Genomic DNA, 107,835 nt, shown 5'->3' with positions numbered 1-107,835 from the left:
TTAGAGCAAGATTCAAAGAAATCCAAAGACTGGGTACAATTAAATGCATTTGTCTTTATCTCTTTCACATTTTCTTTCCTATACTTTCTGAACACAAGTACCAGAACAATTTTCTCTAAAATGCCAATTTCATCATGTCATTGATGTGCACAGAATCTTTCAATATCTCCCTGTGCCTTTAGGAAAATTCCAGACTTTTGAGCTGGCATTAAGATTTCTCATCAGTGTGGCAGCCCCAAATTTTTTTCCAGCTGCGTCTCCCACTTTCTTAAATAACCGGTGGTTAAAGCCAAACAGGTCACTGAACAAGCCTTGTGCTTTCCTGCCTCTCTGCCTATGCTCAAACCATCCTCTCTACCTAAAAAGCCTTCTCCAGCTCGTCCTACCATATCAGTTTCACTTATCTCTAAAAACGGGCTCAGGTTCATGTCTCATGTTCTGTGTGAAGACTTCTCTGACTCTCAGCCCCGTTGAGTCAATCCTTGAAGTCCTATAGCAAAAAACATCCGGCTTTCCAGTTCTTAATGATGTCAGGTTGTGAGGTGTGTCATCATTTGTTACCACTAATCATTAAAGCAGGAGATGGTAAATTTTAAATTTAAATTTTAACTTAAGCAATTTGAAGATTCTCCCCCTTGTTAACACCACCCTCCATCCCCTGAGTCCTGATGGGCTTTCTGGATGGGGCACCACTGCTACAGCACTGGCGATTACACAACCATGGGTCTGCCCGGAGTGTGTCCCACTGTATGATTCTAAGTGCACCACCTCGTCACTCACTCAGCCTGTCAGTTGGCCCAGCACGCAGGGCTCACGCTGGAGAACCAGAGGCTTGTCAGACATTGAGAGCCCCGTGCAGGAATAAAGGGAAGGGGAGGACCTTTGAAATGACTGCAAATCTATAACGGGCTGAGTGGCTTCAGCAGTTACCGCTGGGGTGGAGATGTTGGGGAAGGAGTCACATTTTGGGTGTAGAGACATGCAGGGGATAACAGCAGAGCTTCCAGAACAGGGCAAACACAAGAGATGGTCCCCATCCCCGCTGCTGCTTAGGGACTCCCACAAATACTTGGGTAGAATTTGAAAGTGGTCAGATTTCAAAACTGAAGGTGACAGCAGCGCTAGAGAAATGCCATTTTTACCATTACTGTGACTCCTTTATTTTAGACAGGTGTGGGCTTGGACAACATGGGTTATATTCAGCTGTGTTTATTTGTCATTTTAAGGCACGCAGGAATGATAGAGAGACAAAAATAGTTGCTTTTAGGTGAAGGGGTTATGGGTAATTTTTGTGGTAACAGTTTAATTACAAATGATATATAATTATTAAACTGTTACCACAAAATTAAGAAATACTATAAATATGGAAATATTATTAAACCTGCTATGAAACCTTATATATAATGTACATATTCATATATATATCTATGTACATATATAGTTAAAGGCACACATTGTTCACATCGGTCTGGGAATAATTTCTGGCTAGATACTTCATGGGTCGATGCTTGCACACTAGGGACTGTTGGCCCCTTCAGATTCTGTTAGGAAAAGCCAATGTGGTTGGATACAGAGGAAGAAAGGCTTCTATTAGGACCTAAGCAGGAAGAATAGAGTCTAGGAATCATTTCCTGCACACCAGCGAAAAGATAGAAGAAGAAAGTAAATGATACAAGCTCTGTAGACATCAAGGTCAGCTCAGAGTAAGATTGGGTTATAGATGGAATAGGTCTTTAATTCCAGTCTCGCCCCATTTTTATCTCCTTGGACCTCATTTTCTTCCATTTCCACTCTGTATCTTTATTGAGGTTTATGAAAGTATGTTTCATTTCTTTGCCTCTCTTGGTTCTGTTTCTCGGAACTTTTCCAGCACAAGAACTCGTTCTCGACACGTTTCTGGAGTTCCACTTCTGGCTTTATTGTCAAGCCCTAACTGTGGAATTCTGGACCCCACACAATGCCACGTAGGCCCTCAGGAGATTCCTCCACATTAAGCTGGCCGTGAACACACTGGCTGCCTCACCCCCTGTCTTGCCCTATGGATGTTCATCCACCAGGGATGAGCTTTGGTACAAACCCTGGAAATCTGTACAGTTCCATGAGTGAATAGCATGGCCTCTTTTCCCTGGTGGACTCGATTTCTATCATCCCTGAGAGCATGCTCTGCTCTGACCCATAACTCATCTGACCTCAGGAAGGCCTGGGAACAGTGTCTTATTCCAATTACAGAAAGCAGAGTGTGACTGAAGTCAGCCCCAGGCCATCCTTGCTGGGCCTACCGCTCTGTGGAGGATTTCTGGAATTGACCACGCTTTAGTCAGGGGCCTCTTCAGACTTCATGAATATCACTCAAGTGAGTCCAGGCTGCAGCCCTCCAGAGGTCACATGACTCCCTCACTCCCACCCCAAGCAGCTTGCTAATCCTCAGAATCATCTGAGGCAGTTTACTAAGAAAACTCACCTGGACTGCAGCCTTCTGCAGAACCTATGAGAAACTTCATTTTGTCTTCACCTGGTCTGCACACTACCCTAGGTGGTCACAGGTATCATGGCCTGGTTAATTCTGAGGAATTTTCTGAAAGCCTGACAGAGACCCTGGTCTGGGGTCCAGGTTTCTACCAATTAGAGCTTTATGGTTAACTCTGAATATCTTGAAGAAGTGTCAGGGCGGTTTAATGCCCCAACATTGTCAAATAATGGGCTTTCTGTTAAACACCTAAAGTGTAGCAGAATTTGACTGTGTGAAGCTGACGTTTTGGGACTAGACAGAACACCCCAGAATTTACAGAGACGCCACACCCGCTATGGAATACCGTGGCCTCCGGGTACGCTGTAGGTCAGTCTTCTCACACTTTAATGTGCTTGTGAATCACTGGGGATTTTGTAGATTCTGATTCAGCAGATCTAGGTGCGGCCTGAGATTCTGCATTTCTAGCAAGTTCCCAGGTGATGCTAATATTGCTGGTCCAAGGACCACACATTGAGTAGCAAGATTCTGAAGGAAGCAGAGCAGATGGAAAACATTCCAGCACACAATTCCAAATTATGTCCTTCCATGGACATAATTTTCTTACAGCTGGAAAGGAACTCACTGTTAAGACGAATGGAAGTGGCTTTCATCCACTTGGCCTTTGTAATCTCCTCCCGGACAGATGACATTTCTTCATCAGCAAGCAGAGATAAGGGAATTGATTAGTATCCAAGAAGAATGCAGACATAGGTTGGTATTTCCATGCCACTCCACATATGCCCCCTCAAATACTCACCTAAACACACCCCATTCGTCACCCGCCCACCTAGTGATACTGTGATTCAGTTCTTTGGGCCCCAGGACAAGGCAGAAGAGATGATGTGAAAGTGCATGGTGACTGGATAATGGTGAGTTCTGGGCAGCTGGGATTTTTAGAGAAGGTAACAGGGTTCTTTTCTCTTCAATCTCCACCTGGGCAGTGGGCAGCTCGCATTGGCTAGACACTGTGGGAATCAGAAAGAATAAACAAAACCTTATCCCAGCTCTCTAGACACTTGCTATGGAGTAAGGAAGACACTCGTGAGCAAATAACAATGGAACGATGTATTAACTCTGCAGGAGACTTACAACAAGTATTTGTTTTGAACGTACCTGGTGAGAGGGTGGGGCTAAAGTTTGCGAAAGGACTTAGAAAAGGCTTCACAGAAGCGTGGATGGGAACTTCCAGGTGGAGAAGGAGGCACAGGAGAGTAGTCTAACCAGAGTATCTTGACAAGCTTCCTTGAGGGAAAGGTGGGGAAGAGAGAGCAGCTCCGAAGAGGAGTCCCCGGGACCAAGGTTTTCCAAAGCACAGGACATAAGGAAGGTGACTGACAGTGAAGCAAAGGCTCTTACTCAATATGAGATAAAGAATAGGTCAGATGGAGCTCCTACTGGGGTATGAGGGTTTTCTCTTTTCACTTTTAATGTTTCTCTGAGTGATTTTCTAAGTATTTCTAGTAAAGTTAAAGGTAGATAAGAAAGAGTTGATTGCTGTAATGAAAGTGGGTATTTGCGAGCTTCTCAAAGATCTTTGCACCAGAAAAAGATCAAGGGCAGATCACAGGGCTCCCAGGACAGGCCTGTTGTCTAGGACCAGCTGCAACAGTGGAAAGGGGCATAATTGCCATCTAGTGGCCCAAACCCACAAGTGTGAGCTCCATTCTAGGCATCTATAGTCTCCTCAGGTGTGGAATCATCATGGCCTATACAAGTCATTTAGTGTGACCTCCTCAGTCCTCTTCCACATCCTAGTCCCTTAGTTTGGTTACTGAAGAATATTGATCCAACTACGAAAATGTCAGATGGGCAGTGTTACGCAAGAAATTAATTCATACTAAAGTGTAAAGAATTTCTCAAAAAATGTCAGCAACTGATGCTGCCCCTGTGTCTAATTTACGGAGGAGAGGAATTAATGGAGGAACAAACCGTGGAGAGCAGGAAGAACAGAGGTGGGGGTTGGGGAGCCGCTTGTCCCTGAGAGAAGAAACAAATACAGGAAGAGGCGGCTGGAGCAGCAGCTGCCTTGGCTTTTACTTGTTTACCTTCTCCTGGGAAGGGGCACGTCAAAGCTGCTCATGAGATTATTTTTAGAGCTATTTTCAAACAGCGTGGCTAGAGAGGGCTGTGGTACTGTTTGGCCATGAAGAATGTTTAGCTTGTCTAGTTTTCTTATAGAAGGGCTTTGTTCCTAGGTGCACCAGCATGTTAAATTAAACGCTCTGGAGAAAGAAATCCCGTACCAGCGCCCCTGAATGATGTGGGGTGGCTCCTCTGGCACCACGAGGGGCCCTGGCATGGCCTTCTTCCGGTGCCGGATGGGGTGGTCTGTTTCACTGTTTTCCCGCTGGACTCCACTTTTCCAGGGTCCTTTCCTCTTAGCCAAATTCTTATTACTCTGAGAGAGACCAAGGGCTCCTTCTAGACCGTGAGGAAGGTATTTTGGATGAGGAGGCTGATGTGTAGTGAGGTAGAGCCATTACAGAGCAGGTTAGAGAGAGGACTAGAATGAGGCCAGGGTGGATGCAACAGGGAGGCAGAAGGAGCAGGGCCCGGGGCTTCTACAGTTAGACAGACCCAGTTCTCCTGGCTTCTCATGAGCTGTGTGACAGTTTAGGCAAGTTAGCTCATCTCTCTGGCCTCAGTTTCGTCTCAGGCCAGAGGAACAAACAAATTTCTCCCAGCCCTTACATGGTCCAGTCCAACTTCCTGGAGTGAAGGTCGAAAGTCCTGTAATCAGAAGCTGTGTGCATTTGCTGCAAAGTCCTGTAATCAGAAGCTGTGAGCATTTGCTGCAAAGTCCTGTGATCAGAAGCTGTGAGCATTTGCTCCAAGAGTCCTCTCCCCAAAGCTCCCTTGGGAAGCTGTAGTTCAAGGATTTGATCTTGGCCATCTCTGTCTCTTTCCCTCAGAGACAGTACTAAAAGCCCCTAATTGCTTTTAACCATTTTCAGCTGCTTTGTGGCTCTTTGGCAACCTCTTCATAGCAGTGTGAGGAAAAGGTTCTCTTTCTTATTGTCTAGAGTTCTGGTTGACATGCCTTAGCTTTGTGGATCATTCTCCAAAAGTCTTTCTTAGGGTTTTGCATGGTGCCCATCCTGGAGGACTCGATACCTGAGGCAGGTTGCCAATTGGAAGAAGAGAAAGCGTGGGAACACTTTCCTGCTTACCCATCTGACTTCTCTTTCTTGATTATCTGACCAAGCAGACCTCAAGAATACTGCCCATTGTAACAAAGCCTTTGCGAGATCTTCATTCAATGTTTTTAGTGATGGAAGAAGACATGGGAAGCACGTCTTGAGGTATGGAACCCCCCATTCAGAGAATCCGTGTTGGCAGATTGAGAGATACCACATCTGAATTCTGTGGGGAACAATGCAAGCCCACTGTAGACCGCAATGAGTCAAGGAATGTCAGGCAGGACGGTGGTATAGCTCACACAGTTTGGTTTGTTGGGTGTTAGGTTTCTCACAGTTGGTCCAGGGACTGAGGGCAGGGGACCCAGTTGGTGTGGGGCTTTGGAGACCTTTACTGAACAGCTGGAAGGGAAGGAGTGACATCCAGAAGGTGAGGAGACACTTGGTCAAAGCTATTTTGCTGTTACTATTGCATTTGGTAACCAAGAGGCTGACTGTGGGCCCTCTTCTTCGCCTGTACATCCTGGTAAGAGGTCTCTATCTTAAGATGCTTTCTCCCTTTCCTGCCGTTCATTCCCCTCCTGAGAGTCAAACCTTCTCTCTCTGACTCATGTAGTTGCTGTAGAGGTAACTCTGATGTCAGGAGCAGAGGCCATTGATTTGAGGAGGAGGGCAGTGACTATTCAGAAACAAGTCTCCTCTCATCATGCAAATGCCCCTAATTAAGAAATCCAGAGACAGATTCTGTGTCATGGAAACATAATTTCCTTTGACTCAGAGAGTTCCAGGAATTGCCGCAGGCTATCAACTCTCTTGATTTCCTGGTTTAAATGGCTTCAGCCTTGGCCCTGAGTTTTCTAGAACGAAAGTGAATTCAATCTAACATTTGTGAAATATCTTCCATGTGCCAGGCATGGTCCTAGGAACTTGAGAAATAGGTGTGAACAACTACAGAGTCCCTGCCCTGAAAGAGCTTACAACTGAATAAAATAATCTTTAAGTGGTAAACCCTGAACGGTATGTGGATCCCGAAAGAAAGGTGAAAACTTTGTTTGGACACTGTTATGGCTTGAATTGTGTTCCTCTAAAATTCATTTGTTGAAGTCCTAATCTCTACTACCTCAAATGTGATCTTATTTCTAGACAGGGTCTTTACAGGGGAAATTAAGTGAAAGTGAGGTCTATAGGGTACACCCTAGGGAGAGAGGCCTGGAACAGAGCCCTCACAGCCCTCAGAAGGAATCAATCCTGCTGACACCTTCGCTTTAGATTTCTAGTCTCCAGAACTGTGAAACAATAAATTTCTGCTGTTTAAGCCACTCAGTCTGCGGTACTTTGTTACAGCAGCCCTAGCAAAATCATATAGACACTCCGTGGCTCCCTCTGCTCTTGTACGATTTCGTGGGGAAAACTCTGGGTGGATATAAATTAAATGTTTGTGGAGTTTGCATTTACTAGACATTTGATAAATTCCTCCATCCATTTATTCATTCATTCCCCATCTCTTTACGTTGGTTTACTTATTTTTTTATCGCACTTACCATTATCTGGGAAATTATTTTATCTTCTGTTTACTTGTTCACTGTTTCTTCACCTGCTTCATGGTACATGCACAATAAATATTTGTTTAATAAGCATTTATCCTCCCTTGTTCCCGTCCGTCTCTCCCTCTATGCAGTATTTAAGCACCTCTTACGTCTTCTGTGTGCATAGCATTCTAGGCTCATCCCTGTCGGTATGTAAAGAAGTTCAAAGAATGGCTCTTGTCTTTGGAGGGTTTGTGATTTCAGGAGAGTCACAAAGCAAGCTCATGTGAGGGGCTGCATTCCACCACCAGGTGGTGGGGGAGTCTGTGCTAGACAGGTGTTGGATCATAACTGGGCTATGTAGGGCCGAGTGGGATTGCTGCAGGCCATGGGTCCAGCAAGGCATGGAGATGGAGATGATGGCTAGAACCTGGAAACTTCATTCTGGCATCCCAGGAGGTCAGAGCTAAAGCCCAGGGGTTCTCAGGTCCGGCTGGACATGAAAATCACCTTGGGAACTTAAAAAAAGGCTAATGTCAAGACCCTGCCTTGATCTGGGATGTCCTGGAAACTGCAGGCAAGTCTTCAGAGGGATGAAATCCTTTTAGGAGGTGGATTGACAGCTGTGGCTTCTGGCTGCAAGACCCAGGCCTCTCTGGGCCATCATGAGACCTCTGTAGTTCTGGAGTGGCAGGGATAACTGCTGGAAATAAGATATCTGGCTAAGCTCCCCTGGTACGGCCTCCTTCTCCTGAGAGCACCAGTGCCTGCTGTGACGTCAGAAGGATGTGCTGACAGATCTGTGTCCTGTTTCCAATTCTCTGCTGTCTTTTATGGTGGGAGCAGCAGCAACAGCAATAGAACTAACCTGGCCTCCCTCTTTTTAGGAGCCCTCGGCTTCCGGTAGGTGTTCATAGATAGGAACCATCCAGAGAAGTGGTTTTTGTTGTTGCTGGTTTTTATTTGTTTGTTTTGAGGATGTTGGGGAAATCGGGTCCAGAGTTTTAGGGATCTTAACTATTTGGGTCCTCTTAGCTCAGTGTCTTCCAGCATTACCTGTAAGGCCCTGTCATAACGCTTGGCATAAAGTGGACTCTCAATAATGAGACAGCAGAGCCTCTCCAGAAGGCTAAATTTCAAGTACAGCCTGAAAGGAAAATACTGCCAGATTCCTTTTTATTTGTTCAAGATACTCTTGGTACAAACAGAAAAGTGGGAGCAAAGAGAGAGTTGGCCGGTCTTCAAAACGAACCTAGAGATGTTGACTGGGAATCTACGAGGTGTCAGGCACCGGGTGTGGACACGCAAAGATGGGTAACACACGGCTGTCGCCCTCCAGTCTCTGGTTGGAGAGGCAAGAAATGACCACGGGAAAAGTTAACAATCAAGGATTTATGTAACAGCCCAAGACAATAGAATTGTTGTCAGCGGGCATTTCAGGAGTATATGATTTATTGCCAAATACATGCTGAGGCCAGTTGGAACTGGTCAGAAGAAAGCAAGGTCACTTCAGGCTGGGGTGGTTAGAATGAGGGAGACAGGGGCTGGTGTGAACAAAGTTAGAGCCCAAGGTGGGCGCCGGGAACACACAGTAAACCCATGCGGCAGAAGCAGGGGGAGTTTTAGGCAAGCTGAGAATAAGGGAGGGCCGAGTTCCATAATGGGGGACCTCGAACCCCAAACCAAGGTGAGAGTTCATCCTGCAGGAAGTGGGAGCAGTGAACATTTTTCAACAAAGTAGAAATTCGAGTGGAAGGGATCCCGTGGCTGCCCCAGTCTCACAGATCTGTGCTCTGTGCTGCTTCTAGTTGTCATGGGGTCTTCTGCAACTCTTGTCCAGTACCATCTTTCTGTGCCACATAAAGGGCACAATATTTGAGAAAGAACTTTCAGTTGGGAGGACTGGCTGTGATCTTTTTAAACAAGGGACTTGCTTGTTTTCAATATCACGTGTATTTGGCATTGAACTTCCTGAAGGGGGCGGGAGTGACCAGGTAGCTTCGGAAAGCTCCCTTCCAGCCTCTGGGATGCTGTTCAATGACTCAGCAATGGAGGGTTTTGCAATAGGCTTACAGAACCAGACAAGCCTGTGTTTCCTAAGGAAACTTTGGTGTCCTAAGAAAACCTCCAGCGTGGATCCCTGGCCTGCCAGGTTGAAATTCCTTCTGTTTTCTGGTAGCACGCCTGGAGCACATGCTCTGGAACCAGCGTTGGGAGCCCCCAAAGGGCTTTGGAATCAAGTCAGATTTCACTTCAAACCCTGGCTCTGCCTCAAACCAGCTCTGTGACGTTGGGCAAATTACTTAACCTCTCCCAGTTAGTTTCCTCATGTGTAAAACAGAAACAACAACTACTTTGCAGGGTGGTTATAAGGCTTAAATGGGACAAATATTAAGTGACACATAACAGCAATATAAAATCCTATATATTTTTTCTATTACAAAGTGCATAATATTTTGATAAAGGAAATTAGCTATGTCTCTTGGCTCCACCTGAAAAAAATCAGATTTCCTGACTTTCCAATTGTACCTTTCCCTCCAGGCTTGCCCTAATATTTGAGTTTTGGGGTGGACATGCTCCCACAGTAAGTGCAGCCTGACCTAGAAGAGGTTCAGAGAGAAAATTCTGTTGCTCAAGAAGTGGGCTGAACCCAAGGGCCATCCTCACTTTGCCAGATCTATTAAGAAGACCCTTCCCGGGGCTGGCCTGGTGGCACAGCGGTTAAGTGTACACGCTCTGCTTTGGCGGCCCAGGGTCCACCAGTTCGGATCCCGGGTGCAGACATGGCACCACTCATCAAGCCATGCTGTGGCAGGCATCCCACATATAAAGTGGAGGAAGATGGGCACGCATATTAGCTCAGGGCCACTCTTCATCAGCAAAAAGAGGAGGATTGGCAGATGTTAGCTCAGAGCTGAGCTTCCTCAAAAAAAAAAAAAAAAAAAGAAGACCCTTCCCTCAGGAATGAATTGAACACAAAGAAGGGGGATTTTGGTTTTAAAGCAAGAAAACATGAAGAGGATTTCTAATAAATCTGTGTTTCCCAAACAACTCTCTAAGACAAACACATAATGTGTACCATGTGCCAGGCACAGTTCAAACCAGTTTATAAATATTAATTCATTTAACCCTCAAAACAACTGTATGAGATGGGTGTTATTATCCTAGTTTACAGTTGAGGAAACTGAGGCACAAAGAGGTTATGCAACTTGCTGAAAGCCACATAGACATGTGGGTGACTTGAAGCCCAGTCACTGCAGCGGGGGTAGAAAATTATTGTACAAAAATCAGCGGAGAAGAAAGCCTATCTAAAATGCTTTCTTTTGACAAAGGGTTCAGATATTATCACAAGGGATTTAAATTGAAGTGAATCAGCACCTGAGAGACCGAACCCTGCTCCCCAGGTGACCTCAGCTCTCATGAGTGGTCTCACTGGGGTCCCCCTTGAGACGGTTCTGGCTAGGCCACTCCTCTTATTTCTCCTGACAAGGGACTTGCTTGTTTTCAGCATCATGCTCCAGGACAGCGCTGGGTGCTGGACACCAAGAGAATGACAAGTTCTAGGCTTGGGAAGCTCTCAGTCTCACGGGGAGAGTAGAGAAATGAACCCACAGTTACATACACACTGAAGAAAGGGCTCTGCGAGGGTAGCCCTGCCTTTCTTTCCAGAAGCGAGCCTCACTTTCCCTCAACTCAGAGCCGGAGCCAGCATGCTCACTACCAGAGAGGCAACTGCCGCCATCAGTTCCCTGAAGCAGCTAAGAGGCCGCCTTTGTTCCTTATCTTCCTCCCTCCATCGCCACATCTCCATCTCTCTCCGTTCCTTAGACTTCTTGTCCTCCTTCCCTTCTTTTTTCCTGTCCTTCTGATTGTCTCTTAGTCACCCACGGACCATTCCAGGGTCTCTCCCAAGTGCTTATTCTCTGAGCCTGCGTGTCTTGCTAGTACGTTTAGACATTCCAAGGTAAGCCCAAGAATGAAGAGGGTTGGGAACACTGACCCCGACCTTGGTGAGCTCATAACAGGTGATTTTCCCTCGTGACCCTTGCACTTCCTGTCTCTTTGTGACCTCAATTGTGAACTGAACATCCCAAGATGTTCCCTTATTCAAATGCAGTTTGGCCGGGGATGGTAGGATCAGGAACATTCAGGGAGTGTGGGTGCCAGAGGTGAGGAAGAGCGAAGTCTGAGGACAAAAGGGAAGCTCTCTCCTGCTTTCAGCCCATAAACACCATCTCTGCACTAGACCTCCCTTAAAAAAGCCCAGATGGTATTCCTGGGAAAAGTACAGCAGCCAGAGGGAACAGAGAAACTGTTTTGTTTGTGGCTCAGAGAAAGGGGACTCAGGAAAGCGATGGTGAGAAAGACGAACAGACTGTCCTCCTGCTAATACTGCTTGTTACTCAGCTACAAGCCTGTGAGGAAAGCATCCTTAAGAGAAGCCTTTTATCACAGTGACTTTCTTGTTTCTCTTCCATTAACTCTGTCACTCTTCCTAACCTCCCTCTAAGAGACTTAAGGGACTGTTATTTTCAGAATCCAGTTGCTTCTGGGTCTTTTAGTGATGTCATTTCTTGCTCTTAAATCACTGGAAGGCAGTGAAGCGAGACAGCTCTGCCTGCCTTTTGGCTGCTTTGCTGGCCCCAGAACAGGTTCTTTGCCTTCCTTTGTTTCATCCACTTCTCTGCTCAGAAATCCACCCATCAAACATTTATTGGGCAAGGCTTTATGCAAAGCTCTCTGATGGCTACTCTAGAGGATACAACGATACAGAAGACACACTCAGCGTCCTTCAGGAACCTGCTATCCGTGCAGGAGACATATTTAAACATAATAAAATAGATACAGACACAGAAAGATTCTGTGGAACTTGCACTGACTTTTCTCTTCACCATTTTAGAAGTAACATGGTTTGTTTAAAACATGCCTCCTACCTCTGATGCTTTCTTCTCCTCCACAAACTCCAGGAAGGCCAAAGCAATCCTTTAAGGAAAGAGAGTTTGGCACAGGCCAGGAGACAGGAACAGACTTCGGAATCAGAATGGACACCTCCAAGTCCAATATTCCAATCAGCAGGGCAGAATCAGGCCTGGCTCCAGGCAGAGATATGTACGGCCCTGATGACAGCAGCGGAAACAATGCTTGCTTCTTCAGGATTTGTTTGCACAAGTTACTGCCCTCTCTTCAAGAGCATAACAATCAAAAGCATGCCAAAGTCATGGCATGCTCATTCCTTTAAGAATTTCGTCACTGGATTAGCTGGTCTTGGGGAAAAGACCTAGGGAAGGAGCTGGCGAGGAGTGGGTGGGGGGTGGTGCAGAGTAAACGATAGATGTGGAGATAGTGTTTTGGGGCAGGCAGTCGTGGTGTTTGGCACATAGTTTTTGAACGAAATGACAAATAAAGAAAATTCAGGGTAGATTCTCCCTCTTTTCAACCAAGTCTAGCAAGGGTTACAAAGTCATTCTAGGCACATAGACTGCAAAACATCCTTTCCTTAAACTAGGGGATCCCAAAACATCCTTTTTTTAAACTAGGGGATCAGTTTATTTGGGGGTGTTCAGGAAAGGCCGAGGAGGGAATGCATGCTCCCCCTGAGTCTTGAAGGAGGAGTAACTGACAAGGTGCACTGAGAGGGAAAAGAAATTCTAGGATGGAAGAGGAATGGAGATGTAGAAGGGCTGGGATGGTGGGACCGAGGGTAGAGGAGCAGAGAGAGTGAGAAGGCTAGAGGGACTGCCAGGTTTAGAGCGTGCACAGACCACATTAATGAACGGGATGCTGCTGGTGGTGACACACTGGGAGGAAAGGAGCCCAACCACAGGATGCCCAATGGGTGGGAAGAGTCAAGGCTCTCTCGAGTTTCCTCTATCCACTGGGGCAGATGTTTCTTGCTAGGAAGCTGCACAAGGAGACCACAGAAGAATCTGTTGTAAATGGAGTTCTGTAGAAGACACACTTGGAAGCTAGGGTCAGCCAGTGGCAACTTTGATAGCTGCTGTGTGTCCACTCCTGTGGGTGGTTTAGTCTTCTCTGTGCTCCCCTCCCACCCCCCGCCACAACGAGACTACAATTGCTGCAGACACTTGCCTTGGGAGCCATTTCTCTTTTATTAAGGCATTACTTGGACCGCACACGAACAGCACATGCAGAAACTGAAAACCCACACACAGAATAAATTACGACATCTGCATTTAAAATTAAACAATAGAAGAAGCTATGCTACCGGGAGGGCCTCCCAGTCCAGTGTGAGATTCATGAGGTGTCGGCAGCCCCCGAGAGTCCATGATAAGTCTTCTGTGAGGCATTTGGAATCAAATGGCCCCTCCAAGCATATCTAATGAGGCCCAAACTCCTGCACACAAACCTGTACACACACAGACACACACACAGAGGAGGTGGCAGGGGATGGCCTGTAAACAACAACCAGCTCAGCAACAAGTGACGTGGACCCAGCTGTGCTTTCCCTGTGGCTCTGGCGGCAGATGAGGTCCTGTCACTCATCCTTCCCCACCTCCCTGGCTCCCCTGGGAGGTGCGGGCGGGCCCCTGAGGCTGTGAGGCAGTGGAGGGCTGCTTCCGGAGGCAAGGAACCCAGATTTGTTACCCTGGACTGCAGGCTGAGTGCCCCTCAGCTCTCTTACACTGCCCCTGCTCTACTGGCTGGTCTGCCAATCCTGCTTGCCCCTCCCAGAAGGAGTGAAATGTGTCCCCAGGGAAGTCTGCCAACTTGGGAGTCCCAGGAGCTGTGGGCAAGTCCTACACGGGCCACTAGCTAGCAGCGTGATGTTGGGAAAGTCACCTCAGTCCTCAAACCCTCACATTCCCCATATTCCTCATGCTCCCCATCTGTAAAAGTGGGAAAGAGAGTGTCCACTTCACAGGGTTGTCATAAGGAATTACTGAGATTGAACATTGCCAGGTACCATGCCAGATTCAAGTAAATGTTCAAAAACCTGTTTTCTTTCCTGCCTTCTTCTCCCCTATTTCTTCCTTTCTAGTTCCTTATTTTCTATTTCCCGGTTTTTGTAGCCGTCAGTGGTCATGTAACCCCAATGGCACCAAAAGCACCTCTTGACCAACAGGGCCTCCCTACCCCAACAGAGACTGTGTCCCCACAATACAAAATGGCACTGCTGGCAGAGTCAAAGGGATGGGCCACAGGACCAGGAGACAGTCTGGGCCCCAAGTGTCATCGAGCCCAGGAGAGAGATCTGGGTAGGCCGTGGGCACATGGAGATCCGACAGTCTCAGGGATGATGGCGAGGAGCCATAAAGGTGGAAAGACACGAACACCAAATGGTAGTGTTGAGGTGTCTCTGAGCTGAGTCTGGCCAGAAGCTGGAACCTAGGGGTGATGCTGTTTACAACCTTCAGCAGAAACAAAACCACCCCGTGCCAAGAGAGGGACCCTCAAGGATGTAGGAGACTCATCTTTCTAGCAGGTCAATCCACCAAAAGGCCAGTTTGATGGGGCACAGTGCGCAACTCTGGTTCTGCAGAAATTTTCCTTCCATCTCTCGATCTGTCTGTCCACCTAGCCATCCCTCTGGTATACATTAAGAGTTTCGTAAAATACAGGCTGACCTGGACAGAAAACCCTCTGTGCTCATTCAGTACCTTTTATCCAAAGGGTATCTTTTATGGTCATGCAACTGGAGTCTTTTACAGGAATGCTGTGAGGTAGTAACAAGACAGGCAAAACCCCTCTGTTGATAGGTCAAGAAGTGCTCAGGGCAACACAGTGCTCAAGCGAGCACAGCTGGAACACGGTAAGGGTTGGTCAAACGCAGGGCACCAGTCTGTTCCCTGAAGGCCACAGGCCTTGGTACGGCTTGTCCTGGACTGACCTCTATATCCAGCCTGCTCTGCTGCTTTTCACACCAGTGTGGGTTTCAAGTCATCTTTGAAGTTTACGATAGGCTTCGAGCGGGCCCACAGCTTTTCCCAGGAAGCCAGCCTGCCAGCAGGCTCAAGGTCGGTGTCTGACGAGCCACTGTCACTGGAATCAGAGGAGCTCTCGAAACAGATTTCACAGTAGGGCCGGTGGCAGCGGCAGAAGAACTCGTCTGAGCTGCTGGACTCGGTGTCAAGGTAGTTGCACGGAGAAGACAGGGAGGGACAGCCTGGGGACCCCGGGGGCTGCAGCTGCCACTGTTTAGGCAGGTCTGGTAACGCTCTGGATAGGTGTGGGGGAACGGGACATGGTGCCTGGCTGGAACCAGAAGCCTGGTGTGGAAAGGCTACACGGCTCCCTCCCACCCCTGGGCACTCTGGCTGGCTTAGTTTGTTGCCCTCCAGGGTGCCCGGCTTGCCTTGAGGATCTGGGAGGAGTAAAGGCTTCCTGGAAGAGGGTCTTGGTATCCTGGAATGAGCAGTCTGGGAGTGCAGGTAGGGGCTGGACTCCTTCTGCACATTTAGCCCACTGTGAGGCCCAGAAACAGTCCTATTTGCCAGATGCCCCGCAGAGGAGGGTGCAGAGCCCAGGAAGTATGAGCGAGCTCGCTGTACTGCCCGCCTTCTCCTCACCATGTATGGGCTGAAGCCCAGCTCCTTGGAGAGGGGCATCTTCTGGGGGCTGGGGGCAGCACTGCTCTGCCAGGGCTGCTGGGGGCAAGATGCGGAAGAGGGGAGGGGAGCCTCGGGGCCCAGGCCCAGGTCTTGTAAGACTTCCCGAAGCTTCTCCCTGATCACTGAATTGACTCTGGACAGCCGCTCTTGGGGCTCCTCTAAGTTCCCTAGCTGTCCCTGTCTCTGGGGAACAGGACCTTCCCTAGCTGGTGTGAGACTCCAGTGGGGGGCCATGGGCACCCCCTCTCTTCTTTCTGTACCCTGGCTTTGCTCAGCCTGCGGCTTCTGGCTGCAGCCCAAATTTAAATGATCAGAAAAGTCTTTCAAGTAAGAAATGTTCTCCTGCCCTGGGGCGGGGGTGGCTTCCTTCCCAGGCCCCCCCAGGCTTTGCACACTGGAGGAGGGGACTGAGGTACTCTGGGAGTCCTGAGCGGCCACACTGGCATCATTCTGAGAGTCAGAGAGGCATTCTGAAGGCCCTGGGGCTGCCTGGCTGTGGGCGGAGGCCGCAGCCAGGATGTCCTCGCTGTGGGAAGAGGCAGGCGGGCCAGCCCACTCTGGGAGGTCAGAGGTGCACTCAGCTGACATCAGCCTCATGAGCTTCTCTTTGGCGTTGTTGACTTGTTCCTGCAGACTTTCAATCATAGCATTTTTCTGTAAAATAAAAGCAAAACCATTAATAAAAGATGCTGCTGAGGGTTTTCACACTGTCTCCCGTGGTGGAGAAAGTGTGGCCTCAGAAGACTTTGGTTTAACTCCCCGTTCCTCCGCGTACTACTGGGGATCTTAGGCTCCAAGGAGGTGCCTCCATGATGTGAAATGAGTTGATGCAAGTAAAGCGTGTAGCACAATAACTGACACATGGCGCTCACTAGAGGATAACCATGATTTATTGTGGGATGATCTTAGTCCCTGCCACCTAGGTCCCCAGACTGTGTGGCACTGAGAAGGGAAGTCAGAGGAGGCTCGTACGGCTGCAGGCTGGCTGCCACAGCACCCTCTCACCTTCCCTCATAACTGCCAGAGCCAGGTCACTCCACAGGACCCCACGCTGAATAAAGTTTGGGATGGCCCAACTCTGGGTTTATCACACTTTTGCAAAATACAGATGAATCTGAGGCACATCTCAAGGGGATGAATGAATGGGGAAACAAGCATTTTGCCTCTTGCTAAACAAACTAGAAAATGGGGGACAAAAGAGAGAAGGATGGAGACTTCTGGGCTGAAGGGATAAGACTGGAGTGAGGGGGGCCAACGAGAATCTCAGGTTGGTGTTATCACCTCCCTCAGCTGGATCCGGGGGTGGGAGGCCGAAGCTACCATGCGGCACTATCAGCTGTCAATATCTCCTAAAGAAGCACAGGCACCAGAATTACTAGAGAAGTTTTGTGTTTTTTTTTCCAAAAAAATAGGGTCGTTGGCACTAAGTCCCTGATCGCTTGATTCAGGAGATCTGAACTGGAGCCCAGAAGATGAATGAGGCAGGGGCAGTTCTGCTACTGAGCTGCCTACCTGCTGCATGGCTGTTAGCTGATAAACAGGCTGTGCCCGGGAGGGCAGGCAGATGAGAGGTGCAGAGGTGTACCTGTTCTAACTGCAAGATCATGGGGCATGAAGGCGGAGGAGGATTGATTGGTGGTGGGTGTGCCCTGAGCATCCTCTGATACAGCTGATACAGTGATATAGCTGCTGATTCTCGAGCCCAGACCTTATGTCCACCTTCTGAAATTTCTGCTGCTCAAAGGCAGTGGGGCAGGGAGGGGAACCGATGGTCTCGGGGCAGACGGCACGGAGTCGATGGTTTGGGAAGGTACAATACAGCATCGTGTTCTAGGAAGCGCTTGTCCGAAAACCAGCATGCTGCCTCTTTGTTGCCATCCTCTTTAGAAGCTGAGGAGGAGCATGTGGATGTCCATTTACGATGCCCTAGAAATAAAAGGATGTCTCCCATCTTCAGGATACCTGATACAAGTCACCTATGGACTGACCCTGCGGTTTCTTTTCAAGGTAATATGGGAGCGTTGCCCAGAAGTGACCCTGTAAGTGAGCAGTAACTTGAGTAAACCAGTCCAGCACGAGTCTTCTGGCAGCAACTCCAAGGCACATCCACTGCTTCCGATTTATAAGCAGGAAGGTGATTTTTCTGATTATTGGTACTCCCAGTTTCATCCTGGTTTTGTCTAGTTCTTTTATCCTCAGGAGAGAGTCCAGGACCACTGAGTTACTAGTGAACCAGCAGAAGGGACTTGCCGCTGAGCACCGGCCCACCCATCCCCGCTCTTCCTCACCCGCAGAGTGTAAGGTCTGGGCGTTGCTGGGGCGCAGAGATGACTCAAGGACTCTCTGGGGCAGAGGACTGAGTAACATGGAGGCATGCATCCCAGCTCTTCACGATATCTGGGTGGTGCCCAGTATCTCTTTGGGGATCCCATAGGGGTGACTGTGCTGGCTGCACAGGAGGGACCCCAGCCCTTTTCCTCCTCTCCAGCCCCTCCTCCTGAAGCGTACCCTGCACACTCTCACACTGGCTTCAGGAGGCCTCTGCTGCCTCACAGAGTTAGGAGGAAGCCACCAGCAAATGACAACCACCCCAGCAAGTGAATACTGAGTGCTGCCTTTTTGTGCCTCATCCACAAATTCCTTTGAGTGTAGGAAAACAGGATAAACACTGAGTTGGGAAGAACACTCTTCTCCCAGCAAACCAAAGATCTGAAGCTGGCTGATGACAGATTTAGAAACGTCAGCCTAAACAGTAAATTTCCCTTCTTTCCGAAAAGGAAGTGAGACTGTTTTCGCCGTGACTACATGCTAATGACATGCCTGGCGTGAGGCACGGCCAGCGTGAAACCAAAATCTGACCTCCCATGACAGCTGCATTTAAATGACCTTGTTAATTATTACTTTTGGCACATTTGGGGAAACGAAACGTCCACAGGCGTGTTTTGTGAGGTGCAGGCCACAAGGAGAAATGGAATCGCCCTCTTGTTTGCACAGTTCAAGGAAGGAAAGTAACGCAGAGGGGAGTTTCCTCCGCTGTGGTGTGCAGAAGGAGGTTCTTCAAGCTCGGGGGAGGTTCGATCTGCCGGCCTTCACACAGCCTGGGAAGTCACTGATGGATGCTGCCCCCAAAAGCCTCTGGGGGATCCCCAGCCATAGCAGCAAGGGAGGCAAGAACGAGAAGATGGACTGCCCAGATCATGGGAAAGTAAGAAGAGGACACCAGGCAGCCGAGGGGGCCGCGCGGGAGGGAACTGCAACCGAGAAGCCGGAGTCCGGGTCCATGCAGCTATGAAGGTAGGGGAGATGCTGGTGTTTATCTACCGGGCAGTGCCGAAGCTGGGATTCAGATACTGGAAGCTCCCGAGGCCTGCCACGGGGCCCTGGGACGGCTGCGGGTCCTCAGGCCTTTTCTGGGAAAGATGTTCCAGGTGTCGGCTGCTGCGGGAGAAGGCCGGCATTTTCCTGCCTATGCAGCTCCCTGTTAGGTCCCTTCCTCGGCAGACTCAAGGCCTCTTTCTGGATGGAGCAGATGCCGTCACTGCGTGGGAAACGGGGTAGCATGGCAGAAGTACAAAAAGCACATCACAAATTACCATAAGGCTAAGGAGTCAGGCCACTTGGCTGTTCCAACATTAGCTGATTGTGAATGAAAACCATCCTGGTTGTTCTCGCCAAGTTTCTGGCCTTCTGTTCAGCTGAAAAAGATGCTTCTTTGAAGACATCACAGCGTATCAAAGGCAATGCTACTCCCTTGCCAGGTGGGAAAAAATCTGGCTTTGGAAGAAGGTCCTGGATGCTTTATAAACAGTAGAGAAACGGAAGAAGTACTACTGTGATGGATAAAAAGGGTCCAGAAGTGAGGGTATGCGTGAGAGACTAGAGGGCCACGGACAGTGGGTGTCTGGGGAGGTTAGTCCCCTCCTTGGTTGTATTTCTTGGGTTCCCATCACACCACCCTCTCACACAGAAACTATTGCTACCCAGGTGTCAGTCCCATTACAAAGAAGCATAGTTTCCCAAACAGCATCTACTCAGGTCTGTTCTGTCCTGAAAAAAATATGGAATAGAATTTAGTGAGTGTGAAAAAACTGACTAATTCCTCTGGGCCCTGTGCCTCCTTCCTGAGGCAGCGCAGCCTCAGGCTTTTCCACGTGCTTCCTTCAAGCCCACATCGCACTGCCCAGTTCTGGGAGAGGTGCCAAATCTGGCTCAAGAACAGAAGAAAGAAGGGCTGGGGGTGGCCTGGTCCTCCCTTGGTGCTGCTATTATATTCAGAGGCCCCACTCAGCCCTCCTCTCCATCTTTAGTACTTCTTGACTTTCGGAGTTGGTAGGTTGATTGAGATTTCTAGTTAGAACCTGGGAAAGACAGTAAGGGGCCCATAAGATCTTGGAAATGAGGGTACTACTCTGGGTAAAGAAAGAGTGTATCATATAGAAGCAGCTAGCATCCACCACTTCTCAGGGCCTTTACAATGCTGTTCCCCCTGCTTGGAATGCTTTTCCCTGCACTCTTTGCCTGGCCAACTTGTACTTAACCTTCAGCTCTTAGCTCAGTCTTTTCTGAGCACTCTAAATTAGATTCCCTTGCCCTTGCCACCCATTGTGCTCTCTTACCACTCTGATTTCTTCCTTCATAATTCTTATCACAATTTATAATTATATGTTTACTTGATCATATCTATTTCCTCCACTAGGCTGTGAGCTCCATGAGGGCAGGGACTGTATTTGTTTTGTTCATCAGCACTTAGCACAATGCCTGACACACAACTGCTCAGTGAATGAATGAAGTGGGTGAGAGTGAGCTGTGGAGGGTCACTGGGGAGATGTGGAGGTTTTGCTTGCTGCTAACGGAGTGGGAGGGGAGGAACGGGAGGGGAAGAAAGAATGCTAGCAATGAGACATCTGGGGCCCACCAGTGCGTGACTGGAGTTCTTCTTTACAGAGGATCCAGGCAGGGTCTTGCTTACTTCTGTGAGGAGTTCTTCCATGGAGTCTTTCTCTCCTCTCGCGTGGCAATTCTGCTCCTCTCCATACTGGGTATGGAAGCCCTTGCTGGGAGTGCTGAAATATTTGGCCATGCGATTAATTGTTTGGTTTTCCTCTTCAAATGCCTTCCATTGCTTCAGCTGTTAGATAAAAGAACACATGTTATTCATTTAATTACACACCCAAAACCACATTCTCTCACTCTTCCTCAAAAACATCAAGGAATGACAGTGTCACAGACACACTTATGTACAAACTATTCTTTCCTTAAAATGTACTTTACTCTGGAAAGTTCCATAGAGAGTAAGGACAGAACGGATAGAGAATGTCAAGCTTCTGTAGTTTAAAAAATGGCAAAGGAAGAAGATGACAGGTAGATGAAATAGAACAATCTTAGCTTGACCCATCCACCCACCCATTGCTGGCCTGGTGAAAGAAAACCAGCGTTGACGGATATTTCCAGAGACACGTTCGCAAGCAAGAGTTTAGGAGCTATCACAGGGTTAAGTAATCTAAACCCTGTACAGGATGATTCCAATGAAACTCCTTTTAGTTGCACGTAGCTGTTCTTAATTATTCTCATTTGTTGAGTAATGGTGTGCTTACTGCTACTGAAAACCCAGCTCCTTGCTGGGGCACTTCTGACCCCAACCAGTGTGATCAAGACTCAGACAGAGAGGAAACCGCGATTGTCAATACAAATGATACGACACTCAGTCTGAGATCTGACCGTCCTTTTTCCTGACGAATGAGGAAAGGCTCAGGAGGAGTACGACTCGTCTAGGCCACACAGCGGTTAGCAGCAGGGCCGCAGCTGTGAGCAGGGCACTGTGCCACACTGCATGTCCTCGTGCGGCTGACAAGGAGAGAGGCTGTTGGCTGTGGGGGTCCTAGGGAAAGCTTTTCAGGAGAAACTGGTTTTGAGGAACAATCTGTGGAAGCACGGGCTGGTTTAGTTGAACAGGGATGGACCTGAACGTAAGACATTCACAAAAAGGGCATGCTCCTGAGCCTTTGGGACACTGTCTCTATGTGGTGAGCGCCAATGACGTGAATGCCAGGGAGGCCACAGTGCCGGAGGCTTCTCTTTTTCCCTCAGAAATTCTCATAATTAAGAGTCCTAGTGGGGCCGGCCCCGTGGCCGTGTGGTTGGGTTCGCGCGCTCCGCTTCGGCGACCCAGGGTTTTGCTGGTTCAGATGCCGGGCGCAGAAGTGGCACTGCTCATCCAGCCATGCTGAGGTGGTGTCCCACATACCACAACTGGAAGGACCCACAACTAAAAATACACAACTATGTACCAGGGGGCTTTGGGGAGAAACAGGAAAACTAAAATCTTTAAAAAAGAAAAAAAAAGAGTCCCGTGATGTGCCCTCTGGCGCCTCAGCTCTAGAGAAATGCTGCTGAGGTGTCTGGGGAGAGCCTCACAGGGATCCTGGGATTTCTTTGCTCACTCCTCAAACATCCATTAAGCTTTGACTATGGAGTGTAACCCAAACTTGGTGAATCTCAGACAGGATTCTAAATCCTGCCATCAACTTCAACACCACAGTCTCACCCAAGTCCTCTCAGGTCCTCTGTTGACTCAGCATGAGTCGTCTGTGGTATTGGGAGTCTGTGTGAGCTGTGCTAGGTCAAGCCAGGTCTCAGACGCCCTTCTCGAAGGCCCTCTCCCTAGGGTACTGTCCGCTCACCGCCCTACTCAGGAGTTATTGGAGCCTGGCACTGCAGGGCCACTCTATGGCCTTGGGCGGAGGGAGGAGACCTTCCGGTGTTATTCTCCCACCACTGACCCTGGCAGTGTGGCAGAACCTCTGCTCCCTTCGGGGCCCCCTCATTTCCTTAGCAGTGGAGCTTTTCCTTTCTCTCCTGGAGCCCCCGGTCCGAGCCATCTCTGCAGGGCTGCTGGAGGAACTACTCGACCCTGGTGCAAAGGGCACCTCCAGGGCTGCTGATCTGTCTCACCCTCAGCGGGCCGGGCGGAGCCAGGTGGTGCCCCGTCACTAAATCTCCTTCCCCGCATAGATCCCCATTTGTGAAGATCCTGGTCCTTAAGACTTGACCCTTCAGGCTTTCTGGAAGATGGCTATAAATGACCCTCACATCACCAAGTCAGGACCTCTCCATGGCCCTTCCTCCAGAAGGACAGGCATATTCTTGTTTTCTCAGCCTCTGGGCTATGTGGGTGTAGCAGGCTGAATAATGGCTCCCCAAAGATGTTCCCCTCCTAACCCCTGGAACTTATGAATACGTTACCTTACACGGCAAAAGAGATTTTGTAAATGTGGTTGAGTTAAGGATTCTGCCGTGGGGAGAGGATGCTGGATTATCCAGGTGGGTCCAATGTAATCACAAGAGTATAAGAGGGACGCTGGAGCGTCAGGGTTAGAAAAGGAGATGTGACAATGGAAATGGAGGTCAGAAAGAGAGATTTGAAGATGCCACACTGCTGTCTCTGAAGATGGAGGAAGGGGCCACGAGTCAAAGAATGCAGGTGGCCTCTAGAAGCTGGAAAAAGAGTGGGAACGAATTTTCCCCTAGAGCTTCGAGAAGGAATGCAGACCTACTGACGCCTTGATTTTAGACAAATAAGACCCATTTCAGATTTCTGACCTCCAGAACTATGAGATAATAAATGTGTATTGTTTTAAACCACTAATTTTGTGGTAATTTGCTACAGCAGCAATAGGAGACTCATACGGGGGATTAAATCCCAAATCCTTCACAGGATACAGCAGGGCCTTCAGAAGTTCACCCTATGGGTCTCTCTTACCTCCTGCCACACTCCCCTTGTTTCAATTTGTGCTTCAAAAAGAGCAAAGACTTCTGTGCTCCAAATATACTGCATTCTCTGTCACATTCCTCTGCCTCTGGCCACGGAGCTCCCTCATCCGAAATGCCACCCACTGCACTTTCCCAACTTGCTCAATCAACTCTTACTCCTCCTTCAAGACTGGGCCCAAATACCCCATTTTCTGAGAAGGCATCATCAAGTTCCCTGTCAGGTTGGGGCACCCCTTCCTCAGCATCATGTAACATGCCTTCCTCAAATACTTAACACAAGTTTATAATTCCTTTCATGTTTGTTCCCAACTGAACCTAGAGGTGGAGCCATGTGTTAACTGCACGTTCCCAGACGTGAATAAATGGATGGATGGACACATGAACAAATGAAGGCAGCTTTCCTTTAAAAAGCTCATCTGTCCAGTAGGGACACTGGGACATATATACATAACTAAAAGGCAGAGTAGAAGGTCGTAAGGACCTTCATGGAGGAGCAGATGAAACACTGGGGATTTAGAGGAGAAAACAATGTTCTCCTCAGGACCCACCTGCCTCTCAGAGGTGGAGGGAGGGAAGGGGGAGGAGGGTGTGGGGATGGGTCACATCAGGTCACAAAAGCAGAGGCTGGCTCATTGCTGGTGATGACCTCAGTATTTGGCAGAAACACTCAGGCATCTGCTGAGGGCCTGTGTAGAATGCTACTTGGTCCACTGGCCTCTTGAGTAACGTCATCCATTCCACCCAGCTCTCTAGCGCCGCCTAGCTGCCCTTAAGGCATCTGTGCCTTTGCTTTCTTAAACCCCTCCCACCACAGGCCCTAAAAATTCCGTTTCTGCTCCACCTCAACAAATCAAGTGCTTGTTGCTTAGTTCAAACCAGGGAGTCAGATTTCAAGGGGAACTTCCTCCTGTATTTTATGGCTGTGTATAGACGGGTGTGTACCTAGATATCAGTACTGTCCTAGGGCTGAGGATTCAAACACCAAGGAGAGTAGAAGTCTTGTGTCTGAGGCTTAGGATGCAAGAGGGACAGAGGTGAGTGTGGAGAGAGGAGACATAAGCAGGGCCACATCATGGAGGTTGCTGATTCACTCAATTTTCCAATGGCGGTCTTGTTTGAGATCAGGAAGGCTCTCCTCTACTTGTTCCTTGGTGATTACTTCAGCCTCAAATTATTTTGTTGTCTTTCAGCTCCAAATTGCATCCCTAGGTGTGTTCTCCATGTTTTCTTATCTAGTCTCTCATTTTTTATCTGTCTCCTTGTTTCCCATTTCCTAAAATTAATTCAGTAATTCAGTATTTTGCCATGTCCAAATGCCTATTCAATGCTTCTACTGGGGTTTTAAATTCAACACAATATTTTTCATCCTTATTCCATATTTCATGATCCAAGATTCTGTCCCTTTCATGATGGCTTGCTTTAGTTGAAGAGAGGCAATATCCTTTAAGTCACTGACAAGACAAATTAGCTGTGTTCTCTATTTTACTTCAGAGGAAGGCAGCTTCTCCAGATCTTCAGAAACTTGTGCTCCTCTTCTTGTGAACTGCAGAATCTCTTCACAGGTCCTTTCCCCCTGAATTTATAGTGTCATATGGGACGAGCTCTAGTTTCCTACTATAGTAAATATACTCTCTTGGCAAAATGGCTGCCATAGCTCCGGGCATCACAAACATTCAAGGTAGGAAGAAAGTAGAAGTCATGCCAGCCACACCTATAGCTTTTTCAGGAAAGCAAAAGCTTTCTCAGAAGCCTCTGAGAAAACCTTTAGTGCTGAGAACTGTGTTGCATGGGCACCCCCAGCTATAAGGGAGGCTGGCAAAGCAAGTGTTAAGCAACTTCAGCCTATATAGAGGAGGTGAGCAAGGAAGAAAGGAGTTGGCAATGAGTGGCTGGGTTACCAATCAACAATGTCGGACACAAGCCTAAGGGGTGGGCTTCCCAAAAGGCCCCTCCCCACCCTCCTTTCCCCATCTCCCAGGAGGAACAGACCTTGCTTCTCATAGCCTGTTTCTGCTACATCCCAGGCAAGAAGCCTCAACTGTCGATGGCCTCCTTCAATCTAGTTCTCATAACATTAAGATTTAGCAAAAATTCCCCTACTTTCTGGCACAGAGGCAATACCTATCCTTGGTTTTTAGTACTGCTGCTACAGATTTTCCATGTTTGTTTATTCTGTTGAATATTTTAATGAGAATTTATGAAAGGGAAGAAGAGTAAAGGGCCTGTGACTCTGTCACACCATCATGCCCCAGAGGGCACCCTTCCCTGTTATAAATACACCGTAACCTTCCATCTGCCAACACTTTAATGATTGGTTAGCGCCCTCATGGAGAAGCCATTCACAGTCAACCGGAAAAAGCTGCCATGGGAATCAGGATGGGGTCTGGAGAGAGTCGTGACACGAGGGAGGCATCAGGGGGAGGAAAAAGAGAACTAGAAGGGAGACAGGGAAAGTGCTTAATGCCAAGTTCATTAACTCAGCCCCACGTGGCTCAGTGCTACCCATGGGCATAAGAGGAATAATTTCACATCACGTATCCTTTCAGAGCCTGTGGATTCCTTCCCCTTTCCCTCGAACTCCCTTTCTTTCTCTCTGCTGTCTGGACTTTTCTGCTTCTATCTTTCTCTCTTATTTGATTTGTTCTTAATCCCCATGATATAAAACACATTTTTATTTAGTTTTTATTTCTCCTTATTGTAAAAAGAAAAAGAATGTTCTACATTTTCCTCTAAGAAAAAGAAAGGAACAGCATTTTAAATTGTATAAAATTCCAAATGAGTTTTGCCCTGTATATCTGCAATCCCAAATAGGAAAGAAGGAAAGGTTCCTCGTGTCCAGGCGAGTGAAGGAAACGACATTATCAGGATGAAGCAGGGACTGGGGATGAGTGAGACAGACTGGAGGGTGGGTGGAAAAGCAGGTCTGTGAGGCAGCTCCCCAGGGGTGGAAACAGGCTGCCGTCACTGCTCGGCCACGCTGGCCTGCCCTCCTTGCTGACCAGGAGCAGAGCTGTCCTTCTTCAGGATGGCGAGTAGGGGAGAACAGAGGGAGCCAGCTCACTGGGAACCCTGCCTTCCTTCTGACTCTCCAATAAATGGTACCCAAAAGTCTCAGTGGGAGACAAAGTGAGCAATTTATCATGCCCAGCAGAGCCTCTGGAGTGACTAGCAGGACTGCCCATCCTCCCTAGAGCATACCTGGGGGACAAAGATGAAGCAGTTGATTGTGGTTGTGCAAACAAAGATGCCTCCAGACGTGAGTCCAAAGACCAGGTTGGGCCAGGAGTGCAAGTATCTGGTGACCACAAAAAGAAGCCCAGCAGCCAGCACCACGAGGTTGACCCCAACCATGATGGTTAAAGACTGATTCACAGGAGGAGAGCTGACGTGGTCCGTCAGGCCAGCCAGGTAGGCACCATACAGCAGCAGCAGACCCTGGAGGCGAAGAGGAGAACCAGAGGCTCAGAGAAGTGGAACAACAGGCTGGGGTCAAAGAGCAGCAGGGCTGGGACCAACTTCCTCAAAAATATGGCCCTTACAGGGTTGCCATGAGGATTTACTAAGATAGCACATGGGAAGACCCTCAGGGTGGCCCCTTAACCTAGTAGGTGCTTAATAAACTTTTCTTTTCCTCTCCTTCACTGAAAATTAGTTTATCAGAGGTCAGCAAGTCAGCCATCAGAGAGGACTCTGCCTGGACAAGGCATGACAGGATGGCGTCAGTGGGCTGCCGGGCACTGGGAGGGCAGTGGGCGTATTGTGCAGCTGGCGGTGAGGGCTGCCACGTCCCTGTGGGGTTTTGCACTGCAAGAAGCTAAGGGGCATGTGGAAGCTGAAACAGCCCTGGGGTCTGCTTGTCAAGCCATGTGCCGCGGCAGGGGCAGTGCCCCGAGGAAGGGGCTCTTTTTTCTAATTTTCCCAAAGGCACCATCTGCTTGCCAAGCCCTGCACCTGCAAGGCTGCATCTGCCTAGAAGCGATGCCTTTTTCTAATTTACACAAAGGAGCTCTATAGGCCAGCAGCGGCTCTGTGCCAGTGGGTGTTTATGGGAGATGCAGCGTGGAAACAGAGGAGAACAAAGGCAGGCTGGGGCCTAGACAAGACTGCGAGGCAGGCACAGGCAGCAGAGGCTCCATCTATACCCGTCACCCTCTTTGGGACGTTCCCCGCCCCCAGCACCAGGAACCCAGGGTCCTATTCTTTCCCATGAACATAAACCTGTGCTCAGATTTCTCATTTGTACTAAGGAGAAAATCATCCACAGCACCTTAAAGTGCTATCTCTCCTAGAAGGAGCTGCATTTAAACAGAAATCAAAGTTTTAATCAATAATGCATAATACTGGATAGATTCAACATATGTTCGCCTGACTGTGCAAAGTGTCATGCTCGGTGTACAGCTACAGTGCTACAAAGAGGAATAAGTCATCCTCCTGCCTTTCAAGGAGCTCAGTCTGGTAGGGAGATTTAAGGCAAGCACACAAATGTAAATGTTTTATAACCAGAAGGTGAAGATGTCATGAGGATGAGGTGGGGATGGGAACCATGGGGATTCCAAGGGAGAAATAATAATAATAACTAACGATAACCTGCCAGTGACCCTGAAATCATACAGTCTGACCATCCCCACCTGCAGGGACGGCCCTAAGGATGATTTTCTGGAGGACTGGCTGTGCCGACAGTGAAGGAGCCAACATGGCAGAGATGCCTCCTGGATGCCCCTAATGCCCGGGGTCCAAAAAGAGGCCTGAGGGCCAAACGAGGCCACTCGGAGATCTCCAAAGACTAGAAGACACACAAGTCAGGAGACCAGTGGGACCTGACTTTTGGGGAACTGACGCCATCAGGTGGCATTTGACAGGGCTGGATCATTAGTAATTCAACCAAGGGTGAATGAAATTAATGCTACGGTTTTGAAATGTTCAACTCTGATTTTATTAAAATGTTTAATTCCATTAAAATTCTTGCCAAAAGAGAACTAGGTAGGAATAAAGCTTCTATATATCCCCACTTGTGTTTCAGTGAATCACATCCAATGCTTGTATGTCGCTTGTACGTCATTCGCCACCACGGCTAGGTGTGGGGTGGGGGCGGCTGACAGGCTCAGGTAGGGGGTCCTGGAACTTAACGTGGAGATTTGGGTCCCCCCAGGAACTGCTCATGGACCAGGGAGCCCATGGGGTCCAGCTTAGTCGGTTTCCTGACGCTCAGCATTCTTTTTCCCTTTTATTTCCTTCGTCTTACGGAAAGATATTACAGTGAAATAAAACGGAAATGGGATTATACAAAAGGCAATGGAGAAAATAAATCAAGTTGAGTCGCAAAGTGAGTTGCTATGGGGGAAGTGCCGAGTCCCTGTGCTGGGGAGGACGTGCTCTTTACAGGGACTTGAGGAACCAGGGGAGGCACAGCATTTATCAGAACTGTCCCAGGGGCAGCAGAAGATGAATAACAATAATATCTAACATTTATTGAGCTCTGATGATGGGCCAGGAGTGGTTGAAAACTCTTAATGTGCACTAACTCTTTTGAAACTGACTGGTTCTGAGAGGGTACCATCATCATCTTCATTTTACGTCTGAAGGAACTGAGGCTCAGAGAGGTTAAATGAGGTTCCGGGTCAGCTAGGAAGGGACTGAGTCAGAATTCAAACCCTGTTCTGTCATTTCTGAAGCTCACTTTTTAACCATTAGCAAGAAACTGGACATCAAGAGCTGTTCATCTCCTAGTGTCTTCTTTTAAAAATATTTCTATCAAAGTAATAGATGTACATAGTTGAAAAGCAACATTTCCTGTCCCAGCCCTGCCCACCCCCAGGGCTATTTCTCAGAAGCAACCACTTGAACACTTTCCCAGTGGTGAAATGAGTAAAGTTTACCTTTAAAGACCACATGTTTCTACAAAAACTCCTCCTCTGCCAGCAGTCAACCAGGCCTCTGGGTCCTGAGAGTCAACAGGCAGGCTCCTGCTATGCAGGGCTTGCCCTGTTCATTGAAAGAGGCCTGCCCTATGCTCCCCCAAGCCAGAGTCTCTGTCCCTCCAAGCTGAAAACCAGCTGACAGGACAGTGGGTTCTAAAGACTCCCTCAGTGCCCTGGATAGGTATCTGGTACCCTCTGGAAATAATATCCTACTTTTGTCATTCAACACAGACAAATGTCTAATGATAGGAGATTCAGGGCAGGATGGGAGACACTCTGAGGCAGCTGGAATCACTCCAAGGACGCCATGGCTGTTGTCCTCTGTCTTAGGGCCAGCTCGCCTCCAACCACAGTGAGAAAGTTAGTGGGTGAAAGGCAGTAGGATTCTGGACCCTACCTTGGAGAAATACACAGAGGGGGGGAAAAGGGCATTTAAGAGAATAGATTAAGCTGGAGAGAATATCTCTTTATAATTCCCCTGCAGGAATTGGGGAAAAAACTGGTAAGGCCAAATCGATTAAAAAACCAGACCAAAGTATGGGAGAAACCGTGGGTGAATTCCACACGATTTGGGGGAAGACTGAATGAAGAGTTGGAAAAGTGACCCCCAAAACAAATTAAAAGTAGAGAAATAACAAGGGTCAAGGCTCTTAGATTTACGCATCAACAGGACTCCTCTGGTTTCAAGATTCTTTGCAGAAATCACCTCGTTGATTTCCGTAATTCCCACTTCATATCCACTCTGTTGGTGAGAGATGGATTGTATCCCAAGGAGATGTGTTTACCAACCTTGCATCCCAAAACGAGAGCAATCCAGACATCGGAGTATCGGGAAGCACAGAAGTGTGTGCTGGTCAGAGAGCAGGACACGTCTCTCCCTGTCACCTATGAGGGACACAGAGTCAGGACCTAGGACATCCACAATTGCCAGGAACACACAGCAGATCTTTGTGAACATCCTGGAGGTGAACTCCTCTACAGCACAGAATTTTCCCCTCAGTACATAAAAACTATAAAATTTAGTTGACTCCATTAGAATCCCAATGAGAGTGACTATGAGTTGGAGGAAAAGACAATGAAGTTGGGCTGACATGTGGATGCTTGGCAGCTGTAGGGCTTACCACTCTGTCATCTGCTTTGCCACCACAATGATTCCAACTGGTGGGCTAGCAAAACTACAAATTATTTCACATCACGTTCCTGCTATTTGTTAACAGTTGAAACCTTAAATTTTAAATCTGCAACGTCAAGATTCCACTGTATTCCTCAGGCCCTCGTGAGGCTGGAGACATATAATACTTTCTATTAATTGAACACTCTATGTCCTGGGCACAACTGAGTTCTTCACCTGTATTGTTTCACTTAATCTTCACCAGAGCCCTAAGAAATAGGTAGTATTATTATCTTGATTTTACCTACGAGGAAATACAGACTTAGAGAGGTTAATGACTTTCCCAAGGAAACATGGCTGGTATGTGCTAGAGCTGAGGGATCTGAACCAGGGTTGACTGACTCCAAAGACCACCTCACAATGCTACTTTCACCCCAACAACTAGAGGAAGGCAACTTCCTGTAGGTGAAAGTTCTCATTATCGATATTGTGGAAGCAGAGAGAACTGCCAGGCCGACTCCAGTGTCTGGAGTAGATGCCTCCCACTGGGAGGAGCGGTGGGCATGGTAGGCCTCCCTGCAGACCTGGGGCAAGGCATTCACGACAGCCTCAGCTCCTGGCTCTCCCTCCTCTTTGGGTCATTTATCTTCTCCTTGGGAGGACAACCACACAGCGAATGCTACTGGGAGGATGATCCCTGTGTACCCACAGAAGCCAGTCCCCCCAGTTCAGGAATTAAATCCTCCAGGGACTGGACCCCTTACCGTCATACTGACACCAAGAATCTGGAGGCACTGGATGGGATCAGTCAGTACCCACGTCATCAGCAGGATCACATCAGTCATTACCAGGGCTGCCACCAACCCCAGCAGCTGCAGGTCTTTGATTATCTGTAAAAGAGCCAAGGTCATAATTTTCCTTAGCTTGTTGGCTGTGTGACACAGAAGCTAGAGTGTCCTATGTGTTCTGGACTATAAGCTTCGGAGTTGGCCCTCCCAAGGAGCTTCAAATCCAGCCTTCAAAGATGAAACAGGTACTAAATATTTACAAAAATTTCTATATCCATATCATCATTATCACCATTAAACATTTCTGATTTACCTTTCTTTTCCACATCCTGCCTTTTCCCATAAAGGATTCAAGGGATTTAATAAAATAAATACATTATTATTTACAGATATGTTTACAAGAGTACACAGAGAGATGTGGAAGTTTTCCAAAAAAACTGTTAACAATCATTAACCTGGAGGGTGAGATTGAGCAAGGCGGGTGGTAGAGAAGGGAGATTACTAGCACTGTCTTTATGTATATATGAATTATTTAACTTAATACAAAGACCATGTGTTACTTTTGTGACTATAAAAATAAAATTAAGAAAATATATATACTGCAACAGGATGAAAAATTGAAAATAGGGAAAAGAGAAGATAAACAGAATTATGATGAAGGCTCAGGTGAGGAGAGTATACAGCATTCATGAATTGGGGCAGAAATGTGGAACTGAGTTTTTGTCAATCAATGAAAAAGAAGGAAGCACAACCAGTTACACGATTCATGGTGTTTGTAAGATAAAAAGAAATCAGTTGCTTAATCAAACTGCTCAAAATTAGTGATAAAGAGAAAATCTTCAAAGCAACAAGCAAAAAACCCACATTATGTATAGAGGAACAAAGATAAGGAAGCTATCAGATTTCTCATCAGCTACAAGACCAAGTGAGAAGACAGCAGAAGAAAATTTTCAAAGTAGTAAAAGTGAAAAAGAAAACCTCAACCTAGAATGCTCCATCCAGCAAAAACATCTTTCAAAAACAAAGGTGAAATAAAGACTTTTTCAGATAAATAAAAGCCAAAAGAATTCAGCACTAGCACACCTGCATGAGAATGTTAGATATCCTTCAGGTAAAAGGAAGATGACACCAAATGAAAATATGGCCCTATACAAGGAAATAAAGAGCTCTGGAAATGTTAACTTCATGGACAAATATAAAGTGGATTTTTATTTTTAAATATCTTTAAAAGATATTGTTTAATTGTTTAACAATTGTTTAACAATTAATAATTGTTTAAATAAACAAGTGGCACTACATCAAACTGAAAAGCTTCTGCATAGCAAAGGAAATCATCAACAAAATGAAAAGGCAACCTACTGAATGGGAGAAAATATTTGCAAATCACATATCTGATAAACGGTTAATATATAAAATATATAAAGAACTCATAAAACTCAATAGCAGAGAACCAAATAACCAAATTAAAAGACGGGCAGAGGATCTGAATAGACATTTTTCCAAAGAAGACATATAGATGGCCAACAGGTACATGAAAAGATGCTGAAGATCATTACTCATCAGAGAAATGCAAATCAAAACCACAATGAGATATCACTTCATGCCTGTTAGAATGGCTGCTTCAAAAAGTCAAGAAATAACAAGTGCCAGTGAGGATGTAGAGAAAAGGGAACCCTTGTTCACTGGTGGTGGGAATGTAAATTGGTGCAGCCACTATGGAAAACAGTATGGATGTTCCTGAAAAAATTAACAATAGAACTACCATATGAATCAGCAATTCCACTTCTGGGCATTTATCCAAATAAATGAAAACATTAATTTGAAAAGATACATGCACCCCCATGTTCACCGCTGCATTATTTACAATAGCCAAGATATGGAAATAACCTAAGTGTCTATTGATGGATGAATGCATAAAGAAGATGTATACATACACACACATATATAGACACACACAATGAAATACTATTCAGCCATAAAAAAGAATGAGATCTTGCCATTTGTGACAACATGGATGGACCTTGAGGGCATTATGTTAAGTGAAATAAGTCAGACAGAGAAAGACAAATATTGACAAATATTGATCTCACTTATATGTGGAATCTAAAAAAACAGAAAACTAAAACCAAGCTCATAGATACAGAGAACAGACTGGTAGTTGCCAGAGGTTGGGGTGAGGGGTGGTGAAATGAGTGAAGGAGGTCAAGAGGTACAAACTTCCAGTTATAAAATCAACAAGTCATGGGAATATAATGTACAGCATGGCAACTATAGTTAATAATACTGTACTGCATATTTGAAAGTTGCTAAGAGAGAAGGTCTTAAAAGTCCTCATCGCAAGAAAAAAATTTTATAATTATATGGGGATGGACGTTAACTAGGCTTATTGTGGTGATCATTTCACAATATATACAAATATTGAATCATTATGATGTACATCTGAAACTAATGTTATATGTCAATTATACCTCAAAAAAAGAATAAAAAATAAAACAATTACATGGGAAAAAATTAAAAAGATAACCAATTGTTTAAACAAAAATAATACAATTGTGTGGGGCTTTTAACATACGTAAAAGTGAAAACAATAATATAGAGATCAGGAAGGAGAGAAATGGAAGCATACTATTGTAAGGTACTTACACTATGTGAAAGCCAATTATACACAAACTCTTCCAGAAATTGAAGAAGAGGGAATACGTCCTAATTTCTTCTATAAGGCCAGCATTACCAAGAAAAAGATTTTACAAGAAAAGAAAACAACAGAGTATATCTCTTAAGAACATAAATATACACATTATAGACAAAATTTTAAGAAAATAAATCCAACAATATAAGAAGAGGATGATACATCATGACCAAGCAGAATTTATCTCAGGAATGCAAGGTTGGTTTGAGATCCTAAAATCATTTAATGTAATCCACCACATGAACAAATTTTTTTAAAAACCCCATATGATCATGTCAACAGACACAGAAAAAGCATTGACAAAATCCAACATAAATTCTTTATAAAAACTCTCAGCAAAACAGGAATAGAAGGGAACTTCCTCAACTAAATAAAGAGCAGCTACAATAAAACTGCAGCTAACATCATAATTAGTTTTAAAAGACTTAGTGCTTGCCTTATAAGATTAAGAGCAGCTCAAGAATGTCTGTTCTCAGCACTTCTATTGAACGTTGTACTTTCGTTTCTATCCAGTGCTATCATACAAGAGGTTGGAAAGAAACTGTCTTTATTCACAGATGATATGATCATCTGTGTAGAAAATCTGCTGGAATCTACAAAAAAGGTACTATAACTAATAAGCAGTTTAGCAAGGTTGCAGCATAGAAGATCAGCATACAAAAAATCAATTGTATTTCTATATATTAGCAACAAAAACCAGAAAGTGAAATAAAAAACAATAATATGTATAATAGCATAAAAAAATTAAATACTTACAAATTGTAATAAAAGATGTGAAAGACCTCTACTGAAAACTACAAAAAAAAATTGCTGAGAGAAATTAAAGACCTAAATAAATGGATAAATATACTGTGTTCATGGGTTAAAAGACACAACGTTGTTAAGAAGTGAATTCTTTACAATTTGATCCATAGATTCAACACATTCTCAATCAAAATCCGGGTGGGATTTTTGTAGAAATTGGCAAACTGATTCAAAAATTCATATGGAAATTCAAAGGACCTAGATTAGCCAAAACAACATTGAAAGAGAACAGAGTGGGAGAATTAGTACTTCCTGATTCAAGATTTTAATATAAAGCTACAGTAATCAAGATAATATGGCATTTATGTCAAAATAAACAACTTTATCAATGAGACAGAGAAGAGTCTAGGAACAGATTCACACATCTATGGACAAATAATTTTCAACAAAAGTTCAAAGGTAATTCAGTGAAGAAAGAATAGTCTTTTCAAGAAATGGTGCTGGAACAATTGGATATCCAGACATTAAAAAATGAACTTTGATGCATACATCACACTGTATTTCAAAATGAACTCCAAATGGATTATGGGCTGAAATGTAAAAACAAAAACTCATAAAACTTCTAGAAGTAAACACAGGAGAAAACCTGTGTTTTGGGGGCTTTGGATTATGCAAAAGTTTCTTATATCTGACACCAAAAACATGATCCATAAAAGAACAAAGTGGTAAATTGGACATCATCAAAATTAGAAACATATCTTTGAGAGACACTCTTAACAAATGAAAAGAAAAGCCACAATCTGGAAGAAAATCTTTGCAAATCATATGTCTGATAAAGAACTTGCATCTAGGCTATAAAAAGAACTCTCAAAACGCAACAATAGGGGCCGGCCCTGTGGCACAGGGGTTAAGTTTGCACGTTCCGCTTCGGCGGCCTGGGGTTTGCTGGTTTGGATCCCGGGTGCAGACATGGCACTGCTCAGCTAAGCCGTGCTGTGGTAGGCGTCCCACATATAAAGTAGAGGAAGATGGGCACAGATGTTAGCTCAGGGCCAGTCTTCCTCAGCAAAAAGAGGAAGATTGGCAGCAGATGTTAGCTCCGGGCTAATCTTCTTCAAACAAACAAACAAACAAAAAACCAATGCAACAATAAGAAAATAAACAACTAATAAAAAAACCAGGTGAGAGATTTGAGCAGATACTTCACCAAAGAAGATATATGGATGGCACATAAGCACATGAAAAGATGCTCAACACTGCATCTGAGAAATGCAAATTAAAACACAGTGAAATACTTCTATACTTACCTATTAGAATGACTAAAATGAAAAAGACCAACCAAGTTCAACGTTGGTGAGGATGTGGGGGAAAAGGACTCTCATGCACTGCTGATGGGAACTGAATACGGCACAGCCACGTTGGAAAACAATCTGGCAATTTCTTAGAAAGTTAAACATACACCTACCATATGATCCAGCCATTCTACTCTTAGGTTTTTATCCAAGAGAAATGAAAGCATATGTCTAGACAAAGACTTCCACATAAAATGTTCAAAGCAGTTTTATTTCTAATAGCCCCAAATGGGGAACAAACCCAAATGTCCGTCAGCAGGTGAATGGATAAACAAACTGTAGTATGTCTGCACGTTGGAATACTACTCAGCAGTAACAAGAAACAATGATACACGCAACAGCATAGATGAATCTCAAAATAATTATGTCAAATAAAAGAACATAGATTAAAAAAAGAGTATATACTGTATTCCATTATATAAAATTCTGGAAAATGCAAACTAATCTCTAGTGACAGAAAGCAGATCAATGGTTGCCTGGGGCCAGGGACAGGGGATGTAAGGAGTGGACAGGAGGGGGGAGATAATGAAGGTGCATGAGATTTTGCAGATTATACACCATGTTTCATGAGTGTATACATATGATAGAACTTATCAAATCATATACTTTAAATATGCGCAGTTCATTGCATGCCAATTATACCTCAATGAAGCTATTTTAAAAAAAGGAAACAATGTTCTATAGGGATGGGTGAACTTCCTGTCCTGTGATCTTTTTCATATACATCGGTACTCACAGCTAAGCTTTTGATAAATATTCACCATGTTTCAATAACGTTTGCTAAAAAACCCCAACCAAACAAACCATAATTCCAGAGAAATAAACTCCAACTGCGTGATATATTGGGTCTGGGCAGGGCCTATAGCCAAAGAGTTTCATGATCAGGCTTTAAGGTTTGGGCCGTTCTATCAGGGAACCTGATCAAATGAGGGGATGTGGTTCGCATGACATCTGATATCAGGGACATGTAGGCATGTGGCTGCCCCATAGCTTCTAGGGTTGATTCTATCTGCAGAATGGGGATCCTCTTCCTTGCTCACTGCTCCAGGCCCACCCTTCCTAGTGCAGAGAATGGCCTTCTACATGGAAAAGAATTGGGCTCCAGTGAGGGAAGTGACCCTGCTTACTTGCTACAGATTCCCTGTAATCACTCTCCCTCTGTCCACTTTCAGCTCACACCTGTGCCAAGTAGCAGTCTCTCTGGGCACCTTGCTCTCCCTCCCACATTGGGAGGATCCCCAGCTCACACATCCCCAGATCAGTATTAGGGCTTGGGGTGCATACGAAGCAGAACTTTAGCTCAAAGACCTATCTCCCAACAGCACAGACGCATAGCCTTCCAGGCTTGGGGATTATAAGGCCACATGACTCCAAGGTTTGAAGTGAGCAGCAGGAACTTCAGATTGTCGTAAAGGGCCGGACCCGGTAACCTGGCACAAGCTTCTCTGTCTTTTAATCAGTAGTGGAGCAGCTGTGTGCAATCAAGCAGTGTGTGCTTGCTGCCTACTCACCACTCTCTTGTCCGGGACCCTCTGGGTAAACACCTTGTAGAGTCGCCAGCTCTTTCCCAGAATGGGGCCAAACACAAGGGAGGTTCCAATGCACAGCATGGACAGTCTTATCTATAGATGGAAAGGCACAGAAGCAAGAATCATGAGAGGAACCTTTGTCAGTTCTCCACACATTCTGACCCCGGCAGGCCTCAGTCCATAGAGGGCATGGGGCAGAAAGTGGACCTCACTGACTAAGAGTTCCAGGGATCCCCTCTGAAAGTGCTCACACCCAGGATAAAGGTAACCACCCCCCACAGGAGCAGCTGTTTTAAAAAATTACCAAAACATGGGCATTATATTACAAAAAAATTTAAGACTTCACCTACCTGAATGAGAGTTTCCATTGAGCTTCCCACTGAAGCGTTTTTATCTTGAATCCCAAAGAGGTAAGCGCTACTGTAAGTCATACAACTGCCTAGTAAGGTGACCATGTTCAGATTGGGACTGGACATCTTCACAATCCTAGAGGGGGTCAGGAAGAAAGACACTTACAGTCATGACCCTCTGCCCCGGGCACGGACAGAACATCCCACCAGCATCCTAATGCAGCCTCAGAGTGAAGGACCACCGGGAAGAAACCACTTTACAGCCCTGTAAAAAACTGTTATGATTTATTGAAATTTATTTTCAAAAAGAACTAAATTCTGGCATTTCTTGCTTCTATAGCTACAAGTCTTTTTTTTTTTTTTGCTTTTTCTCCCCAAATCCCCCCAGTATATAGTTCTATATTTTAGTTGTAGGTCCTTCTAGTTGTGGCATGTGGGACGCTGCATCAACATGGCCTGATGAGTGGTGCCACATCTGCACCCAGGATCTGAACCAGCGAAACCCTGGGCCACCGAAGCGGAGCGTGTGAACTTCACCACTCAGCCACGGGGCCGGCCCCTCCAAGTCTTTTAAAAGAGGGCCACCTTCCTACAAACAGGTGGTATCAGAGAAGAGGATTTTTCCATGAAGTTTATGGCTGCCAGGAGACTCTCTATGCAGTCTAGTAAACAAATAATGAGCAGGTGGATATCTCAAGAGATGTAGTTCGGAGCCTTTAGAAATGAGCTGTAAAGTAAACTGCTATTTGGAAAAGGGTTTGGGATTTTTTTCATACACTATTTACTTTATTTGATACGTACATTGTTTTTCTCTCTCTGTTTGACCAAGAGAGAAAGAGGAAGCAGGGAATGAAAGCAGGAAATTTGGGAAGGGTCTTCTCTTGAGTAGTTTAAATGAAGTTACAGAGCAATTCCAAGATTAGGGGAGGTGTGGACAATCAGGGGCTCCGACAAAGCCTGGGCACCCACAGAGGCTCAGGATAAGGCTGAAATGTGTGAACTGGTTAACCTAAGGGGAAACGCAGGCTTACGCTGGACAGTAACTGATAACGATTAAGAAGCAAAAGTAACTAGCAACAGTTAAGAAGGAATGTAATTGTATTTAAGAGTGTTAGTTTAAATAGTGTATTCTACATAAATGCAATATTTATACTAACAGTCACTTGATAACTGTACTTAGTTATACTTTTATTTTTAAAAAATAACTGAGGAGGAAAGCATTCTTATCTAACATACCTGGATCACCTGGCTGACCATCTTAATGGCCAGAGCCAAGACAAAACCAGCTACTTAGGGAAGTCTATTGTAATGACAAGCAAAGTACCTCAGAGGCCTTAAACAAACAGTTTGGCAGTGCTGGATTTGCAGACATCATAATCACCATTAAACCAGCTTGGTTACCTCGGGGCTGGCAGCATAATTATGTCCACACACACAAGAACATCAAGCCACTGCCCCAGGTCTCAGGTCCTAAGCATGGTCACCATAAGCCAATGAGTCCAATTGAACTTTACCTTGTCTTGGAGCAAAAACTTTGATTTTTTTTCTTTCTCTAAAAGTGAAAACAACTTTCATGTATTTCCCTTGTAAAATAGGGAATAATAATAATACCACCCCTCCAAGAATTGTGAGGATTCAATGGAGGCGGCGATACAGCGAAGTGTGTGGCACAGGGGCCTGGCACATAGTAAGCATGTTGCCAACATTAGCTGACGGTATTATTAATCTCACCATCTTCCAGGCTTTGGGCAGCTAGGAATCACCTTTTCCTTCTCCTGGTTCTTTACCACCTATACCCAATCAATTGCCAATTTCTTTCACTTGTTATTTCAAAATCTCCCTGAGTTGTCCCTCACTCTCCATTCCTGCCTCCATATTTATCCAGGATACAATCATGTTCGGAGCAATGGAACTGGAGTCAGGTGACAGATGGGAGAATCCTGGCTCTGCCAATCATGGCTGCATGACTCTAGGCAAGTCATTTAACTTCTCTAGGTTCCTGTTCCCTCATCCGTGAAACGAAGATAACAGCATCTTTCATATCCACCCCACAGGTCATCCCAAAGATCAAATGAGGTGTGTGCCAAAACTCTTTGAAAACTCTAAGGTGATGCAAAAATATTAATTTTTAGGTTTTTAGTATAACCTTCAGCTCTCTGAACACCTTTTCCCCCTGTCCTAACAATGCTATACATTACTTTCAGACTTATTTTCTTAAAATACCACCTTCATCACTTAGCAAGAGAGCTACATGTATAAAGAACATTTGTCTATTGTTTACTTAAGTCTTCTGTATCCAAATTTAAGATCTAGCCCTATCCTGCCTAGCCCCTTGTTCACTCAGGTGTGCCTCCTCAGTCACCACGTCTTCAAACTGCGGACTTATGGAGAGTAATTTTCCCTAGCTTCTTTGTCTCGTCCCATAAAAAGCGGGAATATGTGGTGAATATTGACTACTGAAATGAGAACAATGCTAACCAGCAGCTTCACAAAGCATTTGTTAAGAAAAGTTGTACAATTTGAGAGACCAGCGCTGACACTGATTTAGAAAAAAGGGCACTGCCGACCTGGGACTGGCCACTTGGTGCAGTCAGAAGCTTGGGCTGTGCTGCAACCACTGAGTGGGCTCCTGTAGGACCAAAAACAGGGCATTCTTCCCCATGGCCTCTCACAAGCTCGTGGGCATGAGCCATGAACATCTGACGATGACCTCCTCACCAAGCAACTGCCCGGGTTTCACAGCCACACGTCTGTGTTGTCTAGATCACTGAGGGGTAGGTTTCTTTCTTAATTCTTCTCTGGACCCATTTTATTTGAACACCACCGCACAATCAGGTCTCTTTTCATGTAATTCAGCACTGCATGAAATACTGATTTAGAATTCCTCCTCTTCCTGATTTAGTTAGGAGGAACTCAATTTAGTTATTTTTCACAAAAACTACATTACATAGTCTTCACATCTCAAAAGTTGATGCAAATTCATTTTTCAAGTGGACATGTTATGGACTTATATGAGTATATTTTGATATTTTTCACAAACAATTTTACTGAAAATTTGCCTCAAAGAAAAAAAATGAATGGAAAATGATTTACCTATTTCCTTTGGCGAAGTCAACACCTGTGAAGTCCCTGAAAGGTGAATCATCTCCAATTCAGCGGGTGAATTACGGATGTTTTGGGATTGTCTTTGCCACTTTGATAGAAATTCAACCACCAATGTCATTTATATTTTTCTATTGAACTAAAAGATGAAACCTACATATGCTGAATATTTTAATCAATCACAAACACATAATTTCCACAAAGCAATTAGATTTAGATATTAGATACTTGTTTATAAACAGCCAGTCCCATCTAGATGACTTGTTTTGCATTTTTGAAGAGATAAAAGCTTGGACTGGGTTATTGGCAGTCAGAAACAAGGTAGGTTTTTTTTTTTTTTTAAAAAAAAGGATTATATAGGTATCTCATTATCTTTTTTTTCTTCACTTATTGCTTGGCAATGTAAGGCAAGAGCTTTCTAGATTTTTCCATTCTCAAGTAAAGTCTCAATACATATAGATAAATATCCGTCTATATCTGCAGAACCTGTATAAACCTGGATTATCATTTCAATAGTCTTAAATGAATTCAGACATGTAAGTGACATCCACCAGCTCACACGTATGACATTTTACAAACCTTTATCAAATACTGGTTCCTGAACTTGGAGGTTTATTGTACTTGGAGTTATAAAGGACTGACTGGTCATCCTATTGTTTCATTTTAACAATGGTTAAGGACTGAGTTTGGAAACATGGCCTGCAAATGGGGCTGAGGGTATTTCTTGGCTTGCCATGACTATTTGAAAACTTTCCTAAGATGTCACAGGGCCATGCTTTCTAAAGTGCTACATGAGTTGATATAATGGTATCACTGAGCTTTAAACATATCTAAAACCAAACATGAATGTCTTTCCAAAAAGCATTTTTTTATTTTTTTGCTGAAGAAGATTCATCCTGAACTAACCTTCATGCCAATCTTCCTCTATTTTTTAGGACATGGGCTGCCAGCAGAGCATGGCTGCTAACAGAGCAGTGTAGGTCCACATTTGGGAACTGAACCTGGGCCACCAAAGTGGAGTGCACTGAACTTAACCCCTAGGCCACCGGCACTGGCCCCTAAAAAGCTTTTTAATAACACAATTAAGCTTAAATACTGAACGTTTATTGAATTTCTTTTTCAACCCACTCTTTTTGATCCATGCTACAACAGGATCATAAATCTATCTCATCTGGATATGTTCCAAACAGCTTTATTGTAATATTGTCTGGTGTGACTCAGCAAATATGATCAGTTTTCTATCTTGCTTATTTCTAACGTATCAGGTTCAAAATCTGAATCCAATTCAAACTCTGTACACCTCCAACTAATATTTGCGTGACCTCTAACCATTTATATTCAAACTTTGTATCATAAGGGTGAGAGCAGCCTGGCCCTGCTCCTTCCTCTGTTGCCTGGGCCACCATCCTAGGAGACTATCCTAGAAATTTCATTAACCTTTCACGTTCCGGAGTTCTAAGTTCCTTACTCATCATGACTTGACTTTATTCCACTTTCAGACACCCAGCCCCAGAGTCACACCCAGCTTTTATGACCATTCAGAATGGTTCCATTTCAGAAATTTAAACACCAATATCCCATTCTCGGGTCACAGTCCATCCAAAATTTTCCTCCTAGTCTTCCTCCTCACCTGTTCCTCTCATATTCTTCCCCAGTTCAGATACTGGCAGCCACATCTTTCTATTTATTTGGACCAAAAATCTTGGAGTCATCCTTGACTCTTGCTCACCACCCACATCCAATCTGTCACGGAATCCCATTGGCTCTATCCTTGAGATACATCCAGAATCCAACTACTTCTCACCATCTCTGCTGCCATCACCCTGCTCAAAGTCTTACTTTGCATTTCTCATTTGGATTATTCCAATGGCCTCTGAACTGGTCTCCCTGCTTCTACTCTGGATGCTCCCTAAATCTATTTTCAACCCAGCAGCCAGAGCAATCCATTAAAGGTAAATCAGATCATCTCACTGCTCTGCTCAAAACCCTGCAATGGCTTTCCATCTGACTCAGAGGAAAAGCCAGTCTTTACCAGGCTCCAAACGGCTTACATATTTGGTCTCCATTCTCTCTCTACCTCATTTCCTATTTGTCCTCTTGCCCACTCCACTCCATACAGGCCTCCTTACTGTTCCTTTAAAACATCAGGCACTTACACACTTCAAGGTTTTGAAGTGGCTATTCTCCCTGCCTGCAATATTTTAACTCACACATCTAATGTATTACATTAGAAGGTAAAGTATTTATTTGCATATTTATTATTATTTTTTTGTCTTATCCTCCCAACTAGAATTGTTCATGATGTACTCCCAGCACTAAAACACTACCTCACGTATTGAGGGCGCTCAATAAATACATGAATGAATGAACGAGTCTGCTATCCTCCAGGCCCCTCATATGCTTACTTCTAACACACTTGCTCGGCGACAGCCTACAGACCTCCAGTTACTTGGTTTCTTTAGCTTCTCACAGTCTATCAGGCCCTTCTTTCTTTCTCTACGCAATTTCAAACCTCTGGTTGGTTATCTGAACTGTTCTCTCAATAACACCAATTCCCATTCCAAACAAGCCCTTTGGCTGCATCTGCCCGACAAACCTTGCATTCAAATTACAATCCACTGTCTGCTTTTACATCCAGACAGCTGAGTGCTGGAGGAGAAAATTATACAGCCTTGCAGACTGTTGCCGCCAAAATCAATGGTCTCCAACATCACTCAGCCAAGCTTACTGTGCCACAGAGGAAGTCAATCTTTTTATTTGTTCTGTGAGGTACTTCTTAACATTTTCTTTGTGAGTGACTCACCTCACTGGATTCAAAGAAATGAGAGCACATATCCGCCTGGATGATGCCCTCCTTCTAGGTGTGGTGCTCTGTTGTATGTCCTTTCAACACACCAGGTACATGTGCTTCACTACAATTGTCATGTTATACTACCAGTTTTTTGTGTTTGTCCCACTAGACAGTTTCTACTCCTTGAAAGCCAAGCTGTTTCTTGTTCATCTGTATTTCAGCCCTGAGCACAGTCTTTGGAAAATGGCAAGTGTTCCCTAACTATTTATTGAATGAATGAATGAATGAATGAATTCATTAATGGAAATGGGAGGCCCATCTTTTATTCCTTTCTTTGTCCTCTTCCCCAATCTCATTTTTCCTTGGCAATGCTCTCCTCTGTTAGGTGGAAGGAGGAAGGCTCTCATCCTTCCAAAAGTGTGGGTAATGGCTCTAAAGCGGCAGAGATCCCTGACAGTCAGAGGGAGAGTTAAGAGCTGGTTCAATGTCTGTTTGTTAAGACAAGAGAGCTATATTCTGGTAATGGTGGGAGTTTCAGGGGGATCCCCTTGGTCCCTCGTGGTATGACCGAGAACTTCCCGGCATTACTGAACTCGAAGGGCCAGAGTTATCTTGGGGGCTCTGAGTGCCAGGACTTCCAGAGACACTGGGTTTTGACCACTCGGCAAATCCTCATATCCCAAACTCTCACTGCAAAGCCTTCTGGTCCAGCTAAGCCCCTCCTTTGCTTCCTTTCTCGGCATGGTGCTGAAGGGGGTCTAAAAACAAATGAGCGAGAGGATCCTAACAGGATGTCTGTGAAGCTTTTGCTCTCCTGTTCTCTTTGTTTCTAGGAGAGTGCAGCATCTTGGGGGCGTGTATATTCACATATGCACACGCACATATGTGTTTGCTTGTCTCCAATGAAATCAGGCCACTTGAAAGATTCCTTTCCATTGGCTGAATTCTTCCTGGAGAATTCCCCCAGGAAATGCTTTTGTCCAATGTGTCTCTTACATCATGTGTCAAGGGCCATGTAGGCCCAGTGATACGATGACAGCCCTTGTCGAGCAATTGATGGATGAGACCTCATCTTCATGACCACACAGATTACAGACTTTCAGCTGACATCTGCTCAGAGGTTAACAACATGCATCCCATTCTCTGGCTTCAGAAAATCTGCTGAGTTTGGACTGATTTGTGATTGTAGCTAGGCTAGGAAGCATGCCTTCTCTTTACATTCTTGCAGCCAGTAAATTACGTTTTGTCAAGAGCTAAAATGCTCAGCCCTGCCTCCTGTCCTGGGTGGGCCTGGCCTCTCTAAATTTGCCTGCTTTCCTGTAGTCATAAGTGCTTGTGTGGCTTTGTTTTACATGGAGAGAGTAAGCTCCCTACCTACTATTCTGTCAGTTCAGGCTACAGTGGCTGAAGCCGAGAGGAAATGGAAGAACAAAGACGTTCTGCCTGCTGAATAGCTAAATGGTTAGCAGTGGTCAGACCTGATGAAATCTAAGGTCCCTTCCAGCTCTTCCCTTCTCAAACTTATTCCAGAGGCAAGGTGCTTTCCCCTGCTGCTGGCTTCTTAATAAGCCAGTCACACCTCCCTTTCTGCTTCTCTGCCTTAAGCAGGAGCAACAGGCTGACCCGGTTACCCAAGATGCATTGGAATTTACATACCGATCAGTCAATCAAAATATTTAGCTATTAAGTGCAAAAAAAAACCTTGCTAAACATCCTGCCTCCAAATTCTCCTTTAGTAGATGACCTCAGGGTCTCCATGTTTTATTAGCTATCTTTTTAATGACTTCCTGTGTCAGACATTAATTAATTCCACAATTCCTAAAAACCTGCTTGTCCAGGGATTAAGAAGAACTGGAGATAGGAAGGCAAATGAGATATAATTTCTGTCCTCAGTTCATTAGGACACCACCTCCCTGGGTTTCTAAACTTTTCACTGCAAAGACAATTTTCTTATTCTGTCTTTTCATCTTTTAAAATAGAATAAAATTTTAATTTAATATTAGCGATTGTTTTCTCAGTATTCCCTGGGTCATTTAAAAAAAATCTATGTATATGAATATACATTTATTATAGATACTACATGTGAATATGCATATAAATTTCCAGCGTACAAATTTCAGAAGGCATAGCACTCCTGGACAATGAACAGGCCTAAGGATCAATTTAAAAATGTATCCTTGCAAATATTTTTAAAGCTGAAATGTGGAAATTTAGATACAAGACCAAATACCCATTACTTCATTATACCAGCTAAGGTCTAGGACAGTAGAGGAGAAGCAAACTGACAGATTCAAGATAAGTGATGAGAAAAAAAAAAAGCCCCAAAGGGTACCGTTACTAGAAAGGAGCTTAATGCCTTTAATTAGGAGTATTAAGGCCACACTCCACCTCAATTAAAAAAAATTAGTTTTCAAATGTATTTTTGCCATGTCTCATGCAACTGTAATATATTTTAGATGTGTTTTTAAATGCCAGGGGAAAAACACTAGAAACCAAAAAATCCTCTTCTCTCATATAACCTCAGACTCTAGAGTGCAGGCATGTGTTGTAATTTATGAAGCAGTGATTTTAACTTCCTTCTCCCTTAGCTGCGGGACAAAGCCTTGAGCAATTCCCAGCAGGAGACCTGTAGCACTTCCCAAAGGGCAGAGCAGATGCCCTGGTTTTAAGTGGAGCATAAGGCACAGCACAACTGGCCACATGAAACATCCAATCACAAGATGTCTGCTGTAAACCAGAATATTATCACTTACCAGGTGACATGTAAACTGATTTCCTGTAGGCAGGAGATCACACTAGGGAGGTTTCCTCCCTGCCACACTAGGGAGGTTTCCTTCCCCCGCCTCCTTCTTTCTGGTCCTCAGGTGTGCAGCAGGAGAACTTTGGGCCTTGGTGCATCTGAGAATTCTGAACAACTACAGCTGCTGGAACCATTCCCCACTGGGCCAGAATCTGGGAATTCATGATGATAGGACTGGGTGTTACTCAGCTTTGTCCCCATCAGCACTTCCCACAGGGCCCTGAACCCAGCAGAAACTTACTAAATGTCTGTTATCCTGGCTAAATCATTAGACTCAGAAGGATTTAGAGGTCCAGTACTTAGAAGAGATAAAAGGGAGATGCTCGAAAGGCAGGACCTGCTTGCTCCCCAGCACTCTGTCCCCACAAATTGCCCAGGACAGGATTTGAACCTTAGCATCCTAAGAGATACAGCATAAACCAGTGATCGGACCTGACTCCTTCATTTTTAGATTGAGAGACCTGCATGCAGTTTTACAGCTAGATGGGGACCACGCTGGGACAGCTAATCCAGGTGTCATGACGCTGGTTTCACTTCCTGCTAGTTTACCTCAGCTGCCTGAGACCCTGTGTCCATCCTACTGATCAACAAGCTCCTGTTCGGGGCCTTCCTGACGCTGGCTTCTAATGTCCAGCAGTAGGGCTAGTAGGCCAAGGGTTTTCACCTGCCTCCTCAGCTGAGGCTCCTTGAGGCCCTATTCAGCTGGCATTTATCATCAAGAGGAGACAGAGAGGCAGTCCTGAGTCCCCTGGAGTGCCTTCTGCCAGGCTCGGCCTGCCCTTTCCTACTCTGATTGCTGGCGTGGACCTGGGCGCTTGGCAGGGTTCCCTTTATAGCTCCTTGCTTTACCTACTGGCTGGAACCCTAGACTGAATTCTTGCTACAACTGGCTTTGGGCTCCTGGTTTCCATCATTGTCTAGTGTCTCCAAGTCTTGGTCCCAGCAATGGCCTGGAAGTGTCTGCCCTAGGCTGTGACAGGAGTTGTATATTCTGTTCTGTAATCTGATGTGAAAGGAACAACTATTAGATAATCTATGTGTGTGTTTAAGCAGCTTTCATGGATTAATACCAAGGTTAATACTGAGGTAACATGATGTATTGGAAAAAGCACAGGCTTTGAAATTAGACTGACCAGACTGACTAGCTGTGTATGGTGGGTGAGCTGACTAACCATGCTGAGTTTCCTCACTTGAAAATGGGGAAAATATATTTATCCTCCTGAGTGCTATAAAGGTTAGAGATAATGTATCTCAAGTACAAAGCACATAAGAGGCCCGTAATAGAAAGTAATGACTATTAATTTTAAGTTAAATTGTTTGTGTTTACACATATAGGGACTAAATGCTGATGTTATGATGAATTTGAAGTACTGAAGAATCCTAAAGTACCTTTGAATCATCAAAAATTACATTATAGTCAGAATCACCTGTGTGTACATTTTCTCTACTTCTTGGAATATTAGTAATGATATGGAATAATATTAAAAAGAGTAGTCAACATGGATTACATATTTAATATGTGCTAGGCAGTTGCTAAGTGCTCTGTATATACTAATGTAATCTTCACAGCATTCTGAGACACGTAGTATCATTACTCCTGTTTTTAAACAGGGAAATGATTCAGCAAAGTTCAATAAAGCAATCAAGTCACACGACCAGTAAGTGAGAGAGCTGGGATTTGAGGTGGACTTTGATTCCAGAGCCTGAGTTCTTATGTCATTTAATCTTTTACTGTTCACACGCTTCACCTCTGGTGAACCTCATTAAGGGGGAGCCCTTATCCCCTCTCTCCGCTGTCCCACCCCGGCCTGTTGAGGAAAAGTTTTCCTCCCTCTCCCCACGTGGGAAACTGCTGGGGAGGAGCTTTCACCTCCCGCTCCACCCCCGTGCTCAATTCCCCTCAAGCGAGCAGGAGTGAGCAGTCGCACTGGAGAGAGGCCAACAGGCCTGGGCCAACTTTGACCACACGGTGTCCAAGGCAGGAATCTCCACTCCTCTCTCCTCTCCCACCTCCACCTGGCAGTGAGCTCTCCCCTGCTTCCCGGGCCCCGATCTAGCATGATGTCAGGTTGTTCTTTCTCATTTAGCTTTCACCAGAAATCTCTGTGCTTTCTCTGTCTCAACAAACTTCTTAGTTTGAAATTATCTAAGACTTACAAGAAGTTGCAAAACAGAACAGAGAGTTTCTGTGTACCCTTCACCTAGCTTTCTCCAAAGATAACATCTTACATAACTATGGAGTACACTATCAAAACCAGGAAACTGACACCGGCGCAGTACTGTTAACTAAACTAGAGGCCTTATTCGAATTTCACCAGTTTTTACAAGCACTCTGTGTGTGTGTGTGTGTGTGTGTGTGTAGTTGTACAGATTAACGTAACTACCACCATAATAAAGATACTCAACTGTTCCATCATGCAAACAAAACAAAACCTCCCTCAAACCACCCCTTTATAGTCACACCCTTCCCTCAACTGTAACCCCTGGCAACCTCTGATCTGTTCTTCATCACTATAAATTCATCTCTTGAGAATGCAGTATACATGTATGATTATACAGTCTGTAACCTCTTGAGTTTGGATTTTTTCACTCAGTATAATGCCCTTGAGATCCATCCAAGTTGTTGCATGTATTAACAGCTCGATCCTGTTTATTGTTGGATAGTGTTCCATTGTAAGAATATACCACAGATTATTCATTCACCTGTTGAAGGATGTTTGGGTTGTTTCTTTTTTTTTTTGGCGAGGAAGATTGGCCCTGAGCTAACATCTGTTGCCAATCTTCCTTTATTTTATACGTGGGATGCCACTACAGCATGACTTGACAAGCAGTGGGCAGGTCCGTGCCCAGGATCTGAACCTGCAAACCCAAGGGTGCCAAAGCGGAACATGCAAACAACCACCACTGGGCTGGCTCCTGTTTCCACTTTTTGATTATTACAAATAAAGCTGCTATAGACATTTGTGTACAGGTTTTTGCATGAACATAAGTTTTCATTTCTCTATGGTAAAAACCCAGGAGTGTGACTGTTGAATTACACAGTGAGCATATGCTTGATTTTATATGAATCTGCCAAACTGTTTTCCAGAGTAGTGCTACCATTTTACATACTCACCAGCAATGAACAAGAGATCCAGTTTCTCTGCATCCTTGCTGACACTTGGTGTTGTCAGTATGTGTGCTTTTGGCTTGTGTGGCATGTCAGCCTTTAAGAGCAGAACCTCATACATCATTTGATTATCAGCTCTGTGTGTTTGTATGCACTCTGACTGGACTGAATGCTGAGGGGATTGGAGTATGTTTTAGGCTCCAAATTCTTACCAAGCATCTCCTATGTGCCAGACACTGTGGCAGGTGCTAGGAAATACGCAAAAATATTGTATTTGACTTTGATATGGGGCAGAACAGAGGGATAAAAGAATAGGTAAATATGATTATGAAACAACGTAGTAAGTAATATAGGTATAGGCATTGATAAAGGAACTGTGCCTTAGAACAATGGTTCTGAAATTTTAGAATTGATAAGAATCATCTGAAGAGCTTTGTTAAAATACAGATCTGGTCATTACTCCCCAGTTTCAGATTCAGTAGGGTCTAGGGTAGAGCCCTAAGAACCCCAAGAATTTGTATTCCTAACAACTTCGCAGATGATACTAATACTGCTGGTCCAGGGTCACATTTTGATGAATAAGAGTTTGTCTTAAAGGATGACTAGGAGTTTGTCAGCTAAATAATGAGAAGAGTCAGGAAACAAGGAAGAACATGAACAAAGGCATGGTGATGAAAGTGCATGGTGTGTTCAAGGATTGGCCATTACCTTGTATGACAAGAGTACAACTTAATTTAAAGGGAATATGCAGAAGTTGTAGATTAGGGCCAGACTACAAAAGATCTTACATGCTTACCTAAGGAGTTGTGTAAGCAGTAGAAATCTGTGTTTGAAAGCCAGGTCTGTGTTTGAAAAAAAAAAAAATGCTGGCAAGAGGGTAGTAGCTAAATTGGAAATGGGCAAGACCTGTTAGGGGGCTACTGCAATAATTCAGATAAAAAGCAGATCAGGGTTACACCAGAGCAATGGAGATGACAATAAGAGACAGATTAGGAGACATTTCAGATGTTAAATATCTAAGACGTGGTGACTAACGGGATGTGTATGGAGACAAAGGAATTCAGACTGAGGAATGGATGGATAGTAGCACTATTAACTGAGAGAGGAAATACATGGAGGCACAGAAAGATTAGTGGTAAGGTATGAGTCTAATTCTTGGTCACCGAATCTGAATTGACTGAGGGATGTCCATCTGACAATATCAACTATGAAGTTAGAAAATGGGATTCAAAAGAGGCAGGGCTTGGGGACACGTCACAGGAGGGATTAAGACCGAGGGAGGGGTATGGCTTAAGAAGTAAATCAAGACTGGAACCCATTTAGCATTTATCAACGCTAAATGGGTAGGTAGAGGGCAGGAGGCAGTGAAAGAAGCTGGTAAGCAGCAGAGAGGCAAAACCAGGGTATTCATTTATGGTCCAGTTAAGAAAAGAGAAGGTTTTGGGGCCGGCCCCGTGGCCTTGTGGTTAAGTTCAGCGTGCTCCACTTTGGCAGCCCAAGTTCAGTTCCTGGGCGCGGACCTATACCACTTGTCTGTCAGGGGCCATGCTGTGGCGGTGGTCACATACAAAAAGAGGAAGATTGGCAGCGGATGTTAGCTCAGGATGAATCTTCCTCAGGAAATAAATAAATAAATAAATAAGAAAAGAAGAAGGTTTCAGAAAGGAGGAACAGAGGAGATGGTTAAGTGTTACATGGCTTGAGGCTAAACAGGATGGAGTCTAAAAAGAGATCAGTTGATTTAATGACTGTGGCAAGGGCCATTTCAGTGGAATCAGGAGATGGGCTGAAGAATGAATTGGAGGTGAGGAAGTGGGGGTGACTAGTGAAGACCACTCTTTCAGGAGGTAATAGGAGGGAGAGGGCTGGGGCAGTAGCTTCAGAAAGAGGCATGACCAAGAGAAAAATTTCTTCCAGAGACTTCAAAAGTCTCAAGAGGAATGCCAATAGTTTTCAGGGATTAATCAGTATTTATTTGTGTGCCTGACTCGAACTATACAAAACACAGAAACTATTTGGTCAAATGCCCCCAACCCATTCATAGGGGGCAAATTGAGTATTGTACTCACTCTGATATATTTCTCAATAAATTCAGAGGCACATAATTAGTCTTCTTGTTTTTTGGTCTCTGAGCACTCTCCGTGTCCCATTATTAGCAGCAGAAGATCCCACTGTTATTCTAGCTTCTTCCTTTTAATAGATTTAAATAAGCCCTTTATGTGTTTTGGACTCTCTTCAAAGGTGCTTCTCAAAGTCTTTTTTCCTATTTTGTACCTAATCTGACAAACTCTGTGGGCTCCCTGCTCTCCTCTGGGGAGCTTTTTACATTCTTTGAGTGATGTCCTTTTCCCTCCATCGTGACTGTCGCATTTTTTAAGTGCTAGGATTTTTTTTTTTTTTTATTCTCAGTTACTCTTTCCCTAATGCTTCCAGTAAAGTCTCTTAAAATAGTCTCCCATCTTCTTATGACTTCCAAAAGCCTACCTTTCAATTTTCTCCTAGTTAATACCCACATTTTGTCATACTTTCCTTTTGAACATTGAACAAGTAAGATAAATTCTCTGGGCTTATGGATTTAAGTGCATTATGATTACTCACATTAATTGGCTCACCCATGGTTACCTCCTAAGACCAACTCCTGGTCACTAGGCGAGAACCACAGCCAGGTCATTTTCTCTCACTGTGGGTGGTTTGAAACTTCCTGTTATAGGGAAGTTCATCCTATCAAAAATCCTTATTAAAAAGCTCACCTCTACCTCTTGATCGGATTAGGCTCTTTATAATTCACATTTAGTTCAATTTTTAATATCTGGCATAATTTCTAAGTTTCTAAATCTTTAACATGTCTATATTGGTATCATCAGCTTGGTCACTGAGTCTAAAGCACTTGTTCTCAAACATTGGAATCACCCAGAGAGTTTTAAAAAAAATTGCTGTTGGTGTTCTACCCCCAGATATTCTGATTTAACTGGTTGAGGGTAAAGTCTGGGTATCAGGATTTCAAAAAAGCTCTCTAGGAGATTCTAAAGTGAACCAAGTTTGAGAAATCATTGGTTTAAAGATAGTCCTAAGACAAATATCTAATTTTCAAATTTGTCAAAGAATTTGAATAGACACTTCTCCAAAGAAGATATACAAATGGCCAATAAGTACATGAAAAGATGCTCAACATTATTAGCCATCAGGAAAACGCAAATCAAAACCACAATGATTTGACTAAAATCAAAACCACAAAACCATTTTACACCCATTAGGATGGCTAGAATCAAAAAGACAGATCATAATAAGCATTGGCAATGATGTGGAGAAATTGGAACCCTTATACATTGCTGGTGAGACTGTAAAAAGGTGGAGCCACTTTAGAAAACAGCTCAGCACTTAGGTAAACACAGAGTCACCATATGACCCAGCAATTCCACTCCTAGGTATATCCCAAGAGGAAGGAAAACACTGTTCATGCAAAAACCTGCACATAAACGTTCATAGAGCATGTGATTCACAATAGCCAAAAAAGTGGAAACCAGATATCTATCAACGGAGGAATGGAGAGACAAAATGCAGAATATCCATATAACAGAACATAATTCAGCCATAAAAAGGAATGAAGTACTGCTTCCTACTACAACATGGATAAACCTTGTAACCATTATGCTAAGATTCTGCTAGGTGAAAGAAGCCAGACACAAAGGACCGCATGTGGTACGATTCCATTTAAACATATTGTCCAGATTGGGCAAATCTGTAGAGACAGAAAGTAAACTAGTAGTTGCCAGAGGCTGCAGGGAGAGACGAATGGGGAGAGACTGCTAATGAGTATGAGGTTTCTTTTTGGGGTAATGAAAACGCTCTGGAATTAGACAGTGGTGATGATCGCCCAACCTTGTGAATATACTAAAAACTACTGAATTGTACACACTAAAAAGATGAATTTCACGATATGTAAATTATATCTCAAAAGAAAAAAAGAGGGGCTGGCTCCACGGCCAAGTCGTTAAGTTCGTGCACTCTGCTTTGGTGGCCCAGGGTTTCGCTGGTTCGGATCCTGGGCGCCGACATGGCACCGCTTGTCAAGCCATGCTGAGGTGGCATCCCACATGCCACAACTAGAAGGACCCACAACTGAAAATACACAACTATGTACCGGGGGTTTTGGGAGAAACAGGAAAAATAAAATCTTTAAAAGAAAAAAGAAGAAAAGAAGAACTCTATTCCTACTGTTATCTTATGTGTCAGAGAGATTGTTCCCCATGGAAATCTGAGAAAGTCTCCCTTTGCCAATAACATTTCCATTTTACTCTTGTTTGTTGTACGTCTCACACAAAACTAGGCCACTCTTCCTTTTTCTTCTGAGAATCTGAAATCCAAGGTGAAGTCTCAGAGTGTGCCCAAATGAAACATCTGGCTTTGGTCACATAAGGAAAATAAATAAATTCTTGAGAAGGAAAACTAGATTGGCAGAGTCTCCACTGAATGAGAACGGAGCATTCTGCAGCCCGGAAAGGAGAAGGTCAATGTGGATGTGAGTGAAACCTGTTAAACTACTAAGAGATCTTGAGTTTGGTAGAATGAAATTCTGGAATACTTGAAAGAGAGGACACCACTTAAAGGTCCCGATATGCAAATTTAGGACATGAAAAATAATGTTACAACTTCACAAAACAGGTAGTGATTTAAGGATGAACCTTATCTTCCAAGAGATAATGTGGGCATAAAATAGAGTTTTAAGCAAATGGCCCCACAATAGATTATTTGACCAAAATGAGTTACTACTAATAGGAGTTTCTGTTTCTCTTTAAAATATAAAAAATTTTTAATTGTTGCAAAATACAATAAAGTTACATACAATAAAATAACAAAAATTATCATCTTAACCATTTTTAAGTGTACAATGCATTAGTGTTAATTATATTCACACTGTTGTGCTACTAATTTTCAGAACTTTTCATCCTATAAAACTAAAACTCTATACTCATTAAACAACAATTAACTGAACATTAAGTGAAACTCTGTACCCATTAAACAACAATTCCCCATTTCTACTTCCCCACAGCCCCTGTGGTCACCATTCTGCTTTCTATTTCTATGAGTTTGACTATGCTAAACACCTCATATAAGTGGAGTCATACAGTATTTGCCTTTTTCATGACTGGTTTATTTCATGTAACATAACGTCCTCAAGGTTCATCCACATTGTAGCATGTGTCAGTATTTCCTTCCTTTTCAAGGCTGAGTAATATTCCATTGTATGTGTAGACCGCATTTTGTTTATCCATTCCTCTGTCGGTGGACACTTGGTTTGCTTGTTTATCTTTTTTTGGGAGATGAACCTAACCACTAAGGTTGACATCCAGAGGATTAACCTGTCTTCTCCTAATGAGGTGCTTGGTATCACTATCAGAAACACAAAGACTGTCAGAATCGGGGCTCAAATGGTGGCTGTAAGGTTATACCAGAAGAGTCTGCTTTCAGGAGTGTAGGCAGACTCACAAGATTAAGACACGGAAACCAGATGCCGGGAGCACGAAAGCAAGAACAAGCAGTGGTAACTTAGGGATTGAACATGCCAAGATGTCTAGAACCAGGAGATCATTCCGAGGAAGAGAAATAGAGAGAGAGTCAACAAAGGAGTAAACTGCATGAGAATCAAGCAGGGTCAGGAAGTGCAGCAAATCAGCAGAGGCCACAGCAAGTGAGGGGTGGCCCAGAAAGGCGCAGGCTAGCACAGATGTCTAATTCTGAGGTCTAGGATTCTGGCAGGCACTGGGCCACCAGAAAGGAATGAACAGACTCTGAATAGGCACAGGCTGCTCCTCTTTAGCCTCGGCCCCAGGGCATGCTGACCAGATAGAGAGAGGAGGGAAAATGAAAATAGATAGACCAGACCCAAGATTTGTACTGGACTTTGGAACTGACTCCCAGCATCCAAAAGGCTACTCTGATTTCCATCCAGGCTGGTGTCACTATCGCCAGGGGCTGGATCTGGTGAGGCTGCAGGGCTATCTTTGCAGTGGGGATGCTTGGGGTCCAGAAACTGTTAGTTATGGCATGAAGGTTGTAGTGGGGCCTGCTATAAAACGAATTTAGCACTAATTTGGAACACTTATTTTCTTGTGCCTAAAGTCAAAGTATGCCCAGATTCTGGGAAGGGGGCCAGTTGCAAAAAGAAGAAGGGTATAGGGGTTAGATGATAGCTCTTCACAATCCTAGGATAGTCGTTCAATGTGAAATTTCTCAGGATGGGAAATAACTGTTCAGATGCTACATAAACCATATCACTAGTTTGTTTTTCTTTTCTCTTTTTTTCTTTTAAGGAGTTCAGAGTCTATAGGTACAAATGTGTAGAAAAAACCAACACGTTTCTAGAATTATATTCACTGATAAGCTTCTCTAATTTGCCAGTTCTTCTGTGCTGAGGCATGTTTTCTAGCAAACAAAATGCACTAATAAATCTATCAGGGGCAGAAAGGCAGTGGGAGACAGCTGCAGCACAGCATCCAGGAGTGACAATGATTAATTCCTACATCTGCTCAGTCAGATAGAAACAAAGGTCACTGTGCATAGATTAGCATCCTGATCACCACCTCCTCCCATCACACGCACGCACGCACGAATAGCATCTTTCACCATCGATAACAGCAAAATCCAAAATGCCTGAAAACTGTGTACTATCTGACACCCCCCCCCCCGCCAAAAGCAAGCTCTTTAGTGTATTGGAGATGGAATAAGGCATAGAATATGATCAAAAACTGATTAACGTCAGATTACTGTCCAATCTTGTTAGCATCCAAATTAAGTGAAATTCTGATGCTCAGCTACATTTCTGAAAGCAAAGCGAACGGGAAATTTAAGAACAAATCTTGATGCGATAATTTGATCAAAGTAAGAAAGGCTGTTATGGTGAAGCAGTGAAACACGTGGACATTTGGAATTATGTAAAGAAGGTATTTGGAAGTTGGCTCTGTCCTCATGTTCAACAGTCCCCCGAAGACAATGCCACTTTCTATTCATGACTCCTACAAATGCAGGGCCCTGACAGGTTGACTTTTTTTTAAATAATCTTGGGCTAGGAAAGGTATTTTTTAAGTGCACAAATTATAAATATTTAGCTCAGTGAATTATCACAAGGAAGATATCTATGTAACTATCAACCAAGTGAAGAAAGAAAACATTACAACACCTCAAAATCCCCACTCCCATAATTATTACCCTTTTTTCCTCCCTATCTTGACTTGTAACATTATACTTAAGTTATGCCTGGTTTTGAAATTTATATATGGGGAATCATATAGTACACACTCTTTTGTGGATGGCTTTTTAAAATTGATGTTTGTAAGATTCTCCCATGTTGCTGGGTGTAACTGTAACCCACTCATTTTCATTGCTGTATAGTATTCCACTGCAAGAATATATATATACACACACACACACACACACACACACACACACACACACACACACACATATATATATATATATATATACATGACTTACTTATTCCTTCTACTACAGAAGGACATTTGGGGTGATCACAAATAATGCTACTGTGAATATTGTTTATAGAACTCTTGGCATAAATGTGCATACACTTCTCCTGGGTATAATTTAGAGTGAATTTGCTGGCTCACAAGGTATATGTGTTATTTTAGAAGATATGCCAAATTATTTTCCAAAGAGACTGCACCAATTTGCACTCTCACCGTGAGTAGATGAGAGTTTCATAGCTTCACATCTTTATCTCAACATTATCTTTAGAACTTTAAGTCTTTTGGTGTATATCTTGTAGTTGTAATTTGCTTTACCCACTCATAGGCAACCACTAATCTACTTTCTGTCTCTAAAGATTTGTCTATTCTGGACATTTCATATAAATGGAATCATCCAATATATGGTCGTGACTGACTTCATTCACTTAACATAACGTTTTGAAGGTTCATCCATGCTGTAGCATGACTCAGGACTTCATTCTTTTTTATTGCTGAATAACATTTCATTGTATGAATATACCATTTCACTTATCCATTCATCAGTTGATGGATATTTGGGCTGTTTCCGCTTTGGGGCTATTATGAATAATGCTGCTATGAACATTCGTGTACAAGTTTTTGTGTGGACATGTTTTCATTTTCTTGAGTATATACCTAGGCATTTAATTGCTGTGTAATATGCTAAGTCTACATTTAACATTTGGAGGAACTGCCATATTGTTTTCCACAGCAGCTGCACCAGTTTGCACTCCCACCAGGTTCCAATTTCTCCACATCCCCGCCAACACTTGCTATTCTCTGTCTTCTTGATTCTAGCCATCTTAGGGAGTATAAAGTGGTATCTCATTGTGGTTTTGATTTGCATTTCCCTCATGGCTAATGATGTCAAACATCTTTTCATGTGCTTATTGGCCATTTGTATATCTTCTTTGGAGACACGTCTATTCTCTGTTCATTTTAAAATTGGGTTATTTGTCTTTTTATTACTGAGTTATAGGCATTCTTTATATAGTCTAGATACAAGTCCCTTATCAGATATATAATTTGAAAATATTTTCTCCCATTCTGTGGGTTCTTTTAACTTTCTTGATGGTGTTCTCTGAAGCACAAAAGTTTCTAATTTTGATGACATTAAATGTATTTATTTTTTGTGCTTGTGCTTTTGATGTCACTTACTGATCTCCTCTTGATAAAGAGGAATTCTTAATTTTTTTACTACTATCAATGGGGCCATAAAAAAGTCTTATGCAGTTCACCTTTGCATTTACAGTAAAACTATCCATTCTATTTTTCAATGTCCAAGATATAAAATCTTAAGGGAGAATATTTTCCAGAAAATAATATTAAAAATAGTTTGTCTCTACTGATAAACTGACATGTATCCTCCTTTTGGATGTCTCCTTTTTGGCTTCTTAGAAACTCAAAGATAATTTTTTAAACTTTTACTGAAGAAAAAAGCACATAAAGAAAAGCATATGTATTATATGTACAATTCAGTAAATTTTCAAAACTGACACACCTTGCATCCAGCACGCAGATCAAGAAACAAACCTTAGGGGCTAGCCCCGTGGCCAAGTGGCTAAGTTCATGTGCTCTGCTTCAGCAGCCCGGGGTTCACTGGTTCAGATCCTGGGCACGGACCTAGCACCTCTCATCAAGCCATGCTGCAGCGGCATCCCACATAGAAGAACTAGAACGACCTACCTCTAGGATATACAGCTATGTACTGGGGCTTTGGGGAGGAGAAAAAAAAAGAGGAAGATTGGCAACAGATGTTAGCTCAGGGCCAATCTTTCTTACCAAAACAAACAACAAACAACAAACAACAAAAAACCCCAAATGTTACCAGCATTCCAGAAGCCTTTCTCTTGCTCTCTTCTGTCACTATGCTCCCCATTTCCCCTCAACCTGCAGGGTAAATACTATCTTGACTTCTAATATCATAGATTAGATTTACTTTGTTTTATATCTAAGTTGAATCATATAGGATATAGCCTGTGTGCCTGGCTGATTTTGCTCAAACATTGTTTTTGTGACAGCCATCCATATTGTTGGAACATACTGTAATGTATTTAGTAATCAAACTGTTAATGGACAGTTGAGTAGTTTCCAGTTTGGGCCTATTATAAATAGTGCTGTTAAGAACATTCTAGTACAGGTATTTTGGTGAATATATGTATGCAATTTTTGCTGGAATTGCTGTGGCATAGGGTATGAATATGTTTAGTAGATTCTGCTGAACAGTTTTCTAAAGTGATTGTAACAATGTACACTCCCACAACAACGCAGGAGAATTCCAGATGCTCCTTGTCTTTCCCAACATTTGGTTTGTCGGTCTTTTTTCATTGTAGACATTCAGGTGAGTATGTAGTGTTATCTCATTGTGGCTTTACTTGGCATTTCCCTGATGACTAATGAACACAAAGACTCTTCCATTTGTCCATTGGCTACTTGGATATATTCTTCTGTGAAGTAGCTTTCTATCTTTGTGTTCTCTTATCAGTTAAGAGTCCTTTATTCTGGATAAAAATCCTTTGATGATACATGCATTGTGAACATATTCTCCCATTCTATGGCTTGATTTTTTCCTCTCCTAGTGGTATCTTTTAGTGAACAGATGTTCTCAGTGTTTACATAGAACAATTTAACAGTCTTTCCGTTTACGAATGGCACTTTTCATGTTCTATTTAAGACATATTTTCCTGCCCCAAGTTCATGAAAATATTCTCCTATACTACCTTCCTGAGTCTTTATTATTTGACTTTTGCATTTAGATCTACAGTCCACCTGCAAATGATTTTGTTAGGTAGGATCCAAGTTGCATTTTTTTCCCCAAGTGGCACTGACCCAGAACCATTTTTTTTTTATTAGAAAGATTAGCCCTGAGCTAACATCTGCCGCCAATCCTCTTCTTTTTGCTGAGGAAGACTGATCCTGAGCTAACATCCATGCCCATCTTCCTCTACTTTATACGTGGGATGCCTGCCACAGCATGGCTTGCCAAGCGGCACCATGCCCCTACCTGGGATCCAAACCGACGAACCCTGGGCCGCCAAAGCGGAACATGTGCACATAACTGCTGTGCCACCGGGCTGGCCCCCCAGCACCATTTATTAAAAAGCGTCCATACATGCTTGGCTCTGTTTCTGGATTCTTTCTATTCTGTTTCATTGGTCTATTTCTCTATCCTTGGCCCCAATAGCATTCTCAGCAGGTCTTAATTACTAGCTTTACAATGAATCTTAATATCCAAAAGAGGAAATCCTCTCACCTTGTCCATTTTTTCCAGGCTATTTTTGGCCCTTTGAATTTCCAAATAAATTTGAGAATCAGCTGGTTGAGTTTTACCAGAAAACAAAAAAAGTTCCTGGAATTTTTATTGCAATTACATTGAATCCATATATCAATCTGGGGAGAAATTATATCTTTACAATATTGTCTTCTAATCTATAAATATAATATATCCTTCATTTATTTAGAACTTTAACTTCTCTCAAAAATGTTTTATGATTTTCTATGGAGAGATACTGCACATCTTTTCCAAGTGTATTAGTCAGGGTTCAATCAGAGAAACAGAACCAGTAGGAGATTTGTCACAGGCAATTGGTTTACGCAATTTTGGGGGCTGGCTAAATAGTCTTAAATTCCACTTTTAGCCACTTCTGTTCTCGAATTAAGGCATCCCAAGGAGCATGACTTTACTTAAGGGAGCGCTGTAAGTACCACATTTAAATGTTAAAGGTCTATTCTCAGTAAGTTTTCCTGTTAAATGTAAGTCAGGTCACGTCATTCTTCAGTTCCAAACCCTACAATGGCTCCTCATAACACTTGGAGTAGATGTCAAAGTCATCACATTGACTTACAAGATCCTACATGAACTGGCCACAGTCACAGGTCTGACCTCATCTCCTACGCTCTGCCTCATTTACTCTGCTCAGACACACTGGCCTCCTTGCTTTTCTTTGAACACTAGGTATGCTCCCACCTCAGGGCCTTTGCATATTCTGCTCCCAGTGCCTGGAATGGTCTTCACCTTACGATTTGTTTCCTATGCCTGTCAAGTTTATACTCAAATGTTGCCTTCTCAGTGAGGCCTTCCCTGGCCAAACTCAAAAGCAGCAGCTATCACTCTGATATTGCTCATCCACTTTCCCTGTTTTACTTTTCTGGATTTATCACTAACATTCCATACATTTGACAATTTACTTTATTTACTTATTGCTTGCTCACCCCTCTAGGAAAACAAAATCCATAAGAGAAGGGACTTTTTTGGCCTCTTTTGTTCTTGATATAATCTCAACACGTAGAACAGTGTCTGGTACATTGCTGACTAATTCAACAAATATTTGTTAAAATAATAGGCAAATTTATAAGAATCTAATTACGAGAAGGCCTTCTGCAAGTACAGAACTCTGTGGCTAACAACGGCCTGACAAGACTGAAAGGATAGGTTAGAATGAAGGGATACAACCAGGAGGACTGGAAAACTGAGGCTCCGGATGTCTCCTTGGGCTCCTGGAGGGAGCAACCACCAGGAGGGAGAGAGGAGACCCACGGAAAGCACTTGCTTCCCTACAGCACAATTTTATGTAGAACTGATATGGTATTAAAGATAAAGAGTGCAGATGTCCATCTGCTAAGAACTTCACCTTTATCATCTTAGTCTATATTCTAGGCCATTTAATTTGTTCATTCAGGAAACATGGGGTATAGTCCAGGCACAACGGAGATACAAAGATGAATAAGATGTGGTCCTAAACTCAAGGAGCTCATTATCCAGTAAGGGAGACGGAGCCCTCCTCCTCTCAATCCAGTAAGCTGTGATGGGCAACGTGTCTATCTATAACAGTGGGTGCACAAAGGAGGGTGTGTCCATTTCATCCAGGAGTGATACTGATTTAGGCCTGACTGCTGGATGGACAAACAGCATCAGAGGGCCGTACAGAAACTACTCCTAAGCATTAACCCTGATCCTGCCTCATAAACTTTCGCTGACTCACCCATATTTCATCCCACAGCCAGTCCCCAAGAAAGACCTCACCTCTGTCCACAGTCCTAGATCTTTTCATCTCATTTCTGCTTTTCATCTCTTTTCTGGCATCATGGCTTTTGACCTCATGATGCACCACCTAGTTTTGGCTCTGTGCTCAATCCTTTTGGAAGTGATGACTGACAGATCTTCCAGCTATGAACCTTAGCTTTCTTTTTGGATAGGGCCTTGCAGGATCTGCTCCTGGTCACTCTGCCTTATTCAGTCCTTGGCCCAGCAACACCATCTTCAAGTTGAGCTATGTGGGTGATAATTATTCCAGGCCTGACTCGCTTCCCTTCTTCCTTCTTGGCCAATAACCATGAAACTAAAGATTATAGAGAAGATCCCAGAAATCCTTGTAGGGGACAATATGAGTGCAAAGTTTCTCATAGCCAAAAAGATCAGTACTGCTTTCCTTTCTTCCTGTCACCTTCCTTCAGCTCCAATTACTCAAACCACAAAGAGGACTGACCTGAAACAATCAATACCAAAGGAGCACAGCTCCTACCCCTGTAGCAAAGCATTATTTTTTGAAATGCTATTTTTAAAAAAACCAGAATGTACTTTTTAGACTTGCTCATGTTTTTCCGCCCAGGTGATGCATTTGAAGCTTCCAGGAACCCTTAAATCACATTTTACACAGTATCCTGAGCACAGAAGGTGTTCAGCTCAGCAAATATTTACTACTGCCATTGATAGATGAATCTCACTCAGGTTTTTAGGAATGGAAATATAAAGGCTTTTATGAATGGAAAGACAAAAGAAAAGATGAGGATAAGTTTATCCTTCTCAAAAGGGTGGAGATCTTGAAGCCTTTCATAATAGTGGAAAATAATGGGAAACCTGGGGAGTACGACAATAACATGCTTGAGAACCATGACTTACACGGTATGTTGGATTTTCTGAGGGCAGAGAGGGCAAATAGAGCAGGGTACATGACGTATGTAACTCAGTTCTGCTGGGGCTGCCAGAGGGCCTGCACGAGGACCCTATCCAAGACGGAAGATGTAGGAGAGGGAGGAGGCCACAGGGATGGACACATTTCAGCCATTCACCAGCATCTGGGTCCCCGAGTGCCAGTCCAGCCCAGGGTGCAGGCAGAGGCGGCAGGTGCCTCCATGCACACTTGGCAGTGTTGGGAGAGGCAATCTGCCATGTGCCCTACGTGGCTCTGCACATTCCTGCTGAGAATGCCAAGAGGCAAGGACTTGGCTGCTCTTCACCCGGACCATTTCTTAGGGTTGTGTTTGCAGTGAGCAACCTTGAGGGATAAGTAACATCTCCCCACAAAGAACAGGCTTGTTACGACTCACTGTGTAAGTAGTGAATTCCCCAGGCTCAGGTTCCTCTCTTGCATGTGCAAGCATCCATCACGGGCCCTGCATCATCCTCATGGGACTTGGGGACATGGGAACCAGGACAAACCCAACATGAAGCTCTGACTGCTGCTTTTGCCATGAGTAAAGAAGTACTGCATCTCTGACCCAAGCATCTCATGTCTTTTGCTAGCATCCAGAAAACAGTCACAGGTTGATCTGTTAACTGATAAGTAGGGCAAAAGCTTATACTCTATGCAATTCTTATTACTCAAACTTCTGGATTTCCCAGACAGGAAAATCCCAGATACTGGGAATTAGTGTGGGAATGCCACTTTCAATTCCGAGAAATAACAATGTGTAAATTACAACTACCATCTACAATCATCACAAGTAATAGTGAATAAGCTCTCAGAATAAAAGATAGTTCTATAATTGAACAAGTTTAGCTTTATGCAGAACTGCTGACATTGCCCTTATTTTATGCATTTCAGAGGAGGCACCAGGAGAGCCACCCTTTGGGCCTGAAATATGCACTTTGCTCCAAGAATTATTATGGTCCTTTGTTAAACTGCATGAGGAATCCAGAAAAAAAGAATGCATTTTCCCATATCCATCTTTTCTAGCAAAGTTATCAGATGGGTTTTGGGTAACCAGCACGGCCCTTGGGAAAAGGATACCAGATATGGTGTACTTTTTTCCCTCATGAGAACCTTCTCACAAAAATAAGAATGTTTGCAGGCTACATTTTCAAACAGCTTTACTAACTGACATACAATAAACTGTACATATTTAAAGATATGATTTGATAAGTTTTGATAAATGTATACACTGGTGAAATATCACAATCAAGGTAATGAACGTACCTTTTACCCCCCAAATGTCTCCACACATCCCTTTGTAATCCCTCCTTCCTGCCCCTCTGTGCCACCTCCCACCCACCTGCAGGCAACCACAGATCTGATCTCTATCATTACAGATTAGGTAACAATAGATTAGCTTAATTTTCTAGAATTTTGTATAATTGGAATTATATAGTATGTAATATTTTTTGTCTGGCTTCTTTCACTTAGCATAATTTTGAGATTCATCCATGTTGATCCAAGTATCAATAATTCATTCTTTTTAATGATGAGTAGTATTCTATTATATGGATATTCCACAATTTGTTTATCCATTCATCTGTTAAATGGATATTTGTGCTATTTCCAGTTTAGGGCTATTAAAATAAAGCTGTTATGGACATTGGTTTACATGTCTTTGCACAGACATATCATTTCACTTTTCTTAGGTAAAAACCTCAGAGCAGAATGGTTGGATCACATAGTAGGTGTATGTTGAATTTTTAAAGAAACTGCCACACTGTTTTCCAAAGAGGTTGTACCATATTGAATTCTCACCAGCAGTGTATGCCACTTGATTTAGTCAGTGTTTTTAAATTGTAGCCATTCTAATAGGTGTGTAGTGGTATTTGTGGTCTTAATTTGCATTTCCCTAAGACTAATGGTGTTGAATATCTTTTCATATGCTTATTTGCCATCCATATATCTTTTTTGGTGAAGTGTTTGTTCAAATCTTTCACTCATTTCTTTTTGGAATGTTTGTTTCCTTGTTATTGAGTTCTTAGTGTTCTTTACATATTCTGGACATAAGTTCTTTATCAGATACATGATTTGCAAATATTTTCTTCCATTCTTTGTCTTTTGTTCCATTTTCTTATGATTCTCTTTCAAAGGGAAGATAGTTTTGATTTTAAGTCCAACTTATCAATGTTTTCTTTTATGCTTTGTATTTTTCGTATTGTATCTAAGAAACCTTTGCTTATTCCAAAGTCACAAAAATTTTCTCTTAAGTTTTCTTTGAGAAATTTTACAGTTTTAGGTTTTACAGTTAGGTCTATGATCCATTTTGAGTTACTTTCTGAATATGGTGCAAAATACAGATCAAAGTTCATTTTTGTGTGTGAATATCCAGCACTATTTGTTGAAAAGACTGACTATCCCTTCTCCACTGGATTGCCTTTGCACCTTTGTTGAAAAGCAGCTTCCCATATACACGTAAGTTTATTTCTGGATTCTATTCTGTTCTGTTGATGTATATGTCTATCTCTACCCCATACCAAACTGTCTTTCTTACTATAGATTTGTAATAAGTCTTGAAATCAGGTGGTCCTAGTCCTCCAACTTTATTCTTCTTTAAAATTGTTTTGGCTATTCTAGCTCCTTCACATTTTCCCATGAATTTTAGAACCAGTTTGTCAATTTATACAAAAAAATGCCAGCTGGCAAAAACATCCAAAACCAAGAGTGACAAATGTTGGAGAGGATGTGGAGAAAAAGGAACCCTCATACACTGTTGGTGGGAATGCAAACTGGTACAGCCACTATGGAAAACAGTATGGAGATTTCTCAAAAAGTTAAAAATAGAAATACCCTATGACCCAGCCATCCCATTACTGGGTATCTATCCTAAGAACCTGATATCAGAAATCTCAAGAGTCCGTTACACCCCTATGTTCATTGCAGCATTATTTACAATAGCCAAGACCTGGAACCAGCCTACATGCCCAGAAACTGATGATTGGATAAAGAAGATGTGGTATATATACACAATGGAATACTACTCAGCCATAAAAAAAGACAAAATTGGCCCATTCACAACAACGTGGATGGACCTCGAGGGTATTATGTTAAGCGAAATAAGCCAGTCAGAGAAAGATGAACTCTATATGACTCCACTCATAGGTGGAAGTTAGTATATTGATAAGGAGATCTGATCAGTGGTCACCAGGGAAAAGGGGGGTGTGGGGGGAGGGCACAGAGGGGGAAGTGGTGTACCCACAACATGACTAACAAAAATGTACAACTGAAATCTCACAAGGTTGTAATCTATCATAACATTAAAAAAAAAAAAAAAAAAAAAAAGCCAGCTGGGATTGTGACTGTGCTTGGGCTTAGTCTATAGATCAATTAGGGGAGAATTAACAATATTGAGTCTTTCAACCCATGAACGCAATATCTCTCTATTTATTTAGGATTTGTTTAATTTCTCTCAGCAATGTTTTGTAGTTTTCCGTGTACAAGTATTTCACATTGTTTGTTAGATTTATCCTAAATATTTCATATTTTATGATGGTATTGTTTTTAATTTCACTTTTAAATTATCTGTTTTTAGTATATAGAAATACAGTTGAGTTTTGCACATTGGTCTTATATTCTGCAACCTTGTTAAACTCATTTATTAGTTCCAGTAGTTTTTTAAAAAATAGATTCCACTGAATTTTCTACATAGTCAGGTCACCTGAGGGTAAAGCCATTTTAGTTCTTCTTTTCTAAACTAGGTACCTTCTATCTCTTTTTCTTACCTTATTGCACTGGCTAAAATCTCCAATGTTGAATAAAAGTAGCAAGAGCAGACATCTTGTCTTCTTTCTGATCTTAATGGGAAAGCAATCAGTCTTTTACCATTAAAAATGGTGTTAGCTATAGGTTTTTCATCGACGTACTTTGTTAGAGGAAGTTCTCTTCCATTCCTAGTTTGTTGAGATTTTATCAGGAATGGATGTTGAATCTTGTCAAATGCTTTTTCTCTGTTTATTAAGATGATCATACATTTTTTTTAGTTGGTAAATATAGTGAATTTTATATATATATATATATAATTATTATTATTATTATTTTTTTTTGCTGAAGAAGATTTAGTCTGAGCTAACACCTGTTGCCAGTCTTCCTCTTTTTGCTGAGGAAGATTTGCCCTGCTAACATCTGTTGCCAATATTCTTCTATTTTTGTATGTGAGCCACCACTACAGTATGGCCACTGACGAGTCGTGTACATTCATGTCCTGGAATGGAATCTGGGCTGTTGAAGCGAAGCACGCTAAACTTAACCACTAGGCCACCAGGGCTGGCCCCCAGGTGAATTATATAGATTGATCTTTGGGTGTTAAACCAACCTTGCATCCCTGGGATAAGCATCACTTTGTGATGATGCGTCTTCCTTTTGATATTTGGTTGGACCCAATCTGTTAAAATTTTGTTTAGAATTTTGGATTTATGTTCATGGGGGATATTAGCTTATAGTTAGGTTTTGATACCAGTGTAATGCTGTCCTCATATAATGAGCTGGGAAATGCTCCATTATTTTCAGTATTATAGAAGAGTCTGTGTAAAACTGGGAATATTTCTACAACAATACAGGCACAGATTAGCCGGGTGCTTCTGGCTCAGAGTTTCTCACAAGAATGCAGTGAAGCAGTCAGTCACAGCAGCAATCTTCCCAAGCTTGACTGAAGGAAAATCTGCTTCCAAGCTCATTCACAGTGCTGTTAGCAGGCCTCAGGAGATCTGTTTTCATGCTCACTGACATAGCTGTTAGTAAGCCTCAGGTCCTTGTTGGCTGCAGACTGGAAACATCAGTTCCTTGCCATGTGGGCTTCTCCACAGGACAGCTCACAACATGGCAGGTGGCTTCCCTCAGAATGAGTGAAAGTGAGCAAGTGGGAAAGATGGAAGCCATAGTCTTTTTGTAACCTTATCCCAAAAGCGACATCTCATTAATAAGCAAGTGAGCAAGTCCAGCCCATACTCAAGGAGAGGGGATTTCCCAAGAGTGACTATCAGAAGGTAGGATCATTGGAGAACATCTTAGAGCCTGCCTACCATAGTTGTTCTTAACATTACCTTATTATCCTTCTACTATCTGTAGAATCTTAGGTGATGTCATCTCTACTTTCCTTATTTGGGTAATTAAATCTTCTCTCTTTTTTTCCTAATCACTTGAGCTAGAGGTTAGTCAATCTTATCAATCTTCACAAAGAGCTTTGGTTTCACTGTTTTTTTCTGTTTTCTTTATCAATTGCCACTCTATTCTTTAATATTTCCCTTCTCCTGCTTACTTTGGGATTCACTGCTCTTTTATCCTCTTCTCTAAAGTGAATCTTTCTTCTTTTCTAATATGGATATAGTGCTATAATTTTCCCCTTAGTACTGTTTTAACGGCATCCAACAAATTGTGATATGTTGTATCTTCATTTTCATTCAGTTGAAAATACTTTCCAGTTTCTCTTTTGCTGTCCTCCTTGACCATGAATTATTTTAAAGTGTTCTCTTTAGTTTCCTAATTTCTCAGGATATTCCAGAGATCTTTCTGTTAGGGATTTCTAATTTAATTCCATTGTGGTCAGAGAACATACTCCATATGACTTGAATCCTTTTAAATTTAATGAGACTTTTTCTATGGCCCAGAATATGATCTATCTTGGCATATGTTCCATGTCTACTTGAAAAGAATGTGTATTCTGCTGGTGTTGGGTGTAGGATTATATAGATATCAATTAGGTCAAGTTGGTTGATAGTGTTGTTTGAATCTTCTATAGCTTTACTAACTTCCTCTTGTGGACTATATTTTAAAATTTTTTCAAAAATGCAGTATCTTCAACTGAACTTAAACATTACTACATTATTTTTATTTTATTAAAATATTTTTCTTCCTCTGGCACACGTACGCGTGCACACACACACACACACATACAATCACAAATTTAGAGACCACAGAACTAAAGGGAAATGAAGCATTTCATTGTGGTGCTGCACCTTTGAACAAATTTTATTATTTAAGAAAGCACTTTTGAAATCCGTTTTTTTTACCTTCCCTTGTCTGACCTTGTAAGCTACTTAATTGCACAATGTGTTTTTATTCGCAGTGCCTCTTAATATTTTGTTCTTTATGCCAAGTCATGTTCCACTGCAAGCAAGACAGGCAGCTAAATCCTTAATAGAATGAGAGAAATATAGGTGCTTCTACTTTAACAGTGTTAACAAGTGTTCCCATTTTAACAGGATATATAAATGCTTTAAAAACTTTGCATTCTGCAAAATTGTGTATAAAAATAATGGACTGTTGGAAAAATAGTAAGAGGCCATAACACTGGAAACATATTTAACTTTATAATGAGAACACCAATAAAAATAATAATTATTCCAATTAAAATACTAGCACTCGACAAATGTCTACTACCATTTGTACCCAGGATCACAGTTGATTTTTGCAAGATGTAGGTTCCTGAATCTGCAAGACATAGGTCCTTGAGGGCAATGTTATCCAACAGATGACACTGTCATCAAAATTAAAAATATGCTCTGGATCTGTGCTTTCTTCAACAATCAACTGTTTTTAAACACAAGGGAAATGTCTTCTCTGCTTCTTCATCTATTTCTACAGCTTTATCAGATCGCTTCATGTTGTAGGTAGGACACCAGTTCTTGAAGCCATTAAACCAGCTACTAGTTGCACTGCCATAGTATTCTTAGCTTAAGGCTTCCCTCTTTAACTGTAAGAAAGCTTGCCCCTGAATGCTTTAAGCCATTGATTTCTCTAGGAAAAAATCACATATGAACCAATTGTATTATTTTCTTATTTTCCAAATGTGTGTTAATTTGCATTATAGAAATGTGTTGCAGTTGAAAAGACTGTATTCCATAGTTCTCTAACCATGAAATGTGTGATATTCCTAGTTATTTTCTTGGCAGCAGCCACCAAGGGATTTAAGTATCCTTCCTGTCAGAATCACTGAAAACATATTTACTGAGCACCTATTATGTTCTAGAGTCTGTTCTAAATGCTGGAGACAGTGGTAAGCACAAAAGACAAGATATCCCTGTGTTCACAGACTTTACATTCTGGTGTGGGATACAGACAATAAACAGGTAAACCAATAAATAAGATAATATCAGAGAGTTAGACCGGCTACAAAGAAAACAAAACAGGGTGATGATATATGGAATGAGACGTCAGCACTGGGTGGCCATTCAGTAGAGAGGTTACTTTAGATAAGATGATCAGGGAAGGCTTCTCTGAAGAGGTGACATTTGAGGCAAGGCCTATAAGATGAGTAGGAACTAGTCATGGGAAGATCTGGAGAAGACTATCAGGCAGTGAGAACAGTAAGGGGACAGTAAGTCAAAGACCCTGAGATGGAGTAGGCTTGGTGTATTTGAGGAACAGAACGAAAAGTGGCTGGGGCAACTTCAGAGCTATACTCAGAATGGAGTGCCACATGTCACTGTCATGCTGAGGTTGACCCAGAAGATCAAGTCACCACTGCTTAACAATTCCATGTCCTCCATGCCTCAAACGGTCAATGGCACTCCAAAATGCCTACTAAACACATCCAACTGACTGACCTTCATTTGAGTGCCAAACCCAGGCAATGGAGCACAACACACCTAGTCATGACAATGTGTAAGGCTGGAGCGGGGCCAGATGAGTTTGGCCTTCCTGCGGGAGTTGCTGAAATCTGATGTGGGCTCCATCCAGAAGTCAGCTGTGGGTCAGGGAGAGAGGGCTGGAGCAGGGCTTCTCAAGAGGTAGCTTGGGACAGTTGGGGCAGGATGAAGGTACAATGTTGGAGTGGGAAAGATGGGATGGGCCCTGAGGGAAAGCTCAAATAGCAGTGAAGTCAGGATTCTGCAAGTGCCTTCAGAAAAAAGTCCTCAATTTGTTTCTTTTGCCCGCCCTGGGAGCCATGGATACTTGCCCCGATGAGCCAGAATTGTCTAGCAGAACAGCGAGCTAGCAGGGCTTCACTAATTTTGCAGAAACCTTAGCCCACCCAGACTGGTTCCAACTATGCTGTCCACAAACTTTAATGTTTCCTTGGAGTATTTCTCTACAGGCTCTCTGTTTTTAGTACAAATACCTCATCTTCTCAAAAAGATCATACCCTCCTTTACGAGGAGAGATTCTTCATTCTCCTCTTTGGATATCCCTGTTAGCACAATACTGGGCTAGATCTTTCTCCTTCTCAAGAGGAAATTGTATCGCAAGGCCAGGGCTATTTCACAGGGGAACTTCACACATAACTTAATGCCACCATAGGAGACAAGCTTTGCTGATACCACCTGTCAGCTCATCGTGCCAAAACGATACTATCACTCTGGGTTTCATGATTCAGGCTATAGGAGATGAGAAACTAGGCATGGGGCTGCTTACCTGTTCTTCCTGCAGCGAATTGTGAAGCCAAGAAAGAAGACTATTAGAAGAAGTCCACAGCTGAGAAAAGTCCAAACAGTACCCAAGAGGACAGGAGATAAGGAAGAACTGGTCTTACTGCCGTGGTGGGAAGAGGTCTGAGAATAGAATAAAGAGAAGCTGTCAGGAATGAAGGCTCTTCTACAGATCAAACATGAACTGCCCTATCATCACCAAAGCTGGGACACACATGTCCTGCATGAGCATTTCCTCCTCCTCCCCTCCCCCTCCTCTGCTTCCTCTCCTCCCGCTCCTCCTCCTGCTCCTCCTCTCTCTCCTTCTCCCCCTCTTTCCTACCACTGCCACCACCACCACGACCACCACCACCATCACCACCACCACCAAGTATATCTGAGCAGTCCTGACACCCCCTGGCTCCTCACTTACGATTGTTGTCCTGCAGAGATCATGAAGGGGTCTCCGATCCAGCTCCTGGCCAGGAAAACTGTCACACAATTCAGAGCAGTTTATTTCAGGCTCCATGTCATCACATGCCCCTCTTGGTGTGTGCTTATTTACAGTCTTGGTTACCCACTGGTTGGTAACCAGCAGATCTTTGACTAAAACATTCAAAGCTTTTCTTCAGAGGTGCCATTTTGGAGCTGGCTCCTGGCTCAGAATCTGGGATGAACAACCGATTCAGGTAGAAATGAAGGGTTATTTCACTAGGCTCCTTCATCAGACAGCTCCAGGCTCTCCTTGTGCCCTGCTGTCAGTGCATACCATGTGAGTCAAGAGTGGGCCTCTTAGTAACCATTAGGTTACACCAAATGATGATTCTGGCTTGCCACCAGATGGCAGTCACTGCTCCAAGTACTCTCACACAGGTGTCGAAGGAAAGGAAAGCAATTAAACCTGTTAACAAACAAACTATATATAAATTTTAGAAATTATAACTATATATTCTATATATATATAAACACAAACATACATATGTACATAAATGGTTTATTTATTACAGAGGCTTAAAAATATTTTATACATTTTAATTATGCAGTTATATTTTTTATTGTGTATACTTTATTATACATAACAAATATTTAAAACATAATATATTTAAATAAATATATTTTTAATAAATAATGCTTTAAAAACGAAGACAAAGCACATCTAACCATTTATAGACATAAAGCTCAACAGCCTCTCTTCAGATCCTTTTTATGGCCCAGTATTGTAAAAACTTCAGTTTATTTGTATGAGGTATATCTTCTTTTTCTCCCTACTAGGAAATCTCCTGCCATTCCAAGATCTTTCCACACAACTCATGGCTTAAGCTCTGTCTGATCCTGGGGGGCACTGGGCTGATCCTGCGTGGCAATGTCTGTCAGTCGCTCCAGCTGTTGTTCTCTCAGAGAGTGGAGAGAACTCCATGTCCAGCCAGCTGGGTCAGAGAAGGATACGCAAACCCTTTGCCAAGAGTTGTTTATTTGTTTTTAAGCTGTTAGACTGCTAGATGTAGGATAGGCCACTCAGGTAATAGGGAGAGAAACTGAGGAGCTCTAGGAATTCTTACAACGTGAGTGGAGTGGCCAGAGAAGGGTGTTATTTCCCTCAGAAGATGCTTGCAATATGAACACTGTGATCTAAAGAGAAGCTCTACGTTGGAGAACAAAAGTACAAATGTGGAAAGGTTCAAATTAGCTCCAGTAGAAAAGGCAGACATGCCCCTATTCTTTAAAGCTATGTATCCCTTAATGGAGAAAACAGATTTGAAATTTTACCAATGGGAATTTAAAAGAGGATGCCACTTCTGCTTTGTGTTTTTGAAACAGCTTGGCACAGTTTTCTTTTATTGTGGAGGAAAAAATATCAATTATTATTATTTCAATAGCCACTGAACATAGGACGAGTGTTTAAGCCAGAAACATAGTGACTGGTGTAGAATGCCGTCTTTGGATTCTGTGTGCTTAGGCAGGAACAATATAGCACCAGGTGCTGCCCATTCACTGGCTTCTCATATGTTCCTGAATTATTTACTAGGTTCATTACAATGAAATCCTGAGAGAACAAAAAGCTGCTCTCTCCTGTCAAGACATTTAAATTCTTGTGCAGTCTGGTCAGATGACTGAATGCAAAATTAAGAAGTAAAAATAAAAACATGACCATTTGCATCCTAATTTAGCTGAAATGTTAATTTCTGAAAAGACTGTTTTATTCTTTTTCTTTGTTTTTTAAAGCTGAACAACCCCCATTGTGCCTTCTGGAATAGAGCAATATTATAAGCCCTACAGAAGACCGCACATTATGATAGATTGGAAGATAAATTTTTCCTATATTGCCTTTTTTTATCAGACTGGCAAATAGGTACACGTATATTTGAATTATTATTAAGTCCACCTTTAGATATCCTTACATCATTTAGAAGTACACATGAGTGTGTATGTTTATATAAAACCTCATTTAGTTCTCACTACAACAGTGTCACGTGAGGTAAATGACATCAATCCTCATTTTCACATAAGGAAACCGAAGAGCAGACAAGAGGAGAAACTTGCTCCAAATCTGCATAGGCAGGACTTGAATCCAGGAGTTTACATTCCAAGGTCAGTGTCCTCCCAGTAACACCCTACAGGGGCAGACACTCTGGACTGACCTCTCCCAAGAAGACGCTAAATGGCCTGTTGGATTTCTTCATGTTTAGTTCCCAGAGCCGCACTTCTATGGGTTCCCTGGAGTGTCGCACAGCATACTGCATGTATACCAGCTGTCCTCACCTGGGGAAATTTTGCACCTCTGGGGGATATCTGGCAATATCTGGAGACATCTGTGGTAGTTAAAACTGAGAAGAGGGTGCTACTAACATCTAGCAGGTAGAGGCCGGGGATGCTGCTAAACACCCTACAATTCACAGGATGGTCCAAACAACAAAGGATTATCTGGCTCCAAATATCAATAGTGCTAAGGTTGAGAAAGCCTGGTAAACACTGTGGATCCTAGACAGGCTAATAATCTTAAGCCCAAATCATCTGTTTATTTTTTATTTATTTTTTCCTGGGAAAGATTCACCCTGAGCTAACATCTGTTGCCAATCTTCCTCTCTCTCTCTCTCTTTTTTCCTCCCCAAAGCTCTGGTACACAGTCATATATTCTAGTTGTAAGTCCTTCTAGTTCTTCTATGTGAGCCACTGCCACAGCATGGATACTGACAACGAGTGGTGTGGCTCTGCACCCAGGAACCCAACGGGGGCTGCTGGAGTGGAGTGCGCTGAACTTTAACCACTAGGCCCTCAGGGCTGGCTCCAGTTCATCTTTGAGAGATTCTGTGAACACCATGTCCATCTGACAATAAATTCCTGGGGGATAAATTCCTGAGTACATTCCAAAAGTCCCTTTGGACAGACTAAACTCACTGGCATGGAGTGCTAGGCCTTCCTTCAGTCCAAGACACTTTATATACTATGATACTGGGCTCCCCAGTGGGGCAGGAATTCAACGCCAACGTTTCCACACATTCAGAGATTCACACATGAGGAGGTGGTGAAACAGTGAATGGCTTAGTCATTGAAAGGAAAGAATTGAATGACTTCAAAGTGTTGGGTGATTGGGAAAGTGGGTGAGGAGTAGTGTGTCAGAGGGTAATGGGGAGGCATCTGACCACAAGATAGATACAGAATCCAAGGCACAAAAAGAAAGGTCTGCCAGGCTCCTCCAAGAGCAAATCCTGCCCACCCAACCCCTCCTCTCACCCCCAACATACACGCAAAGTCTCTAGAGGTAAACTGTCTAGGCCACAGACAGTAGGAGATCCAAGACCATGCACGGTAGGGCTTACAATTTATTTGATAGAGATTACAGAATCCTGCCCAGTGACTCAGATCAGGAAAACAGATACCATACCAGCCAGACTGTCCCCAAGTGCAAGATGGTTTGTCACAGGTTCACAACTCTCAACAGCCCCGTATGTTTTCAGAACATCTCCCTTACTCTTCTACATATTATTTCTTGCCATCAAAAAACTAGTCATACAACTACTGTCTCTTAAAAAGTTGTTTTTCAGTCGGTAGAACTTCTGCTTCTGTTCATTAAGAATTAACTGCTATAGGAATTGTCTTCCCCTTGTAAACAACTTGAAAACCAGACAAAACACGAGACAACTCTTTTCAGACACGGATTACAGATCTAATAGGACCATGGGACACAAATGAGGTGAGCCCTATAATTAATTGACATATATAAATGGAATATAAATAAATATTCTTTAACACTATAATTGATCCCAAGTTACTGCCTACAGGCAATTTCCAGGTCATAGCACAGAGAGGGAAACCCAAATAGAATCTAGAAGTGTTGCTGAAGGAAGGATAAATTGGAGTCTTGGGATGTTGAGATTGATAGAATTTGGAGGCAGAGTAATAAAGAAGAGGGAGATACAGAGAGAGAGAGCACTTTGGAAGTCTGCATGGATCCCCTTGGTCTTTCTCTGAGCATTAACCTGGGCGTGAGTGAGAGGAAACTACTTGAAGTAGAAGAAATAGCCACTAGTAGGCAGTAGCTGAACCATTCTTGGAGCTCATACAGGGCTGGGAATGCTGTGTTCCCACCAGCCAGAATTGAGAGGCCACATAATATACAGGCCATTGGATAGAATCCTCATAAAACTCCCATCTGAGTAGCAGAATTAGATTAACCCTAGATTAGAAGCTACTTTGGATCTTCCCTAACAATGCTTTAAAAAAAGCCTCAAAAGGATCAAATTGATCCACAAAAACTCAATTGCATTCCAGAACACAATCCAACTCTCTTTAAAGGAATACAACAGGATCCAGCACTTAACAACATAAAATTCAAAATGTCCATCATCCAATAAAAAACTACCGGGCATGCAAAGAAGCAAAAAATATGACTTATAACCATACATTTTTTAAAAAATTGTTTTAAAATAAAGACAAATAGAGAAATAACAGAAATGATATAACTAACACACAAGGACCTTAAAACAACCATTATAAATATGCTCAAGGATATAAAACAGAACATGAATAAAACAAGGACAGAAATGAAAGACATAAAAAAGATCCAAATGGAAATTCTAGAGATAAAAATATAATTCTGAAATTAAAAATACACTAGATTAAACACTGCAAAAATAAAATATTGGTGTTTAACTTAAAGACAAAGCAATAGAAATTATCCAAAATGAAGCATAGACAGAAAAATGATTGTTGATAAAAATGAATACAGCTGCAATGACTTACAGAACAATAGTAAGTGGTCTAACATACATGTAAGAAGAGTTCAGGGGAAAAAAAGAGGGAGAAATAGAAAAAATATTTGAAAAAAATAACGACCCCAAATTTTTCACTTTTGATGAAAAGTATAAATCTACAGATCCAAGAAGTTCAACCAACCCCAAGCAGAATAAACATTAAGACACACACACCACGGCGAATCATAATGAAATTGCTGAAAACCAGTGACAAAGATAAAATCTCAGGTGCAACTAGATGATGTACAGAGGGACGAGAGTAAGACTTACGGCAGATTTCTCATTTGAAATTATGTAAGCCAGAAGAGAAAGGAATGACATCTTTAAAGTGTTGAAAGAAAAAAAGTCAACCCAGAATACAATAGCCAGTGAAAACGTCTTTTAGAAATGAAGGTAAAATAGACGTTTTCAGGCAAAGAAAATATGACAGGCACGCACTACAAGAAATGTTAGAGAAAGTTCTTCAGGCAGATGAAAAATGATATCAGCTGCAAATCTGGATCTCCAAAAAGGAATGAGGGTTTTGAAAATGGTAAACGTGGGTAAATGTAAAAAAATTGTATTTATATTTTTTTAAAGCTAGGCTCATAAGCATGCACCAATTAGAAAAATATACACATACTGAATTCTCCTTTACTCCCATATCATCTACATCTTTCAGTCAGTTTTCAAACACTACTGCCTTGGTTCATACACTCAGTGCCAGCTGAGTTGGTGCCTGCATTACTGACAATAAAGCTGAGCCATAAACGGCTTTCAGGGCCATGAAATGATGAGATGAAAATGTAAGGAGATAATATATAAACACATTAATGTATATTCCATGGTTACACACTCCCTTTTCCCCCAAAACTCTGTTGCTGCTAATATTCATTAATGAATATTTATTATTCATTAAGCTTTTTTGAGCGCCAACAATGTGACAGGCACAGTTCTAGGCACCTGGTATGCACTGGTGAGCAAAATAAAGACCCTTACCTTTATAGAAGTTGCATTATAACAGGGGGAGTCAAACAATAATGAGTGGACATAATACGTAAATAAATTAAATAGTATTTTGAAGGTGTTAAGGACAATAGAGGAAAAAGTAGATCAGGGAGAGAGCATTTGGGAATGTCAGGGGAGGAGCGAAGCAATTTCAAATGAGGTTGCCAGGTTTGGCCATTTAAACCTAAAAAATTAAAGGCTGATTCTATAGTGAAAGTTATGACAGCTGTCCACACTCATCTCTCATTACAGGGAATGTGCAGTATTGATGATAGAACAATAACTGTATTCAGAGTGATCTGGCAATGATCAGCTAAGCAAAATGAATTTTGGGAGGATTTGCTTCTTCCCTTTGCTTCAGCAAATTCTCACATTTCAGGTAACCCTCCCAGGGTATCTAGAGCTCTCTGTTTAGGCCCAGCCCCACTGTCTACAGAACTTTCCCATGCACATCCTCACCTGAGCTTTCCTTCTTTAATCTAATTCCACTAGATTTTCACATTTATAGATTCCTGAAAGTTTTCCTTTGTTGCCCCGATGTACAGTCATATTTAAAATTATTTTAATTCATAGATATTTTAAAAACTCAGAGAAGTAGAGGGAAGCACTCAGAATTAAGCATTAACACCTTGATAATTTATTCCAGATCACGCCTCCCACCCACCAGCACCTCCTCTCCTGAGAAAAATCACTCTACTGATTTTGTATAAATAATTTTTGGTTTCTAAAAATGAGGAATATCTCAATTTTTTTTTTTAAAGATTTTATTTTTTTTTCCTTTTTCTCCCCAAAGCCCCCCAGTACATAGTTGTATATTCTTCGTTGTGGGTCTTTCTAGTTGTGGCATGTGGGACGCTACCTCAGCGTGGTTTGATGAGCAGTGCCATGTCCGCGCCCAGGATTCGAACCAACGAAACACTGGGCCAGCTGCAGCGGAGCGCGCGAACTTAACCACTTGGCCACAGGGCCAGCCCCAGGAATATCTCAATTTTTAAAAAAAGAATGAGGAAATATCTACACTGCCATGATTTCCAGGATATTGTTTTAAAAAAGCAAGAGTCAACAACATATATATAGTATACTACCTTTTGTGTAAGAAAGGGGATGAAATACATATAGATCACTAGCTTATTTTCAAAAAGAAACAGTAAAGGACAAAGTATTATCTAAGAGGAGGAAAAGAACAAGGGGAAGGGGACAGGGAGGCAATACAGACCTCTCAATGTTTATAGTTTTGACTTTGAAACCATGCAAATATTTTACATAAAAACAAAATTAAATCAAAAAGAAGAAAATCAATCTTTAAAAATTAAAACCAAATTAAAGTAAATTAACCTAACTATATCAAGTTGATGGCATAACCACAGAGAGAATTATTTTAAGTAACAGTAATTTGGTTATACATCCTAAGTACAAAAAATGCTCACAAAGAAATCCTCAACTGCATTAGGTGAGTATCGTTCCTGTTTTATATATACAAATACGCACACATATACACATACACATATATATGTATCTATTAGATAAAGCAAATAGGTAATTATGCACGTCATTGGGAACTAAGATTTTCAAAGAAAGAGAAAAGAGACACACATATAAAATAAAGTAAACTAAGTAAAAACCTTTTAATGTTTAATCTAAATGGGAAATATCTGTATGGATCCAGGATTTGCTTCTCTCTTTATAAAACATTCATATTTCCTAGTCTGTTAACTGAAGCTTCGAAGTAATTACAACCCAGTAACAATATACACTCCAAGTGCCCAGACTGTGTGGTCTCTAAAACCACTTTTCACTAAAAGGAATCAGGTTTCTTTAGTGAAATGGCCAATTTAAGCTGTGGAGCAGAAAATATACAAGATGAACCTGGGACATCTTGTTATACTAGAAAATAAAAAAGTAGCACAGACTACAGAACCATGTCAAAAGGATGCATGAGTCAATGGGGTCCCACCAGCCAATGACAGGATAATTTGAGCATCAAAAAGAACAATAACTGAAATGCACTGAAACATAAATGGCACATAGTAGGCACTCAATAAATGCTTATTGAATACATGAATGGAGTTAGCATTACAGGTATTAATAGGATATTGTTGAGGGTGTGGTCTACAACATTGTCTTAGTGGCTCCTCCATGCGGACACACAGTATAAATTTCAATTCCTGTCAAATATCAGGAAAAGTCAATCTTTTCCTGGAACATTTTTGCATCATGAATAGTATTATGTTTCTTTTTTGGCCACGGGGAAGCTCAGAATCAAATGTGTGGCTCACTGAGAGCAACTGTGCAGTATTAAGTATCTCTGGATCATTTTATTACCCTATTACTATTTTCCTTCGGTCCTGATTTCCTTTGCTCTTTATTTTTCATACAATTACATGCTTTACATTAAAAGCTGGAGAAGGGACCATTGGAGCAGTAGGGGTATTTCTACCCAGTGTGAGCAAATAGATACATTATTTGAAGTACCTCAGCCTTGGGTTACCTGCTAAGAGAGATAAGACAGAACCACATGCAAATTCATCAAAAACACATCTACTGAAACCACCACCACCAACAGCATTGTACTAGATGCTCTCTAAGGTTCCTTCTGGCACCAATACTGTCTGAAGTATTAGCTGTCCATTAACTATGTTAATGTAGGCAGCACATACATGGATAATTATAAACAGCAGGGAATGTAAAATGCATTTTTAATTGCCTTCGAATGCACTGTGTTATGTTCTGGTAGCAGATTTACACACATCCTGAATACGGGTCACTTATACTAATAGTAAAATTCACTTCTACTCCCTGAGCATACACTGCTCCTTGTGGGGGCAGCAGGGCAGAGGGGACTCAACGTCTCCTAAAGACCACCTGCCGCATAGATCCTCAACACAGAAGATGGCCCACAGTACTTTCTAAGAGAGCATAAGACTAGGGAGGGAAAGTGTGGCTATATAGGAACAGATAGTTCAGTCAGGGAAAGTAGGTGGAGTCACAGAATGGCAGAGCTGGAAGCAACCTCAGACATCACAAAATCCAATCTCTTCCTTTTACGAGAAAACCGCCCCGCAGAGGTGGGGGGCTCAGGATCAAATAGTGAGTGTAGGAACCAAATGGTGGTCTCTCAAGTTCAGCGCTCTTTCTATACAACTTTAAAGGATCATTAAAGGAAGTTATGGTTGGCCTTTCATGCATTTGGGACAGCTGGGGCAAAGGCCTGGACTTGGGAAGGGGAGAGAGAGACTGTGTGTGTGTTTACGGCGGGGTGCTGGGCGGGAAAGGGAACTGGAAGGAAGGCAAGTTTGATTCAGATACACAGAACGTGTGCAGGAGCAGTGGAGGCAATAGCAGCAGGCAGTGTCATAGGGGTAACAGCTTTAGGGCTGTAGTTAGAATCTGTGGAGGAGGTCCAAGAGAGAAAAGGAACACAGTGGAAGGGGAAAGAATATTCTCTTGGGAGTGCGTAAGTTTTGGAACTTGTACATTTCCTCTCTAACAGTATAAAGTAGACTGAATTAATCTGCTTTTCAGAACTTCAGATTTGCCTTATAAAAGAGGGAGAAATGATAAAAGTTCCCTTTAAAGCCTTTGAAGTGCCTCCAATTAAGTTTTCCACATACTTTCAACGGTTTCTGAATAATCATCCCAAGGACCCTGGAGCACAGCTCGTGCAGGGAATCTCAAATCACCAGAGGGAAGAGAAGGCGGAGGAGAGATGGCTGCTCCAAACACATCCCTCTTAGAGGATTTTAGAGAAAGAGTGGAATCACCGCGTGTCCCTTGGCAGAGATGGGAAGTAGGTGAGTTGGGGGAAGCAGAGTGGACTTGATTCAATCCCTTAGTCTAGTGTGGACCTCAGAGGAAACAAAGCTTTGGCGTCCTTGGGCTTTGTATGAATTCTTGAACTATACCACCGTTCCTTCCTAACCCTTGGATTCCAAAGCCTTTCCTCTCCTGTGCTTCCCAGTCCACAGTCAGTGATCTTTCCACAAACTGGAGAACATTTTTGCTCAACGTTATAGAAGGCTATACCCAACCTTTTAGTCTCATATTACTCGTAACGTTTCTTCTACTGAACCTGACTTCTCCCTTCACTGTACAGTGTTTAAATTCTTCTGGCTGCTTGGTAGAATTATAGTGAATCAGACTGGCTATTGGATTGGGTCTCCCATACAATCTAGGTAACAGTGTTGTAAATAATAAGTCTACTATAAACAGTAGGTCAACTGAATACAGGGCACATCCCAGGGCCCCTGGGCCAATTCAGACTCCCATCCCAGTAGCTGGAGTTTAGCTTCACTTCACGTATCCTAGGACCGACCATCAAATGTAATGAATGGCACCGCAGTGGACAAAGCTTAGGCTGAATTTAAGTTTCAGCTCCCTTATCTTCTATCTGTGGCACCCTAGGTTAGTCACCTAAGTTTTCCAAATAGCTGCCTCCTCAATGAAATGAGGATAATACTATCTACACCTCACAGATTTTGTTGATGATTAAATCATATATTGTATAGAACATATGCAAATATAACTGATACATACCAGATATTCAATAAATATCAGCTTCTTCCACTTCCATGATATAGAAAGGTCATCTATACAGAAGACTTGGGGCACATAACTGAGGTTATCCACCTTGTTTCTCTAAATTTCCTAACAGAATCCCAAGTTCTGAATCATTAATGAATCTTCTAACATGAAGATCAATGATGTTTATACTGTGTTTAAAATCAGATTTGTAAGAATAATGAATTATAAATAGAAGAAAGGAAATGATAAAGATAAGAACAGAAATAAATGAAATAGAGATCAAAAAGACAATAGAAAAGAGCAATAAAACTAAGAGCTGATTCTTTGAAAAGATAAACAAAACTGACAAACCTTTAGCTAGACTCATCAAGGAAAAAGGAGAGAGGACTCAAATACAGTCATGTGTTGCTTAATGATGGGGATATGTTCTGAGAAATGCATTGTTAGGTGATTCCATTGTTGTGGGAACATCACAGAGTGTACTTACACAAACCTAGAAGGTATAGCCTACTATGCACCTAGGCTATATGGTTCTAATCTTATAGGACCACTGTCGTATATGCATTCTATCATTGAACAAAACATCATTATGTGGTACATGACTCTAAATAAAATCAGAAAGAAAAGACAAGACATTACCATTGATACTACAAAAATACAAAGGATCATAAGAGATTACTATGAACAATTACACACCAACAAATTTGACAGCCTAGAAGAAATGGATAAATTCCTAGAAACATACAATCTACCAAGACTGAATCATGAAGAAATAGAAAAACTGAACAGACCAATTAATAGTAAGGAGATTGAATCAGTAATCAAAAACCTCCCAAGAAACAAAAGTCCAGGACCAGACAGTTTCATAGGTGAATTCTTGCAAAGATTCAAAGAACAGTTATTACTAATCCTTCTCAAACTCTTCCAAAAATCAGAAGAGGAGAAAAAGCTTCCAAACACATTCTATGAGGCCAGCATTACTCTGTTACCAAAACTAGACAAGGACAACACAAAAAAAGAAAATTACAGACCAATATCCCTTATGAACATATATGCAACAATCCTCAACAAAATACTAGCAAAGTGAATTCAGCAATACATTAAAAGGATCATAACACCATGATCAAGTGGGATTTACTCCAGGGATGCAAGGATGGTTCAGCATTCACAAATCAATCAATGTGATACACCACACTAAGAAAATGAAGGATAAAAATCATATGATAATCTCAATAGATGCAGAAAAAGCATTTGACAAAACTCAACATCCATTTATGATAAAAACTCTCAATAAAGTGCATACAAAGGGAATGCACCTCAACATAATAAAGGCCATATATGACAAGCCCACAGCTGACATCATACTCAATGGTGAAAAAATGAGAGCTTTTCCTCCAAGATCAGGAACTAGACAAGGAGGCTCACTCCTGCCACTTTTATTCAACATGGTATTGGAAGTCCTAGTCCGAGCAATTAGACAAGATAAATAAATAAAAGGCACCCACATTGGAACAGAAGAGGTAAAAATGTCACTATTTGCAGATACCTGATATTACACACAGAAAACTTTAACGACTCGACCAAAAAACTGTTAGAATTAATAAACAAATTCAGTAAAGTTGCAGGATACAAAATCAAGATACAAAAATCTGTTGCATTTCTATACACTAATAATGAACTATCAGAAAGAGAAATTAAGAGAACAACCCCATTTACAATTGCATTAAAAAGAATAAAATATCTAGGAATAAATTTCACCAAGGAGGTGAAAGACCTGTACACTGAAAACTATAAGACATTAACAAGAGAAATTGAAGAAGACACAAATAAATGGAAAGATAATCCGTACTCATAGACTGGCAGAATTAATATCACTAAAATGTCCATACTACCCAAAGCAATATATACTTTCAGTGCAATCCCTATCAAAATTCCAACGGCATTTTTCACAGAAACAGAACAAACAATCCTAAAATTTGTATGGAACCACAAAAGACCATGAATATCCAAAGCAATCTTGAGAAAGAAGAACAAAGCTGGGGGCATTACACTTCCTGATTTCAAACTACATTACAAAGCTATAGTAATCAAAACAGTTTGGTATTGGCCTAAAAACAGACACATAGATGAATGGAACAGAACAGAGAGCCCAGAAATGAACCCATACATATATGATCAATTAATTTATGACAAAGGAGCCAAGAAGATACAATGGGGAAAGGACAATCTCTTCAATAAACAGTGTTGGGAAAACTGGGCAGCCACATGCAAAAGAATGAAACTGGACCACAACCTTACAACATACACAAAAATTAACTCAAAATGGATTAAAGATTTGAGTGTAATGCCAGAAACCACAAAACTCCTAGAAGAAAACACAGGTGGTGAGCTCCTTGACATCAGTCTTGATGATTTTTTGGATCTGACACAAAAAGCAAAGGCAACAAAAGCAAAAATAAACAAGTGGGACTACATCAAACACAAGAGCTTCTGCACAGCAAAGGAAACATTAACAAAATGAAAAGCCAACCTACTGAATGGGAGAAAATATTTGTAGATCATATATCTGACAAGGGGTTAATATCCAAAATATAAAAAGAACTCATAAAACAGTATGAAGGTTCCTCAAAAAATTAAAAATAGAACTACCATATGATCCAGCAGTTCTGCTTCTGGGTACTTATCCAAAGAAAAGAAAAACACTAACTTGAAAACATATCTGCACCCCCATGTTCACTGAAGCATTATTTACAATACTAAAGATATGGAAACAACCTAAGTGTCTACCAATGGATGAGTGGATAAAGAGGATGTGGTATAAATATACAATGGAATACTATTCAGTCATTAAAAAGAAGGAAATCTTGCCATTTGCTACAACATGGATGGACTTTGAGGGAATCATGCTAAGTGAAATAAGTCAGAGGGATAAAGTCAAATATCATATGATCTCACTTATATGTGGAATCTGGAAAAAAAAACACCCAAAGCAAGTTTACAGATACAGAGAACAGATTATTGGTTGCCAGAGGTGGGGGTTTGGGAGTAGGCAAAATGCGTAAAGAGGGTCAAAAGGTACAAACTTCCAGTTGTAAAATAAATAAGTCATGGGGATGTAACATATAGCATAGTGACTATAGTTAATAATACTATATTGCACATTTGAAAGTTGCTAAGAGATTAGAACTTAAAATTCTCATCACAAGAAAAAGATAATTTTGTAACTCTGTATGGTGACGGATGTTAAATAGACTTATTGTGGTGATCATTTTGCAACATATACAAATATTGACTCATTATGTTGTACACCTGAAACTAATATAATATGTCAATTATACCTCAATAAAAAAGAATAATGAATTATATATTCCTGGCACTAGAGACCATTTCATTAATTCAATAAATATTGACTGATCAACTATTATATGCTAGAGGTAAGGGATGCAGCAGGGAACAAGCCAATATGGTCTTGTTCCAGCACCCAGCACAGTGCTCGTACATAGTAGTTGATCAGTACATATTTGTTGAAGCGGACCCAGAGATGTTTAGAAAAGATTATATGGTGTAAGAGTCCTAGACTCCTGGGAATAATCCTCAGGACATCTAGACACTCCTGTAAGTCAGAATAAGCAGGCGGCTTGATTCATGAAGGAGGCTGGAACGTCCCCCTGACTGCGGGAGCATCTCCTGCCTTCAGAGACCTGGCCTGATGTGTTCTGCTGACTCTCTCTGTACTTTCAGGCACAAGCTGGCACAACCGCATGGACTGGGCGGTGACTCACTACTGCCTCATAGACGGATCCTAGAGACCTGTTAATATTCCACACTATTGCCAGGGATTGGAGTTGGGAATTAAAAAAAAACCAAAACAGCAACATACTCAAGCCCTCACCAACTTCCCAGAGTTGCCTTGTTACCTAAAAGCACTTAGGTACTATTATGCAAATTATACATGCATGATTTCCATAAAAACCAGTCACAAATGTCAATTAGTGCTCATTAATATGCAATAAATTCTCATTTGAAATTATTAAGAGCCAAGAATGAATTCCACTTGGCTGCCCTCCTTTAATGAGAACTGCTGTGAGGTACTCTAGCTATTTCTCATCAGCAAAACAGTACGGCGTGACGACACAGCAAGCTTCAGGAACAGTAGGAACAGAGACAATGATCATCAAAGGGTTCAGAGGCAGGTTTTGGATAGCTCTAGTTTTACGCTGCTGCTGCTGAGACCTCTGTCCTGCTGGGTACTCAGAACATAGGCTTTAATATACCTTGCAAACGGAGCCATGGGAATAGTGAGCACACCTTTAAAGGATGTTTGTGAGGGTGCCACACAGCTGGAAAAAAGTAAACAAAACTTCCTTCTTGAGGTTCCGTCTGTTCAGGAGACTGACTGTCCTACTCCTCAAAGGAAGCGGAGACCCAAGCCCCCTTGGATCACTGGGGCTCATCCCTTAAAAGCCTCCTGGTCGGAATTTTTATGAGTGAACTTACATGCTGTGTCTCTAAATGCCAGTTTCAGCTGGACATCGGATTTCTCTAAACTGTTGTTCAGTGTTGCTAGGCAACCCAAGACATTTACGTGAGCGCGATTTGAGCTCTTTGAGGATAAAGAGATGGAAAACATAAGCTATCAAGATGAGACGGTTCATTCTGCAGCCACTTCCTTAACAAACTGTCCTAAACTTGGCCTGGAAGCAGAGGGTAGAGAATAGGCTTTTCTAAGTATAGTTCAATCCAGTGGTTATGGAACTCTAGTGCACGTCAGAATCACCTGGAGAGCTCCTTCAAACACACTGATTGCCAGCCCCACCTCCAGGGATTCTGATTCAGTGGGGCCTGAGAATTTGCATGTCTAGTAAATTCCCAGCTGACACTGCAGCTGCTGATCTGGGAATCATACCAGGAGAACCCAAGTCCAGCTAAAGGAAATACAGGGCTTTATCAGAGTTTGAACCACACAAACCCTGGAATAACCCTTAATTCGTTACTCCAAGCTGCTGTGATGAGGCTCATGCATGTGTATTTAAGATCAAGTCATTTGATTCATTCTCTAGAAATTAATTTCAGAGACGTACTATTGAGAAATTAGACACGTAGATCAGCACTCAATTCTTTCATTCTTCAAACCAGGATTCTTAAACATTTTTTTGGACGTGAGATACTGATGAAAGCTATAGACCCTCTCCTGAAAACACATACAAATACATAATATTTTGCATACAAAATCAAGAGGGGGATCACATACCACCCATGAGTCCTCCCGGCCCCAAACTCTACTCATCGCAAGCGAGGAGGAGCATTTCAAACAACTCAGCTGAAGGCACGAATTAAAAAATAATTAATTAAGTTTTTCTTTATATTTTTCTCAAAAATCAAATATTTCTTTGTGACTACCCATAAATAAGGCATGGCTTACTAAGATGATGAAGGCTATGACAAACTCTGTCACCAATTAAAATATTTTAATAATCATTTTTGATATGTTTATTCTTTATCTAGTACAACAGTCTTGGTCTTTTACTTGGAGAAGTCTATTTATTCTTAAGATAATTACTGACATAAACGAGTTAAAAATCTATTATATCACTATTTGTTTTTCTTTTCCAACCTGTTCCATGTTCCTTTTCTTGCATTTTTTTACTACCCCATTTTCCTATTAGTTTTTTAAAAAACAGCTTGATTGAGGTATAAATTACATGCAACAAACTGCACGTATTTACAGCGTCAGTCTGATGAGTTTTGACATGTGTATACACCTGTGAAATCATTCTTGTGTTTGAAAAATGAACAAGTAGCGATAGTCCTCTGACTCTGTTCTTTTCTTTTGTTTTTGTTTTGGCTACTCTGGATATTGCACATTTTCCTATGAATTTCCGAATGAAGTTGTCAGTTTCTACAAGAAGGTCATCTGGGATTTTCTTTGGGATTGCACTGAATCTATAGATCAGTTAGGGAAGAACTGACATCTTAACAATATTGAGTCTTTTAACTCATTGTCTGAGTCCTCTTGGCTGCTATAACAAAACACCATAGCCTGGGAGGCTTATAAAGAACAGAAATTTACTTCACACAGTTCTGAAGGCTGGAGATCCAAGATCATGGTGCCAGCGTGGCCAAGTTCTGGTGAGAGCCCTCTTCTAGTCTGAAGATAGCTGACTTCTTGTTGTATCTGCACGTAACAGAAAGACAGCTGCCTAGCTCTCAGGCCTCTTCTTGTAAGGGCGTTAATCTCATTCATGAGGGCTCCATCCTCATGACATAATTGCCTTCTAAAGTCCCCACCTCCAAATACCATCACCTTGAAGACTAGATTTCAACATACCTATTTGAGGAGGACACAAATATTCAGTTCATAGCATCCATGGACAAAGCATATCTCTCCATTTATTTAGGTCTTCTTTAATTTCTCTCAGAAAGGTTTTGTCGTTTTCAGTGTATACATCTTGCACAATTTTTAAATCAGATTTATCCCTAAGTATTTCATATTTTTTGATGTTATTATAAATTTTTTTCTTTCAATTTTGACTGTTAACACTGGTATGTATATGCACAATTGATGCCTGTATATTGATACTGTATTTTGCAACCACACCAAACTCATTCATTAATTCTAGTAGCTCTCCCGTAGATTCCACTGAATTTTCTATATAGACAATCAGGTCATTTGCGAATAAAGACCGTTTTCAAACTAGATGCCTTTCATTCCTTTTTCCTATCTTATTGCAGTGGCTAGGACCTCCAGGACAACGCTGAACAGCATTAGTGAAAGTGGACGTCTTTGTTTTATTCCTGATCTTAGGGGAAAAGTATTTGGTCTTTTACTATTAAATATGATGTTAAATGCAGATTTTCCATAAATTCCCTTTATAAGGTTAAGGAAGCCCAGTTTGCTGAGACTTTTTCTTTAACAGATCTGGGCTTTCACCTTTTCTAATATTTCCTGAATAAACGTTGGTAGTTTGCGTCTTTTAAGGAATTTGTTCATTTCATCTAAATTGATGGAATTATTAGAATAAAGTTGTTTATAAGATCTGTAGAATTTGTAGTGATGCCACTTCTTTAATTCATGATATTAGGAAATTGTGCCTGCTCTCTTTTTATCCTGATCAGTCTGGCTAGAGGTTTATTGATTTTATTGATATTCTCAATCAATCAGCATTTGCTTTCATTGATTTTTCTCTACTATTTAAATCTATTTTATTGATTTCTGTTCTGATATTTATTATTTCCTTTCTTCTGCTTACTTTGGGTCTCATTTGTTGTGTTTTGTTCTAGTTTCTTAGGATGGAAGCTGAGGCTCTTGAAGAAAAGCTGAGGCTTTTCTTCTTATAAGCCCTTAGCACTGTAAATTTCAACCTAAGTACTGCTTTTGATATGTAACTTTTCATTTTCATTCAGTCTAAAATAATTTTTCATTTCTCTTTTGATTTCTTCTTTGACTCATGAGCTATTTTAAAGTACATTGTTTAGTTTCCAAATATTTGAATTTTTTTTTTTTAAGATTTTATTTTTTTCCTTTTTCTCCCCAAAGGCCCCTGGTACATAGTTGTATATTCTTCGTTGTGGGTCCTTCCAGTTGTGGCATGTGGGACGCTGCCTCAGCGTGGTTTGATGAGCAGTGCCATGTCCGCGCCCAGGATCCGAACCAAGGAAACACTGGGCCGCCTGCAGCGGAGCGCGCGAACTTAACCACTCCGCCACGGTGCCAGCCCCTTGAATATTTTTGTTATTGATTTCTTAATTCCATTGTGGTCAAGAACATACTTTGTGTGATTTGAATCCTTTTAATGTATTGGGAATTGTTCTATGGCCAAGAATACGGTCTATCTTGATAAATGTTCCATGTGCAATTGGAAGAAATGCATATTTTGCTGTTGTTGGGCATAGCGGTCTGTAAAGATCAAGGAGGTCAAGCTGATTGTGTTGGTTCTCTCTTTTATAATCTTTTTTTTTTTTTTTTAGGAAGCTTAGCCCTGAGCTAACATCTGTGCCAATATTCCTCTATTTCTTCTTTCTTTTTCTTTTCTTTTTTTCTTCTCCCCAAAGTCCCCCAGTACATAGTTGTGTATTCTAGTTGTAGGTCCTTCTGGTTGTGCCATGTGGGATGTCGCCTCAGCATGACTTGATGAGTGGTGCTGAGTCCACACCCAGGATCCAGACCAGCGAAACCCTGGGCTGCCAAAGTGCAGCATGTGAACTTAACTGCTCAGCCATGGTGCCAAGCCCCTTATATTCTTAATTATTTTCTATCTTCTTGTTACATCCGTTACTGAGAGAAAGCTAATGAAATTTTAGAGACTGGTTTTACTATCATTATTACTGGTCAGTGCCTATCTGAAAATTAAAAGTTTATGTAAAACTATGTATCAACATAAAGGCTAATGCTTATTCTGCAGGTTTATACATGTTCAAACTAAAGTTAAAGTTTCTCCTTAGAAAGTAATTGCAATAACTTCTATTCCGGTTTTCTTTTCTTTCTTTAGTTTTCAATCTAGGACACAGAAATCCATTTCAAAGCTACTAAGTAAAAACTGCAGCAGAAGCCAATAGCAAATGTCTGCCACAGGACTTCATAATTTCTTTCCCTCTGCTTATCTAATGTTTACACTTTGAACAAAGACTTACAGTTGGGTTTCTAATATGGTTTAGGATCACAGATTTCCATAAAGTGTCCATGACCTCACAGGCCCACTGGTTACACAGCAGCCTTCAGCTGAGGATTTTAAAATCTCATTTATTTCTTGCTATTTTGTCAGTCCACTGTTTATATTTCACTTGTTTGTACTCACCAGCCTCAATGTTTCTGTGATATTTTCTCCAGGCCTGGTGTGGTGGGGAGTCCCACTTCTCTCTAGTCTGGTGGACTAGACTCAAGTTTTATACCCCAAAAAGAGCAAAACAAGGGGCTGGCCCCATGGCCGAGTGGTCAAGTTCGCGCACTCTGCTGCAGGCGGCCCAGTGTTTCGTTGGTTCGAATCCTGGGCACGGACATGGCACTGCTCATCAAACCAAGCTGAGGCAGCATCCCAAATGCTACAACTAGAAGGACCCATAACGAAGAATATACAACTATATGCCAGGGGGCTTTGGGGAGAAAAAGGGAAAAATAAAATAAAATCTTAAAAAAAAAAAGAGCAAAACTAAAATTGAATGCCAAGTAGTCCTGGGAAGCTCGCTCCTAGTACCAGGTTTGTTAAAATCATTTGTTTAAAAATGTTCGCATCTGTTGCTTGGCACTGATCCTTAAGCTCTAAGACCCCTACCTTCTTAACTAATTATCCTCATGTCAAGTAATCAGTTGTAGCTGATTGACCGTATACTCATAAAACTCCCCAAATCCCAAATCCCTCAAAATAGAAGGAGAAGATGGGGATGGAATCAAAGAAGTTTTCTCAATCCAACTATTAAAGAAAGGGCATAACAGAAAACATAGCATATATGGCGTTGTGAGGAAGCACTGTAACAGCCTCTTCTCTCTGAAGGCGCCCCCCACACTCCCCACTGATCAGGCTGCTCCTGCCACAGAGGAAGACCATGTATAATTCCACAGCATGGAATAACTGAGCAAGGGGAATTATAAACAGCCTGGCCAACCAGAAGCAACAGAGACACAATGCAACCAAGATACTGCAGACTCCGCTCCCCACTGAGCTGACAGAATCCACACTTGGCAAGGATGAGTTCTCACTGCAGGGCTCTCCTGCCTAAATACACAGGCTCCCCTGGAGAAAGGCGGCGGGGCAGAGAAAGGCAGAAAGAGGGAGGGAAAAACTGCTGTACGGGAGACCCACAGTGATCATCAAAACTGGGCATATTCCCTTTGACCCAGAAATGCCAACTTTGGGAATCTTCCTATGGAGATAAAAAACAAAGTGTAAGGATAAATGCAAAATATTTATTGTGGCATAATTTGTTGTGAAACAAATTCAAGGAAAAACTTGAATATTTATTAATAGGGAAATAATAAAAATTATGGAACTTCCTACAAGGGAATATTAGGTAGCTACTAAAAATAACAAATTGGATCAGTTATATGTATATATCTAGAATAATGTATACAATAAATAAAATGAAACAAATAACAGAGTAACTGAAATTCTATGATCCCATTTATGCAATAGAAAATAACTCTATACACGCTTGTTTGAACATAGAAAAGGAGTGAAGGAATTCTCACTGAATTTTTTTTCATGAGGAAGACCGGCCCTGAGCTAACATATGTTGCAAATCTTCCTCTTTGTGCCTGAGGAAGATTGTTGCTGAGCCAATCTCTGTGCCAATCTTCCTCTATTTTTCATATGTGGGACGCTGCCACAGCATGGCTTGATAAGCAGTGTGTAGGTCCACACCCAGGATCTGGGCCGCAAACCCTGGGCTGCCGAAGTGGAGTGCATGAACTCAACTACTATGCCATCAGACCACCCCCAACACACCAAATTTTTAATAGTGGTTCTGCCAGGAAGATAGAGGGGAGAGGAGGTGGAAATTAGTAAGTAACATTTTCTTTATATACTCCTGTCTTACTAGATTTGTTACAATGACTGCATATTACTTTTATAATATAAAAATGCAATAAATTTAAAATAGAAAAAGAATTTACTGACACTTTATAATTACAGCTAATACTAGACCCCAGAGTTCAGTGGGGTGTGTAGTTCTCCAGCATTTGCTTTAAATTGATCCTGGTAGAGGCAGCACCTTCTGCTCCTAGAGACAGGCCTCACCTTGTGTCCCTCAACAGAAGCCAATTAAAGCACAGACTTGACAGCGCCTCTGGAAAAGGCCAGTGGTTGTGAGATGAAAACTACATCTATTCTCCAAAGCCTCAGTCACAGAGCTTCCCAAGGGGCCGCCTAAGCCAGGGAGCAGCCAGCAGAGGCATTGATAAGACTAGAACAGGCTTCTGTCCGGGAAAATCCCACTACTCCAACTCTTGACAGCCTTTGTTGGCTCCTGTTCCATACTCAGAGATGAGATGCACAAGACTGGCCCAGTCTCTGCAGGGATAAATATTAAACTCTGTGGGAACGATGCTGCTGCCTGGGTTTGAAGCGTTCTGTGTTAGCCCTTTGGTGCAAGACTCTTTGAGGACCACTGGTAGCCAGGTGTGGGCCTTCCAATTGTCGCCCCATGGGATGGGATTAAGACCTCAGAGATGTGACACTTGGTTCAGTATTCGAAATTTGGTTTCATGCTAACAGAATCTTCCAGATCTTCTGGGGGGCAATAATATACAATGATCATTAATAAAAATATATGCAGAAGTTGGCAGCCTGTGAAGAATTAACTTTTTTGATCAATCATTTATCTTCCAACATCTTTTTTCTTTTCTTACATAATCCTACTCTCCTCCATCCATGGTCTTCTATCTCCTACTTAACTTCTTACATTAGATGTTTTTACTTAATGTTTTCCCGATTATCATAGAAATCCATGTTTACAATAGCAACTGTGGAAAATATGGATAAGTTTAAAAAAGAAAAGTAATCATTTATAATCCCAACTGCTGGTAATATTTTGGAATAGTTTCTCTTTGTCTTTATACTTACTTTTTGAAGCAGGCCTGCGTTTGTGTAGCTTTGCAAGTGTAGATGAGCGTCTCACATGAGAGAGCGTGTGTAAGTGTGAAAGGGAGTTAGGACGGCCTGTTACAGCTGGGATCAGCACTGTTGTGGTGTGGCTATGAGTTCTGGTGTGTCAAGCCTGTATTAATATTCCTCTGACTGACTGTGACAGCAGCCTTCATGTCTCAGTCCTTCTTTTCTCCTCACAGCTGCCTTGGAAGTTGGCAAGATTTGCATGTAAAGATTCTCACGGGTGGTTATTTGATCTTCTTTCATTCCAGTTTTTCACTTGCAGATAATGGGTACCTACAACCCCAGAAGGTCACTACTCCCTTCTCTTTCCTGTCTCCTGCTATTATCTTTCCTGCTCCCTCTTTACTCCGATCTTCTGAGTTTATCCCAAGAGCATCCAAAAACAGGCAGCCATCACCAACCTGGGCACAATCACAGAATCACTGCCACGTCCATTTGGAAAAGGCACTCAATTAAGCATGCACCCTGTTCACCTTTTCAGAGGACATACTACAGCTAATGTGGCGCTTGAGTGAGTCCACTTCACACAGAAAATCAGGAATATCTTGGATCAGAGCCAAGAAAGGCCTTGTTGGTCTGGGGCCTTGCCAGCCAACACCGTTTGGCCCTTACCACACCTTCAGTCTGGACCACAGCTCAGGACTTTACCATTTCCCTGGTTAAGACATTCACTTCTGCCTTCTCTCTCAAGGTCTCCCCAGTTACCCTTGGAAAATCAGGAGGCAGAGCTGGCAGCACCAACTGACAGTTCGACATTTCAGCATAGGCAGACAGCAATGGGAAAGCCCAGGGCATTCTTTCCTGGGTGTTTCCAATGTCACTCTGGAACAGCGACCCATGGCAGCAGGAGGGCAATTCCAACCAGCAAGGCCCTGGACAGAATCATGAAGTTTCTCTAAGAGGCCCTCCCATGCCCTTTCCTCTCCTTACACCAAGAAATCACTTCTCCCCATCAGAAGCCCAGGGCTTTCTGGCTAATCTACATACACACAAAGCTCCTCACTGCAGCACAGAAGACCCACTTCCCAGAACCCTCACTTTCACAGTTATCTCTTCCTTATCACAAACATCATGAAGTGGAGACCAGGGGGAGATTTAACACCTCTCCCCACCTCCCTATTTCCATTATGGATTAAAAAATAAACATCCTGAAGCACTTTTGAATAGGAACCTGCAATCTGAAGGGAGAACACATATGGAAGGCGGCTAGGCAGTCCTTTCTATAGTTTACCAATCTGCATGACCTCAATCCTCTACTGCCAGTTGCCTCCCTAGTCACTGCCCAGGAGCCCAGTCACAGCAGGCCTGAGCTCTCCAGAAACGGTCTGCTGCCTCGCCACTTAGTCCTCTGTTGCCTACCACACCTGAAGTACACTGACCCAGATTTGGGTTCAGGTAATAAAAGGGTACTCAGACCCTCTCAACTCCCCACACTGAGGCCAAACAGCCAGGAAGGAGATCAGAGAATGCAGCATACAGCATATGAATTCAGTTGGACTTGGAGCATTCTGAGTCTATGTGTGATGAGGGACAAGAAGATGGTTGGTGAGACCCAGGAGTCCACTGAACGAATGTGACCTCCTCTTCTTTACCTCCCTTACAGTAGACTGCACAAAGTCTCTAGACTGGATCGGACATGGCAGAATATTCTTGCATGAAAACAGACCTCAAGGCCTTGCTTGACCTGGATGCGCCTCCCCAAAATTGCTCAAAATCAGACCCAACCTCTGGTCAAAAGTTCATAGTTCCCTAAAACAAACAAGTACACACTCTTGTGTCCTTGACAAGCTGGCCTTTAGCTTTCCTGCTTTCTCTCTTACTGCAAACCTCCCCTCCCCACCGCTTCACCTTACTCAAGCCACGCCAGTACTCTAGCCCTGACTCGAATATCTGCTCAAGTTACTCTGTCTTTCTGGAACTGCTCTTCCACACCACAGCTGCCAGTCAAAGAGCCACACCTCCTTCAGAACTCCGCTCAAAAGCCGCTTCTTCCTTGAAGGAAAATAATGATTCTTCCTGAAATAGCTAGCTCTCTACCCTCCACTTGGAAGCCCTGGCTAGCCCCTACTCCTACCCACATATTTTCACAGCAAGTGTGATAACTTAATTACAGCAGTCAGCCCAGTTGTCTTGTAAAGGCCTCGTCTATATCACTGTCAAAAGAACCGTGTCTTTACAACGCTGGTTCCTTCATTCTTCTATTTGGAATGAATACATCCCGTCTTAATTAATCCCTCCTCACTATATAACAAGTTCTTTTCCACAATTTCCTCTGGATTCACACCTATCAAGCCAGTTTCACCAGCACATGCAGTCTTTCTCCTGACCCAGCCACTATCAACGCCCATTTTTCTGCATGCTCATTCTCTCCCATCCCTAGAAAGCGGGGTGCTCTGCAAGGTGTGGTTCAATAACACGGGGTGTTCTCGGGCCATGTCATCTATCTCTGTCTCAGTACTCATGATTATGACAAGTGTCTCAGAAAAACGCCTTGAGAAGTCTAGATGGAAACCAGTGCCCCATGGAAACACATAAATATTTTATCAGGCTCTGAATAAGACTCCTGCTAATAAATATTTAAACTCCTCGATAGCATAATGCTCGCCCACTGGGTGATCAGAGTCAACTTGTACTGGGATGGGGGGCTGACAGGAGGAGAGGAATACAACAGCCATGGCAGCAGACATTCTACAGAGTCTCTTTTATGGATCTAAAAACACTTAAAGTGCACTTGAGGGCTCCCCAGTTTGCATGGCCACTCATTTTCCAAGTGTGCTCCCTCTGGAGTGGAGGTAGGTCAGTACCCAGTGGAGCTGTCTAGGGAAGGCGCTCGCTGAGCTGCAGACAGGCTGCCATATCAGTCACAGCCCCCATAACCTTGCCAGGCTTCTCTCAGCACTGGTGGCACAAACATTTCCAAACAAAGAACACAGGATTCAAAAAGAGGCAGACCCCAGAAGAATGTTCATGGCAGCTTTATTCAGAATAGCCCCAAACTGGAAACAACCCAAGTGGCCATCAATAAGAGAATGGACAAACACACGGTAAATATTCAAACGATGGAATACTATTTTGGAATAAAAAGAAATATATACTTAACAACATGGATGAATCTCACAGACATCACGTTGAACAAAAATAAGCAAGACACCAAAGTACCTACTGTGCGAATGCATTTATATGATGCTCAGGAACCAGCAAAACGAAACCATGATAATAGAAGTCATAACAAAGGCTGCTTCTGGAGGGTGGGGGTAACTAGAAAGGGGCATAAAGGAAACTTCTGGGATTGAAATCTTTTATATCTCGTTTAGGATGTGGGTTTGTCAAAACTAGCCCAGCTTCTAGCACAGGATTCAGCTTTGAAGCACTGTGAGGGTAAAAGCTGCCTGATCTCTAGGATCATCATTTACCTATAAAATATTGATTAACTGAATTATCAAAAAGAACTCCTAGTATTTTACCAAGGATTCTGCAACCCTTAAGGGAGTCAATGCATTTAATTATCTACTTAATCCAATAATTACTTATTAATGGCTTATGACATGCCAAACAGGAACGTAGCCATGAATACAACAACAAATTTTTTGTCCTTAGGGAGTTAACATTCAACAGGGGGCGGATATACGGACAATTAACAAAGAAACAGATACTCTGTATAATGCCAAGTAATGGTAAGCGCAACGAAGAAATACAGCAGGGTCAGAGGACAGGGAGTGACAAACGGCTGTTTGGATCAGGCGGTCAGGGAAGACCTGACTGAGGAGGTCACACCTGAACAGAGACCTGAAGGAGGTGAGGAAAGAAGCAGTGCAAGTACCCGAGGGAAGAGTGTTCAGGCAGAGAGGAGCAAGGAGGACAGTGAGGGAGTGGAGAGTGACAGAAGATGATGTCAAACAGGCCAGGTCACATGGGGCTCCATGAGTCCCGGCAAAGAGATGGATTCTATTCCAAATGTGAGGGGAAGCCATTGGAGGATGAAAAGCGGGAGAGCGATATAATCCAACCCACGTTTGAAGAATGAGAAAAGGAAGCAATGAAGAAACTTGCCTAAGGTTCTTCGGGAGGAGTCAGAAGAATAAGATTCATATTTTTTTCTCAAAATGTTAATATCCTTCACACATCTATTTCTTACTACTATTTCTTAACTACCTCTGTCCGGGGCCAGATCACATATATCTGGATTCCAAACTCTGATTTTTATTAACAAGTTCATGTCCCCAGACAGTTATAAGTTTACAAAGAGAGAAGTAGGTAACTTTTCTGTATGTCTGAAATTTTTCAAAATAAAATGGAGGAAAAAAAGAGGTCGGGATTTGCATCCTTTATCAGGTGAAATTCATCAGCAACTAAATATGAATGCTGTGGTTTTCAATACCTTTCTGCAAAACACAGGTTCTGATTTTTAACTAAATGTAGGACATTCCTTTCAACTTTCAAATCCAACTTCTCTGCCCAAGTTGGTGCATGTTCCATTGCCTCTGTGGCACGTCAGAACCTCAGGGTTCTTTCGTCTCTCCCCCTGCCCTCAGTTACTCTCTGAAAACCTAAAAGGGAGTGGAATAAAATGCGAATTTGGGGGGTGGATCGGGGTAACTTTTCAGAGAAGTCCTCGCACTCCCCTAGCCTCATCTGGAAATGCCCTTCCGGTCAAATAAAAAAGGAAACATTAAACCCCCAGCAGGAAGCAAACTGTCAAACACCTCAGTCCTCTCCCAGAATCTCTCTCCACTCTTTGGAGAGCCTTCTAGCCCGCAAGTCAGTGGTTTCATCCCAATCAGCCCCTGGGTCTCCCCTGGGCCACAATTCTGCTTCCACTAGACGTGAAGTTCTCTGTCCCCAGGCTACCATAACTGTGCTCTGACCAGGCTCAACTCTAGACTTTACTGAGGAACAGGGAGAAGCTAAAAGCTGGAGGTAGAAGAGAGGGGAAACACAGGGAGCACTCCAGAGACAGCGGTGGCCCTGAAGTGGAATCAGGCTGGCAAAATGGGGACCAGAGAGCCACCACTCCCCTCCCAAGAGATCCCTAACTCAAGCAAAGCCTGCCAAGACATTTTATTCTGCAGACTCAAACATGACATACAATCACTTCCTCAGCCATTTATCTCCACACCCATTTGCTCCAACTGCAGCAAAGGAAGAAGCTACTGTTTTGCAGGCCTGGCTGCTACCCAGCCTGCCCAGAGGCCCTCCATGCGGCATCTCACCATTGGTGGAGAAAAATTAGTTTTCCTTTGCAGGCCTTGCTGCCTAATACAGCTATACCAACAATTTTTCAAGCTTTTAACCCCCGCCTGAAAGTCTTTCACTTTTACGTAGGGATGCAATAATTTAACGTTGTCCTCCATAGCCTGGTTTAAAGGACTATACCAGGAAAAACATTTAATTAGAGGCTAGGACATAATTTGTCTATTATTCATGCATGCATGTACCCAGAAAACCAACAAAGGGAAGAATAAGAACATGCCATGACTTCTCTCCCCACAGTTTTCTATTCTGAAATGTCAACAACAAAACTCGATTTTAAAGAAAAACCTCTAGGTTCGGATTCTGCAGTAGAGCACGTATACCCAGACAGACCGTTCAAACACGGAGTTCTAACAAGTGGCCTCTAGTTTCTGACACAGCTAAGGTGGAAACGGGTGCTTGCCAGGGTACAAGGATGCTGCAGCTCCCGGGCCGCTCTCCGCCCAGAACAAGGCAGTTCCACAGACCGCCGCGCAATAAAACTTTGTCTATTCAGGACTTCACCGTCCCCGGGAGGGAGCCCATCCTATCCGCCACCCTGCACCCTGGGGTGAACGTGCCCCTGCAAGGAAGATCTACAGACAAGTTCGGAGAGGAGGCTCTGGGGCGTCCACCCGCTCGGGAAGACTGTCCCGAGATCTCACAATTTCAGCAGTCTGTCGCGCATTCAACAAAACAGCCAGGCGCCCACTTCTCCCCAAATACCGGGACTCTCCCCGACTTCTAAGGAAATTGCCCCCTGGCAGCCCTGATGAGTGACCCCCGGCTCACCTGCCGTCTTTAAGATAGTTTCTTTACCGTTTGCAAAGAAACTGCCCAGATTCTGGCGTGGAGAGGAAGCCCTTCCCCCTTCCCCTTTTTCACTTTGGAATGAACTGTTTGATGTTTTGTGGCCATATCGTGTCCACAGGGAGGTCCTGCAAAATCCCGAATTCGGGATCCTCAAGGGCGCGCCGCTCACCTCACCAGGTCCCCGGCCGTCGAGAAGCGCCGAGCCCGCGGCTGGCAGCGGGCCGCCCACGGTCCCCGGGGCTCTCGCGGGTTCGCGGGGCTGCCAGGGCCGGGGCGGGGAGGGGCGGGGGCCGGCCGGCCGGGAGCCGCGCCCAGCGCCGCGCCGGGAGCCGGGCGTGGAGGCGGGGGACGGCGGCGCCGGGCTCGGCGGGCTGGCGGGCCGCGCGGGGCCCAGCGGGGCGGCTGCGGCTGCGGCTGCGGCTGGGCTGGCGGGCCCCTCCCCTGGCGCCGCCTCGCGGGCGCGCCGGGACCCCGCGCTCGGCCGGCCGGGGCGCGCGGGCACGGCCAGGGCGGCTCCCGGGCCCCGCGCGCCGCGCTCTCCCGCAGCCCCGCTCCTAGCTCCGCCGCCGGCCCCGGGGCGGCCCCGCCCGCGCCGCCCTGCTCCAAGACCCTCCCCGTGGGCGCTGCCTGGGGAGCGGGCCCGGGACCCAGAGCGCAAATGTTTTTATTGCTTTTATTTCGTTTTTTTATATTTATTTCGTTTTTATTGCAGCGGTGGAGTTACCCCTGAGTGTTCTCATTTGATGCTCTCTGGGTTTTCCAAATTCTTTGCGTTGACTTTGTGCTTATTTTATAATCAGAAAGATGAGAACGTTACTTGGGAAGCCTTTGTGTCAGACACCCTTAAGAAGTGAGAGCGAGCCATCTGGAAAGGATCTTGGGAATCGAATTATACTTTTCATATTTTCATTTATTTTATCTTAAGGTCTCAGACGTATTAGGCTCGTTGGGAAATCCCATGTTTTCACGACTGCCTGGAGGACACCCTTGTCTGGCGAGGGGGTGAGGAGGAAAGCCAGGTGGGGCCACTCCCCCTCCCACAGAACGTTGGTGACAGTCATAGATGTCTTAACACGGGATGTTACCCAAAGATTTCTTTTCACAGAAACGGTTCTACTGAGGGGGGAATAAGAGGAAGAAAGAAGGATAGCTAAGGGTTTCCTCAGGGCAGTGAGCAAAAAGCTGGATGTCCAAAGACCAAGAATTATGTCTGAGATTTTACCCAGGACTGTTTCCAGCTCTTTCATTCTGTACGGCCAGACCCTTTCATTTGGAACGTGCAGAAACTGAGGGGGACCGATTCGCTCCTCCTCCGTGAGGGTTGCTCCGGTTAAGGAGGCTTGTGGGTTCATCTTTTCCGTACAACAGCTGACTTCCAAGATCAGAACCAGATCTTCAGTTCTGCGGTTCTAGATGGAGGGTTTGTCCTTCAGACCTCTGTTCGGATTTTATTCTACTGCAGAATTTGTCCATGCTCTTAGCTCCTTCTTCTCACCATCCCCTCTATACTCTGCAAGATGTTGAAATCTGTCTCCCAACGTGGTTCCCATCTTCAATCCCAGTGTCCTCTTTCTCAGACTGAAGTATTCCCAACCCCTTAGTCTCCAGGCACAGAAGGTTTTCCATCTTCCGCTTTGGGCAGCCATGTTTACCACAGAAATATTTCTGGAATTTCTCTTTCCTTGTGTTCCCACATTGCTGTTCTTGTTAGATTTTGATTGCCTTGGTTTGAATCATTTTAATAGTTTCCTAACTGGTTTTCTTGCCTCCTGTCTTTCCCCACCCCCGACAGGGACCTGAGAATGTTACTCTCCTGACAAAACAAGCAAAATGTCCCCCCAACCTTCTAGCCCCCTACACACAAACCTGCAGTCACTCCCCTCTGCAACTGGAATACAGCCTAAACTACTTCCACAGTTGGAAACCAGCTTACCTTTCCAACCTTCTGTTCACTCCACTGCCTGGGTTCCAGTTAGACCAAGCTGGGTCAATTGCTATTCTTCTAATATACCCTGGATTTTTAATGCCCTTTGTGTTTTGCTCACTCTGTCCCCCATCCTGCATTTCTCTTTATCCCCATCTGTACCTGTTGAATTGCTCCCAAGACTTCGAGATCCACTTCAAATACTTTCTCCTTTAATGAAGTGCTTCCGGATCTTCCCAGTCAGATCTGTGAGATTGATTAATGCCTCTTTCCCAGCGCTCTGTGCTTCCGTCACAGCACTCACTAAGTTCGTGCTGTGTGTTGCAGCTGACTGTGTCCTCCTGTCTCCCCACTAACTGTCAGGGCCTGCAAGGCAGGCTATGTTTCTGACTCATCTTCATTCCCCACGGCAATTGGCCACACACACATTTTAAAATAAATAACCATTTTTGGTTGTATATAAATTGTGTGCTTATTGTAAAACTTCAAATACATGAAAGTATAAGGAAGGAAATAAACTCCTACACTCTGAAATAACCACTGTTAATGTTTTGATGATCATATTTTCATGCATATCTTTATACACATGCCCATCCATAAATGCACATGTGGAACCTTTTGGTGTATGCTGTGCTTTCTTTTGGACACTCTCTTTTCTAGTCTTTCCTTTTCCTACCTGACTCTCCCTTTCACTACTCTCCCCCACTATCAACTATTCAAAGAGTTAAGCATGCTAATATAACTTTATACATACATATATATATACACACACGCAGTTCTTCTTTATTTTATAAAATAAAGTATCATAGTATAAACACTTATCTGCTGCTTGCTTTTCTTGTTAAACAATAAGTCATAAAAATCCTTCCAATTCAACGGTATAGCTCTAATTTTTTCTTCTATTTTAGAGGCTATAATGTTCCACAGTATGAACGTACCAAAATTTATTCAAAAGTTCCCCTATTCATGACTTTCAAATTCTTTTTAAAAAATTGCCACTGCCATCAATGTTTCAAGAAACATCCTTACATGTATATCCAAATGCTGTGGTACTTTAATTTCTGAGGGATTGATCTACTTAAAATGTTAATAGATTGCCTTCTAAAAGGCTGTATCAATTTGCTTTGCATAGTTTTAGCCCTTCTGATAAGTGAATAGTAATAGTTTGTTGTTCCTTTAATTTGTGGTTCACTGACTTCGAGTGAAGCTGCTCACGTTTTCTCTTTTTTCCCCTCTGGATTTTCTGTTCTGTAAATTGTTTATTTATATACTTAGTTCACTTTTCTTTTTGACTTACTGGTCTTTATCATTTCAAAGTGTAAGAAGATCTTGTATATTGATAGTAACTCTTTAATATGTTTGTGTGTTGCAAGTACTTTCCCCAATCTCTCATTTATCTTTTAACTTTGTCTGGAATATTTTAAACCAACTACAACTTATTCAGGTTGACATCAAGTTAATTTCACATGCCTTAATACTAGAGTAAATACAGGTTTTAGGAAACTAAAATAGATTTTGCAGTTTCAAACTTCCTTGGGAAACCAATCTTCTATTTCAGTATTTCACAACTTATTTCAAAATTTGACATACTATCCTTCTCCCTAATCCCATATTTAGTCACTAGTAATCCATATTGCCCCATTCACAAATATACCAATGTTTTTAGCATACGACAAATTTTCTGTATTTTATTGTCTGGCAGAGTCACATTAAATAGACCATGTTGATTAATCAAAATTCTAGTTAACAAAGTGTTAACACAATTAGTGGTCATCATTTATTTTTTTCTGCCTCAAATCCACTTCTTATGGAAAATGTCTCCCATTGTCCCTCTCATGCAATTCTAGAAGTCTGCCAATCTTGGAACCCTGCTCTTCTGACCACAGTGGTGGGCATGACCCACACTAGAACAAATAGAACCTCTGCCCCAGGAATTTGAATCCTGAATTTTAGGTTGAAAGTGTCTTAAAATGATTGTCTTTAATCCCAGCCACTAGATCCAGCCATTCAGATCTACCCCGTTTCTTTGAATTGTATATATTTGGTTATTTTCTTAGTGGTTGCCCTGGGCATTGTAATTAACATCTGAACTTAACCTAATTTGGAATAATACCAACTTAATTTCAATAGCAAACAAAGAATTTGCTCGAATATAACTCCATTCCCTCCTCCCTCCTTTGTGGTAATATTTTCACACAAATATTATTGGTATTATTTTATACATTATATGCCAATCAACACAGTTTTATAATTACTTTTTTCATGCAATTGACTTTTAAATCAGATAGGAGAAGAAGAGTTACAAACAAAAAATACACTGATGACAGTCTTTTATATTTACCTATGTCATGTGTTTACCAGTGCTTTTTATTTCTTCATGTAGGTTCAAGTTACTGTCTAGTGTCCTTTTATTTCAGCCTGAAAGGCTCCCTTTAGTATTTGTTGTGGAGCAGATCTGCTAGCTACAAACTTTCAGTTTTTGCTTTCTTGGAGAAACTGAATTTCTCCTTCATTCTTGAAGCACAGTTTTGCTGGATGTAGAGTTCTTGGTTGATGGTTTTTTCCTTTCAGCACTTTGAATATGTCATCCCATTGCCTTCTGGGCTCCATGGTTTCTGATGAAAAGTCAGATGATAATCTTATTGAGGCTCCTTTGTACGTGAATAGCCATTTTTCTCTTCCTGCTTTAAAGGTTCCATCTTTGGTTTTCTACAGTTTGAGTATGATGTGTCCAGCTATGGATTTGTTTGTGTTTATTGTACTTGAAGTGTGTTGAGCTTCTTGGATGTGTAGAATAATACTTTTCACCAAATTTGGGAACTTTTAAGCCATTATTTCTTCAAATATTGTTTTTGCCCTTGTCTCTCTATTTCCTCCTCTTCTGGGACTCCCATTATACTTACGTTGGCACACTTGATGGTGTCACACAAGTCTTTGAGGCTTTATTCATTTTTCTTCTTTCTGTTCTCCAGACTGGATTATCTCATTTGACCTATCTTCAAGTGTGCTGGTTCTTTCTTCTGCCTGTTAAATTTGATGTTCAGCCTTCTACTGGATTTGTCATTTCAGTTATTGTAATTTTCAACTCCAGAATTTCAACTTGGTTCTTTTTTGTAATTTCTGTCTCTTATCGATATTCTCTATTTTGTGATACATCATTCTCATTCTTTCTTTTAACTCTTCACATATGATTTCCTTTAATTCTTTGAACATATTTATAATAGCTGACTTAAAAACTTTGTCTAGTAAGTCCAAAATCTGGGCTTCCTCAGGGACAGTTTATACTGCTCCTGTGTGTGTGGGCCATACTTTCCTATTTCTTTTTGTGTCTTATAATTATTTTTTTGTTGAAAATAGAGCATTTTAAATTATATAATGTGACTACTCTGGAAATCAGATTTCCCTCCCAACTTTAGGGTCTGTTGTTGTGTCTTTTTGTTATTGTAGTTGCTATTGTTTGTTTGCTTGTTTAGTTATTTTCCTGACTTTGTAAAATGAAATCTGTATTCTTTGCTCTTTGCAGCCACTGAAGTTTCTGCTCACTTAGCTTAGTAGTTAGCTAATGATTAAACAGAGATTTCATTAAATGCCTTGAGCCAATAAGTTTCCCATCCTTTGCTGAGGAGCTCTGTGTGTGTGTATGTTGAGATAAGACTTCAGTGCTCCAGCAGTTTACAACTCTGCGTTAGCCTTCAGCTCCTGTTTTGAAGAGCCTCCAGTTCAGCCAGAGGTGAAAGATTAGGGCCCTCTCAGATCTTTTCTGGGTATCCACACAGCCCTGCATGGGCACTTGGCCTTCTACATTCCCAGGAACATGTCAGAACTTTTCAAATCCCCTTGTGGACATCTCATTCTCAAGATTTTTCATTTTAATTTTTTTGGGGGGCAGCTTCTTATTTGTTCCAACTGGTATTGCTACCTCAGGCAGCTGTGATATTAAGAAATTGTCACTGATTGTTCTTGACAAACACCTTGGGGATAGAGCTTTTCTCTGTGACCAAGATCTGAGTCAGGTCAAAGAAAGATAAGCCCTGTAAATGGGGCTTTTCCAGGAAGCTGCCAGATACATCAAATAATGACAGTTCCCTGTGGATAGGGCCTTTGGGGGAGCTCCAAATCCTGTATGCTCCCTTCAGTGGCTGTAGATTGCTGTTTTTCATAGCTATCACAGCCGTGAGGCTGTTGACTACTGAAGAACTAGGGTGAGTCAGATGGGCACAGGACAAGTTAAAATGCCACAAAGCTTGTTGTTCTTATCCATACTGAGCCATCTTATTTGAATAAATGTTCCTCAAATTGTTGAAGGCCTTTGATTAATTTCCGCAGTTCTGGAAAAGTTGATTTTGACAATTTTGTCAGTGTTCTTGTTGCTTTTATGAAGGTGTAGATTTTTGGAGGTCCTTATTCTGCTATTCTGGAAGTGCTTCTTTCTTTCTAGTTAGTCTATTACTAAATATTTTATGGTTTTGTCACTATTTTGAGAGAGATATTTTTCCCATTTACATAGCTGTCTTATATAGAGAAAAACAATTAGGTTTTAAAATTTATCTTATATCCAGCTGTCTTGCTCAATTTTATTTAACTCCATAATGTTTTTTAACAGGATCTTTTGCAAATTCTAGATAAACAATCATGTCATCAAAAGCAAATAATTTAATATCTTCCTAGTATTTACAACAATTTAAAGGATTTTTCCTCATCTTATTGCATTTTCCAGAATCTCCAAAACAATGGTGAAAAACAATGATGTGGGAAATTTCCTGTTTCATGCCTGATTTTAACCAGAATGGCTTAATGGTTTCCATGTTTAGAATAATTGATGTTGCTTTTTATTGAACAATTTTATCATATTTAACATTTCTTTTCTTCCAACAATGAATATTGAATTGAATTGAGCTCTTTTAAATTTAGGTGCACATTTTAACAGAAACTTTTTGAAGATAAAATTTCGGTGTGAATTGTTTGTGACATTAATGACTCTATTCAAGTGGAGTGGGGGAATTCAAGGTAGATTGGAAAGAAGGCCATCCTGTGTCAGACGAGGAAGTGTGATGTTTTGGGATAGGTAGAGCCATTGTTCTTCTGTAGACTCTCCCAGGCTATTACCTGAGACCCAGAACACTAATCAATGGACTGAAGTTAGCACTGGAACTCTGACTAGGTTAAGCCCTAAAAGTCCCCTACTCCTGTCACTCATGCTAACACTTCTTGTGAAAAAGGTAACCTCTATTCTCCACCCCCTTGGCTCCCCATCTTTACTCCCTTTTCATTTTGTTCCACTTAGAATTTAAAATAAGACTCCAGAATTTTTACCTTGAAATTGACCTGAAAGCCACTAGAATCCCCAGGCCCCACAATCTTTAACCAAGTAGTAGCATCAGGCATTGAGACTCTGCACCTCACTCAGGCTTCTGAGATGTTCCCTGCCTTGCCTCAAACTAGTCTCCAAAGACTGACTCCAACTTGCACTGCTACCTAGAGAGTCGTGGCTAGTTTGTGAATGGTACATTCTAAGAATGGACTATTGTCAGAATAGCATTCTTTCATTTGCTATTATTTTTTAATAAATACTTATCAAGTGTAGGGGATACCAACCTCTTCTTTTCCATGTTTTCTTACCTTGGTCCAAAACATAGTTCTGCTTTCTCAGAAGTGTTAAGGAGAAAACTGCAATCCTTCATTCTTTTACCTCCCACTTGTTTCTTCTGGGAAGTAGAATGGTTTGTATGATTGTTGTTTTAGAAAAAGGATCATTGCATTCATATGGCCAGGTCCCTCCTTGGCTTTCTTTGGAATGAGCCTGCCCAGAGGAGATCTGCATTCTTCTCTTCTTTGTATGGTAGACTAGCTGGAGCAGACCCTGCTTCTATAGATGGCCTGTGGTTGTACAAGTTT

The 107,835-nt window shown here is 42.5% G+C and overlaps 1 protein-coding gene across 12 annotated transcripts; it reads right to left on the bottom strand.

Moving 5' to 3' along the window:
• Positions 1–13,263: 13,263 nt before the first annotated feature.
• On the bottom strand, positions 13,264–100,327 carry GPR156 (G protein-coupled receptor 156). Of its 12 annotated transcripts, none has more exons than XM_070582644.1 (11): positions 100,186–100,297; positions 72,045–72,512; positions 71,619–71,755; positions 46,640–46,838; positions 37,994–38,129; positions 37,626–37,736; positions 31,306–31,431; positions 30,220–30,315; positions 26,711–26,947; positions 20,712–20,870; positions 13,264–16,396 (listed from the first exon to the last, which is right to left on the bottom strand). In XM_070582644.1, exons 5-11 carry the CDS (start codon positions 38,117–38,119, stop codon positions 15,050–15,052), a joined length of 2,202 nt encoding a protein of 733 aa, XP_070438745.1. In that variant the 5' UTR covers positions 38,120–38,129; positions 46,640–46,838; positions 71,619–71,755; positions 72,045–72,512; positions 100,186–100,297; the 3' UTR covers positions 13,264–15,049. The 12 variants fall into 12 exon arrangements, with proteins under 12 accessions (XP_070438745.1, XP_070438744.1, XP_070438740.1 ...); XM_070582643.1 differs by having other exon boundaries at positions 99,996–100,261; XM_070582639.1 differs by lacking the exon at positions 46,640–46,838 and having other exon boundaries at positions 100,186–100,327.
• Positions 100,328–107,835: the final 7,508 nt, after the last annotated feature.

This window comes from Equus przewalskii, chromosome 18, assembly GCF_037783145.1.
Source record: "Equus przewalskii isolate Varuska chromosome 18, EquPr2, whole genome shotgun sequence".
Taxonomy (NCBI): Eukaryota; Metazoa; Chordata; class Mammalia; order Perissodactyla; family Equidae; genus Equus; species Equus przewalskii.
This window is presented reverse-complemented; position numbering and strand designations above follow the sequence as displayed.

Excerpts from the sequence above, each read along its gene's own strand:
- GPR156 (XM_008514627.2), bottom strand. The coding sequence starts at position 72,140 with ATGGAGCCTGAAATAAACTGCTCTGAATTGTGTGACAGTTTTCCTGGC. Across the intron at positions 30,316-31,305 it reads TTCTTGGTGTCAGTATGACG|GTGACAGGGAGAGACGTGTC; the intron begins GTAAGGGGTCCA and ends TGTCCCTCATAG. Across the intron at positions 20,871-26,710 it reads GCTTCATCTTTGTCCCCCAG|CTGAAGCAATGGAAGGCATT; the intron begins GTATGCTCTAGG and ends TTTATCTAACAG.